A 103,396-nucleotide genomic window follows, 5' to 3' on the forward strand; every position below is an offset into this window, starting at 1 on the left:
ACTTCATCTGCTGGTTACAGTGATAATTCCATATAAATCCTACAAACATTCAACCACTTGAGATATCGCACTAACGAGAATCTCAGCCGGATGGACAGAAACAAAATCTTCCATAAATCTGGTCTACTGTGCAACTGTAGTCTCAAATTTAAAATGGTAAATTTACACATTTAGAATATATATTCACAAACTGAGCTGCACATTGTGTTAGGAGGAGGGACAGTTTAAGAGTACTTAACTTTAGTGCCTGTCACACTTTGCATTAAACTTCACAAGTGACAACAAAGAAACATTAATTCCTGAACAACATTTTAATGGTTGTTTCTGCTCTACACAGTGAATGAGTGCTGTATGAAATGATAAATAACACTAAACAATGACATTGCTGTCAGAGTGCTCGAGACGTGATCAGTCTTCTGATTCGCCAGGGTTTCTGATGTCATCGATCTTCAGGATCATCTTCACCACTTGGGTTGCTAGAGAAATCTGCTGTTTCTTTCCAATGAGGGTCTCAATCACATGTTGCTGCTTCATGTCTATAAAAAATAAAAAGAAGTTTGATTATTGATTAATGAGCATCGGTAATTGGTTGTCCATGTTGGAGCCTACAAAAGGTTGGTAAGGCCAATTATGTAAGCACAGATAATATACACATGCAGTCCAAGAACCTCCACAGCTGGATCTAAGGAGATATAATGTGGAATCAAAGGTATTGAAAGTTTCAGACCACTTATACAGTATATGGCCAAAGGTTTGTGGACACCTGACCATAACACTCATTCTCTCTTTCTGAGCACCTTATTCCAGATTTAGACCCCCTTTGATGTTATGACAACCACCACTCTGGGAAGGCTTTCCACTAGATTTTGGAGTGTGGCTGTAGGGATTTGTCCATTCAGCCACACGAGCATTAGTGAGGTTAGGCACTGATTTCGGGTGAGGAGGCCTGGGGTGCAGTCAGTGTTCCAATTTATCTCAAAGGTGTTCATTGGGGTTCAAATCAGAGCTCTGTGCAGGACACTCGAGTTCTTCCACTCCAACCTTGGCAAACCTTGTCGTGACGGAGCTCACTTTGTGCACAGGGACACTGTCATGCTGGAACAGGTTTGGGCTCCTTAGTTCCAGTGAATGGAAATTTTATTGCTACAGGCCCACATATGGGTTTGATGGTCTACATATTAGAGAACCATGGCCATAATTAGGACCAAGTTTAAAAAGCCACAAAACTTGTACATAAATGTGGTCATTTTGGCCAATGTTGATTGTTTTAAATGTGTTTTATAGAAATTTACTTACAGTTAACACGGTTAGGAGTGCCTGTCACCATTTGAATGTGATCACAATAAAACAAAGGACAAAATTTAATCTTTAAACAGGAGATACATTTCAGTTCTGAATGGATTTGTTTGTTTTAAATACTGTATTCTCGAATAACTGAATCCTGTTTTTTTTTTTTTTGAGATAATGCTGGAACTTAGGCTCCTATATTTTATTACCTTTGTGCACAGTAATCTGGCAGCGTTGTTTATATTATTAACTAGACATTTTTCTTTAAACATGTTTATCTAATCAGAGAAGAGAGCCTCTGGTAGAGCACATATACATACCATTAGTGGACAGACGCAGACAGTCGATTCCCAGTGCAGGGTTGTTTTCTTTAACTTGCCGAGCTCTGACCTCAGTCATTGTCTGGATGGGGTTCAAGCCGCTGTTCTCTGCTAATGCCATTGGAATGACTTCTAGAGCATCAGCAAATGCCCGCATGGCGTACTGCTCCAGAGAGGGGCACTATTGAGAAAAACAAAACTAGATCAATTAAAAATATTGTAATTATAGGTATGGTGGTATCATGACTTCAGAGGGGAAGAAGGAAGAAGCAGAAGGGGGGAAAAAAAAAAAAAAAAAAAAAAAACACCAGGTGAATTTCTGTAATAACAGGACACAGTTGAGACAGTGTGATTGTACTCTACCTTATCAGCAGCTTCATTAACAGCAAGAGCGCAGGAAATCTCAGACGCACCGCCACCATAAACAATGCGGTTATCTCTAACCAGGTTACGGATGACACACAGGGCATCGTGGAGTGCTCTCTTAGCCTCCTCGATAATCTGAGGACATCATACCACAAACATTGGTGAGATTTTAAAAAGATTTTTTGTGTTTTGATGACTTTACAGCTTGTTATTATTCCTTAGGATTAGACACTGTTGGGAAGAGTCAAAGCATCTTGCTAACAAACTCCTAAAACTTACCATTTTGTTTCCTCCACGGATGAAGATGGTAACAGCTCTAGAGTTCTTGCACTCCTCAATGATAAGCATGCGGTCTTTAGTTGTGCCGAAGCAGATTTCCCGCACCAGGCCAGCGGTGCCCAACTTCTCTGGAGTCAGCTCGCAGAATCTGGGCACAATGCGGCCGCCGGTGGCGATGGCAATCAGCTGAATCAGAGAAATGAGTTATTATAAACACAAGATCAACAAGGACTTCCAATAAATTCCAATAATTATTAAAAAAAAATACACAACTTGTAATCATTATCTGTATAATTACATTATAAATACGACTTACCTCAATCTCGGGCCCTCCGACCCAGCGCACAGCAGGCAGCTCGTTCTGCAGCAGCAGGTGATTCGCCTCATCATCAAAGCCCCACTGGCAAATGGCAAGATTAGCACCGTTCTCCTTCACCTGGAGGCAGTAGCATCGACAAATCATTAAATTAATTTACTGGTTATTGTTCATTCAAAGTACAATATCATAATCTCTCATGTCATTCTTGTTATCCACCCAAGAGGCTTATACATTGCAAGTGAACTGTTTTGCGCACATGTGCTATTTGGTGGAGTAGTAGCCGTACTGCTGCCCCAACAGATTCACTATTGCACTACATTCTACCTAGAAATAGAGGCCTGTGTGCTTGTCCATTAAAACATGTTTCTGTTGTTAGTTAAGTAAACAATGCACGGTGTATTAAAATTCACACTTATGATTTTTTTAATCAGTATACACAAACATGTCAAGTAATCATTGCAGCTGTACATATAACTTCAAGTTTTAATTTGTTACTTTCTTTTAACCTTCAAAGTTTCAGTTTCTGCATTATATTTATGATACAGAAAAATCAACAATGGAGTGATGTGATGCGATCACCCTGGTGTGATTCCTCTTACTCTAGCAATTTGCCAACTATTATTTTTATATTAATGAATGACTTTTTATCAGTTTGTAGTTATATTTAATGTTGTTCAGTGTCTGTGAAACAAGTTAGTTCCTGTTATCAAATATGTTATAGCAGCTTTAGTCATGCCCTCCCTTTTTCTTGACATTAATAAGCAAAATAAATGCAGCTGTAACCTGAGAAACCGCAAAACAGTGTCCTCCATCCTAAAGTTACAGATTTACCTCTAACTGTTAAAGTGCAAACATTGGAGCCTCCTTCCATTAAAGTTAAACAAATATCTCCTTACAGAAATCTTTCAATGCACACACCCACTACTTGACATACAATGTACAATTAACACATTTAGATGGTTAATACATATATGCGTGTGCTTGATTACACAACCAACACTGTTTAGTGATCAATTCTATACAGATTCACCAGCTCCTATACAAGAGATCACACACTGACCTGCTGAATCATTTCCTGGAATTTCTCCTTCTCATATTTTTGTAGCGCTTTATAGTCTTCCACTGAGGTCACGTCCAGCTTGTGCTTGGTTTTAGGCTTGGGTGGCTCGAACGGGCATGTCAGGATGGCAATTTTTGTGTCCTTTAAGACCTGCAAATGAATTGCGTGTTACATAAAAGCCTCTGTCAAATACTGAGTGCAGACCAGGGCAGGAACTGTGTGAGGAATGTGCATTATTCTCTTAGTAGCTCTAACACTACAGCAGCCACACAAAGTTGAGAGAATCTGCTAGAATATGGATTTACTAATAAGATCGCTTTTAGCATCTCAGGATTTTGCTCCTGAGATAAAGTCTGTCAGTGTAAGGACAGCAGTATTCGAAGTTGTATCATTATCAAATTATTCAAGTAGCTCTGTAAACCACATAAAATACACCTGGAGACCTGACCATCACACCCATATGTGCTTGTTGAACATCCCATTCCAGATTTAGTCCCTCCCCCTTTTGCTGTTATAATAAGAGCCTCTCTTCCAGGAAGGCTTCCCACTAGATTTTGGAGCGTGGCTGTGGGGATTTGCTCATTTAGCCACAAGAGCATTAGTGAGGTGAGGCAGTGATGTTGGGTAAGGAGGCCTGAGGTGCAGTCGTCATTCCAATTCATCCCAGAGTGGGGTTGAGGCCAGGGCTCTGTGCAGGCCACTAAAGTTATTACCACTGCCACACCAATTGGAAAACCACGTTGTCATGGAACTCGCTTTGTGCACAGGGGCACTGTCATGCTGGAAGAGGTTTGGACCCCTTTGTTCCAGTGAAGGAAAACTGTAAAGCTACAGTATACAAAGACATTTTATACAATTGTGCACTTCCAACTTTGAGGTAACAGTATGGGGAAAAAACCCACATATGGGTATGATGATCAGGTGTCCACAAACCTTTGGCCATATAATGTATATTAAGTCAGATTATTGCATTTATTTTAGATGTTAGCCCAATAATAAGGTCATAATTTTGTTATTTAGTATCTGTATAACATAACTTCATACGGTGTGGAATCAAAGAGACAGCTCAAAAAAGCATGTTAAGATATTAATTAAAATGTAGAAATATGGCTTAGTCTAATTTAAATGATTTTTCAAAAATCTTGTTTGTTTTATAGTTTCACACACACATGTACCTTGGGCATTTGAGGATGGCTAAACTCTTTGTCCACGATGACACCTTTGACAAGCTGAGTGTCCTCCAGTTTACCTCCAACTTTCCCTTCCATCTTGATGAGCTCAAAGTCCACATCCTTCCTCTCCATGTCTGCCACGGTAAGAATGGCATTCACGGCAATCTCTGCCATCTGTCTGTGGCATCGGTTAATCCTGAGAAACAACAGAGAATGAACATCTCACACAAAGGGCATGATTTGACCCCCCCAAAAAAAATAAATAAATAAAAAACAAAAAAAACCAATGATTTGTTAGTCTGTCTTTAGGTGCTCATCAAATATTTCATATCAGCCTCTTATTTGTGTCATTTAATCGTACTCATTTAATACAGCCTCAGATTTCTGTTCTTGGCTGATAGGAGTGGAACCTGATGGTCCACACCTGGTCTTCTGCTGTTGTAGCACGTCCACCTCAAGGTTTGATGTTTTGTGCATGCTGAGATGCTTTTCTGCTCACCATGGTTGTAAAGAGTGATTATTTTGAGTTACTATATCCTTCATGGCAGCTTGAACCAATGTGGCCATTTTCATCTGACCTCTCTTATCAATAAGGCATTTCCACCCACAGAACTGTCACTCACTCAATGTTTTTTTGTTTTTTGCACCATTCTGTGTCAATTCTAGAGACTGTTGTGTGTGAAATTCCCAGGAGATCAGCAGATTCTGAAATACTCGGACCAGCCCTTTTGGTACCAACAACCATGCCATGATCAGAGTCACAGAGATCACTCTTTTTCTTCATTCTGATGTTTGATGTGAATATTAACTGAAGCTCTTGACCTGTATCTGCATGATTGTTTGCATTGTGCTGCTGCCATATGACTGGCTGATTAGATAACAGCATGAATGTGCAGGTATTCCTAATAAAGTGGACAGTGAGTATATTACAATTACCATCCCTGGTGACTGTGCACGATTTGTGGTTTTACATCTTGCTCTTTTACTCATTTTCCTAATAGGCAGTCATTGATATTTTAAGGTAAAGTTTGACTGGCAGATATAAAATAAAAGTAAACGTGAGCTCACACTTTAGAGCCGAGTGTAGTCATGGCTGTCTGAATGAGCGGCTCTGTGTTGCTGGTGTCCACGGGGAAGCTGTCACTGATCTTATCCAGGTGTTCAATGGCGATGCGTGCCGCTTGGTCGTAGCCATCAGCGATGCGGATGGGGTGGATCCCTCTGTCCAAGAGCTGCTCGGCCTGCTCGAGAAGAGCTCCGGCAAGAACTAAAGGAAACACCAATGATTCAAAAATCCAATTAACAAGAGAACATTTCCGTCACGCTATGATGTATGCCTAAAGGAAAACTGAATCCTGAAAGGCAGGCTAAACCGTACAGCCAAATCTCAAGTGGAAAACAGTCAGTGGATATGCTATGTACACTGCATAGGTCGTTGTTTAATCTCACGTAGTGGCTTGTCAGAAGACTAAATTTCACGTGTATCCCCAAAACAAACAAACAAACAAACAAAAAAAAAAACACTGTTGCCATCATATATATTCATAAAATAATTATATTCAGGGAAGAACAAAGCACAAATTTATTTATGGAGGTACTTTGTTGAAAATGGCTGTAATTCCTAAATGGTAAATGCCATATTTTTGTGGAACCTCTTAAAATAAAGCTGAAAGTCTACACTTCGATCACATCTTGACTATTTTATTTCAAATCCATTGTGGTGGTGTATAAAGGCAAAATCACAAAAACTCTGTCATTGTCCAAATACTTCCGGACCTAACTGTATGTGCTATAACTTACTTCCGGGTTGCAAAATAATGGTGGATGCACCTTTCTTTCATACACATCTTCAATTAATCGTTCAAGGCAATATATTAATCTAGAAACAAAACGATGAGAGCTGGAAAAAAATCTGTCTAATCCAAACCTCCTTGACCCCCCCCATAAAAATTAGTAAAATAAGATGTTTTGTAGGAAATGGCTAATATTGTATTCTTTTAGTGTCTTTAAAGGGTTCAAGAATAAAACACTTTTCTTAAAACATGTCATAAAAGAACAACTTGTGGCTCTTGTGACTTTTAGTGCTGAAGCTCAAATACTAATCCCGCTGACTTTAATAGATGGAGAGGCTTCGAGAGACAGACTAATAAACAAGTTGCAGATGGATATACACACAGTACTGTACAAAAGTCTTAGGCACATGCAAAGAAATGCTGTAGAGCAAAGATGCCTTCAAAAATAATGAAATTAAATGTTCCTACATTTAAAAAAAATACCATAAAGAGCAATAAACAGTAATAAATGAAACAAAGTCAATATTTGGTGTGACAATCCTTCGTGTTAAAAAAAATAAAAATAAATAGTAGTCTCAAGGAAATGAGCTGCAAGTTTTACTGAGCATCTTGCAGAACCAGCCACAGTTCTTCTGGAGACTTTGACTGTCACACTTGCTTCTTATTTTTGCAGCAAAACCCAGCAGCCTTCATTCTGTTTTTTGTCTGAAAAGTGACTCTTATGTAATATGCTGCTTTCTTTACAGACATACAAACATTTTTCTGTAACATTTAATTTTCCTGGAAAACTAATGTTTGGAAATCTAAAATGTTTTTGTACTGAATCAATAATGTAGAATTCATAAAATAAAAATCTATAACAAGGTCTGTACTAAAAAAAAATAGGGTGCGTAAGACTTTTGCACAGTGCTGTATGTCTGTAAGGGACTGAAGGCTCCTATTCCCCCCTCATACACTGCAGAGATTGAGTCTTAGATTAAATTCCACTGTCACGTTGGTCTAGAATTCAGTCTACGGTGATTACGACCTTCTGCTAATGTTTTATGAGGTTGTGCTGCTTCTCACCTACAACCCCAGTGGTGCCATCTCCAATCTCATCATCCTGAGACTTTGAGAGCTCAACCATGAGTTTGGCGATCTGGTGATCCACGTCCATCATGCTGAGAATGGTAGCGCCGTCGTTGGTGACCGTCACTTCTCCGTCCTTATCCACCATCATCTTATCAAGTCCTGCAAAATAGAATTCATTCACGATACACCATTTTTTCAACCATCCAATCCTTCACTCTTAAGTGTGAAATTCTGTTTCAGATTTTAGCTTGCTCTTTTGCAAACTGAGAAAACTCAACTTCCAGTCAAAATTCAATTTCAGATGGTGTGATACAAATTCAAACAAATAATATTCAAATTATGATTTTTTTTTTTTGTATTTAATTTAAAATTTTCCAATGCTATGATTATAGAAACCTATTCTTCTTCACCACCCACAAATTAATATCAGTGACTTGGCAGATTTGAGACAGAACCCACTACAGATCTGGATTATGTATGATGTTTTGTCCTACCATTTGGACCCAGTGAGGTCTTCAGGGTGTTGGCAACTGCTTTTGCAGCCATGATGTGTGACTGAAAAAAACAGAGATGCAGTTAAACACATGATGTAACGTTAAACCACCACATTTCCCTGCACAAGTGCACGGTTTAACCAAACCCTACAAATACGATTGGAATTTTTTTATTATTAAAAACACATAAAAAATATTCAACGTGCATGGCCACATACGGTTTTTTTTTTTTTTTTTTAAGAGATTAATAAATATATTATAATAAATCTAATAATAATCAGATGATCAGTACTGTGATGGTCTGCTAGCTAAGCTTCATTACACGGGAAATAAAAGGCAGCACATGCACATGGGCAGAGCAGCACGCCGCTAGCTAAGCTATGCTAACACCCAATATCAACAGATATTCATAAAAGTATCACACTGCTCTCAGACCGACGAGACATTAACCGTCAAAATCTAACAAGTTTAATCCTAAATGTCTACACAGACTGTGAAACTATTAAAACTCAAAAACAAAGAAGTCCAGCTAAACTAGCTAGCCGGCTAGTTAGCTCAATCGGCAAAGCACTGGCCGAATCCCAAATAGATATCCAGTTAGACAAATAGTGCACTACATATGGCGCAGCCGCCATTATCTCACACTAAAGGAAGGGCACCAGGTTTAGGCCCCTATATAGGCATTTGGTATGAGGCCGCTGGTTTCACTGCAGATACCTTCAGCGCATCAAGGCCACTCAGGCGAGATTTCTTCTCCTGGTCTTTAATAATAATGAAAGGCCGTCCATATTCATCGAAGGCGAGCGTTCCCAAAGTGGACATTGTGAACGGCGAAACGCACACAGCTAACAGGAAACTCTTTTTATTCTTATTTTTAGAGGAATATCTCCACCCGAGGCTGTGTGCACCTCGCCGGCGCTTCTGGAAGAATCTCGGGGCGGCGCGGACGAAACCAAATCCTTTCAGACAAAGAGGCCACAAATATTATTATTTTTTTCTTTATTTCTGACCCTCAAAGTGACAATATACTTTTGAAATATTATAACAAGCGCGCAAACCATTAACTAAAGGCATTCAACAACGCATTATACACACTTTACACAAAACTGTAATGATACAGTTAATGCAGATGGTTTGTTCTACTATCGCGAGATCTTACTTATTCTCGCGCCAACAACCGCACTTTACCATAGCATCTGGATCGACAGTATGTTAAGTAATCTATGGTGCGAAGGGCGTTCCTTATGATTTAAAGAGGGCTGATTTGCACATACTTTGCCATATTGCATTTACATTGTATTTCCGTTGTGTAACAGAACCTCGTGTAATGCTGTCATATGTGAAGGGTGAACTCTTTCTGAGGCTGAGATGTGGCTGTTGTTAGTCATCTAAAGGTAAGACTGTGTATCACCTGTCTCTGATGATAATAATAGCGCGTTTTCTACATAAATATCTGCAGTTCTGCTTTTCAGCCCGTATGTATTACAAGTGCTTTATTTAATCCAGGCTTTGATTACATCAGATGAGCCTGAAGTGAAATGAGCTAAACTCTGCGGAAAGAAACAGCGTGTTGCCAAACTTTAAAATCTTTCAGTTATTGTTGGATTATCATTATATGATACGGGGTTGTTTTGTTTAATGTTCACATGAACACAGAGTGTGAGGTTTCATCCTCTCTGTTATTGTTTAAACCCACTCTTTTAGATAAACACTGAGAGCCGACTCTTTTAGATAAACACTGGGAGCCGACTCTTTTGTTAGGTGAATGTTGGGAGCCGACTCTTTTAGGTGAACACTCAGAGCCGACTCTTTTTTAGGTGAACTTTGGGAGCCGACTCTTTTAGGTGAACTTTGGGAGCCAACTCTTCTTTTAGCCGAACATTGCGAGTCGACTCTTTTTTAGGTGAACATCGAGACGCAACTCTTTCAGGTGAATGTTGCCTATCTATTCCCGGGATAGGCTCCGGATCCATCATGACCCTGACCAAATGGAAAATTACTGAAAGTGAGCGTGACTCTTTTCTGCGAATATTAGAAGCAGACTCTCATTTCTGGACTTTTGGTTCTGAAGATGGTCCTCACTGCAGAACCAAAAGTCCAGGGATGGAGCTGGAATTCTCCTATAAGCCTATCCCCAAACCAACCCTAATGCACCTAATGCACTATGAGGTCAGTCATTGCAAATATGTAGAACCTTGGTGTTGTCACATTAATTTAAATAGTTCATAACAAAATCAAAGTATAAATTTGTTTTAACGGTCAAAGTGTTTTTTCTTGTGCTGCTTTATTTAGCCTTTCATTAGTAATCATAATAGAGAACAATAGAAAAAATAGATCAGATGATTGAAATTTAAAAAAAAAGTATCATACATTAGTGATACAGAGCTTTGGGAATTTAAGGTCAGTGGGCTCATTTATTAATCCTGTAGTGAAGTTGTGTGTAAAGTTTGTGTAAGCCAAGTGGAACTAAGATTTTTGCCGGATTTACAAAAGTTTCAGCAATGCTGATTTTCTTCATACGCGTGTGTGTATATTGATCATCTTTAAAGTGCAAAGCGTGTTCTCAACACAGCTCCTTTAAAAGTTTAGTGACGTCCACAAAACTCCATTAAAGGTCAGGTGTACAGAGGACTGGATACCATTAAAAGGACTTCTATGCCAATAAAAATTCAGCATTGAATATTTAGCAGTGTAACAGCACCTGAAAAGGTCAAAATCTAGAAAAAAAATAAGAAAAGGTCTTCTGTTTACAGTTCCCTCTGAAAGTATTGGAACAGCAAGGCCAATTCTTTTGTTTTTGCTATATACTGAAGACATTTGGGTTTGAGAAATGATGAATATGAGATGATAGATCAGAATTTCAGCTTTCAGTTCCTGATATTAACCTCTAGATATGTTAAACAACTTAGAACATGGCACATTCTGTTTGAACCCACTTATTTGTTTGAGTGATCAAAAATATTGGAACACGTGACCGACAGGTGTTTCTTGTTGCCCAGGTGTATCCTGTTAGATTGCTTGTTTAAACAATTAATAGCTCTGAATGTCTACTCTTGTTTTGAGGCCTGGGTTTCACCTGTGAACACTGCATTTGTTGATAAAAAGGATAAACCAACATGAAGACCAGAGAGCTGTCTGTGGGAGAAAAGCAAGCCATTTTGAAGCTGAGAAAAGAGAGATAATTGAAAAAGAAAGAAAACACTGATGTACTAACAACCAGACATCAAACAGGCTGGCCAAGGAAAACAATAGCAGGTGATGATGGAAACATTGTGAGAGCTGTAAAGAAAACCCCAAAAACAAAAGGTCAGTTAGAAGACTTCAAGAGCAGAAATATAGAGGCCATACCACAAGATGCAAACCACTCATCAGCAGTAAGAATCAGAACGTCTGATATAAATTGACAAAGAAATACAGAGATAATTGAACTTGCTGTTCCAGTACTTTCAGAGGGAACTGTATATGGTGGTATATCTTTTGTCATAACTGAGTGAAAAGTTTTTTGTTGTCTTAATTTGTGAGTTTGTGTTGTGTCAGTTTCTTTATTTTTCATATTCTTTAATTATTGCCAATAATAAAAATACGACTAGTTTTGACAACATTTTTTCGATGGTACTCTTAGTCCGTGCCCTAAGAGTACCATCATGAGGATGGTACTCTTCAAGCATGAGGATGTGTTTATAATGGAGATGATAAAACACTTCTATAAGTCACTCTAGAAAAGGGCCTCTGCTAAATGCTGAAAATGTAAATAAATAAGTAGTTTAAACTCAACAGTATATTCCATATTCCACTGCACATAAAAGTGCAGTAATCCAGGCGGATTGTATGGTTGGAAGTCGATCAAGTCGAGCTTTACATTAGTTAGTCTTCTTATGCGTAAATTTACACCCACTCAGGAGCACGAGTAGGATATGAAATTTTTTTTAAATTATGGGATATTCAAGAATGCCAAATTTCTTGTGTAAATCCTCTTACAAATGATTTACAAATAAATCCTTTCATATCCAGATTGATAAATGAAGCCCGGTGTTGTAGATTGGGTTGTTTTATGTTTAGATATATAAATTTGGACCATTTTTGGTTATGTATCCTTTTTAGCTGTGAATATAATCCATTTCTAACAGTGTTTACCATAAATATCTGTTTAGATCCTTAACCTGCACTCACCAGACACTTTAATAGGAACACCCATACACTTGCTAATTCATGTAATTATCCAACAGTCAATGTGGCAACTCAAGCTCTTGACCTGTATCTGCATAATGATTGGCTGATTATTGGTGAATTATTGCATGAATGAGCAGAGGTACAGGTGTTCCTATTAAAGTGACCAGTGAGCCTGTAAGTAAACTTTTCCATATTACATATGTCACATACAATTTCAAACCATTGGGCTTTCGCTGGACGACTCTGCTGCAACCATTTTTGAGTAATAGCTTTTCTGCTCACCGCCAACTGTATCTGTAATAATATCCAGCCAAGATAAAGAGTAAGACAAGAATTCTATATGTCTTCTCCTGAAAAGTCCTTAGTAATTGTTGGTAGATTGTTTCAAAATGGGTGTATAACAGGAATCACAAGGAGATTTAATCAAACAGTGTAAACAATCAATTGGCAAACACCAAAATCTAGCAATGAGTCGTTTGAGAGCTAAAAGAATCGGCTCTTATTGGTGAGCTGGTCTGACAGCACTGAAAAGAGCTAAAATTTCCTTTACTACTGTACGAATCACAGATGGTCACGTTCAATCTGAAATTGAGCAAAAGTCTAGGATAATCACAAAATTCTATTAGTTGCAACATTGCATTACTCAGTCACAGAAATGAGCAGTAATGGCTCATCTTATCCACAATGATATGATATTCCTGAAGCCAGATGGGACATGATAACCTGCTACACAGCTAAATTACTGTTTAAATTAGTGCTGATGGTCAAAGAGGGATTGCCTTCTTCAAGGAGGAAACATCTGATACATTTATTTTATGAAGAAAATTCAACTATTCCCGTTTATTTATTGTAGAGCTTTTTATTCCTGATCTTTCCCCCCGCAGAAATCCAGACCAAAACCACAGCATTCAGAAAATTTTGTATTACACTCACCATCCACCTTATCAATAACACCTGTACACCTGAACATTCATGCAATTGTCCAATCAGCCCATCATGTAGCAGCAGAGCAATGCATAAAATCATACAAATACAGGTCAAGAGCTTCAGGTAATGTTCACAAAACAAACATCAGAATGGCTTTGACCGTGGCGTGGTTGTTGGTGCCAGACTGGCTGGTTTGAGTATTTCAGAAACTTCATATCTCCTAGGATTTTCACACAACAGTCTCTAGAAAAACAAAAAACATCCATTGAGTGGCAGTTCTGTGGGTGTAAATGCCTTTTTGATGAGAGAGCGAGATCAGAGGAGAATGGCCAGACTAGGATGAGCTAGCAGTAGGGCTACAGTAACTCAAATAACCACTCTTTACAACCGTGATGAGCAGAAAAGCATCTCAGAACAAACAAGAAATCTTGTCTACAAAAGCAGAAGACCACATCGAGTTCCACTCTTCTTAGCCAAGATGAATCTGAGGCCACAGTGGTGCCCAGGCTTCAACTGGACAGTTGAAAGCATTTTATATTCGAATCAGCCTGTCTGGCACAAACCACCATGCCATGATCAAAGTCACTGTGGTCACACTTTTTCCCCATTCTGATGTCTGATGTGAACATTAACCGAAGCTCTTGATCTGTGTCTGCATGGTTTTATGTGTTGCGCTGCTACCACATATTTGGCTAATTGGATAATTGGATGAATGAGCAAGGTCTAAAGGTGTTCCTAATAAAGTGGTCAGTGAGTGTATATTAAGAGCAGTATTGCAGGTCTTCTGTTCAAGTTAACATTATTTATACCTGCTTTTAAGCTTTTTAAGGTTTACATTAAAACCCCTTCAATTCAAGTAACCAGTCAGTTGGGCTTAAATAACTATAATAGCTATAACAACATTGATAAGGATTGATCGAGATTTCTAATGGACCTCTTTCTGTGCGGTTACTGTAAATTAGTTCCGGTACAACCAATTGGAGTTGTGTAATTAGTTAATTAGGGTTGACCTGTGATTTCAGTATCATGTGTCACATGATTTCAATATAATTCCACCTATTCCTGGAGTTTGTTAAAGAACATACCTACGCAAAGAGCATCATGAAGAACAAGAATCTTTCAAAACAATTTCTGTTCTGGAAAATTATCAGTTCATTTATAAAAAAAACTCCCAATCTTTGAAAATTCTGCAGAGCACCATTAAATCCGTTAGTAACAAATGCTAAGAATATGGCACAACTGTGACTAGAGGAGGTCGTCTACCTGGAAGTCAGTGACCAGGTAAGAAGGGCATTAGTCAGAGCAGCAACCAAGAGAGATGATAAAATGGCAATGGTGCTACTTTTTAGGTAGGTGTACCTAAAATAATTGGCCACTTACTGGGGGTAGGGGTTCATCCTAGAGGTATAACCTATGTGTGGAAGTGGCAAGGTTCATGAGGTGTATCCTGCATTTGATTTTCAGTCCACAGAGCCCGTGTTATCATGCCTAGTGGGGTTTCATCATCTCGCTTCCTGATACTGTACGGGTCGCAAAAAGGTCAAGCTCAGTCTATAGCCGAGCAGCTCACCGATCAGGCCGCCGAGCATGGCTTTGAAGCAGAGATCAGTTGCCTGAGCAAGGGGGACAAGGTAGGACATGCTGCAAGATTCAATATAATGTATAGCACCTTTTAAAATCCTTAGGATTAATCCCACTGCAGAAGGTGTGTCCTCTGGGCCTGTCAGTCACAATGTGAAAGCATCACAGGAAAACAATTCCATAATTCTGTTACTGTGTCAAGACTTCCCTGAAAGTTTGAAAACATTAGACGCAACTGTTGCTTTGACACAGGAATATTTATTTTGAGAAGTAGTTTTTTTAAAAACACTATCATGATATTATAAACTATAATAAAATAATATCCAGTTATGATATGAAAATGTAATATCAGCATGAGACTACTGTGTAAGCTAATGCAGCCATAATTACATTGCTGATTTTCTCTAAAGCTCAGAGGTTATTGATTTATCTCGATGATTTCTTTCATGTTTGCAGTACAACTTGGAAAAAGAGCACAGCCCTGTGGTTTTTGTCGTTTCCACAACGGGAGATGGTGAACCTCCAGACACGGCACTGAAATTTGTGAGGAAGATCAAGAAGAAATCTCTGCCCCGTGATCACTTCTCTCATCTGCACTATACACTGTTAGGTAAACTGGTGTTGCGCTGATGATAAAGGAGAGCACCAGGCTGGTTCTCAGAGAGTGAGAGTAATCATCTTGTTTGTGTCATCCAGCTTTGGGGGACACCAATTATACAAATTTCTGCAACTGTGGAAAAACCATTGACAGCCGTCTCCAGGAACTTGGGGCAAATCATTTCTATGCAACTGGCCTTGCTGATGATGGTACAGGGTAAGGACTAGGGTTGTCAAATTACATATTATAAACTATAATTTTTGAAGCTTCAGGCATGAATTTCAGTAGTAGGGCTAAATTATGTGTTGTATTACATAAACCACAGAAGGTGAACATTGTGATGAACAAAAAGTGCAGGAAATTAGTCCTGTCAGACATTTAGTAAAAATTTCAAATCAGTTGTTGGTTCCTCTTCAGGCTGGAAGTAGTGGTGGATCCGTGGATTGATGGACTTTGGGAAGCTCTAAAGAAGATATTTGTCAAAATGTCTGCCTCTGATCTCATTAGTGACACTTCTCTGAGCAATGGTCATCAATCAGTGGCCGTCCAGGAGAAACTCGAGTCGTCTGCACAAAGCCTTCAGCTGCTGGATATTAGCGATGTGGATACAGGAAAATCCAAACCGGAATCTGAAACTGAGAGCCGAGATGCAGAAGCTCCTTTGGACGCGTCTTTGAATCGATCCGTAGCTCCGCTTTCTCAGTCTTCACTCAGCATCCCTGCACTTCCCCCATCTTACCTAGAGGTTTTTTTGGGAGATGTGCCTACTGGAGAGGTGAGATGTTTTGCAGTCAGTTACAGGAAGACAGACAGACAGCAAAAGTCAGATACACTGACTATAGAGTATTATTCAATACAGATATATATTGATATTTATCTAGCTTTGATAGAAGAGTTCTTGGGAGCCACTAGGCCTAATCAATAACTAGATAATAGCCTGATAGGTAATTGTTTAATTGGCAGAATTCTTGCTGTGCACTCAACACTCAAAAATAATTAATGTCATAGTCCCACATATCTCAAAAAACGGTATCAGAAAATACCAGAGAGCAGAAAAGCGCTCACCCTGTTGTTGGGAGATTGCGAGTTTAAATCCTGACAAGGATTTAAAGGAGCCAAGGGAGCAAAATTGACCGTGACCTCTGGGTGGGAGGGATGACATACTCTATCTCCCTTGTCAATCACTAGCCAATCATTGGCACGAGCTTTTGTACGCAGGTTGATATCGAGAGTGTGATACACTGCCCTGTGATGCAGCATGAGCAGCAGATCGAAAAGATGCAGTTAGCCAGATTTACATGTCTCGGAGGAAGCATGTGTTAGCTTTCACCCCACCAGGCAGGTAGTTGTTGTACGATAGGGGATAGCTGGCTGGTGGGTTGGAATTGGTTGGTGACCAAATTGGGGGGGAAATGGGGAAAAATCCCACACCAGAGGGAGAGAGAGAGCAGTTTATGGAGAATTAATTATTTCTAATTGTGTTTGACTGGGAAAAATAGCTGGTGTAGTTACACAGTATTAAGGCTATATGCCATCTTTCCTAACAGACTTAATGTCAAATGGTGCCTTTGAAGCTTGTTTCAAACTGTTTCCTTGCAAGTACCTTTATCGTCATCAGTCATAAATGCTGCCTTATAAGATAAATGGTGTATTAGATAGCACAGACAGTAAGGCATTAAGAATTCAAGGCAGATGCCAGCTGTTTTTTGACACATCCTATGTGTGTTAGCATTGAGGAAATTTCTTAAAATGCTAATGTTCTAGTAAGTAGTTCTAGGATTGATTCTGTTGTATGAGATGGAGCCAGTAATGTACAAATAGTCTGTGTAGAGTAAAACATTGAGAATGAAAGTCTGCTGAAACCTACTCAGACAAAACATTTTTGGTGACATTAGTAGTAAAAGAAACTCAGCTATAATCGGTTGTACAGTATACAGACATACAAATGTACAGTTTACTTGTAGCATTTACAATTCACTGAAGGGGAAAGGACATGCGATGTGAACAACACATCTGCTTCTGGTAGCAGTTACTTTTGCTTTGCGCTGACGTTATCTGGGAAAACCTTGACCTTGGTACTGTGGTCTATTTGTTCAGTAAAAAATGGAGGAGTTGCAGTAGAGGTCTCACTGGACTTTTGCCAAGCAACAGTAAGAAAGCAGCGAGGCAAAAGTCCAGTGTGACCTCTACTGCAACTCCTCCACTATTTGGACATTATTGGCTCCGTCCCATCCAGTAGAATCAATCCTAGAAATCTGTCTCATCAATCCTAGATATCTGTCTCATTCACAGCAGTACACTAGGGTTTTTGTTGTAAAATGTTTCCTTTTCTGCAGTGTTGGCACCCCTGCAATATATCTGAATATTAAACAATTAAAAATGTCATAGGAGGTTTATATACAGCTAGGATAAAGTTATTCACTTTCAGTTTTTCAGAGCTCCACACATTTCATGTTACCATACATTTCTATTGACAAGTCACTTCGGATTATCTACTTTGTTCACATCAGAGGTCATTTTAATGCAATCGTTTAGAGACAGACATATTTCAGCTTTAATTCTGTATATGTGAATTCCAGTAGGCCAAATTTTACCTACACCAAGTTGACTGTTTTAAACAGTCTGGAAGATTCAAGAAATTGATGTGTTGACTTTTAGAAGCTTCTGATTGGCCAGTTGTCATAATTAGGATTAATTGGGAGTGCACCTATGGCAAAAGGGCCTACTTTAGAGTCACTGTCTTGCACTGTCTTTACCATGCGAACATTTCATTGATAACTCAAGCATCTATACAAACAATTGTATGCAAATATAACAGTTTTGGGACCGCACAGACACTGCATCATTCAGGAAAGAGGCACAAATGAACTCTCAGGGATGTATGAACTTTGTTGCGAAAGGTTCACCTGAACCCCAAGACAACAACAAAGGAACCTACATTGCCATGGCCTGAAAGGCTGCTACGTAAGGAAGAAGCCCCTATTTTAAGACCACCACTGAAGTGTGCTGGTGATCACCAACCTTTTGAAGGAGTGTTGTCTGGTCAGTTGAAACAAAAATTGACCTCTTTGTCCGTAATGATCAGCGCTATGTATGGAGGAAAAAGTGTGAGGCTTTTAATCCGAAGAACACCTTCATAGCTATGTTGTGGGGGGTGTTTCGCTGAAAAAAGGACTGATGCACTTCAGAAAATAGATGGCGTCATGAGGAAGGATTATCTAAAAGTACTGAACCAACACCTCAGCCCACCAGCCAGAACGTTCAATTTTGCATTGGAGTGGCCATCACAAATCCCGACCTGAATCCCTTTGAACATATGTGGAGTGAACAGAAAAAGCATGTCGGAACAAGGAGGCCTACAAACCTGGCTGAGTTACACCAGTTCTGTCAGGAGGAATGGACTAAAATTTCCGCAGAGGGTTGTGAGAACCTTGTGGAAGGCTATCCCAAGAGTTTGATTCAAGTTCAAACAAGTAAAAGGCAATGCCACCAAATACTGCCAAAGTGCACGTAAACCTTTGACGCAATGAAAATCTAAAACAGTAAATAAAAGCAGAAATAAATTAGTCTCTTAACTACTATCTTGAAATGACCTTATTTCTATAAATCTGGAAATAGAATAGATACCCTAACTGACTTAATACAGGAAATGTATGAGATTGAGTTTGATATAAAGAAGAAATAAATTTGATATAAATAAACAGTATCACTAATGCTACAATAACAAAAAGTGTGTAAAAATTAAAATAGAAATACAACATGGCCAAAGAACATACAGCTGAAACACCACAATCAGAGAAAACCTGACCCAAAGACTATTTTGTATTTCTGCTAAAACACATTTCTCCTATAGGAGGAAATTCACGTTGTTGCACAAGGCTTTCACGAAGTGCCAATTTCAAGAGCACTCTGGTTAACTCGAGATGATGCGGTGAAACCTGTCATCTTGCTGGAGCTCGATATGAAGGTATGTTTGCCTTCCTTCAAATTAACATACAAAACGTATAACAACTTTTCCTGTCATTTACATCCTGCTCTCCTAATTGTATTCCTGGCTTTATTCTTTCCTTATATACTAAAACCCCCAAAGTATATCACTGGCAGAAAAACCCAATTATTGTTTAAAATCCTGATTTTTTTCTTTTCATTTTTGGTTGTTTGCCAGAATTTAGCCGCAGCAACATCTGACAGCTGAAAGTGATGACATACAATGAATGAGATGCCAATAATGTTTTGTTAAAGTGATGACAGGTGCAGCTCACCACATAGACATTTTTGTAATTGAAATTATTGCAATGTTATAACTGAGCAAAAAGGTTAAGCAGTTATCATGATATACAGTGCATTCAAAAAGTATTCAGATCCCTTAATTTTTTCCACATTTTATTATGTTGCAGCCTTATGCTAAAATGCTTAAATTTTTTTTTTCACGTCAATCTACACTCCATACCCCATAATGACAAAGCAAAAACCAGATTTGTGATAACTTTGCAATTTTATTAAAAGGAAAAAACTGAAAAAATCACATTGACATAAGTTTTCAGACTCTTTGCTATGACCCTTGAAATTTAGCTCAGGTGCTTCCCATTTCTCTGGATCATCTTTGAGATGTTTCTACACTTTGATTGGAGTCCACCTGTGGCAAATTGATTGGACATGATTTGGAAAGACACACACCTGTCTATATAAGTTCTAACAGCTGAAACTTCATATCAGAGCATAAACCAAGCCATGAGGTCAAAGGAACTGCCTGCAGAGCTCAGAGACAGGATTGTGTCAAGGCACAGATCTGGGGAAGGCTACACTGAAGGTTCCCTAGAGCACAGTAGCCTCCATAATTCTTAAATGGAAGAAGTTTGGAACAACCAGAACTCTTCCTAGTGTTGGCCGCCTGGCCAAACTGAGCAAACCTTGGTAAAAGAGGTGACCAAGAACCCAATGGTCACTCTGGTTGAGCTCCAGAGATCATGTGTGGAGATGGGAGAATCTTGCAGAAGGTCAACCATCACTGCAGCACTCCACTGATCTGTAGATTATGACAGAGTGGCCAGATGGAAATCTCTCCTCAGTGCAAGACAAATGAATACTTTCTGAATGCACTGTACAGTGTTTAACATCGCCCCATGTTTGTAATATCACCAGCTTCTTGAGCATGCAAATAAACACACTCTGATTTCTCATCATCACTGCAGGATGAGAATATTTCTTACGAGCCGGGCGATGCGTTTGACCTCCTCTGTCCAAACAGAGACACCGAGGTGGAGGATTTGCTTCACAGACTGGGGCTCTATGACAAAAAGAATCATTTTGTTCACCTGCAGCTGCTCAAAAACACCAAAAAGAAGGGTACTGAAACTTTAAAGGAATAACTACGGACATCATGATAGTGTGTCCCTATTATATGTATATATACAATCAGGTCCAGAAGTATTTGGACAGTGACAGAGTTTTTGTGATTTTGCCTTTATACACCACCACAGTGGATTTGAAATAAAACAGTCAAGATGTGATCAAAGTGTAGACTTTCTGCTTTATTTTAAGAGGTTCCACAAAAATATGCCATTTACCATTTAGGAATTACAGCCGTTTTAAGCAAAGTACTTCCATTTTCAGAGGCTCAAAGGTATTTGGACAATTGACTGACAAGAAGTTAATTGACCAGGTGCGGTCCATTCCCTTGTTACTTCAAGACAAATGAAGCAGATAAAAGGTCTGGAGTTGACATCAGGTATTGAGTTGGCATTTGGCAGCTGTTCCACTGGAGCTACCAATATGAAGTCCAAGGAGATCTCAGTGCAAGTGATGGAGGCCATCATTAGGCTGAAAAAACAACATAAATCTATAAGAGAGATAGCAAAAACCTTAGGTGTGGCTAAATCAACAGTTGGGTGCGTTCTCCAGAGTATTCTTGACTTCTGGCGATGTTGTGAAGGGGTATTTCTTCACCAAGGAAAGGATTCTGCGATCATCCACTTTAGTTGTCTTCTGTGGTCTTCCAGGCCTTTCGATGTTGTTAAGCTCACCAGTGCTTTCTTTCTTTTTAAGAATGTACCCAACTGTTGATAGATCTCCTTAGACTTCATATTGGTAGCTCCAGTGGAACAGCTGCCAAATGCCAACTCAATACCTGATGTCAACTCCAGATTTTTTATCTGCTTCATTTGTCTTGAAGTAATGAGGGAATGGACCGCACCTGGTCAATTAACTTCTTGTCAGTCAATTGTCCAAATACCCTTGAGCCTCTGAAAATGGAAGTACTTTGCTTAAAATGGCTGTAATTCCTAAATGGTAAATGCCATATTTTTGTGGAACCTCTTAAAATAAAGCTGAAAGTCTACACTTTGATCACATCTTGATTGTTTTATTTCAAATCCATTGTGGTGGTTTATAAAGGCAAAATCACAAAAACTATGTCATTGTCCAAATACTTCTGGACCTGACTGTGTGTGTGTGTGTGTGTGTGTGTGTGTATGTATGTGTATATATATATATATATATATATATATATATATATATATATAATATATTTGTTATTGTATGTATGTACGTATTGTGCCAGAAGTTATCATTTTATCTAAGAGAATAAAGTTTTGTATGAAGCATTTCAATTATGTGCATCCACAGGAGCACGAGTTCCTCCCTACATCCCAGAAAAGTGTACTCTACAGTATCTTCTGACCTGGTGCTTAGAGATAAGGAGTATACCCAAAAAGGTAATTTTACACAAGGATATTTTGTGAAATGTTATTAGAACTGACATTTTTATCTATACTTGGGTGGTGTCCGAAACAACAACATACTGTATGTTGATGCAGCGATTCAATAAATAAATAAATATGACTAATGATTTGGTAATGCAGAGTCCTTCAATATGATACACTATGATTCACTGTAGTTCAGTAATAGCAGTTTGAGTTTAATAAAAAATGTTTCACACGAGGTGTGGGAGGCCATACCCCCTTGACTGGGTCTGGCAGCCGCCGAGGCCATACCTCCTTCACTTGGATAAAGTATAGAAAATAACATTTAAAATCAACAGTTAATAATTCAAGAAAATTCAGATGATTCAGAGCCATTTCAATACAACACAATATGATTCACTGTCATGCAAACAGTTTGATATTAAATTAAAAAAAAAAAAGCATTTAGGTAACACACCCTTAACTGGGACTGACAGACACAGTGGCCACACCTCCTTCACTGGGATGAAGAATAAAAAACAAATTCAAAACCTCAAATTTTATTGCCAATGAGGCAATAAAATTCAGATGATTCAGAGTCATTTCAGAGTCATTTCAGAGTCATTGAATATTGTTCAAACCTTTTAAAATCTAACTAAAAAATATTTTACATTTAAATTTTGAAAAATGTTAGTGTTGAAGAATGGGAGGCCACACCCACTTTATTAGGAAAGTCAGGTGTAGATGTCAAGCCTCCTTCAACGTGATTGACTGTTTTGCCTATTTTTTAAAAATCTTTTTTGTTATATTTTATGCTCTAGTATTATAGTTATACAGTGTAAACTGTCACAAATGGATACTTAGCTAGCTTACTTGCCTTAAAGATTTAGACTGAAAGCCTTTGCAGATCAGGGCTAAGCATGTGTGTGTTTGCTCCAGGCTTTTTTGCGATCTCTGGCAGACTGCACGCAGGAAACTCGGGAGAAGAGACGACTGCAGGAGTTATGTAGCCGTGAGGGAGCCGCAGATTATGACAGATTTGTGAGAAACGCCAGCGTGTGTATACTGGACCTTCTGTGTGCTTTTCCATCCTGCACGCCTCCTCTCAGCCTCCTTATTGGTCAGTTAAACCATCATCCCTGATTTAGTCATAAATGTCATGCTTTGGCATTGCTTTTGGACAGGTACACCATGATGTACCTATATCTATGTAGTTATGAACCTTCAGAGGATCTAGACCTCCAGAAAGATCATATAATTCCATAAAAAAAAATGTGCATGTTAAAAGTTTTATTAAAAATTATATAGACTAAAGCAACATTTATATGTGATGAACGTTTACATTTTTTATTCAGTGTGTAATCACAGTATATTGTGTATAATCTATTCAGATCTGTGCAGTATGACCTTATAAAGTGAAACCACTTTAAAGTGATGCTTCAGTGAGCAAGGATGTCTCCTTTAGCAAATACATCTGTCCTCAATTCCTCCTGTCCTTATTTCCTTTCCTTGCATCCTTTCCTCTTGTTTTCAGAGGGGGAGCTAGGAAGTGAGGAAAGGAAACAAGGAAATGAGAGGCATAAATTAGAATATTGGGATGCACCCTGGAGCATTAATGTCCAAATTGTCCCAAGTTGTTGAGTTCTTAAAAAACTTCATGTATTTGTGAAGTGGTTCCTTAGGTGGAAATATGGTTATACAGTTCCCTCTGAAAGTGTTGGAACAGCAAGACCAAATCTTTTGTTTGTAATGTAATGTAAACTGATAGACAGAGTCAGACACATACAGACAAGCCAAAGTATCAACAAAGAGCAAGTACAGTGGTTTTATAAGAAAGGTAGCACTCTTGCATGTTTTTGGAAATGGTTTCGATGACTCACTAGGTGGCAGTAAAATCACATGAAGTCCAGCTTTCTCCCTTGCGTCAGTTAAATATCTATGTCTCTGGAGAATAAAAATATAACACAAAGAAAAAAGTTTGATTAAAACCTTTAGAAGATTATTTTATATTTCCACAAAATATGGATAGATAGATGGATAGATAGATGGAAAGATGGCCTTTATTGCAACATACACAAGTACACGCACTAACTGGCCAGGGTTGCAGTAGATCCAGAATCTATCCCAGGAACACTGGGTGTGAGATGGGAGTACACCCTGGATGGGACACCAGTCCATCACAGGGGACCATAGACACACACACACACACACACACACACACACAATGACACCTACAAGCAAATCACCCTGCTGACATGCTCAGTATGGAACCATGGAAGCTGAAGCTGTGAGGCAGCAATGCAACCCACTGTATCATTGTGACACAAGTACAGTACAGTGAAATTCTATTCTTCCCATTCACTAGCTTGTTAGGAGGCTGGGGTCAGAGCGCAGGTTCAGTCATGATATAGTGTCCCTACAGCAGAGAAAGTTAAGTAGCAGCTTGGCAGCACTGGGAATTAAACTCACGACCTTCTGATCAGTAGCCCAGAGCCTTAACAACTCATTAAACGCAAGCAACTGCCTGATGTGTCTCTGTAGATCTTGCTGCCATAAGGACTAACCATGTTATTTTTATTAGGCTCAACTCACAGTCCAGAGCTGAGCAGACCAGATATGTACCAGCTGCTTGAAATATTTAATCCTTAAATCCAAAATTGATTTGCCTTTGCCAGACAGACGTTTTTTTTTTTTTTTTTTTTTTTTTTTTTTTTAAATTTCTGAATTTGTACTGGAGCTACAAGGCTGGTGTAGCTAACAAGTACACAAAGTTTACAGCCACAGCTGTCCAAATTGCACATCTAAATCATCACATACTTTGTTGATTTTTTTTTTAATACCTAAAACAAACTTGATAATGTGGTTTCTGAAACTGAATGACATAGTTATCTATAAAAATATTTGAAAAGATTTTAAAAAGCTAAAACAGTAGCAAAGGCTAGCTTGGAGCACAGTTTCATTTCACTTCAATTTCATTTGTATAGTGCTTTTTAACGATAGATATACAGAAGGTATTTACTGAAATACAGAAATCTGGATGTAGATTCAGTTCCCTAATGAGCAAGCCAGAGGCTTGTGATGACATGAGGAAGAAAACCTGAGAAGAACCAGACTCATAGGGAAACCATCTTCTTCTGGGTGACTCCAGATAGTTGGATTACACATCATGTTCTACAACTGTATCTTATAAATTCAAACAATACTAAGTATGGAGAAAGGATGTTCAGTATGCGCATATTGTGAGTGAGTCCTGGGATGAGCACAGGACAGTGTTTATGATTACAGCAGTAGGTCTTAGGTACAAGTCTACAGTATCCAGGTGAAAGTATCCACTGAAGCAAGGGTGAAACTCGGGCATATAATTGTTTTTGGGGTATACAAAACTTTTTTTAGGGTATCCATGAGAGACTATACAGAATGTGAGTCACAAGTGCAAAAGCTCCAAGAAGAAGCATTTTTGATCACTTTATAGTCAGCAGTGTGGTATCACTGCAAGGTACAAGGCTTGGCTCAGAGCTTTAAAGCAGAATTGTGTGTTAGAAGCAATTTTAAAGGCGCTGTCCTGAATACGATGACTACAATAATGTGAAATGCCATTAATGCCATCTTTATATGTCAGCGTCTGTAACCTCATGTCCTTTGGTTTATTACAGAACATTTACCGAAGCTGCAGCCAAGAGCATACTCAGCCGCGAGGTAAGAAGCCGCGGTATTCACAGCTTTGTGCTCCATTTGGGGCAAAGCTGCCTAAGCAGGCGGAATATTTGGGCAGCATGTAAACATCTGAGATGAAGTCTGTCCTATTTAAAGTGTGGAATAATAAAGGGTTCTTTATTAGGGCAAATTTGTAAGATCATGTGGCCTTCTCAGAGAAAGTAAAGTCCTTATTCCTGTGTTCGACTGCTTTTGGCTGCACATTCAAATTCAGATTTTTGCATTTAGATTAAAATTTCTAATGGCATTATTCTAACTCCATATTTATTCATCTTCAGTAAAAGATGGACAAATATCAAAATGTATGAATTTAAAGGATCTGTTTGGCCAAAAATGGATTGTACACAGTGTCCTACAACCACTTACTTTAATTGTAGTTGATCAGCCAATATTGTTTGTTGTCTTAAGGTACAAAAAAAAATTTAAATATACAAATCATTGTGGAAATGTGTGTGTGCTGACCAGGGAAAATACTTCACCTAGTGAAATCTAGACATTTTCTAATATATACTGTACAGTTTTAAAAAACTACAGATTTTCCTGAAATACATTTCTCTTTTTCATGTATCTCAATCACATGTAAAGTTATAACGTTTTTAAAGTTGGATTACTCCCAAAAGTGAAAAAAGAGAAAATTGCTGGTGCAAGAGTATCGTGTACATTTTGTGTAGCTGATTATAAGCTGAACTCTTATTGTGTGAGGAAATGACACATAGCTACCAAGGTTTTAGACATCTTTAGGCAGTTTTATAACTGGTTCCTTACTCAAAGTGATGTATGCAGAAAGATACTCTAGGCAAGATTAAAAAGGTAAATGAAAACACTTCCATGTCATTTTCATGAAATATATTAATGGTTTCTGAATTTTCAGGTGTCAAAGTATGTTGTAGGTAATAAAACACAATTTTGGTCTCATACCCAAATCTTGCACGGAGTACCGCCAGACTATGCGCTGGGAAGGTTTCCATTTTCCAATTTTAAGATGTTCGGTGCTACAGTTTGTATATCTGTGTTGTATTATTGTCTATTTTTATAGATAAGAGTGGCATGATATAGTGTCGGAAATGACATAAGCAAAAGTTTGACATACCAAACAACTCGACAAAGCAGTTTAAGGCAAGTGTGTGATTTTAGGCCTGCAGATTGCACAGTGCTAAACTGGTAGCTATAAGCTTCTCTTACTTGATAGCTACATGCCTGTAGACACCAAACATTTCTTGGCTGATTGACTACATTTGGAGGAAGAAGAATGTTGTATACATTTTATTTGTGGCCAAAATGTTCTATTAATATAGGCTCATATTATATATGTTTGACGTTATTATTTAAGGCTGTGTGAATCATTCTCAAAGGTACAGTAATTCTTTGGGCTGTACTCCGGCACTGAACCCATTCATTCTTATCAATGGAGGGTGAGGATGCTGCATTTTGAAGTGCCTGATGTGCTCATTTGTTTTCCGTGAGGCTCCACGTCTACACTAATGCTTATGATGGAGTGTAATGATGCTGCTATGGGTTTTTTTCCTGTCCAGCAGCAACATTAGGCCACTGAAATATTAATGTCTGGTCAGCAGGATTCCACACAAGTAGACTGAAAGATAATGATGTACAGTGTACAAGAGGTCTAACGGTTCTGTCCTTATAACCTTGTGTGTTATTGTGCAGCTCGAGTCTACGCCACCCTGGAAAGTTCCATATTGTGTTCAGCGTTGTGGGGTTTCCGGCATGTGCTGAGCATCCAGAGAGGACTGGATTGTGTACAGGATGGCTAGCGGATCGCGTGTCTACCATCATTGAGCCATATGGGACAAAACAGGCTTCACGAGAGAGTGTAAATGATAAAGCCTTGCCCAAGGTTAGTTCACTGGCACACCTCCTTAGTGCATGAGGCTGTGATTAATCCTTGAATGGGAGAGCAAAATTCCAGTGGGATGATGTGCTAAATTCAAAATAGGATAATTGTATAATCTAATATCAAGGATTTTAGGACATCACAGTATCTACATAACACTGTGCATGTAGTGATTCTGCTGAGCGACAGACGTCCCTGGGTTGAGTCTTAAATCTGAGTTAAATCTGATCAACCAATAGTAAACGTGATTGATTGACATCACTTCAACCATCTACCTAACTTTGCTAGCTGGCCACTTTTTAGTCACCTAATATACCTAACATATTATGCGCATGTTCAAGTATGTCATTGTTTCTATAGTAACAAATAATTCCTAGGGACTTGTGTGGCGGAAGGCTGATATAAACTGATTTAAAAATCATGGTGTGTATGGTGAAGTTTTCTATGAGGAGACATTGGGGGGTTATTTAACATTTTTAGAAGGAATCTCCAGTGTCAGCGTTTTAGAACAGTCGGAGACTTATCAGGACAGGGTTTTGCACTTTCTGGGTTCTTGGAACATGGCGAGCTGCAATTTCTGTCTTATTAACCTCAACTGAAAAAAAAAAAAGAGTGAAGGAATGACAACATTACATGTAACAATCAATGGATAAAAGTAAGTGTTGGCATTCTTTATTGACTAAAAAACTTTTAGTCAAATTCCTATGGTGTAAGTGGAATAAAACACTTTGGGACATGCTTTTATAGGAAAATAATCAGCATCTATTATCAAACTATTATCAAGTTTTTAGTGCAGAGTACCTTAGGAACAAGCACCTGATCCATGTAGATAGTGGAGAAATATCAAAGTTAATTATAATTCAATTATGTCTTGTGTTGCAGTGTGCAGTCATTTGAAATAAAGGAAAACTCACAATCATTAATATATTTTCTTCTCTCAGGTCCACATTTGTCCTCGTCTCAATAACAGCTTCCACTTGCCCTCTGACCCCACAGTTCCCATGGTGATGGTAGGACCAGGGTCAGGTGTTGCACCCTTCATAGGCTTCCTTCAGCAAAGGTACAACTCTCTCAAAGCTCCATTTCCATTATAGGAACTCGGACAATGAACATTTGCAAAGACAATTCCATTGAATGGTTTTATATGGAGTTAGAGTCTTTGGCTTGTATTAGCTTGTGTATTCTAAAAAACCCTAACCAGTGAGCTAACTATTATGACGACGGCTACTATAAAACCCTAACAAATGAGCAAATTACTGGCAGATAAGCCACTCGAATAAGTGACAGTTGTGTAGGCGTTTTGAATTCTCTGATTATATCTGACACCGTGGAAGCACTATCCTTTCCCCATCTTACATTAGTAATCTTTTGGCCGGTGCTCTCAGGCTGGTTTTCCTGCTTGCGAGATACTATGTGTGCGTGTGTGTGCTTGTGGTGCCCTCTGAATACGCCTATCCAGGGTGTATTCTCACCTTATGCCCAGGGGTCCCTGGGATAGGCTCGGGATCCACGGTGACCGTGAACAGGATAGAGCAGTTACTGAAGAGAAATGAATAAATTAATATTCATGAGTCTCTGTGTCACTCCTGAGAGAGCATGAGGGAAAACATCATTTCCAAATGTTCACTAGTGGAAGTAGATTGGCAAATATTAATCAGAACATCAGCAAAGCGAGTTTGCACTTTGGTAAATGCCTTCTTGGAACATTTAATCATTTTAGTCAGACATGTCTGCCTCTACAATGACAGAAAGAGTAAAATGGGAGAAAAGAGGGCCAGGGTAGATGTGTGCTGGTATTAAATGCATAAAATTTTCATCACAATAATTGTGTCTTATCACAGTTTATGGTATTACACCAAAACATCATTACTCATTTGGAGTGACAGTTCTGTCTGCCATGATTATCAAAGTTTTCTGGTACATTCAACTGGTGAACAGGAATATACAGATGTCTTCACTGAGAAACAAATCAAAGCTGAAACTTTAGAAGAGAGAAAAAAAGAAACTTTTTATGATGGCTGTTCTGCTAAATGGGACTAATCTGGGCAGTGTCCTCTGAATGAAATATAAGGCTATCAATGATATTCAATCTTGTTATCATACTTATTATTGAAAATCCTTAAAAATAAGAATCTTTAAGGATTATTATTGAAGATCCTTAAAAATATCACAGTTTATCATACAACTAATTATTAGCTATGGCATAACCCTTAGAGTAAAACAGTGGTTTTAACTACCTAATAAAATAATTAGACTAACATTGGCTTGCTAGTGGACTTGGTTATTGTTTTTTATTGCCCAGTAACATAGTGGATTTTAAAGGTGGGATTAAACCGTCTGTCAGACTTTTAATGGATTGTTTGTCTCACTTAATAGTAGCTAATGTGAAAAAAGAAAAGTCTGGTGCATGTTGCAGCAAGCAAGCTAGGTAAAAGCGACCTTAGAGACTGGAGTCTGAAAGGAAAATGTGTTCATGACAGCTGCATATCCTCTGCAAGGACGATTTATGTGTCATGACTCTATGATTTTATATAAACTGAGCTGCCCATGTCATCTGGATGAAGCAAATGTAACGCACTGCTGATCAACAGAGCAAATCTCTAACCACACACACTGTGTTACCTGTCAGAAATCTGTCACCGCCTTTGTGGGTTTAAAAATAAGCACTTTGTGTGTGTTTGTGTGTGTCTGTGTGTCTGTGTGTCTGTGTGTCTGTGTGTGTGTGTGTGTGTGAGAGAGAGAGATAATAGGAAAAGGTGTGTGTGATTGTTGTTGATATCACCTCTGTGGAAAACAACATAAAAGCTGATGAGTGGGGATTGGTGATGTATGTGGAACACACACGACATAAAGCATCAAGGCTATGGTGGCTTCTGATATGTAGCAGATAGCGTGTATTTGTTCACAAATCTTGTGATGCATAATAATAATAATAATAATAATAATAATAATGTATATCCATAAATACACTGGAATCTAGTTTCTTGAAACACCAGATGGTGCATCTCATCAGTGATGAACCCAGGGTCATAGGGTGTTTCAGATCTTAGATCATCAGACCTTCACCCAGGTGACGCAGCTGGGGGTGATTAGTGTAGTGGCGCTACACCATGGGCCACCCTTCTTGATCCACAGCCACCTCAATGCTTTTTCTACAGCTTTGATGATGTCTTTGGTGGCTCTTCTTTCCTGCAGCCCTCTAATGCCAAGGCGACTGAGTGTTCGATGTAGAGACTGCCATGCAAAGCCCCTGCAGCGCCCCTCACAGTGGGTCTTCCACCCATGCCTTTTACATTCCTCTACCAGTTCAAGATATTTGGCCTCCCCTGGCTTAAGCTTGTGGGCCTCCCCTGTCTGGTCTTCCTAGGGGTCAGTGAGTTTCAACAGAACCACTTGCTTAGAACAGTCAGATGTTAAGACCAAATCTGGCCCAAGTGTCATCCTTGCAGTGTGTTCTGGAAACTTCAGCTGCTTCCCTAGGTCAACCTTCAGCTGCCAGTAACGAGTGGAGGCTAGCAGCCCAGTTGAGGTCCTGAGCTCTGCCTGAGTTTTTTTTTCTCCCGCCCTGACATAGGTGATGTTGTGCCTTGTTGAGAGCTGATGTTTGCTCTGTTGGATTCCGGTGCAGATGGTGTCAGCTACTGCCTTCGGCACCTGGTCATGGTGCCACCTGTACCTCCCCTCTCCCAAGGCTTTTGAGAGAGGGGCTCAGGATGTGCTCCAAGGACCCTCTTCTCAGGCACAGTGGGCATGCCACGGTGTTGGCTAGACCCAGACAGTGCAGGTTGGATGGGCTTGGGAGGACATCATACACTGACTGGGTCAGAAACTTGTGTCTAGCTGGTTCTGACTTCCAAAGCTCTGCCCAGGTGATCTTACAGGCAGTTGCATGGTCCCAATTAGTTCAGGCTCCCTGCTTGCACATAGCCACTGTCCTACTGCAGTGTTCCTCTCCCATGGATCTCTCCCTGGACCAGCTGAGGTATCTCTCTTCCCTGGGCTTTGTCGAGGTCTTGTGTACCTATCAAGCCCAACTCATCTGGCTGCCACAGGGCCTACCAGGATGCTGCGTCTCAGCCTCACTCCTGCCTGTTCGACTGCCTCCTGTGCCAGCCACATGTTCCCAGTTCTAACTGTGATGCCTGCAGAGGAGACTCTGGTGTCGGTTGAGTCTCTATAAAATAGCACCTCTCTGGCTCTGGTGACATTAAATTCCTCTGTCAGGCCGTTGAAAGGAAGCTGCAGCTTGTTGGTGTGCCCATGAAGGGCAATTCTGTGTAGGCTCTTTGGTAGGCCCAGCCACCTGCAAAGGAACTGGCTGAAAAGTCTGGGCAGGATACCATGCTGATAAATCTCTTGAACTTCCCTGGAAGGCTGACTTATCCACTGCTGATAGGAAACAGTACATGCTAGAAAACTTTCACCTTAAAATTTCAGTTCAGAAAAGCAGTACAAACACTGTTAATATTTATCATTACATGATTAACATAAAAACATAAAAACCTACACAGAGATGTTTTTAATTCTGGTTTTGCAGTAAATAATATTTTTCAACTGGCGTAGACCTCAGAACTTAAACTTTCAAAATAATCTATCTATGTATTTTTTTTTTTAAATTAAAATATTTCATCGAACAAGAACACAGCTACTAGAGGTTTTATAGACTTGTTGACTAATACATTCATTAGTCACTGCTCTGGAGATGTCGCCTAGTTGGGATAGATGGTAAGGAAAGCAAATGTACTTTGTTAGTCTGAAATATTTCAGACTATATGAAACCAGTTGTACAGTCAGCTGCACAGTAAGTAAAGCTACACTTTTTAAAACCTTTGCTTTAATAGAATGTTAGATATCACTTTGTATGAAGTGTAGATGTGTGCAAAATATATATATATTTTTTTAAATCCCACTTGCATCTGCTGCCGTAAGTTATTTCTGTTATTTCCCATATTCCCATATCTCATATTTCCCATAGGTTATTTCTGTCATTTAAAGCTAAATAAAACTGAAATAAAATCCTTGCACTGAGGCATAGTGAATTCTGTCATGACCAGTGCTGTGTGAAAGAGCGCATTCCATGCCGCTGGTTGTACTTCACTATCCACTCCCACACAGTTAGTTTCGAATCAGATCAGCAGCGCATGCCAGCTCATAGAGGCCTATTATCCAGACTCATTTTCAGATACTACTGTAGCTGGATTTGTACAGGGCAGTTTAACTTGCCGGGTTATTAAACCTCTCTTGCTGCTGTAGATATAGCATCCCCAATCCAAGGAAGGCTGGTCATTGTGCTATAAGGAGGACTTTGTTGACGGATATGAGCTTCCATGCAGCGCGCTCTCAGTTTCAGAGTCAGTGATTTAAGCTGAGCTGCTACATCATCCACATAAGCGCCTTTTTAACGAGTGCTGCGGTGTTATGTGTAAATAGTAGTGTAATGTGATACACAGACATTGCATATTTATTTCACAGATTTCTCAGTCAGTGTATAACATAGCCTGTGAGTGACTGTAAACTGAAGTAGAGTTTGATGAATACTTTGCTGTTATTAATTGGCATTTAACTGCAGTAATGTCCTAAATCACGTTTTGCTTTAACTATGGAATAGTCTGATGCTTTTTTGTATTACTGGTCAGCTAGTAAAACTTAGTAGTTGTGCAACCCCTAGCAGCTACTAAAACATAGAAAACTTCAAACAAATAATCCATATGCATGACTGGAGGAAAAGTACTACCTCATTTTTAAATACTCTAAAGTTCCCTACCCAGGGAATAGTTCTAAGTCAATTCAGAAATTATTAATGAATTGAAACGTGTTCATTTTATTTTACAATCTAGACAGAACGGTCCAAAATCATTATCACTCTAATTAATACATCTAGCACACAATATCTTTGTTTTACAGTTAATACTAGCACAGTCTAAAAGTCACTTATCTGTTGGGTTAATGGCTTTACTCTCCAAGTGCACCTGCCTTTAATAAAGAACACATTGAGGGTCCCATTAGGATGAGCGCAGTCAGTTAATAAGTTCCACAAAGATTTAGCTTTCCTTAATTAATTGCTGTTCAGTATCATTTTATTTGGTTTAAGTTAATAATAGTGATTAAACTTTAATAAGACATAAACTCCAGGTGCTATAGAACTTTTGCCTGACATCATACACAGTTTGTATCCATACGATATTAATAAAAAATTTCGAAGTATCACAATAATTACTATATTAATATATTCACACTGTAAAACAAAGTTTTAATCAAATCAGTAGCTCTTTTTCCTCTTTCTGTTACTAGCTACTAGCCAGATAGTTGCACTGTAAGAACAGATATGGAGGTGAAGAGCCGATGAAGTAGCCTGCTGGAGTTTACTGCAGAAGAAAGGTAGATCAGGATTTATAATATAAGGTGTAATTTTCCCTTATTATTAACGTTATGTAATAATTTTCAGTGGAACTGAAGGTGTTTTATGTTATTAAAATGGAAGGACTGTTAGAATGTGCCTTAAAAAAATTAAATAATAAATTAGTGTCATCAACGCTCCTACTGCTGTCTGACATCCACCTGAAATGCATCACACTTAGCAGTTTAATTGTACAGATGAGAAAACCCTATCATAAATTTATTTTGTATATTTCCTCATCCCACTGAAATTAATTTCTGGTTATGCCACTACAAGCATAACATCCGTGCGTCTGAATCGATTTTAGATGTGAATGTGACTTACGTCAAGAGCAGCACACATGCATTGATTTTAATCCATTTTTCAGACTGTGGTCAAGTCAGCTGTGGTAGAAACCGAGTGCACGTATATACAGCGGATTACGGTTAATATACTTCAGATAGGGGAAAAAGGCTGTTACTTGTCAGTTTTAGTTAATGTAATGTGAGCTTGCGTGCAGTGTACAGTGCCAGTTGCTATGCATGTGCTATGAATTCTGCACAGTGTGAAAATGTTGAGCAGTAGTGTACTGCGGGCCAGCATTATTTCAGTGTTATTTTTTTCAAGTTCATGCAGGCCAAATGAAACAAGGCAGTTGGCCAGATTTGGCTCACGGGCCTTATGTTTGACACACGTGCCTTAGAGGGTATAGGGAACAGTCACCGCAAATAGGTTCTGATTGATCACCTTTATCCTGTCATGATATCTTGATGGGAATGGTTTCTTCCAGGCTCAAAGAATAATTTGATGAGGATGAAAATGATGTAAATCATATGCTCTGGGCTTCCCAGTCACCAGATCTCAACCAAGCTGAATATTTATGGGAGATTTTGGAGCAGTGTGTTAGACACCAATCTCCACCACCATCATCAAAACACCAATTGAGGCAGTATCTTTTGGATGAACAGTGTTCATCTCTAAACAGCTGAGCTGTTTAGAGGTTATATATGATTTTTCAAATTGCTTTCACAGTTATGACACTGCAATACAAAGCTGAGTTGTTGTCACAGTTGTAACCAACTAAGCACCATTTCACCTCACCGTTCCACCTCACTGTGCTAGAGCTCTCATTTATAAACATCCTCCATAACCAGGAACCAGGAAAGATGATTTAGCCAGGCGCCTGCTGTCCATCCATCCCCATGCACCACTGAATTATCTCTCCAAACTGTGAATTCTGCCTTGTTTAAAGGTTATTAGCTTCAGGTTTGTCCCAATCACAGGCACCTTTGATGCTTGTTGTGTATAAAAGATACTATTAAGTCAGCAGGACAAAAGGAAGCCCAAAGCTCTCTCTTTAGCAGTAAAACAGCATGGAACACTTCGATCATCCTGGCCATGAATCGATGAATGGTAGCATGGCATTGGAGTCACATTGTGCAGCTCAGGATGAGAGAGCGCGAAGAAAGAAAGACAATGAAAAGGTCAGCACACAACAAAATCTATGTGGCTTATCAGTGAGAAGCCGTGTTAAACGACACATGATTCAGAGCTAGAACCAAGAAACAAAAGCAAAGGGCTGACCTAAATATCCAATTACTCATGAAACCCCGTAATGCAACACAGCATGTAGTATCCAGACTATCTATGCAAAATACCCACAATTCAGTGTGCCACTGTGACATCTGAAGATGTCACATTGCCTAAACGGTTAATGTGTCTGGATTGGGACACTCCTGCAGTGGAGTGGTGATGATTAGGCATTTAAAATGTGACCAAAATAGTGAATAGTTTGTCTTGTTTGGGACACATCCACAGAGGACTGATTATGGAAAGATGATTGTTGTGGTGCTTATGTGAAATTTATAGTAAATAGAATATGTAGTTTAGGATGTATCCATACCTGACTCATAATGGGAAGATGCTTGTAATGGTGTTTATGTTGCCTTTATAATAAATAGAGTATGTAGTTCGGGACACATGCACTGTAGACTGAAAATGGGAAGACACTTGCAGTAGTGCTTTTGTGACCTTTATTGTAAATAGGGTTTGTGATTTAGGACATGTCCACAGCAGACTGATGAGAAGAGCTGTTTGTGGTGGTGTGTATGTGACTTGTATAGAAAATAGGGTGTATAGTTTGGGACACATGAATCGTAGACTGATGATGGGAAGACCATCGCAATGTTGTTTTTATGGCCTGCATATTAAATAGAGTGTGTAGTTTGGGACATGTCCACAGTGTACTGATGATGGGAAGATGATTGTTGTGGTGTTTTTGTGACCTACATAGTAAATAGGGTGTGCAGTTTGAGACGTGTCCATGGTGCACTGATGATGGAAAGACACTTGAAGCAGAACTCATCAGTACTATTAGTTTATTAATTATTTATTCATTTTTATCTTGTAGTGTGTGGGGAGAACACCAGAGCTGAAATGTTTGCCAACAGTTTGGTGACTTTTCGTTGAGCTTGCAAACACAATGTGCTAAATCAAAAACTTTACCAGGAGAAGATGAGGATTATGATGACACAGTCGTTCCCTTACCAGGAATTTATATACTTATTAATTTCCCTTAATTTGTACTAATGCACTTAACTGGCTGTCTAGGTGGCCATACATTATGATATTATATTAGCTACTGCTTTTTAGTCTTGTTAATTAGATTTCTGGATAACCAAAACATGGGACTGGGCAGTACACTGGAGCTTTTTCTTGCCTGGTGGGCTAGTTTATGAATTTGTCCACCCCTGATAGTGAATAGGGAGCGATTTGGAATTCATTCATAGTGTTTATGTGATTAGATTATTAACAAATCATGCAGTGAGCCAAATCCATTCCTGAAATGTCCATTCTGTTCTCTGGATGATAGTCAGTCTCTTGTGATGGTGTTTATTTGGCATTTATAAGAAATAGTTTGTGTAGTTTGGGACATAGCTGTGATGGTGTTTACATGCTCTATATAGTGAACAGGGATTGGTATAGGACACGTCCATAGAGTTTGTGACAGAATGTTGAATCAAGCATGTATTAAATAAAATCCATTACTCAAAACGACTCATTCTGTGCTACATAATGCTGATGTTTCAGTGTAGGAAACAACATGGACTGATTAGGGTGAAACTACATTTGCTTTCAAGTCAGACGAATCATGTGACAGCCGTTATAGCTGTGTTCATCAGCCTATACCTGTAAAAATAAGGTTGAAATGTCAAAGTGTTCCAATCTCCTAGGCGCTAGAAGAGTGTTAGCATGCAGGGCACATAACCCCTCTACAGAGGTAAAGAGGGAGGATGATAACACATCATGATGCTCAGGAAAAAGTAATGCGTAGTTGTGATGGCTCTCATCCCAGTCGTGACCTCCAGTGGTGTCGTTTGTCTGATTATCTTTCTAAGAGGTGCACGGTATCCATCTCCTCTGTTGATTTGTATTCAGGATGAAACTGGTTTGGTGTGCATTGTTTTTTGTCAAAACAGTATTCAGGTTTTTCATATTGGTATGCATCCCAGTGGGCAGCATAAATCCACATTAAAGCTGGGTTATTGAAGGCCACATGTAATGAATTAGGAGCCCCAGATTAGTGAGTGTTAAGAACAAAATAATTGCTGTTGCTTCAATGTTTGATTTTCAGTTTGATGGCAGTTTTCTTTGCTGATTCTCCAACTGTTGTCAGACAACCCAAATATGTTTGGTCTCTTCTTTATTTTGCACTGGAACATTGAGGCTAATATTAGCTAAGATTAGCTAACATGAGTAACTGTTATTATGGAGTTTCACATGTTCTCTGAATGTCCATATTGGTTTCCTTTAGGTTGTCTGGTTTCCTCCTACCTCCCAAAAGCATGCCAGTAGGTGGATTGACTATGCTATTGAATAAGTTGCCTCTAAGCGTGAGTGAGCATGTGGATGTATGTGTGCATGGTGCCCTGCAGTGGTCCCATACGAGGTGTATTCCTGCCTCAACCCAGTGTTCCCAGGCTAGACTCCGGATCCACTGAGATCCTGACCAGATAAAACGATTACTGATGAATGAATCAGTACTGTTGTCTATGTGCAATATTGTAATGTGCAATACCTTAGTTTTATTTTAATTTCTATTGTTATATTTAAAATGTATAAATCTTACCGGATCACACTGTTCAAATGTGCAATATGTTAAGTGCAATATCTTAAGTGCAATATCTTAGCTGCTTTTCTATCTTAACTGAACAGATCTGATCATTTATGTTAATATTTATATCCCTTTATATCAATTTCGGTGTGCCCTCTGCAATGGCAATAAAGAATCTATCTATCTATCTATCTATCTATCTATCTATCTATCTATCTATCTATCTATCTGTTATGCATTATCATCTCTGCTGTTATCAACTAAGGACACACTATTTTATACTTATAATAGTGAACAATAATGGAATCTTATTTGTGTTCAATGGTGAAATAATAGTGACGGTAGTTGACTTAGACTTTTGGCCCCTACTGTAAGTATGCTAGTATGCTAGCTCAGCTCAGCAATCCTCTGGTACTTAGACCTGGATATAATGGGTCACTAAAGGCTGCATATGAAATGAAGCAGCACAGATTGCTTTTACTTGAGGAGCAATCCTGTTTTTTCCCCCCCATCAGTCAGTCCTGTTCTGATTTGGTTCATTACTTTTCTAATTGTAATTAGACTGAGCCGTCTGTGCAGGCAGCTGACGCTTGGATCATAACAATGTGTTTAATTCAACCTGCATTAGTATTGCTGTGAGGCATGCAACAGACATTGACTGGTAATCAATTAGACAATCTATCTGTAATTTCTTTGGACACATTCATATTTTGTCACTGTTTGCAAGGCAACTGGAGGTCATCGTTATTTTGGTTTGAAGGAGACAGTCTCATAATTCTGTCCTCGAGACAAGAGTTTTATGAAGGACTGAAAAACATTGTGGACAGAAGCTTAATGTAATTAAAATGGTGGTTCAGTATGACTAATGTGTGAACTCTAATTACCTTATCACATTCATCTGTTGTACCTAAAATATTTGCTCATGTTGTCAAAATAAGAAATTTGCTAACCCTACATGATGCTGAGAATCTACTTTATGCTTTCATATCATCTAACTTAGACTTTAAGAGAAAATTGTGGCGCAAGTATTGTTTGGGGAGATGCAAGTAGCAAAAAAAAAAAAAATGTCTGTTCTGCAAAGAGAACAGGAGGTATAGTGCAAAGAAACTGCTTTTTTTTCTATGTGTCACCAGAAATTATATTGTCTTTGTTTTTGTTTTTCTGTTCCTAACAACCATTTGCATATGACATGCCAAATCATTTCTTACAGAAGAAATATTATAGTTCTTACATTAGTTTTAGCTTTTGGCTGGGGATAGACGGGGTGGTCACAGGTCCCCGAAATTATTCAGTGATAGGGAATTCAAGCTACACTGTCTTCCACTGCCTTTTAAGATGACTAATACAAGGTTGCATTATATTATCTTGCTAAACTCCTGAAGCAGTATATCTCATCTAAGGGATCAGTCTCAGCTCAGCCAGTGAAAAATGCTTTCTTGTGTATTTCCCCTTAACTAGGAAATAGTGTTCTGGGCAATATTAAGAATTAAGGTTGTCTTATATTATAGACTTTTATATATGAGCAGAGTATGTGAAATCACTGAGATTATTAATACCAGGAATGTGTGCTTAAACCATCAAGAAATTAAGTGTGAAATGGCAGGCACGTTTTTATACTTGGCAATCACAACTAGCTCTGTAAAAGAAAAAGGCTGGCACGTTGAGCAAAAATGCAGCTATGTCGCAGACACAAATTGGAGTAAAACATTTAAGGTTTAAATTGCGTGGCTTAGTAACACGGTCTACCACATGGTGATCTGTTATTTCTGTCTAGTACCTTGATTTGACAAACATCCAGGAACTAGACAGTCAAATACACAGTATACAGGGTGTCCCAAAAGTCTCCATACATGGGGGAAAATAACACTTTTTAGCAAAATGTTTTCCAAAATTTTTCATACTTAGTTCATATTATGTGCATATTTTTTTCAGAAAACCTTTGACAAAAGAAGAACGTATTGAAATCTTTCTCATGGCTCAGTCAGGAAGCCGTCACACGGTTGCGATGGGATTTAATAGGAAACATGACAAGCGCATCACGCACAACACTGTTGCCAAACTTATTAACAAATTCAAAAAGACTGGAAGTGTTGCGGACCAACCGAGAAGTGGATGTATACGAACATCCACTGATGAAGGCACAACTGACATGGTGCTGGCGTACATAGTCCCCTATGTATGGAGACTTTTGGGACACCCTGTACTGTCAATAGTGCACAATTTGACACACATGCTTAACAGAAAATCATTAACATCAGTCTGTCTTTAGTACCACAAAATCAGTCCATGGTGTGTTGTGTGTTGTGTTTGGATGGCCTGACCCAATGCTGGCACTCTTATCTACTCAAAGCCATCAGGCACAAGCAGGTGTGTGAGCACAGAGTGCCTGCTGCTTTTGTGCCACCTCAGTGAAAGGCATTCTGGGAAGGGAGCCAGACCTTCTGGAGGAATCATTCTTTAAGATGCCTTCTGGTCTTACTTCAATTCCAGTTCTGTTCAGCAGTTAAATACCCTTAAATTGTAGAGCGATAGGAGTGAAATAAAACACCGTATGCCAGGTGGAGTACGCATGGAAGACAGTAAGTGAAAGGCAGTATGGGATGCTTATTATATTACAATTTAATTCAGTATCACAGTATTTAACACGCTCAATAACACTTCAGAATGTTTCATCAGAGGAGTATGAGCAGGAAGGTAACGTTTTTGGACAGCTTTCATACTCCTGGCATGAAGTCAGTCCTATTTAGGAGGCAGTACAATTTTTTCTAAGGGTCCCAATTTTGGATAAATGGGTTTTGTCTCTGTCCGAGAAAGCAGTCCCATAGTTCAGTTCAAAAGGCGAGACTTCCAGGAAAGCCTGAAAATATGTGGTATAAAAATATATCTGCATATGCTTAACTATAAAATTGCAATCTAAATCTTACATTGTGCTTTAATCACATTAACTTATGTTAATGACCGTGTGCACTGCAGATGGTGGTGTAAAAGTTAGTGAAAACCCCATAAGGTTTTTTATTTTTTATTTTATTTATTTATTTTTTTAGCAAACATTTATTATTAGTGCTGATGTGATGTTGCTTTAACAGGCAAAAGGAGCGAGCGAGAAATCAGGACAGTGCTTTTGGTGAGACTTGGCTCTTCTTCGGCTGCAGACATCAAGACAGAGACTTCATCTTCAGGTGTGTGCTTTTTTTATACACACACGCACTCACACACATATACACACAAACAGACACTATAAGGACAGAGAGACAGAGAGTTTATATGCGTTATACACAACTACACACATATCCTCACAAACATATGTTCACACACATCCACACACAAACATCCACACACATATCCACACACACACACTAAAGACAGAGACGACTTCTTTTGTGTGTTAGTGTGTGTGCATAACGTCTCTGTGTGGGTGTTTGCATGTGGGTGTAGTTGAGGTCAGAAGTTTGCATCTCTCATGATTTTTAAACTTAAAAATATAAATTTATCTCAATTTTACAATTTATCTACAAAAACCAGAATTCCACAGTGGGTTTATCTTCCAAAAAACACAACAATATAGACCATACAGCAAAGTCAACAGATAAATAGTTTGAGATGGAATTTTGCCAGATTTGTTTTGAATAAGGCAACATGACATCTGGCACAGAACTAACAGATGTGTCAGGAAATATGGAGGGGCGCCAGTTATTACAACCAAATAGATGATTTCTTTCTCCTTGAGTTTCCTCACTTCATTGCTGCTATAACAACTAGCAATGCTAATGGATATTGTACTGCTGCTAGAGTGTCTTGTTACTGGAACTGTGCGATCATTCATTTTATAGTATGAAGCTCGACAACCTTCAGCCATTCATCTCGTTTACCTGATGTATTACCAATCACATGTCTTCTTGTATAAACAGTGATGACGGACAAGCGCTGATCCTTTAGGGACCATTAAGCTTTTATTTATTAAGTCAGCCACTGAATCTGGTAGGATTAGGGTTTTAGGGCTCTTAGGTAAAGCTATTAGGACTCTGTTAGTAAAGCTGTATTTAACATGTCTATAACTACTGTAGTGTAGTTATTATTAGACAAATTGTTTATTTCACTTCTGCAAGCATATCTTTGATGCTTTTGTCTCATCTATTGGAGATTATTGGGAACACTTTTAGTTGCACTACCATCTCAAAGGGTTTTGTAGGGTTTTTTTAGTAATTTGGATGGTAAGTGAGCACTAAAGGGATTCTCTCTGTCTTTGATTGGGATGGTTTATACATCAGTTCATCAGTAGGATAAGGACAGGCCCTGGCTTCTGTCACAAAATGACCTTTAAGTCTCAGCTATCCAGTGTGTTTGGATTGGATGTTGACACATTTGAATCATTGTGGATAAAAGTGTGCCAAATGAGTAAAATAACTCATTGTAGAGTACCAAATCTTAGTATCTGACCGTTGTGACCTCAGTGAAATGATGTGCAATGTTCCACTCATCCTAGAGACTGATAAAGTGAGTAAATGTGCCAAGCGTTTTACATTTAAAATGATTGCATTTAATGCAATATTGGTTTTTTTTTTTTTTTTTTATTTTTTTTTTTTTAAATGGCTAAAATGGTACTACTAATTGTGTCTGACTTGCATTTGACACTAAAATTAAGGGAAATTTTAATTGAAATTAAAGGTTTGTTTTCTCCAAGAAGGGGCATGGGATTGTATTATTAATGACACAAACATCCAAGAAAGAGAAAGTTACAGTTTTCACTAGCTCTTGCCACACAGCAAGGTAGCGCAGCAGGTAGCGTTGCCTCCTCACAGCTCCGGTTCAATCCTGAGCTTCTTAATGTTTCTAGTCTCGTCCCTCCTCCCAAAAAAACATGCCAGTAGGTGACTCTAAATTGCCCATATGTGTGCATGAGTGTGTGAATGCGGTGCAATGGACCGGCGTCCCATCCTGGGTGTATTCCTGTCTCACACCCACTGTTCCCGGGATTGTACTGTGCGCTGGATTTAGCATGAGCGTGACCAGGATAAAGCAGTTACTGAAGATGATTGAATAAACTAGCACTAGCTGAGCTCACTTTCTGTCAGAAACCTAAACTACAATACCATGAATTACAATTAGATACTTCTAACCTGAATATCTACGAGAGCACAGAAACACCTGTTGTTTGACTATATAATTTATTTAATAAATACACAAAAATTTCTTTAGGTGCACTTATTACCCCTGAAGTTATTTCAAGAACTTTACAAATACATGAAAAATAATCAATAAAATACCAACCACATCATGTTCCACTAGGAGATGCCCTATCACTATGAAATACTGCTTCAGTTTGTCCGGAATAAGTAGTTATGCTGCCTATTGAAGAGGCATTCACCTGCTTCCCAAAAATGCTGCCTACTTTGAAGTAATAGTGACGCTAACAATATAGTAGCCATCAAATGCATCAAAAGGTTCAAGAACCAGTTATAGGCACATGCCTAGTGCCTGTGTGTCGTGGTTGAGTGCCATAGCTTTCCCTCCTTCTGCTCAGCGTGATGAAGAAGCAGAGTTCTTTTAGAGTTACTCTGAGTTAATGTGCATTAATAAAGCCCAATCCCCATTAGTGATTCACCACACACACACACACACACACACACACACACACACACTATACACTACTCTGAATACATTTACTCTGTATCTGTTCATGTTTACTCACATGGTATCGTGTACTGAATTAATGAACTTCATGAGGATTACGTTAATTGTCTCTATTTCTTTCTTTCTTTCTTTTTTTTTTTTAAATTGACAAACAGCCAAACTGTTTCTGTCTGTGTGGAGTTTCACATGTTCCCTCATTGTCTGCGTGAGGTTCTCCGTTTTCCTCCTACCTCCCAAAAAGATGTCTGGAGGTGGATTGGTGAAAATTGCTTCTAGGTGTGAATGTGTGTGCATGGTGCCTTGAGATGGACTAGTGTCTCAATCATGCGTGTATTCCTGTGTTATGCCCAGTGTTCCTGAGGCTCTTGAGCCATCATAACCCTGACCAGGATTCAAACTGACAGTGTTGTTATAACCAAAAATAGGAACTCGTTTAGTTTAAGTAAGAAATCTCCCTCCCATCTAGAGTCATTTGACAAATATTCAACAAACAAAATATCATATTTACACATGCATTTTGTTCATGAGTAGGCTCCCAAGGTAGACAGAAGTATCATGGGAGGACAGCGCTGCTCATACATGGTACATATATGGCACAGTGCTCTGTATCTAAACTTCTAACTGGTGTGATGTGAATGTGTTTTACTCAGTGTGCTGGTTATTAAAAAAGAAAAGCTGATAGCCTCTGATGGCCACTTGTAGTAGATGCTTTATAAATTACTGTGATTTGAAAATGTAATATCTACACATGCTTTTAATCTAAGATTAGAGTAGGCAGTTCTTTCCCTACAGCTCACAGAAAGAAAAAAGCAACCTGCAGTAATTCCCAATGGCTATGGTGTAAAAGGGGTCAGCTTGACCTTGTATACATTCCCTTGGGTTTTATATGCTCACAATACATAAAGAGAGGAGAGTTTCAGGGTTGCTGTTTGCTCAAGTGGGTCTTCTCAACACTTAGCATTTAACATCAGCTGAGGATCTGGACCTGATAAAATCTAATCATTCTAATGCACACACTACAAGTTAAGCCCAAAACAAAACCATACTCAAAAACTCAAGACAGTCCTGTGTTCTGATACTGCGTTGTTTTTTAAAAAAATGAAAAAAATGACGTTAATCCCAGTTTTGTCCTAATTTGGTCCTACCTGCTAGCTAGTTCTCCCCTATCACATGACATGCTTCCATTGAGACATGTGCAGCTTTGCCACCATGACCATGCCATAGTTGGTAGCAGACATGATTAAGAATTATTTTCTATAGATTAGACATGTGCTGATTATTCACTCATATATAGACAGTCACAAAATCCAACATGTACAACATTGTTATAGTGGCCATTCAGAATATTACTGTCCATTCGACAGAGGTTGCTTAAATAGGCAGCATTTTTGGCACATGTTTTTGCTTCCAAATTTCAAAATGTTTTTGGTTAGTTTTGGTGGTTAGTTAGGATATTGTTAGGTCATTGGTTGGGTAGTTATTTGGATAAATCGTTGGTTGGTGGGGTAGTTAATTTATTATTTTTTTTATTAGCTGGTAAGTTGGTTGGTTGGTTTCTTGGCTGGTTGGTTAGTGGGTCAAGTAGATGGTTGGTTGGTTCATTTTAATCAGTGCAATATGGAAAGTATTGGACAAGAAGAAACACATCACAGACATAGACATGAACTGTATCTGTGTGGCAGCCTGGGAAAACCACTGACAAGGTGAAATTTTGACATTTTTTACTTGATATAGAAGTCAATTATGTTTCTTTTTTGAATATCCAGTACTTTGTAAAAGTCTTAGGCACATGCTAAGAAATGCTGTAGAGTAAAGATGCCTTCAAAAATAATCATACTAATTAAAAGTTTCTACATTTAAAAAGTACTATAATGAGCAGTAAACAGTAATAAAAGAAACAGTGTCAATATTTGCTGTGATGACCCTTTGCTTTAAAAGAAAATTAGTCATCTCTGGTACGATTTTTATGAGGAAATGAGGAAATGAGCTGTACGTGTTACTGAGCATCTTGCAGAACCAGCCACTGTTGTTCTGGAGACTTTGACTTTCACACTTGCTTCTTAGTTTTGTAGCAAAACCCAGCAGCCTTCATTCTGTTTTTGTCTGAAAAGTGTCTCTTGCATAATATGCTGCTTTCTGTACTGACATATGAACATTTTTCTGTAACATTTAACTCTGCAGGAAACGAATGTTTGGATTTAACATTTAAAATGTTTTTTGTACTGACTCGATAATGTAGAAGTCGCAAAATAAAAATCTATAACAAAATTTGTACTAAACAAATAGGGTGCCTAAGACTTTTGTACAGTGCTATAATTCAATTAGAAGTAAAATTATAGCACTTTAAAATCTGGTTACTGCCAAAAGTGAAAAGGGAGAAAATTACAACACAGGAGCATCTTTTTAAAAAGCCGGGATCTGATTACAAACTGAATTGATTAGGCTTATGTCTGTTTTGCTATGACGCATAGTTATACAACAAGTTGATCAAAGTGTGAGGAAATTACACACAACTAGCAAGGTTTTCGACATCTTTTAGTATACTGACTGTAATTACTGCTGCATTCGTTAAATCCTTTCCCAATGTGACCTTTGCAGGAGGACAACCTCAGCAAGATTACAAAGTAAATTAAAAAGCATTTCGACTTGTTTTCATGAAATATACTTCTGGTTTCTTAAAGATAAAGCGTTAAAGTATGCTACAGGCAGAAAGACCCAATTTTGGCAAAAACAAAATTTTTCTTCTTTTTTGAGGGGTTTCCAGAATTGCCACAGTGTTATCCAGTGGGATTTCCCACACATTTTATAAAGGCAGGTAGTAGGGTTGTGGCTTGCAGTGATACTGGTTATAGTTATCAACCGTGTTACTGCACATTATATGTAACTTGGAATTATGCAGGCACTAAAATTGCAGAGTAGAATGTGTGCTTTTTGAACACAGTGCTCTTTGGAAAACTTTTTTTCTGTGGCTCATGTGCATTAGTATTTTCAGCAAAAGACAGATCACTGAGTTCTGGTGAGCACCAGCCAGCTGACAGAAAAACAGAGCAACTGACTGTAAAAAGATAAAACCTGGAGCCTGACCTTCTTTTTTCAATCCACTGAGTGTGTGTGTGTGTGTGTGTGTGTGTGCTTGGAGGTGGGTCTGATGTAATGCATCATCTGAAGGATACTCAACCCAAACACTTGTAGTGAATTGAATTGAAAATTGAAGTTTGAGAGAGAATCACACCAGACCCTGACCTTTCATACAACCTTTCAAAGTATATAAGAAGTTTTAGTTTACTTCCTCACAACGTGATAATGTATAGTCTGTTTTAAAAGTCTGTTAAAAGTTCCAAACCAAGAACTGCTAATATTTCATCAAATACTTCTACAAGATTTTACTCAGTGGATCATGTTTTATTTATACAACAGTTAGTTCTGGTCCGCTAATTTGATTGGACAGCGGCGTTCCAAGTGTGCTGATATTTAGTATAATTGACCTGGTATATTCCACTGTTTGTATCGCTCTGCTTATCTGTGTTCACTACCTAAAATTCCAATTCTAGCCACAGTTCATTACACTGAAACCAATACTACTACATTTACTACTTCTCATGTCATGGCAACATGCAATGCTTTATCCAGCTGCGGCTTCTTTGGGAACTCTTTCCGTTGCCGGAGCAAAAATGAACTTTTTTTTTTCTTTATTGTGTCAATAAATGTCAGTTACTTGATATTAATTTCTTATTAATAGAACTGTATAAAAGAACTTAGAATATAATAGAACTTGTATAAAAGTAATATTGCACTCGTAATCATGCTGTTATACTGAATATTGGCATGATATTCAGTACAACAGCACTCTTGCTCATGCAATATTTCCTAATTCGATAAACATACTGCTGCATACTGATCACATTCTCTTGTCATACAAAGCCATCTTTCTACACTTTGTCTGTAGAGAGGAGTTGGAGAGGTTCGTGGAGAACGGGACACTGAGCCATTTGAAAGTGTGTTTCTCTCGAGCTGAGATGGACAGAAATGGTTCCGAACCCAAACCCAAATATGTCCAGCATGCCCTACTCCTTCATGCCGAGCACGTCGCGCGCATTCTGCTTAAAGAAAACGGTCGTCTCTACGTTTGTGGGTGAGTCGGTCAAACTCTTATTGATTTGTGAGTCCATGATTAATACTAGGCATGTTTAGTTTTCATGTTGTTCTAGTATAGGCATGTGTTATTTAAGGAATAAAACACTTGTGGGCTTGCTGTTATAGGAAAATAATCAACACGGGATGGTGTGAAGTCTCCCCATAAGGCTAAGTTACTGTTGATTATTTTCCTATGAACAGCACGTCCCAGAGTCTGTTATTCCTCTTATTGCCAGTGATAGCAGTTTTTAATTTATTAACAAATGACACTTCATACTTTTTATTCATTTATTGTAGTGGAAAGTCCATGAAACAAGTTCACTTACGTTATAACAGCTATAATCATTCATTTCCTCACCAGCCTCACCAGCCCAGATGTTAATAAGACAAAAAAACAAAACAAAAAAAACACCACTTGTTTGTCATGTTACTGAGAAACCAGAAAGTCCTCTCTCCTGAAGACTTTCCATTGGCAGAAAATTTACTGACTGTTACAAAGCACTGACACTAGAGACTCTTTACATAATTAAGTGTAAAAAACATAAAAACATTAATCAGCGTCAAATGATTAAATATTTTTCTTTGTTAAATAACAACAGGTGGTTTATTATTAGTCTTATATTATGTAGATTGCAAGCCATGCATGTCCCATACATGTCATAGAAATGATAACATATAGAATGAGCACATTAATATAAAGCTGTGATTTGCTCTGCAGGTGGCACTACTGTCAGAGCTGCTGTTGTAGAAAATTAATCAGCACCTTCTGACCAATCAGAATTGAGCATACATTGGGGTGAAAATAATATAAATACAATATTCAACATGCACAATATTGTTAATGTGATAATGGATAAAAAACAATAACAATATGTGACAATAGATAAAGGTAGAGAGTGCCTAAGTAGTCAGGATGTTTGGGGAGTGTTTGTGCTCCAGTGATGAAGTCTGTCACAAAAGGCCAGATGTCTTACTTGTTTTGGATAGATTTGAAAGAACATTGCATGTATTGTTTTTGGAAAAAGTTCATAAAAGTTCGAAAAACATGTTGGACAGAACTATCACTCGCACTGATGCTTACTTAGGAACATATTATGGTGACATTGCAAGCCATGATTTAAAAGTTAAAACCAGATTGAAGTTTGTTTATTGTTTATTAATCAGGAAAGCCATAATGGGACCCTGTATAGCAGACATTTAAATAGATGGAATAATATAGTACAGTAAAATATACAGTATGAAACTTATAAAATCTCAAATAAAAGAGAAATAAAACAGATCAGAAAGTTATTGTTTTGCCATTGATATGTTGACTGTATGTATGTTGATGGTATGCCTGGTATTGGTATGATGGTATTTTTTATTTATTTATTTTTTTTAGAGATGCTAAGAACATGGCAAAAGATGTGAATGATACTCTGATGGAGATCATAGGGAAGGAGCTTCAGGTGGATAAGCTGGATTCTATGAAGACCATAGCGAAACTGCGAGAGGAGAAACGATACCTGCAGGATATCTGGAGCTAAAGAAAGAAATTCACAAGCTATGGGGGTTATATTAATTATATATACTTAAATAATTATATAAGGATTTTAACTGCACTATCCCATCAACCACAACAGACCAGACATGTGCCAATACTGAATTTTGTTACCACGGCAACTATCTAACACACTGGGGTAGTTTAAGATGTTGTCATTTTGATATTGTGTTTTAAAAATAGTATTAAAAAAGACACATCCGATGCTGACTTCATCTCAGGTGCACAGAATGCTGTTTAAAAAATGCTGCCTATTTAGGCAGCCTCTATCCAAGTGGACACTGATGCTTTGAAACGTCCACAGTAATATTGTATGATTTTAAATATCTAATTATACTGTATACCAGACAGATCAGTCTTTGCCTTTTATGCATTTTAATGACTGACAGGGGCGTGTTCAGATATGGAATTTATAGGTCATACAATATAGCATATATGGATGTAATGAATCAGATATTCACAGATTTGTTTCAGATGTGTAGAACAAACTTTAACAGCACAGACTGCGTGAACACCATCGGTTCCCACCTGTTTTTTTTTTTAATCTAAAATTTGTTTTAGACAAATGCATAGTTCAGATTCAGCTGTGGTTTCTTTTGCCACATAGTCTATTTTAAAATGCCTCGCAATGCTGCAGTGACCTTTTTATCCATTACAAGTTTCACTTTCTCACTTCTGATTAAATAAATACTTTATACGACTGAAGTATCAGTTTGTTTGTTTTTTGCAGGGAATAAAGTCATGAAATAAGCCAGACTGTTGTGCATGTTAAACATCAGACCTGCCAATGTTCACACATTTTGTGTAGGAGCTCCATATTTATGTTGTTTATCACACAAAAAAGTACTCTTCTTTTTTTCCCCCTAGTGAAAACGGTATGTTTTACAGTTGCGTAGGTGTCTTGAACTCTGTCAGCGTACCAGCTTGGAAGCCCCGCCCCCTTTCCGCATTTCACATTAGTAATGTTTTAGCAGATATTCTCCTCTCAACTCAATTGCTCTGGTGCAGTGCCCTCGCATTCTTTTAAGGTAAATGGACCATTTTTGTGTTCATTAATGTGAAAAAAATCTATCAGTGAATGTTTGAATTAGACAAGTGTATATACTTAAAATCAGTTAACTATATTTATTATGGATGCACCAAAATTTTAGCCACTGAAAATTTGGACCAAAAGCATATAAGTCAAATTTTTCACTTTGCAACTACTGTACTTTTAATAGTAATGATAATTATAAAGTAATGAAAACACTGTTTGTTTCCTTTGCTCAACAGTTTGGAGGGCAGCAGCAGGTCAACAGTGAAAATATTGGCCATGTGGAAACATTTCGAAGTTTCTATGTAGAACATTAGACCAGTCATTTGTAAAGGGACTATATCGAATACGTGTGCACATTTTACTTCTCTAGTTGAAATGTTCATTTTTGTTCTGGCCTTCCCTCAGACATAATTCGGGGTCCTCTTGACAGAACTGTTATTGCATGTGGAAGAGTTGAGGTGAGTGTGCTATAAACCCCTGATCCAGCATGGACACTTCAAAATAATGACTCGGTTCCACAGCTCAGCATGTCACAAGGCTAATGAGAGTTATTAATCATGGCTGAACCAGCAGCTCAACCCAAGGTTACAGAGTTGATGAACCCATGTCCGTCATGTCCAGTGAAGTATAATATCGTTATGAAGATGAATAAAGTTCTGCTGAATCCAGAGTTTGTGCTGCTGCAAAAGACTGATTTGATTATTTTTTTAAACATGATAAAGCTACAGTGTTACTTAGTTTTTCTACAGCTTGTTAGTCTACAGTTTCAGAAACAAAGCAGCACCTACAGAAAATTATTCAGTAAACTAGTATAGGTTGCAAAATTATTTACAAATTTAAAAAAAGAAACATTGTGGTTGCATAAGTATTCACCCCCATTGCTGTGAAACCCCTAAATTAGTTCTGGTGCATCCAGTTGCCACGTAGTCACATAATTATTTGAATGAAGTAGAACTCTGTGCAATTAAAGTGTCATATGATGTCATTAAAAATATGTTAGAGATCATACCTACACAAATAGTATTAGGAAGACCAAGGAGATATAAAAAAACAAGTCCAGGATAAACTTCTGGAAAAGTATCAGTCAGGGTTTGGTTATAAAGAAAAAAATCCCAAACTTAAGACATGGTGTGGTGCTCCATTACATCAATTATTAAAAACCGGAAAGAATATGGCACACCTGTGACTCTGCCTTCTGGAGGACATCCACCAAAAGTCAGTGACTGGAAAATGAGGTCATTAGTCGGAGAAGCAAGCCAGAGGCCAAGGGTAATGCACAGCTTAGATGGAAGAAGGTTTTCACCAGACAGCCATAGCTTGGACACACCACAAAGCCGGACTTTATGGAAGAGTGGTGAAAAGAGAAAGATAGCCATTAAAGGTTGCAGCCATACCAAGCCACAGTGAAGCATGGTGGAGTTAGCATCATGTTTTAAGGATGATTTTCACCAGCAGGGACTGGGAAATTGGTCAGGGATGGAATGAGACTGTGTTGATGTTGTGTTGATGATATTGTGTAGCCATCTTTGTTGGCCAAGATAGCTACCCCCGTGAAATTACAATATTCAGCAATTTTTAAAATTTTGTTTACATTTACATTTACTTTTATGGCATTTGGCAGATGTCCTTATCCAGAGCGAGTTACAGAAGTCTCTGTCAATAAATATAACCTGACACTGGTTCACTAGGTCACGGACTAAGAGTACTACCAGTCTAGAAAACTCATTTTTGTTTATATATGTTTATAAGTAAGTTTGGATGACAGTAATGAAAAACTGGATACCGTTTGAGGCAGATATTTACAGAATAGATTTTCTTCAATTTTATGAAGGTGAGTAGTAAGACTAAAATTACATGCCTGTGTATCATATTCTGTTTCATAGAGAAATCTAACACATTTAAAATTGGTTATTATATTTCCAGATATGCCCAGAAATGTAGCCCTCCAAGGGATTTCTATGAAATTTCATTCACGTATCCACTCTGATCTTCTCTCTATTTGAGCTGATGACAACAAATCATTGCCTATATTTTCAAGGCCAATTTTGTTGGTGTTGTGCCTCTAAGAGCCATGTTTATGTGCGCTATTTGCATCGCTGCCAAAAACAGAGCGTTCATTTCAGTTCAGGCCAACGCCGCTCACAGCTGCAAAGGCACCAGAATGAGTCTGCTAATGGATGCCCTGCATTAAGGATAAATTAAGTTCCAAATTACACTGTCTTAATTAAAAAGGTTCAAGGTGCTTTCAGAGCCATGGTGCAAGGACTCAAAAGGGTAATCTGAATAAATCAGAGGCTACAAGCTTGCAGTAGGGCGCTTGCTAGAATGATAGATTCTCCTGCACAAGATGGCTTAAATGAAGCAGAAAGATGTATGCAGAAAGTAATGAGTGTCATTAGATAAGACTCCTGGCTAGCCTGCTCCTTTGACTCTACCTCACTTTTAAAAACTAGACTCTTGACCAGTAACAGTAGCTTCTCTTTGTGAAAAATGATATGCCTTCCAATGATGATCATTGTGGGGTGGTACGGTGATGAAGTCATCAAGTTTGCCAAATGCTGAATACAGTCATTTTAAAAGGTCTCTTCATAACTTCAGTTGAACAGATTCACTCCTTTACAGGATTGATTACAGGCCTGATTTTCATTAATATCCTGCAGCGGAATAGTTGATCTCAAAATATAGGCTATAAAAGCTTCACCAACAGTGTGTGAACGCTGAATGCCAAAGGCAACTGTGTGAAATAAAAGTTATTTTAGAATTCAGATGAACAACTAATAGCCACTTAGAAAATAATGAGCATGAAAAATTTTACATGCTGTAGATACACTGGGTAAATAGAAAGTTGATGTTATATCTTGTATTCAGTAACTACAGTGCATTAACAAAGTATTCAGACCCCTTCATTTTTTTCACATTGTTATATTGCAGCCTTACGCTACAATGCATAAAAATGTTTTCTACACATCAATCTACACTCCATATCCCATAATGACAAAGCAAAAACCAGATTTGTGATAACTTTGTAAATTTATTAAAAAGAAAAAACTGACAAATCAGTTGACATAACACTTGAAATTTAGCTAGACACATGAAAACATGAAATTTGAAAATTTTTTGCAAATTCTAAAGGGGCTTTCATTTGTCTTGCACTGAGGAGAGGCTTCCGTCTGTCTACTCTGCCATAATCTACAGATCAGTGGAGTGCTGCAGTGATGTTTGACCTTCTGCAAGTTTTTCCCATCTCCACACGTGATATCTGGAGCTCAACCAGAGTGACCATCAAGTTCTTGGTCGCTTCTCTTACCAAGGTCCTTCTCCCCCGATTGCTCAGTTTGGTCAGGCGGCCAGCACTAGGAAGAGTTCTGGTTGTTCCAAACTTCTTTCATTTAAGAATTACGGGGACCACTGTGCTCTAGGGAACCTTCAATGAGGCAGTATTTTTTCTGTAGCCTTCCCCACATCTGTGCCTCGATACAATCCTGTCAATGAGCTCTGCAGGCAGTTCCTTTGACCTCATGGCTTGGTTTTTGCTCTTATATGCATTTTCAGCTGTTAGACTATATATAGACAGGAGTGTGCCTTTCCAAATCATGTCCAGTCAATTAAATTTGCAACAGGTGGGCTCCAATCAAAGTGTAGAAACACCTCAAAGATGATCCAGAGAAATGGGAAGCACCTGAGCTAAATTTCAAGTGTCATAGCAAAGGGTCTGAATACTTACATCAGTGTGATTTTTAAGTTTTTTCTACTTTCTGAATGCACTGAAGCTACCCAGCAAATTAGCAGTTGGCCCTTTAGAAAGCACCCTGTCCAAAAAACTCTTGACACAACCAATGGAAATTCATTCCACCACCTAGGTGCCAGGACAGGGAAGAGCCTTGATGCATAAACTGAGAGATGGTGGGTCCAATTGAGCAGTTCTAAAGATTCAGAAGGAGCATAATGCAGATTGAGGTGTGCTAAGTGCTTTAAGGTAGGTTGGCACTGGCCCGTTTTTGGCTTTGTAGGCAAGCATCAATGTTTTAAATCTGATGGGCAGCTACAGGAAGCCAGTGGAGGAAGCATAGTGGAGGGGTGGTGTGGGAGAGTGGGTGTGTGCAGGCTGGAAACAAATTGTGTAGCTGCATTTTGAATCAGTTGCAGAAGTCGGATGGGGTGCTGAGCAGACCTGCCAGGAGCGAGTTCCAGTAATCCAGTCTCGAAATGACAACGGACTGAACAAGCACCAGAGTGACCTCTGTGGATAGAAATGGCCAGATCCTCCTAATATTATAGAGGAGAAAACCCGCAAGAGTGAGTCAATTTAGTGATGTGAGGCGAGACATACAGTTTGTTGTTCATAGTTACCACAAGGTTTCTACTTGCAGAACATCTGCTCACTGGATGTTTTTTTGTGTTTCACATTCACATTTCGCATTTTGTTTAAAATCTTTTGTTGCTGTATGTGAAAATTCCAGGAAATCAGCAAATGTCTGGCACCAGCATCCATGCCATGGTCATAGTCACTGAAATCACATTTTCTAATGTTTGATGAGAACATTAACTCAAGCTCTGGACCTGTATCTGCATGATTTTATGCATTGTGCTGCAGCCACATGATATAGTGGATAAAGGCATGAATGAGCAGTGTGCATGTATTCCTAATAAAATGGCTGGGTAAGTGAATATTGAAAATAATTTCAATTCAAATCAATTAAAAAATAATTAAAATAAATCATAACACATTTTGTATATTTGCTAATTCTATGCTTAGAAAACTCTCAAACTTCTTACCTAAATGCCACTAAAATTCAGCCATTGTCAAAGATATTAATATAAAGGGTGAGACTTAATACAGCTGCCATACAGCTGCTTAGTTAGTTATGAGGTAACTAGCATTAAAGGTAAAGTAAAAGTTTGTTAGTGAAAGTTTGTTAGGAGTTGACATTATTGATCTGTGGGGCTGCAGTTACAGTAAAAATTACTGAAAAGTATGTTTGTTGTAAGACTTTCATTATTTGAGACCAAAGAATAAAATGTGAAAAATACTCTATTTCCATAAAGTCCTATATGCGGCAACACTGCTTAGAAAACATTAATGTAAAACACGTAGGTAGTCCAAAATACAGATACCCAGCTGTTAGATGAGCAGTGAATCAGCACAAACTTCACGAGGGTCCTAATGCATAATGTGTAGGAGGCACTTGTCAAACATATTGCCTAATGAGGAATGGTTCTTTATTTTTCAAATGAGCTAAAGTACACTCTAAGCATTCTAGCAAAGCCCAGCTCAATTATTCTGACTTTGAGGACATAAACAGTCTCGGGTGTGCCCAAGTGCTCCTAATTACTAAAAAGCCTTCGGTATGGAACTAATTGATTTTCCTTTTAATGAGAACTGAGGTAATGGTGCTGCAGAAAGTTTGCTTGCTTTAAATATCTACTAAATATCTAGCACAGATGAGTTTTTGTAGGTACTGTAGTGCTTTAGGTTTTGAACAGCGTGAAGATGGCCACTGCAAACCTGACATCAGCAAACTGTCAGACTGTCTGATCAATCTCCATCATCTCTGCACCATTTTAGGAGACACAAAGTGCAGATACAGCCAGTAAAGTAAGCTTCATATGACATGAATTTTAGAAGGTCACAATATGGGATAGCAATGCATGCACAACTTTCACACTCTCAAACCAACACCACACTATGCTTGAATTAATCCTATTTTCTAATGAATTTATTAATTATTATATGGTAAAAATAATATTCAGTTTCAGCACATACACTGATCACCTATAACATTAAAACCACCTGCCTACTATTGTGTAGGTCCCCCTTGTGCCACCAAAACAGCTCTGACTCAAAAGACCTCGGAAGGTGTGCTGTGGTATCTGGCACCAAGATGTTAGCAGTAGATCCTTTAACTCCTGTAAGTTGCGAGGTGGGGCCTCCATGGATCAGACTTGTTTGTCCAGCAGACCAATCTGATGGAGCATCTGTGGGAAATAACATTAATGAGCCTTGGGTGGTCATGACCCTGTTGCCGGTTCACTGGTTGTCCTTCCTTGGACCACTTTTAGTAGGTACTAACCCCTGCATACTGGGAACACCCCATAAGACCTGCCATTTTGGAGATGCTCGGACCCAGTTGTTTAGCCATCACAATTTGGCCCTTGTCAAAGTCGTTCAGATCCTTACGCTTGCCCATTTTTCTTGCTTCCAGCACATCAACTTCAAGAACTGACTGTTCACTTGCTGCCAAATATATCCCACACCTCGACAGTTGACTTTGTAACGAGATAATCAGTGTTATTCAGTTCACTTTTTAGTGATTTTAATGTTATGTCTGATCAATGTAAGGGCCAGCAATGGCAAGCTGCCCCCAAAGTGGCCCTATTTAGGTTATTTAAAGGCTAAATACATCCCATGCTTGTGCACCATGTGAATTCTGGGTCAGAAATAGTCAGAGCTGTAAGCTCTGCTTCTTATTTGTCACTCGGTATGTGTTAGGAGCATAAAATGAATAAAAACTTGAACAAAACCCATTTCTCACATCACATTTAATTGTTATACATCAAAGAGGGAAAGATAGCACATGGGTTCATTATATTTACACATTACGCACTCTGCACCTCTAATGAGAGGACTGATCTTGTGTGTCAGAAGTGTAGTGGAAAGTGTACACCTCATCTTGTCTGTTATATCCAACCTAGATTTCTACTTTGATTTGAAGCACACAAGGATACTGATCCCATAAATAATTAGCAAACGGTACTAACAGTAGCGTTTTTGGGTTCACATATTGCATTTCACAAAATTAACATTTGTATATATTATTATCACTGTATACGAATGCTGTATATGATTACAATGTTTGTTAATCTATTGAGATTTTCACTTTTACGCTCGCAGTTAAACCTATTGAGATTTTCATTTTTACACTCATTTTACACTCATTTACACCATTTATGAAGTTTGGATTTTAACCAATGCCAGAGCTGTTACTGTAGGCTACAGACTGAAATATCACCCATGTGCTATTTATTTTACTGGCATATGCTGCAAAAACTGAATGGGGTTTCTAGCTGGAAAACTATGAATGAGCTGTGCAGAAATGCTTATTTTTATTTTTTAAACAACAGTTAGTTCCGTTCCACTAATTGGATTGGTCGAGCAGCGTTCCAAGAGTGCCTATATTTCCTCCAACCACACACAGACATTTCACTGTGTATCAATCTGCTCTTCTGTGTTCTCTACATAAAATTATTCTTCCTAGCTCAAAATGGTTACTACAGTAGTGTTAGCGATAATATTCAGCAGACATGGCAAAAGATACTTTTCAGGAATATAACTTGTGGCTTAAAATATGAAAGCTCATCAGTTGAAGATGAAAAGGAAGAAGGGATGCCAATTTTACCAGAAGCACCTTTAACAGGAATATACAAATCAATGTGAGCTAGCTAGCCAGCTAGCCAGTGTGCTATAAAATGAGTATGGCTTCTTCAGGATCTATTTTTGCTAGTGGATCAAAAATAAACAGAACATTTTGTGTCCGAAATGTTGTTTATTTAATATTAATTTCGTGTGGTTATACTGAAGATCGTCATGGCTGTGATTCTCCGCAGGCACAAGCTCGCAGGGTAATTGGTAGACATTCAGTATAACTGCACTCTTGCTCGTGCAATATTGCTTAAAACTAGTTGCTCTGCCAGTGTCTGGTGTAAAGGCCACTTTGATTAACGTCTGCTGTGGTCTGATGTGAAATGGGTTACAGGTTTTGAGCTAATGACCAGAAGGTTGCAAGTCTGGCAGAGATTGTTCAGCAATTCAACAATGCACTTAACCCTCAACTATTCACCTGTATGCTTGAACTGTTTTCTATAACCTATATGTAATTTAGGCTAAACACATCTGAAAAATAGCAAATAAACTTAAAATGAAGTGTAAATATATAAATATGCCTCTGGGGGATAGCAGTAATTGAGTATGTAAATTGACACATACTATAATTATGTAGCAACACCACAACCACACCTGCTAGGAAATTTAGGCTAAACTTAGGCTTTTACATAGTATCATTAGCTAGCTCGCCAACACTTAGCTAACGATAGCTAGCTAGCCAATATTAACTGCTTGCTAAGTTAGCTAAAATTCTCCAAAACATCAATGTGTAGGTAACAGTTCATTGTATAATGTAAGTAATTATGTGATTACAGCATTCTTTCTCCAAAAAAGATAGGTAATTTATCTCTAGCAAATGTTCTGTTTTCATACTTCGTCTTTCACACATTTGCTCACACTTCATCATGAGTTTTCAGTCTAGTCTGAGAACGTTACAGTAATACAAGGTGAGATCTATCCACATTCTATAAGTCTATCAAGTCTACAAGGATCTCGTAGTATTAAAATTGTAATTCAGCTCTACACAGCTGTTATTCAGCCCTACACAGCTCTCAGAATACAGTTTTTTTTCCTTATAACAAGCATTATTTACTACCAAGTTCACATTTTCAAAACTCTTCACACATCTCTCTGCAGTTCGAAACATCAGTTTATTTCATATCCAAAATTCACTGTAACTATCAAAATGCAATACACATGCTTCAGAAGAGACACATTTATCAAAACACCAGTGCTAGTTTTTTCAAAAATGGGCCTAATTTATAAACCTTTCAGTAAAGTTGTGTGTAAATGCTTTTGTAGGCCAATCAAACAAAATTCATGCCAGATTTACAAAAGTTTCTGTAATGCTGATTTTCTTGGTGCTCATGAGCATTCGTTGATAAACACCAATCACCCGTAAATTATCAAGAATGTACATGGCAGAGATGATTTGCATTTAGTGACGGCCTTTGATGTAGTGGCATTTATTATGTCCTAATTGCATGGATAATCTTATTTGTCTTAATTTCTGGATTTGTTTGTTTCTGGATTGCTTTCTTTCAAATCATTAATATGTATATATAATAAATATACACTATAATATAAAATTAACACAATATAAAAATCATTGTCCTTGTAATTGTAACAAATAAGCTATTTAAACCTTACATTGTAATCTGTATATAAAATTGCAGTAACTCATGCCAATTATATAATTTGAATATCACCTGAGACATACATTTACACAGTCACAGACTGGATTTTCAGAAGTACCAAAAACTTTTGTAAATGCTCCTGTGAAAAATTTCAGAATATATTCATTTTTAGCCAGCTTGGTGAGGCCTGTTGACCCTAGCACAATGACCATATATAGCATAATCATGCAACTGTCGCATTCAAAGGCATTTTTGTGCCTATTTTCTTACCATTCAAAAGTATGAAATTCGACATACTGATTTAATTCCATATACATTTGTTGCTTAGTTAATTGCTATTAATTATATTGTATTATAATTAATATCAATTAACTAAGCAACAAAATGTATATGGAATTAAATCAGTATGTCAAATTTCATACTTTAATTCATATCCATTTAGGTTTAACCTTGAATGTAATCAGTTTTGAAACAAAGTATGTAAGCATTTGACACCTGAGATGTAGAATTGGTAAAATTCAAGTTGGAAACATCTGCATGTCTGCTGAATGCATTTTGTGACAAAGCAATGTAAAAGGTATTTACAGTTCAGTTCACATGCATGCTGAAAAAAGCATGTTAGCAATTGTAAAAAAACAAAAACAAACCGTAATCAACCTCATATATCTTCTCTCTTGTTTTTTTCTCTTGACTTACAGAAGAGCTTTGTAATCTCCATCAAAAACATAGTCTCATGCTAGTACAAGTAGGTCAGGGTCTAAGAAAGCTAAAACCATGTTAGAGATGAGTTAGTACAGAGAAAAACCCACACACAAATAATGGGAATTTTAAATTAAATTGGTTCTCATATGAGTGCTTGGTGAAGCAGCAAAGAAAAGAGCAGCTGTGGTCTTCTGCTGATGTAGCCCATCTGCCTCAAGGTTCATTGTGTTGTGCATTCCCGAATGCTTTTCTGCTCACCATGGGCGTAAAGAGTGGTTACCTGTCTGGCCAATCTCCTCTGACCTCTCCCGAAGTGTTTCTGCCTGCGGAACTGCTACTCACTAGATGTTTTTCATTTTTTAATGCCATTCTGTGTAAACTCTTGTGCGTGGAAATCCCAGGAGATTGGCAGTTTCAACAAGTTTTCTTATCAAAATAAGAGCATATTGTATGGCCTGATTTTTTTCTATGTAATAGATACCCACTGGATGATTTACTGCTGCCCTTTTTTGTCTTTAAAGCTAGAATAATTGTTATGTTTTAAGTGTAGTTCAATGTAGTTTCAATGTATTTAAAATTTTTTTTTACTTAGCTAATTATTATACAATTGATATCTATTTGGTTTTGGACTTGACAGCAATCAGATTTGAATCAAAGTCTGAAACATTTGCAAAGTGAACTGTAAAAACACATGGTTTTGCTGGTGGTAGGAATCGAATATAAAATATATGCAAAGATTTTACTGCATTTTGTGTCAAAGCAATGAAACTCATATACACAGTGTTAGCACAGACAGCACTATTGTACCAACTGTATGAAAGTTTTAAAAGCAATAAAAAAAAGTATATTATTATTTTCAGAATACTAAAAAAAGTGTGCTTTTTCTTTTTGCAATTGTAAAAAGACTATAAATATTAACAGTGTTTAAGATGAAATAAAAATTAGCATAAGGACAGATTGTGTTTTGGAATTAGCACTTTCCATGTCGAAAGCATATTCATACAAGCATAAATATTGAGACAGTTGCTTAAAAAAAGCTACTTTTGTTTTGCATTAGGCCATTATTATTCGCTATTTTTATAACATAGGCCAAAGAATTTAAACATAGCATTTTTTTTCTGCTGCTCTTTAAAGCCCAAACTATAATGAACTGAACTGAAATGCAGCCTCAGCGAATGCTGCTGTCATTGTCTTAGTCCTCATTAGCCAGAGGCAAAACAGCACGCAAATTGTTTAGCGTTTAAATATCCTCAATGATGCATGTGAATTGGCCCGGATTTATGATCTCCTGCTCTCTGACAACCATAATGGCTTATGCAAATGAATGATTAATTGGATTTAGGGAAGAGCCTGGGTAAATGAGCTGAGTAAAGAATAATGTGTGAATAAATGAAGGATGATAAATATAGAACTGTGATGTTCATGTTTTTTGGACACCTGCTCATCAAAGAACAACATTATTCTACACACTGACATCAGTCCTGAAGCATGGTGATAAATAGCATCGATCAATATACTGAACCATTTTTTTAATGTATAGACATTGACAATTACATTGACAATTACAGAACCCTTTATATAGAATGGTCTTTTAAAATACAGAGATTACGAATGCGATAAGTGTATCTGTCAGTCAGCCTAGCGTCAGCCTAAGAAAACAGTGGAGTGTGGGGTAATTTTCTGCTTTCACTTACATTTACAGTATAGTAATATCTTGGAGAATGTCTAAACATTCGCAAACATTTCAGTTGTTGGGATGCTCGTAACTAACTAATAGGACACTAAGGTCTGGACCTCTTGGAAGGTTGGAAGGTTTTGGTCATGTTTTTCCTCCCACGTAGCATCTCCAGTTATCAAATTTAATATGGTGACATCTTGAGCAGCTGAAGAGGACATTTTGGGTTTATGCACTTATGGTTAAGGCTTAGCTTTCAAATGATGCTCCACTACAAGACTTTAACTACTTGTTGAGAGTTATGCATCAAATCTCACATAGCTATGATATAACTGTTTATGTAAGAACATATGCTATAAATGTGAGTGTTTAAGAGAGCAACTGGCAGTTTGTAAAATGCAAAGTACTTGTACTCTGTGTTAGCAGCGAGGTACATGGGATTTTTAATGTACTCTTTCAGTGAGGAAAAGCAGAATTAGCACATGCACCAAAAAAAGAGATAATTATAGACCAAAAATATTTTAACTCAATAATATTAAGCCATCTAACTTGTCTCAGTGCAGTTAATGGAAGAAGGAAAGCATAACACGATGGAGATTAGAAATTAGCAGTTAATATAGTATACAGTATATTCGGCTTGGTGGTGTATTAAATATGAAGTGGGACGACATTCTTGAAACATTTAAGGGTTGTTGTGCTTTACATTGTTTACTTGACCTTATACATAATGTCCTTTTTACCTTCAAGGAGGTTCAAAAGATGTCCTGAGGACATCATTGTGCTAGCAGGGTTAATAAAATAACGTGGAAAGGTGTTTCTTTCCTACTGTCCATGGCAATGGCAATCTGTCCTGTAGTTTATTGAGTCCCATTTAGCAGACAGTCTTTGATATTGACAGATATTGACCATGTAAACTGCTTTGTACAAAAGGTCAGATTTTCCTCATGCCTAATCTCTTCTATTGAAGCATGTGTTTAGATGACACACTAATGGATTTGATCTAAAATGGATCATAAGTTTTTACACAAACTTGTGGAGTCAATGCCAGCTCGAGTGCACACTGTCATTAAAGCAAAAAAGGGACGTACTAAATACTAAGAAACACTGAAATTCATTTAAATATCTCAAAGATTCAACTTTTCACTCAAGTTGTTGTCAATAGTATAATTTGTAATGAAAATTGTTGTATTAAAATAGAAAAGAACGCAAAATAAAAGCTTTTTCACTAGTAGTCTTACGCTTTTAGATATACAGTATATAAAGAAGAAGCTTATCTGAAATGGTAGCCTGCCTATATACTGTACATGCCTAGTTAAACGTTACAATATTTACAAATGTACACCAGCATTTGTATTATCACTCCAGACAAGCACATTTCTAAAAGTGCTCCATTTTTGGATGGAGTCTCCAGTGTCAGCACTTTATAACAGTCAGAGGTTAAGCATGGGAAAGTCTTCATGTTAGAGGACTGCATCACATTGTTGACTGATATTTTCATATATGATGTGTTTTATACTTTACTTATAGTAATATAAGTAATATTGTAATATAGTAGTTGCAGATACGGGTGTGACACTATTATGGTTTGGTACACTTATAAGAATGTGAAGGCATAACTAAGACTGAACTACAACTGTATTTTTATGTAATGAGACAGTGTGTGGATAGTGTTAAGGATGCTAGGGACAATTCGGAATGGAAACGAGACAAGGCAAGAATTTGCCTCTTTCTATTGAGGATCTACTGTATTTGCTTGTGGTCGAACATTTTCCACCAATTTATGCAAGTTTAGGACCCAAAAACTCATCATATATCTTCTAGGCCAGAAAACAAGGTCTATAGAGACACATTTTTGAATAACACACACTCTATATGCAGTTAGTGCCCTTGATTATTTGGAAAAGGGGTAATAAGGAAGCGAAAAAAACAGCGGTGTCCATAGAGACACTTTATGGTCTGGTGTGGAGATAGAACAGACTAATGAGAGTAAGTTAATTAGTTGTTGCCACTGGTGAAGAAATAGGTCACATGTTTACGTGTTAGTGAATGCTAGCATGAAAGGAGATTTAAAAAAAATCCCTTTTGTATGAAGCCTCTTTCAGAAATATGCATATTATATATAGGAGACATCAACAGCAAAGTATACATTTTGACTGTATAAGGTGAACCTGATCTTATGCTAAATTCTAACCATTACTATTTGCAAACCACGATGGCTTGAGTGAAATTGATTTTTTCCTTGCTTGCTATTTACCATTTTTAAAAAATGCAAAAACAATTTAATCACACAGAACCAATAGCCTTAAATAAGATAGGAAAATGATCATTTCCACCATTTCAGGTTTTTCAGGAGGGTGTGGAATTATATAATAACATTATCAGCTGTGCAGTCTGGAACTGCTTTCTGGCAGCAGCAACTTTGAAAACTCAGCTGGATGGTGGATTGAGAGGTAATTTTGCTATAATATGCAAGAAACATAAAAAACATCATTGAATTTTATATATATATATTTTAGTTCCTGTGGGATATAAATGACTCTAGAATACAGTATGTTTGTTCCATATTGCTTAGTATAAGGTTTTCTGTCATTAGCCCAAGGTTAAATGCCCTGCCGGTGTATATGCGCATGAAGTCTGTGGTGAAAAAGTGTGGAAATGCTTAAATAGCTCAAGGTTCAAAAACCACTTCTAGAAGTTATAAGCAATGACTGCCCTGGGCAGCCAATGATACAGCTTGGACCAGTAATTTCTTCCAGTATCTAATGTACAGCCTCTGATTGGTGACTGTTCACTCTGAATAAGATGGATAGTCTAATCTAGAAGTATTCATAACTTTGTGCAAGGACACTCTTATCATGAGGCATGAGGTCAAATTAAATAATCAGAGGCCATTCAAATGGATCCCTACTACAGTGAAAAAGGGGATATCTCTTTTTATAACACCACAGAACTATCAAGAATTCATAAACTCTTTCATATTGAAGCCTGGGAAAAGGACAAATGTCACAATAAACGCACTGAGCGCTTCTTTTTTTTTTTTTTTTTTTTTTTTTAGAGATGATGTGCATTTTCATTCAGTACACTTTTCCCTCGTGGAGACAATGACCTAAATTCACAGGAGTGAACTTTGCATTCAAACGCCTCCCTCTGCCTGCAGGTTAATACATTCAACGTGGAAAAAAGGCTTTTACAGAGTCTCTGTCTAAGTTTCAAAAGACATTATATTTAAAATATTCCTCATATAAATGACTGTACACAACTTTCCTCAACGCTGAACTCACAGTTGCTCTTATTATCATTCATGAAATGCAAGCCATCATAGAAAAACTGGGGGTTGTCAGTATATCATTACTAGTACAGAGAGAGAGAGAGAGAGAGATAAAGGGATGGAGAAAAATACACAAAATTCCTAACATCTTTCTAATAAACCTAATATGCAACCTAGAAAATGATGAGGGAAAAAAAGCATTATTGGCATTATATGAAGTTTGGTATCTATGCTAAGAGAAGATGTATTAATTAATGAATTAACTGATTAATTAATCTTCATAATGTTGTGTTAAATTTTTTGATATTTAGGACATTGTGTGTAAAATTATATTCCAGTCACATTGTGACTTTTATTGGTAAGCCATTAACTTGCCTTCACATATTAATTTAGAATAATTCTTGATGTTTTGCATGAGCCAGATGAGTTAGATGTGTGTTTGCTCTTTGAGATCCAGTAACTTTGATCCAGTAACATTAACCTTTTGTGTACATGGAGACTATATGAAAACAGAATCCCACAAGTTGATGTTAACCTGAGCTAGCTAAAACCCTACACAATTTTTGCCATAAAAATGAGCAAAGATTGTATATAATTAACACACAATATTTCAAATTTTCACTCAATCAATAGGAAACTTTATCATTGTTGATATCTTTATCATCTTTTGTCTTTATCTTTGTTCAAACTAGAAATATTTTAAATACGATTTTAAATAAATGCAAACAAATTGTCATTCCTGAAAAACTTATTTTACATATGCTCTTGAATTGTTTCCCTGGGGTATAAATATGAAGTTGCATATATGTACAACAACCTAAAACTAAATTAAAAATTAAAATGAAATGGATGCTACCTAAAAATAGGTACATAAACAGTTAAAAATATTATTGAGCACAATATTATTGGGCTCAATAAATAAAAGTCATTACAATGGCAAAACGTGGAGGTGAATCAGTGATGCTGTGGGGCTGTTTTGTGATTGGTAGTTCAGGGTTTGTTGTGATGATTAGCCTATAACCTGTTGCCTCTGCCAGGAAGTTCAGACGTGGTCATGGTAAACATACGTCAAAATCAACACAGAAAATATTAAAGACAATCTCAATGACAATCTCAGTCTCTGGATTCAAACCCTGGGTTAAAGCGGGAAGTCCACATGCACAAACTTTATATATATAAAAATATAAAGGAGCTTAAAATATTCTGCATGGACCGAGTTCCTCTTCTGATTTCATCCTTAGAACTTACAGAAAGAGACTGTTTTTCTCTCTAGGGCAGATGTGACAAAATATTAATTGTAAGGGTTATTTTTAATTTTTTAAATTGGAAATATAGCACAACTTTTTTTTTATAACACAGCAATTTTTTTGCATTAAAAAAGACAATCTCTGTATGTCTGAACTAAAAAAAATCATGTATTGCATGTATTATAGTTTTTATATGCATGTATTATGTTTCTATGTGATCATTTTCCTGAAGTGTGCGAGTAATTCAGGCGTGAACCGTAGCTATGAAAGCTAACAAATGACAATTTCATAGCTAAGGTTCTACGATAAGTTCATAGCTAGTTAGGAATACCATTAAAAAAAAAAAAAAAAACAAGCAATCAAGTCAAGATGTGATTGAAGTGTAGACTTTCAGCTTTAATTCAAATATTGCATTAACTGTTTAGGAATTACAGCCATTTTTTGCAGAGTCCCCATTTTCACAGTCTCAAACGTAATTGGACAATAGACTGATAAACAGTTTCATGGTCAATTTTGGCCTGTTTCCTTGTTATTTCATGACAAATTAAAGAAAGAAAAGGTCTGGAGTTGATTCCAAGCATTGAATTTGCATCTGATAGCTGTTCATGGGAACTCTCAATATACAGTCCAAAGAAGACCAGACCAGATCAGAGAGATAGCGGAAACTATAGGAGTGACCAAATCAACAATTTGGTACATTCTTAAACAGAAGGAATGCACTGGAAAGAATGCTCTGTCCCCAACTTCCCATGTGACAAATAAAGTCTTCTACTCAATGCATTTTGTTAATATGATCTTTCATACAATATCTTTTTGCCCTTATTTAAGGCTGCTCATTACAATTACATATCTTTAGTGGAATCAGGATGAGGAATGAAGCTTTAGTCTAAATGGTCATTACTCTTTAATATCACGTTTCCACTTACGTCAGAAGAGGTCAAGGACATGGTCATGATATTCACTTCCAATTCTGGCTCATGGAGAAGGCAACCAAAATTAGATGCTGTGTATGGTAATCTACTTAAGTTATTTTGATAATGTAATTAAGACATCTTGTTCTCTCACAGCAGGGCGAGATTGATTAGATTATGAAAGTAAATTACAAAGACATTGAGGCCTAGAGGTGCTTTGAGTACTGACAAATTGAAGACTGCAATGTTTTCAAAGCTTATGGTATAAAACTGATTATTATACAAAAGAGCTTTAGAATGCTCTTCTGAATAAGAATTTTATAACAATTTTAATACATAATTTAGCAGGAACATCTGACTGCTCATCATGAACTGCTCAGAGAAGGCGAAATCATTTTAAACAAATTGTTAATACCTTGCAAAATCTACATGTAAATTGAGGTCACTGATGCAAACAGAAGTGATAATCCATCAGTGACAAATTGCTTGTCTTTTTTTTTTAAACAGCGAGTGTTTGTGTAATTCAGATTTTATTTAACAGATGACACCCAATGAAGTGTCCAGATGTAAGAAAATAACAGACAAGGCAAGGAAGAACACGAGAATGTGAAGTGGAGTCTGTTATTTTAGGATATTTGAATGCTTTTTTCCTGAGCTCCACTCTTAGCTTCAGATATGGATGATTTCATTAATTTATGAGTGTGGATCAATATGCTTCGGGACAGAACATATTAACTTACACTGCATTTCTACAACTTCATACTGGTAGAAATGCTCATTATCTATGAATTATTCCCTGAGTTCAGATGTCTACACTTATTTCTGTCTCTCTTTCCCTTACGGTGTCTCTGCAAGTCATTGTAGTTGCAAAACTGGGACACGACAAACTCTTCCTAAAACACCTTGTTACTGCAGATACATGTTTGAAAGGACCCCCTCTAAGATGTCTGCTAAGGCCAGGATTTATTAAAGCAAGACATTCACCACAACAGACACCCAGGAGAATGACAAAACACAGTCACCTTCACTCAATAAGCAATTTTAAAACTGTGTACAGAAAAAAAATGGAATTATTACTTACTTCAGTGCTTAGCCTGTCTTTCCATACATCCCTTAACCATTTTCTGCAATCTCATTACTGATGGAAAAACATCATGTTATTGTGTATAGGAAATCCAATACTGTGAATACATAGGTTGTAGAGGTTGCTTAACAGTGAGGAAAAATCCTAATTATTCAGAAACAGCAGCTAGGACCATATGGTGCTTTTCCATGACTTTAATCCTGTGCTGTTGAAATCAATTGTACAAATCAGTGTGATTATCTCACACCTCCTTTGCCTCTGGTCTTAATTTGCAAGGGATATTTAGTTCAAGCAAAACATTATCACACATCGATATTCATACTTTGTGTGAGATTTCAACTTACTGCACTTCAGCGAGTCTGCAATTACGCATTAACAACTTCAGCCTGTGGGACGTTTCCTCCTACACTGTGTTCTACATAATGATGCAATTCAACGAAAACATTTTGATTAAAAATGGATCTTTCTAATCCTGATATTATGTTTATTTGTGCTCATAAATTTTGGAACACACCATTTTTCATGCCAGGCTTTGTCTTTTACGAGCTTTAAAATACAGCTAAATAGTGTTTAACTGTTATTTTAATAAGCTGTCCTAACACTTTAATTTAAAAAGCTGTTCTAAAATGTAACTTTTGTTCTATAGCTTTAATAAATGTAAAAATATTTTTGGTTTTATATCTAATTGGCCTTACTATTTATTTATTTATTTATTTATTTATTTATTTATTAATTAAGCATACACTCATGCTCTTTAAGCTTCAATTAAAAAAAAAAGTTTTTATTGGAGAAATCAGAGTTTATTGAAGTCAACATTTCAATGGTTTGGAATTCCTGTAATCCACTCTATAACATCAGTGGATTGTTTTGTTACAGATACTTAAACAGACATTAATTGGTGAGAAGTGGGTCTCTGCACCGCGACTGCATTGACCTTGCTTAGCCAGACCACACACCACACTGTGAAAGATTTGAGATTCAGTGTTATTTGCTGCTAATGTGCTGAAATGAGGCCTTTCTTTGTCTGATATCCAGGTCAGGCAGTAATGTAAATCTGTAAATCCAATCACTCAATCATGTGACAGCAGCACAATGCATAGAATTATGTAGATGCTTGTCAAGAGCTTCAGTTAATGTTTACATCAAACATCAGAATGGGGAAAAGTATGATCTCAGTGATTAGATTGTGGCATGGTTGTTGGTGATAGACGGGTTGGTTTGAGTAATTCAAAAACTGCTCTCTTGGGTTTGTCACAAACAACAGTTTACACAGAATGCTGCAACAACAAAAAACCTCCGGTGAGCATCAGTTCTGTGGCTGGAAATGCCTTGCTGATGAGAAAGGTCAGAGGGGAATGGCTAGACTGGTTCAAGCTGAAAGGAAAGCTACGGTAACTCAAATAACCACCCATTACAACTGCAGTGTGTAGGAAAGCATCACAGACTGCACAACACATCAATCCGTGAGGTGGATGAGCTACAACAGCAGAAGACCACATAGGGTCCCACTCCTGTCAGCCAAGAACAGGAATCTTGAGGCTACAATGGGCACAGGTTCATTGAACCTGGGCAGTTGGAAAAATGCCACCTGGTCTAATGAGTCTTGATTTTTGCTGTGAGATGCCTATGGTAGGATCAGAATTTTGGCATCAACAGCAATAATCCATGAACCCAACCTGCCTTGTGTCAACAGGGATTGAGGAGGACTACTGGTGATGGAGTAATGGTGTGGGGAGATTTTTTTTTTTGGCAAACACTGGACCAAAGTCCATTCCACAAAAATCTGAGACTGTTCTGAGAGCAAAGGAGGGTCCTGCCCAGTATTCATGTGGTGCCTAATAGTGGCCAGTGAGTGTATTTTGAAATATAAAATAATGTATTGTGTACATTTATAAACAGCTCTCAGTTTTCAAAAGGTAATTGTATGGTACTGCATTAACTTATGGGCAAATATTCAGTGATTTTGTGTCAATGTCTTATCTTATGAACAGCTAAAGTATCTTAATGCCCCTTAAGATTGGTGATGGAGTTGAAACGATGAGGCGAGGTCAATAAGGACCAGTTAAAAGAATTGGAATGCAGACTTTACAGGATTTTAGAGCCACACTGATCATCAAATGAGTTCCAGATTGCCGGATAGTAATAGTCATAACACTATATGACGCATAAAACAATCTGACAAACATATGAATCATGAAGAAGCAAAAACTGAGAATTGCAGTAAGGATAGCCATTGAAATTTACAGTGCACTTCAATCATGCACAGAGTATGGGCTGCACATTACAATAGCGGTAAGTGAACATTACACAAGAGAAAAGGCCATTCATATGTAATCAAATCCACATAAAGGCATTTTGAGTCCATAAAACATTGGAAAATCAACATAATGGCCCTTATTCATCAAAGCTGCATAGAAACAATCACAGATTTAAGCACATAGAATGGTGTGTGAATGAATCTGTGTCTTAATGCATGTGTTCAAGTGTTATATGACAACAAAACAAACACTGATTTTAGAGCAATTGATGAATATGCATAAAAAAACCCCCAATATTTCAGTGCTTCAGTGCAGAAGTGCTTGTGTGCTGCAAATAAAGATAGACATTTTTGGTATCCTAATAAATGCCATAAAAGCTACACAAACAATGAAAACTTGAAATAAAATAAAATCTACACTTAACAGAGTATCAGTAAAGAAAGAATGGTCCAATGTTTTTGACTTCGTAATCCTTTGCAGGCCTATAGCTATGCCATTATAGTAGTTTTCTTTTCTTTTTTAAATAAAACTGTTTAAGGCCAAAACCAAGCAGAAAATGCAAATCCTGTTTAAATTAATTTGCAGTCATATGAACTGTTTACAGATACATTTTTTTAAATTTTAGCATTTAAATAATGCTTTATTAATTCTGCATGCTGTTGACTGAATAGGTACTGAAATATCCTATGGCATTTTTGTGTTGATATGAAATTAAATTTGAAATTGCACCTTGAAAGTGTGCAATATGCAAGCCTCTTTTAATAACACAGACTTGTAATTAGTCTGCTTACATTTTAGGGTCCTGCATGTGAAATTATGATTATTAATGTTAATTTCTATTTTTATTATTATCCTAAAATCAGTGGTGTTGATTTTCTTTAGTTAACAGTTATTCAAGTATTTTCCAGGTTGTTAAAATGTTATGCTCAAATTGACATGCACTTTGATCAGATAGTACAGGAATGCCAAAAATTAAACTCCTGAATATGAAAACTGTCGGTAGAATTTGCATACCCTTATTTTACAATCAGATTTGACCGTATGCAACTTTAATGAATAAGGCCCAGTGTGTATATTTAGGAATAACATCAGCTCACACTGAAGTGAAAGGGAAGTTGGAAAATTGACCTTGGCCTTATTGTACACAACACTAAAATAAATGATCTCCCAAAGGCATTATTACGGAAGAAAAACACCCCTTCTGACATGATGTCAACTTTATTTTATGCAAGATGGGTCTTCAAACAGACCATACACAGTATTAATTTGGAGCACATTGTGGGCTGTCAGGGACCTTGAGCAACCTTCCTTCAAATTATTGTTCTTTCTAAAGAAGCAAGAAGTAGAAGATTATAAATTTGCATGCCCCAACTGTAGTAAAGTTCTGAATGGTTAAGGTTAAGGTGAGGGATGGGAATTTAATGATAATCTTTATTTATACAGCACCTTTTCATTTTGAATCAAAAGTGAAAGGAATATTAAAGGAATAAACCAAGTATTTATAATAAAGCACATTAATGCAGTGGTTCTCAAAGTGGAGTCCCAGTGAAGCATAGCCATAAGCACTGTGAAAATATGTGATTTAGTTACAGTGGTGGAAATCACAACCAACCATTATTATTATATTTATTATTGAGTTCTTATAGTTATTAGTCTGTTTCACTGGGTTTGAAAGGGTTTAATCCAAACCTCAATAACTCCATAAGAAGGAGACTATAAATATTGTCAACTATAACCTAATGTGTTCTGTCAGTGGAAAGTTCATAGGAAGCTCTTTGGCTCTAATAAATAGAAACCCGTATAACCATGGGAATGGCTCTGCTGCCTACATGTCTATTCCTTCTTGCTACTAATTCGTATGCCCAAGATACTCTTAAAATCTATTTCAAACAGGAAGGAAGCTTTTGAAGAAAAACTATTTCAGACATCTGACCTTGTCATGAGCTTGACCCTGTTTGGATCACATTCAAAATCTAATAAGTTCATCTGCTGGTTACAATGATAATTCCATATAAATCCTACAAAAATTCAATCACTTGTTCTTGAGATATCACACTAATGAGAATCTTGGAGGGATGCATGGACAACCTGAAAACATAATCTTAGTGGTAGAGGCATCCAAAATATTATTGTACACATTTAAATAATGTTCATGACATAAATCTATGCTGATGAGGTTTGTGTAATTTATTTTACAGTTGAAGGGGTCCCTGGCTACAAAACGTTTGAGAACTCTCTATGGCAATTTTCAGCTTGTTCTGCTGCAGTGCATAAATGTTGTTTATCAAACCAAGTTTGCTTTCTGTAATTTTACAGAATTGCATTAAGTGCATTAGAACTGACTGACTAATTAAAAATAGATCATAATCACAGTGTTTTCAGTTAAACGGATAAAAAAGGGGTGTACAATCTTATCCACAATGGGCCATACCTGATTCCACCTGATTAATCAGTTGATTTTGGCCTTTAAATGAATCTTGGGTGTGGCTCCTGCTTGTGTTGAACAAAAATCTGCAGCTACACCATAAAAAGTTTCTTTTTCATAGTTTTCAGCACCAGTCCAAATTGTTGAACTGAAATACTGGTTTTTAATGAGCCCATAGAATTCACCACACTTTGATTCAAAATTGGTGGGATCAGTAACGTTACTTTCTTTTCCTCTTTTCAAGAATAAAACAAAAAAAAGCCTTTTGAACTACTGATTACAATTTTCAGCAATCTGTGATGTAAAAACAATGCCAGTGAGCTATTTTAAAAATACAGTTTGGCACAGTTAACTCTTTTCACTACAAAAGTAGCTACATGCATGATTTATGTCAACTTGTCTGTTAATCTGTTAATATAACAGCTTATCAAAAGCAGCTCCCTGTCTAACTATTTGCTCATTACACAATTTATCTCTTTAACAGGCTATAGCCTCTTTGAGTCATTTGACTTTGATAGATTAAAATTGACTTAGTGTACATTAAGGATATAACTTTTATTGCTGTGACCTTATTATTAAGTCTATAGAAATAGGGCAGCAACATTATCACCTCATCAGTGGACAATGTATTAAGTTAAAGTAGCTAGCTAGCTTTGCTAGTGACACTACTCCCCCACTACAGTAGCTAAGCATAACACTGAAGTATTGTATAATGGTAACTTTGGCCATATCATCTTTTAACATTTTTACATTTGAGAATTTGTCTCCTTTATAAAGTGTCAACAACTTTACTAGCTTACGGCTAGCTTTACTAGCTTAGGCAGCAAAGTGGCCAGCTAGCAACATGATGATTAGCATATTTCTTATTTTGAATATGTTTGAATAAGTGCTAAGATGCAGTTTTAGAGATGTTACCAGCAACAAGAAGTTAAACAAGCTTAGCTGTACTGTAACTTTTTGTTTTATAAAAGAGTCTTCAATTTAAAGGATTAGCACTCATAGCTTGAATTACCACATCGTTCATATGAAATCCATCAAAATCATTCTTACAAATCTGGCATGAATTCAGGTTGGATAAAGAAACGACTCTGTCCTCATACAACTTCTGTCTGCTGCTTAGGGCCTGTGCTTACTTAAGGAGCAGAAATCAAACCTGCTAATTGGTATTTAATGGACAAGAGATGAGTTTTATTGACCTGTGCAGCACACATGGAGGCTAAAGGAAATCCCTCTGGATTCTTCTAAAGCACACTTTAGCTCAAGCTGACTTGGCTGAGCAGGGGATTGATCTGTGGGCTGAGGAAGAGATTGATCTATGACTGAGGAGGATGTGCCAAGTGCTTAAAAGAAGCAGTGGCTGTCATGCATTTATAATCTGAACTAAATTGTAGATTCTTCAGCACATCCTACACCCTGTATTAAACTAATTTCTACTTTGAAAGAGGCAAAATGGAGCTCAAGACACTGAGCATCAGAGTCAGACTGCGGTGAGGTTCACAAGGGCCAATTCCTCCACCTCTGCCCTAGTTTCTCCCCCATGTTTATGGTTTATTCTCTATCGATCTGCACAATGGGGAAGCCACTTGGCCTTCAAGCTCTGGCTCTGTCATTATTCTTTTTAACTCTGGTTTTGGGCGTCAGGAGAGGGCATCTCACTGGGGCATCAGGAGAGATTATTAAACGTGGAGATGTAGCTCTGTGGGCAGCTAATATCATGGGGTTTTCAAGAAGAAAATTGGAAGAAACGTAACACAACAGGGTTCTTATATAAATCTGGTATACTATTCAGAATAGACAAGTTTTATATGTAACCAGGATTTATGATACTATATGTGCTGGTAACCGAATTTAAGTACACTATTTGGAATGAACAGATAATATGTTTTAAGCAGATACAAACACAGACACAAATAGAAGGTACAATTAATTTTTTTTAGAAAGTTTGCCTGAAAGGTTTACAGGGCATCTGGTTGAGATTAGAAGTGTGCATCGGGACAGGGATTCTGCAGGATGGACCAAAAAAATTGAGTAAGTGGGAGGTTTTTCAGGTTTTTTTGTACAATGTTGTCAGAAATCGAACCAACTAATTTTGTCAGCAAATACTGCAGGCATGTACAAACAAAAATAATAAGTGCACAAGCGCAATTAATAAAAGCAGTCCTGCTCACATCACTAGATGTGATTAAGGAACTGTCAGAGCCAGAATTCAAAAACTTTGCCGAAGTGCTGGCATTTTTATTTTATTTTTTTTACCTCTGAGTATTTTTTTCATCGTTTTTGGGGGCAAAAAACTGCCTGCTTTGGGTTTGGATGCAAATATAGATTTGAGTAAGTTGTTGCTTAAGGCCCCAAAACATTGTGATTTTTGTCTTATTAACTGGGAATGAGGGAATGACAGTTTGTATCTGCTATAACATAAATGATAACAAGAACTAACTTGTCTTGCGGACATTCCTCAACATCAAATACAACTATAAATTGTTAAAAAGCAGAAAGTAATAGTTGGCAAATGCCTGTGGTATAAGACAGATAACACACTTTGGTCAGATGGGATAATAATCCACTTCGAGGCGGTAATCCCCACTGTGGATTATTTTTGTGTAATAGCATGTTGTGTTTTATTCCTTACATAACACGCTGTACTGTAACTAACTATTGCAAAGTATAACATTACATTAATGGTAAACTTTGTAAATACTTCATGCTGTATACAACCATGCCAAAATCTCAGTTTGATCTATGACATTTTGCATTACCAGACGAAAGAGCCTGGTCTTATAATATCTTTATAATGTGCCATTACAGTGAATCTGGTAATCATGGACCATAACTTTTCATATGACGAAATCCTTAGGAGTGTATATATCCTCACAGCAAGATACAAATAAACAAAAATGGAATTTTAGGTGAAAATACTCATGGCTGCATTGTTCGCTGAGTAGTTTTTGGTTGCAGCTAATTTTGCATTGGTTAGGCATTAATTGTATGTTATAATCTAACGCTATGGATGGAGATTAATTTCAACTAGTGCATCCGGCTGCAGTTCTTTATTTCTGGACAGAGCCAAGTAGCAAACCTCTTAGAGGAAATTCAGTGGGTGTGTGAGAGCTCAGGTCAGTTTGACTGGACTGACGAAAACAGTTGAGCTGGCGCTAATTAGAAAGAAAGGCAGGCTGATTAGGCTCCAGAATTACATCAGTGACCTTTGGGATGTGCTTTGCTGATACATTAGCCATGGATGCTCATCAGCCAAACAGGAGCCTGACAGAATCTAATGAACAACATGCTCATTATTTGTTTCAGTCAAAAACAGGCAGTGTGTGTATATGGTAGAGGGCACTGCAGATACTGTATTAACTAATGCAGCACTTAGGTAGGAATCAGACCTGCACTGAAAACTCCCAATACACCATTGTGTATAATCTTCTGTGATGAAACAGTGCTTTCATTAATGTTTCATGGTCACACTAGCCCTGTCTTCCTCTGTTCTTATATATCTAACACAAACTGCAGGAATTCAAACAGCTTTTCCAGAGTCTTTTGCTAAACACCAAATTTTGTATTTTCCACATCTAAAATAAATCCATGAATCCATTTAATTATTTTGAATTATTTGATTATTGTTATTAATTATTTTGTTCCATCCATGAATCCATTTAATTATTATTGATTATTTGTTGTTAGAGAATTAATTCATTAGCAATTCTCACCACTAATTCTGGAGAAGACTTTATAAGCAGCTTCAATGATATTATGGTAGTATTGTTTTGAACAGATTTTTTTCCCTGAAGTCTGCAGTGATGTTGATTTGATCCCTCAAATAACACTCTATATAGTAAAGTAACTTGATGGGTCAGCTCTTAATCTGGTGGCAGAGATTCGACCAAAAGGAACCGACAAGTGTGTGTTGAAAGCTGTACTAGAGCAAGGCAAAACCAAAGTCAGACACAAGACAAAAACAAGGTCAACCTACCACTTATGGGTGCATAATTATGGTGCACATAAAGTTTCTAAATTAAATCATGTTTGTTTTTATCTAATTTTAATAAACCTTTAATTGAAGTGTCTCCACGGCACAAACACAGCAGGCCCACTGGTCCACTGGGGTTTACATTTACATTAGTTTATTAGGAGGTGTCTGAGTGACTATTAATATCACACACACGCACAAACACACACCATATTAATTCAGTTATGCTCTGTATCATCATGCTCTTCCTTGTTGTCCTTGTTATTACGGCAAACATTATCATATTTAGGTTAAGATATACATATTCAAGCAAGTTCTTCATTTCATTGAACTTTTTTCCACAGCATGATTTACTGACACTTTACTGACACAATAAGAGCATTGCAAGAATGAAGAATGTACTGTGTAGATTTACTTGCTAATACAAGAACCATTCTCAACTGCTCTTACCTAACCAAGCGTCGAAGATCCTCAGTGCTGTAAATAAATCAGGCACATCTATTTCAGTCTGCTGGCTCATTCTTTTATTGATGGCAGTCATCGATTGGCACTGCTGAAGTGCACATGCTTAAACTACCATCCATAAAATTAAGATTTTATTGCTGTTAAGGGATGAAGGAATAACATTATGAGTAAACTTCTGGGTTATGAGCATAGAAAATTCTCTGTTGAGCAGAGCGTGCCCCTGATGAGTGTTATAACATGGTCAAAAGGCTAAGCATTTGCAAATTAATTGGGCTATTGTGTAATATTTTGAATAATTTTATTATATAGAATAATTTAGTGTGATGTATGTCTTGCAGTTGTTTGGAAAAGAAAGGTTAATAGATAGAAAAGTTCTGTGTGAGTATTAGAATTACAAGTGACTTTGACATGATAACTGTGACACTCGCATAAATTCTGGTACAGTTGCTACAGTGTAAAGCAAGGAAATGATTAGAAGAAATGAATGAACCATGAATCAGCCATGTGGTGTTCATAGCTTTCTGATGAAAAAAGCTTTTCCAGTTCAATTTCAATTTGTTTATGTCATTGGGCTACATCCAGAGTTGGTGACTTAACTTGGCAACAAAAGTTCAAAAGTTCTGTCAATATTTACTCATGAGTGGCGCAAAAAAAAAAAAAAAAAAAAAAAAAATTGCCCTATCAATCAGCGATTGAAAGTTTGAATCTTGACAGGATCTTGATCCTGAGAATCCAAGAAAGCAAAATTGGCTGTGCTCTCTGGGTGGGAGGTGTGGCATACTCTCTTTCCCCTATAAATCACTGTGAAACTAGCCAATCATGGGTGTTTCTGAGAGCCCATACAAATGGAAAAGGGATGGATAGTGCTTTCTTCCAAGTGCGTTATGCCGCCCCCTGACGCAGCATAAAGAGTGAAAGAGGAAGAAGCACATGTTAGCCTTTTCGCTCCCGGCTTGGTGTGATAGGGAAGAGCTGGCTGGTGGGTGGGAACTGGCCAAGAATTAATTGGGAGAAATAATTACGTTGGAAAAATTCTCTGTATTCAGAGTCATACTTTTTAGGTGCTCACCTTGAAATTCTTGAAATTTGAAATTATATTAAGAATTAATGTGCAATGTAATATTTGGCCCTTGAATATTGATGCCAATGCTTTGAATCTCCTCTGTGTGCATCAAATAAAAAATATCATGGCCTGAACAGGGATGATTGATATGGTTATTTAATTCATATTTTACCACAGCACTGAATCGGATTGGTCAGAAGGTGTTGATTAATTGTCTATAACTGCAGCTCTAACTGCCAGCTACAAGGCAGATCACAAGTTTATATTAATGATATCATTCTAATGCATTATCATTTCTATAGTAACAGCTAATTCACAGGGATTTATATGGTGGATGCTCCACATAATTTAAGCCTACTAATAAACATATTTTTAAAAAGATGTTGTTATTTAATAATGAAAAGCATATACACTTTGAGTAGACACTTTCTGTATAATAGTTTTTTTTGTAAGGAGATATTTATTTGACAGTTATAAAACAAGACAAATACTTGTTCCTACAGGTTTTCTGTCACGGAGAAACTTTGTGGTTTCTTAGTTATTAACTGTAACATTAACACTAACATTAACTGTAAATGAATAAAATAGTATGTTGTGCTTCTTTAACAAATAAAAATTATAACCATTGGCATATTACTGTAGTATGAGAGCACTTTGGGGTGTGCTGTTGACACACCACATCATATCACTCATATCTATATATTTAATATTGCCCTCAAATGTATTTCAGGGGTACAACAAAATGTCAGAGAGTGACACTGGAGTTAATACTGCTTGTTGGAATCACATCCTGCTGAGACACACAAACTCCAGTGCGTCTGAGACAAAAAAAAATCCGCCCCAATAGCTTAAAGGTAAGTCTGAGATCTGAATACCGACATGCACAATATTTAGGTATTACTTCCTCACTGTTTGCACTTATGTCAACACTGAATACGGCCCATTTTCTTCATAACTGTCATTTGAAACTTGGGTACACATCCCATCTCTATATCACAAATGATCCATTCAAGAGAGGAAGAAAAAAAAATCAATGTGTAAGCCTTTGAGATGGATATTCACCGTCTAAAAGCATCTGCGGCGTGACAATTGGGAGAATAATACATTTCTTAAAGCTATCAAAATCCAATCTGACAGCATTCTGTTTCCGAAGTGCATCTGCAATGAATCACGCATGAAAACTTGAAAAGAGTAACAACAAATAGAGCATTGTGATAGTGCATTCACATTATTTTAAATTAGAGCTCTGTGTCTTCTGAAGTGAGCCGCTGTGGTCGAAGTGACAAAACATATTTCCTTGATGAGAAATTAATATTCAGATTAATTTTCCTCCATAACACATGAGAATGATGCTGATACTCCTCTAACAAGTACTACATGCTAATTTCTGATTTAGCCAAGCAGAATGTTTACACTTCTGTCTTTTCTGACCTGGAAATAATATATTAAAGCAAAAAAACCAAAGTCACTTAAAGACATACATTACTGGTAGTAAGCACTTAAGGTGGTGATTAATACTCAACATAGGTGCCTTAAGAATTTCAGTCTACAAATGCATGACATCATACAATTTCATCAACGATATCCCACCCCAATATATTTAAAAACACCAATTTCACCATGAATCAGACATATTCCCAAAAATAACAAAACTTCTGGCCAGAAGGGCATCATTGTATACTGGTGTCAGAATACGCGTCAAAACAATATTTGCTATTTTAGGAAGGTGTGTTATTTTGGTTAAGCCCAGGGGAAGCATTGCCGCTTCACAGCTCCAGGGTTCCTGGTTCAAACCTGAGCTTGGGTTACTGTATGTGCATGTGTCTGCATGGGTTTCTTCCAGGTTCTCCAGTTTCCCCCCACCTCCCAAAAACATGAGGCTAGGTGGATTGGTTACACTAAAATGCTCCTAGGTGTGTGTATGTTGCCATGGGATAGACTGGTGTTCCATCCAGCATGTATTCCTGCATCACACCCTCTGTTCATAAAATGGTTACTGAAGATTAACTAAGGAATGAAATTCCCTAGCAGCACAGCAAATTTCACAGGCTGGTTTGTATCTGGAAAAAAAACCCCACAAATAATATTTTCCAAGGTTTCCAATGTTTTCCACTTCACTTCTGATGTGCAGAAACCTTTTCATAGTGCTTCCCTTGTGCACTTCACACTGCTAGCAGTCGGTCCCGCTGCTGTAGATTGCTGACTCCCATTGAAAATAAGTGATTTCTGGCCACTTTGTCATGTTGCTGCCAGTAGTAACTTGTAGTACAAAAGACTTGGAGAGGGAATATTACACTTCAACAAGTGATAACATTGATATTATTCTCCAAAAGGTGTCCTTAACAAAGTGTGACATTTACCATTATGTCCTTACCAAAGTGTGACATTTAGCATTATCTGTAAAAGTCTTTCTCTTGAGAGCGTATGTGAAGTGAAATAAATATTTTTATTCTAACAACATCAAAAGAAAACTTTTGAAAAAGGTTTCAATCAAAAAAACCTTTGTAATTATATCAGTTATGAAGATATAGTGATAGCTTTCATTAAAAAAAATTACCCAGGATCCTTAGTGGCACAACTGTAAAATGTGGCCAGGAGCCAAGGGAGCAAACTTGATGTGCTCTCCAAACTAGTAGCCTGTGAGGGATGGCATAGTCTGTCTCCCTTGTCAAACCTAGTGACACTAGCCGACTGTAGGCATCTGTGAGTTCATGTATGCAGAAGAGGGCAGATAATACTTTCCTCTGTGTGCTACACTGCTCTGTGATGCAGCATGATCAGCATTTTTAAAAAGCTGCAATTACCTGGCTTCATGTGCCTCTGCGGAAGCACAAGTTAGCCTTCACCCTCCCTGGTTGGGGCTGTTGTATGATAGGTGAGAGCTGGCTGGTAGATGGAAATTGGCAAGTGACCAATTTGGGGAGAAAATGGGAAAAAAGCTAAGCAGACACTCTTTAATTTTTAACAGCATATGGGAGTTGGCCAAAAATAGCCTACATGCAACAAATGCTTGTGTGGAATTTCAATTTTGGGTTGAAAGTGGTCCAGCTGTTAACATATGGTCTCTCAGGCTGAACTGTGCCTGTTTCTGGCAGATTTTGATGAGTTCATTGCTGTGATTCTACGGTGATATGTGAGCCAGACAAAGTGTAGGCCATCACCGAGCCATTCCACATTTGGTCTCAGAATTAAATCATTTGGTTTTTGGTCACAATTGAGAAACAGATGGTCTTTTACAATGTGCACATCATAATCATGCACTACAACATCCATTACCATTACATTGCTATTTTAATTGATCTACTGCAGTAGATAATCCAGTAAAAATGTATAGATGGGGTAAAACATGCAAAAAAAAAAAACAATAGTACACAGAGTTTCCGGAGAAACATCAGGTTTCAGATGGACATGATTCATTAGCTGTGCAAGCAAAGCACTTCTGAGGAAAAAAGGCACAGCTGATGAAGGTCATCCATCTGAAACCGCCTGTTTCTCAGGAAACTTTGTGTTCTGTTCTGCAAGTTTTACCTCATCCATCTTATCTATTAGAGTAAAAATCTTTTCCAGTGTCCGAGTCATTTGAGTCTGTACATCTAGTCTATTCATTTGTTCGATACTTCCATTTTGCCCAAACTGATGTCCATCTTGATCACTTCTACAGCTAATGTTTTAATAAGCATCCTGATTCTTTCAGGCATCTCACACCTTGAGCGATGTATACACTGCTAATAGTCATTGCTAATTTGTGTTATTTTATAATATGCCAATGTTGTAAGTCTTAAAAAAGAATTTCTTTTCAAATCCCACCACACACTTTTCATAATAGCTTACCCTAGTCTGCTGCTCTTGGATCACTTTGTCTGGGATTTCATGCTTCTTGTTTAATGATTCTTTCATTCATTCTGTGAGTTGCAAAGGTTATGATCAAGACTTGTTCAGACATTCAGTCAGTTTTCCCACCTGAAGACAGGCTCCTGTAAATCTATTTGCTCATGCTTTTACCCTGACAGCAAATGAGTAATGACCCAATATTGGTCCATTTACCATTTCATCCAAGCCGCATACTGCAAAATCAGGATGCTAGAGCACACATACAACTCAACCTTGATTAGCTGTACCTCAGGCACGGTATGGAAAAAAAGCTTACATCTAGGTCACTTTTGCACCAAAATTAAAAAGCTGCACATGTTGCATTTGGGCTATTTTTGTTACAGATTCCAAATTAAAAAAAAAGATTTGTGGCTGCTTACATTTGGGCTATTCCCATTAGTGCTGTATGTTCCTAAATGCAACTATATTTGGCCTGGATTCCTCTGCTACTTGCAAGTCAGTCAGTCAGTCCTAGGTCGTCCAGTCCAAATTTAGAAAAAAAAAAAAAAAAAAAAAAAAATGCTTTAAGGGAATGAACGGAACAAGTCAGTATACATCTTGAGTCAGAGATGATCTCATCCAATTCAGTAATGTAGAACAAATGAACTAACCCACCCACTAGTTAAGGGAGCAGTTAAGATTCTTACTATCTGTTGGGTTGTGAATTGTGAATTATTTTGTGACTTTATTTTTGATAACATTTTCTACCAAATTAATACTCACTATCCATAATGATTAAACTCTTTTTTTAAATTTCTGTTACATGTTCCATGTAAACAGTCTTATTTTGGTGCTGTTATTCACACTGTGTTTTTGCTGCATGCTCCAGTTATGCTGGTTTGCTGTTCAGCATTGAAAATGAATGATCTCATCTATCTTCCGCTTTCAGCTGGCCGTCGTGGTAATGGAGGCCCAAGGTGGTGCGTGTTTGGCCTCCCGATCTGTTTTCATTTGGGTGGCATTTTATTCTGTAAAAGATGTATTTCCCTTCAGTGCCATGCAAGTATCAAATGACAAGTGTGAAGAAAATGAGGACAAATATTTAGCAACAAAAAGAGAGACTGAAAAAAACCCTGTTTACATGAAAAAAAACCCACTCTCTACCACCAATTTGGTAACACATGGCTACACTCAGCCTGATTCATTCCTTCTGGTAATTTTCTTGCCTTCCTCTGAAACAGCTATGAAAATGCACTTATTTGAAAGGTGTTTTATCATAGTGTGCTGCTCTTTCACCATTACAATAAAAATATCAGCTGAAGAATGAGCAGGATGGATGACTATACATCTAATTCTGAGGAATCAGGAATGTACAATGAAGTCACTGCTTAAATTAATCATTTAATTTCATAATTGACATGCTTTCCAGATGTAGTCACAAAAGCATTATTAATATGAATGCTTCTTGTCTACTGCATGCTTTCTCCATCTCCTGCTGTAGCTTCACCTTGTCCATGCCTGGCCTTTTTATTTATTTATTTTTTACACCAGTTTGTTTCTAATTAATCTCACATTTTGCCATTTTATCTGTGTATATCCTCATGAGAACCCCAGCCCTCAAATGAAAATGCCACATTTTACTTTGTGTATATGTACATATATCCTCATGAGACCACCAAACTAGATATTTGGTAAGATACTGCAATGCATGCAACACCATATTCATCTTTCAAGACAATATATAACCAGATGTTTCTGGTGGTTTTAGTACTTACGGTGCCTTGCATTTGTTTAGCTCAATTTCTCGACAAGTGTTGCCTTGTTACTAGTTCTTACCTAGTAGTAGTTCCTAGGGATATAGTCAGGACCACCATTGTCAAGTCCAAGACCAGGACTAGCCAAGATAGAATCAAGACTCATAGGAGGGTCAAGGCCAAGTCAAGGTCAAGTCCAAATGAAAGAGAGACCAAGTAAAGATTGAGAGAGAAAACCATCCTTTTCAAGTCCAAGCGTTTACTTCGACTAGTTGGCTTCATTTTTGCATTGTGCCAATGATTAGGCTATGTTTTCTAGAAGAAGGAGTTACTTCTTCTCAAACTTTTATGCATGCAGAAAGACAGCACAACCATTACTTTTACAAACTCTAGATCAAGACCAAGACCATATTTAGTGAGACCACTGCTCAAGACAGAGACAAGTCCAAGTACTAATGCTAATATGTCTGAGACAAATCCAAGTAGATGCAGAAAATGTCTCGAAACTAGACTTAAGCCCTGAAGCCCTAGTAGAATGGATCTGCCACATGGTAAACTTGTCTGCTATCATGCTTGTATCATCTGACCCCCACTATAATCTATCACCCTGTCCCAAACAGTGCACTGTTGCATGCATATGGTGTCGCATTTCTCATTTTGGAGTTCAATAAGCTCTTAATTCACCCTTTTAGCTTAGTTTGCATCAATGTAAACTGTACAGCAGTCTCCTAGAAATAATTCCCTTTGAGATTGTCTAGAATTTGTCATAGAGGATGGGTTTGTTAGAGCAACAGGCAACATCAATGAGGAGAGAGATATGTTAATGACATCTTTAATGATTTAAAAGATATTTTACTAAAAACAAAAACAAAACCTGAAACCAAACATGTATTAATGTATTAAACAGATAATGTATTCTAAACAGAGAGGAGAATAGGAGGCACGATATGAATTTTTTTTTTTAGAAAGCTTGCAGAATACAGTTACAGAATATTTGTAGTACTAAACAGATACAGATAATGCCATTGTGTTACACCCTACAAAAAACAAACAAACAAAAAAACACACAACCCCTAATTAAAGCAATTGAGAGAAATTAATAATGAACCTAATTCATCTATAGTATTCATCAACTGATCTAGAGCAGCTGCTTAGGCTCTGAGGTGATTTCACCATGGTACATATTCAAGGGACTAAAAGAATATCTCTGAAGTTCAGTCATCTTCAAATGGACACAAATAGAAGATTGTAAAAATAAAGAGACAATCAGATAATGACAGCACTGTATTCCAAATGCTCAGTTTTTTACACATGAACCCTTGATGTCTTGGTCTGCATTTATGTTGAAGGCAGACTGCAGGGCTAAAGGTGCTATTTAATATGAAGAGACAGGGTTACATCATCCTGTGTGTGGCTCCCCTGGGTTACAGCCTTTACAGCCAGTGTTAACTTGTGAGAGAAAAGTTTTCCCAGACAGAATCTAGATGCTGAACATTACATATCTGAGGCTATAGACATATCTCTAAGGTAACTCCAGAGACACTAACTTTTTATCAGTAATATTGATTCTTGTGATGCCTAAGGGCCAAAGCCAGCCTTTATTTCTCTTTATTTATTGATTTTATTTGTTATATTTTGAGATTTATTTCTCAAACTTCAACCTCTGTGGTTTGTTTAGCTTCTCTTCAGTATGACCTTACACATTCATAAGAAATCACCAAAGCTCAGGTGTGTTGGTAGGACAGGTTTTGTGTTAGCGCCCATAACCTTAAATCTGCAGTACGTAACCTTTTGTGTTAAAAATGAAAGAGGTAGCATCACTGAGTAAACACACAACTCTAATGGCTCTAGTGTTTTTCTGATGTTCATTATTCAGTCTTTCATTTTAACATCTCTCCAAAAATGTCACTTTAATGGTTATGTTGTAGGTGTGGTGATGAATTAGGTCTACAATATTTAGCGCTTCTGATGCAGCCCTCTCTGGTTATGTTTCAGCATATAAACAGGTGAAAATAATAATACAAAAACAGATTAACAGTATAAGTAACTTCAATTTTACTTGTATAGACTGTCACAAAGCAGCTGGATCTAAATTTAGATCCCTATTGAGCAAGCTGGAGGCGACAGTGGCAGAGACAAACTCCTTGAGACAACATGAGGAAGAAACCTCGAAAGGAACCAGACTCAAAAAGGAACTCATCTTCTTCAGGGTGATAGTGGATAATACAATTGTAACTAATCAACAATGCCATCTGAGGTCAACATTAAATGTGTAATTATGAATTGCCTGTTTAAAACTCACAAAAATTTTTATTTTATACAGAGGACATCTGAGGAGACAGCATCTTAAGCAAAACATTGCTTACTATATCCTGAGGAGTGAATTTTTTATGGATAAAAAAATAAACACTTAAAGTGAGCTGTAAGTGAAGCAGATAAGTGCTTGGTTAGCTTATCTTTCAAAACATCGGCATGTTTTCTTCACAGGAGATGGCATTGAAACCAAAAAAAAAAAAAAAACTAAACTAAACTAAAAATTATTAATAAATTATTAATTTGACAAATTAAAATAGTGAATTACCAGCATGGTAAAATAGATATCCTGCATACACATATACACAAGTAACTGTCAGAGGGTGATATAAAAATATAAAATACAACATATAGGATATGCTGGATCAAGTACTAGTTTATAAGCTGCTGAATAATGAGGGTGGAAGCCATATTGTTATTATCATATAATTTATATGTTAATTACAATTAGCACTATTAATGGCAGCATGCTAGATACCTATTAGAAGATTATTTCAAAAATTGCCATCTTCTCATTCATATATCATTGTATACATTTTTTATCTTTCATTTTTAAATTGTTGCTTGCTTTTATGGTACACAGTATTTCAACTGACAAATAAAATTCTTCTTCCTTCTTCAGTCTGCATTTTCTATTACTTTTTCTATTTTCGGGGGGATTAAAGGCAAATTCTTATATTTAAAAGCAGAAAACTACATGCAGGTAATTTGCATAACCAGCAAAAAATTATATTTTAGCAAGTGAGCAAATGGGCAATTTAATCAAATATTTCTCTTGATGATATTATTATAAATTGTTTTTAGATACTTTATTTTTAGATGCTTTTACACATTTCAAGATTTAAATTTTCTTATTCTATTGGCAGATCATTTTACTTCTTTCTAGAAATAAATGCTTAAAATGAGAAAAATTATCTGTGAATAGAACTATAGAGGATTTTTCAAACTTAAAATGAGTAAAAATATCTAGAAATAGGTTTAATAACCATGTTATGTGGTCTATTGTAGTCTTATAATAGGAAATACTAGATAAATTTGATTATATTCAAAATATTTTAACTTCCTAAGATATCATTTTTTTGCAGTGCTGAATGGGACGTTCCCAAAAAAATTTACAAAATATGTCCTGTGTAAGGCAAATCTGAAAATGCACGAATTTCCCCTTGTTAATATTAATGTAAACTTTGGATGTAAGCCACTAACTCTGAATATGGCACCTTGTGAATAGGAATCCTGGGAAGAGCACAGGACAGTCTTTATGATTACAGCAGCAGTTCTTACCTTAATGGTCCAAAATCTACGTGTAAGAGCTGAAATCAGATATCATGATTGTGCATGTTCAGCCATGTTCTTGTTAAGCAACAAAAATTACATTGTTGTTTACACAAATTTACATATGTAAGAGTAAAATGTATCCTCATTAAAACTACTCTACAATGTAACAAAGCCACATGTAACATAGCCACAAACCATGGTCATGTTTAAAACGATCATATGCCAAACTACAGATTTACCTCTTATTTTCAGTACCAATTTCTCCTCACTCGTATTCTTGCTCCTCATTGTTTTTCCTTCACTTGACCTATCAGTGCTCATCTCCTTTCATGTTTTTCTCTTCTGTTGCACTGATGAGCGTGCCAAACTTCTCCAATACTCCGCTTTTTTGTTCCTCTTTCTTCTTCATTTTATTGTTCCGTTTCAGAGCAGTGTGTCCTGCTGAGTGTTAACGAGTTTGTTATTGCGTTTGCCATAGACTAAACAGTTGTGTCACTTTATGCTTTTTTTCTGCTTTGAGTTGTGGAACAACATTGCCTGTAGGAATGTTAAATGATCTGTTCTTTGTGATATTTTTTCTTGGTCTTATGTATCAAAATATTGCTTGATACAGGTTTTGCTTTAAATATTGCTTTAGGTTTAAAATATTATATTGAACATATACTTAGAATATGAGCTTATTCAAGCCACACATTTACATCTGGTTCTCTGTAGTCTAGTTCTGTAGCATGAGAGTTTACTTTGTTGCTATGTCTAAGTAAAAAAAAAATTGAGCAGAACATTTTTTTAACTATATGCCATTTTAGTTTCACAATAATGCTTTTATCACAGAATCACATATATTGTGAAAAAATTAATGTAATAGAAACATGATCTCTAATCCATATCCCAAGTCCAACTAACCGTTAGAGATTCTCACACCTATGGCCTTATTTATAAAACATACTTGAATTTCATTCCAAACTTGATCTTGTGGAAAACTTGTCAGCATTTGAGTTGAATATACACACAATATAGTTGTGCAATGAAGTAATTTATAAATCAAATATTTTCATGTTACTGACGTGACGCACGTGAATCAGTTTCTCCTCTCTGACTGTCCTTTGCATATCAGTATTCCTTTAACAGATACACACACACACATAAAAATGGCTCAGAAGGCAATAAAGGAGAGAAATTTCAGTGGGTCTGAAATTGATGTTCTTTTAACAGAAATGCAGTCAATAGCAGAAATGTAGCTGTAGCCAGAAACTCCAGGTAGAGAGCACTTGCTCAGGTACAGGTATAGCACAGTGACTATGTGTTCTCATATCCAGACATATTTAGCTATTTACACAGGCTTAGCAAAAGGGGTCTAAGATGGAAGACGAGCCATTCATCATCATGAGCTAGAAAATCAGTGTGGTCCTGAAAGGTGCATTCTCTCCTTAGTGCTCGATTTGCCAGGGCCTCAATAAGGCCTAACACAGCTATTATTATAAAATCCTGGGTCTTAGCTACAACCCAACTTAATAAACTCCTTAATAAACAACAAATTAAGTGCACCGGGTCAATTAACAGGAGGTTTACATAGATGTTCACCATTTACACATTTTCAAAAAAAAAAAAAAATGTAATAAAAAAAATAAAGCAACCTTTATTTATTTGTACTTTTTACACAACATATAATTTGATGTTATGGCAATGAAAATATTACCACAATAAAAGTACATCAATAAAAATTCAGTTCACAGTTGTCTCGAATCATGTACACTGCCATGCCCACTAGTATGAGTTTGTACATCAAGTTGAAAACTTGCATTATTTTTGTTACTTAAACATTACTTTTTATGTACCATTTTAAGATCAGATTTTTGAGGCCCCTGTTTTCTCCGTTGATATGGAATATTTCCTTCTGTCTTGGACCATGTGGGAACACACACTTTGGAACCATAAATTTACTCCAAAATAAACTCTATTATTGTTTATAAAGATTATGGTTTACATTCATACAGCAATGTCAGATATTTATGAGCTTTCCCTGCAGCTGATGCCAAATCTTGACTAAAATCTTAAAAACTTTGTCCATGGCTATGACGCATGACTAAAAGCCACCAATGGGAGGATGGCATAGAACGAGGCAAAAATCATGGGACAGCTACAAATACAGTAATGTTGATTTGTGAAATATATATGTTTGATTAATTAATATAAAACGTTCATAGCGATTAACATAACTTTACCAGCCTACCTGCCTGGCCTCTCATACGGTGAGTAACAATACAGTGAGAAAAAACATCCTTATTATACCAAGCTCAAGAATGGACGTTCCATGTTGTCCTCAGTTACCCAGCTATGAATGGCTCCAATCGCTTCTCTTTTGCCTTTTAAAATGTGTCTTCTCTAGGCATAATATTGCTACTATTAAACCATGGGCTTGGTTCTGTTTATCATGATGTAAGCAGAAGGTAGTAATTATGTTTAATGGCAGGTCTATTATTAGAGGATTTTCATCCTTTAGATGACATGAAGAGCACAGGTTATCACACAGGCCAAGATTTTATTGGGATAATCTCTTACAGTGTGACACATAACAGTCTTAAAGACTGCTGAAACCACACAGTGTAAAACTGGCTTTAGTCACCAGAAGGTTGTTAGTTCAGAACGTGCCAGCATCAATTAACATGCCCGTGAATATCGATGTCAAAGGGAATGGTTAGATGAAAATAAAATACACACAGTGTTCCCATTAGTGCATTTGTGAAAACATGTTTGATGTTGAAGGTTTTTCTTCAGTTGTTCTCTTGACTTATGGGGCTAAGATAAACAACTAGTAATTAAAAACATACCCAGAATTTTAAATACTCATCCAAATCTTCATATGATTGCTTAAAAAGACTATAATAATTAGGTTATATAATCACATTTTTAATTGATTAATTTATTAAAAGCCTTGTGATGGACTGGTATCCCATCCAGGGTGTAGTACTGCCTCTTACTGAAGATAAATGAATGAATAAATGAATGAATTTGTAAAAAAGCAGAGATTTGATTACCATTCAGGTTCTGCTCCAGCAATACTGCATGTATGAAATACTTCAGTAAATCAGGACCTAATAGGGTGAGAAAACCAAGGCTTTGAAAAAAGGAAGACCATCTTTGATTATTATATTATATGATTATGCTATGAACATGTTTTGCTTAATTGTACTACACTTACTATGTATATTCAGTTTAACTTTGCATGAAAAGTCAGTTTTGATATATAAAAATCTGATGCCTGTGCATACTACCATGCCAAGCCTAGAGCTACAGCCTTCAATTTCATCCTAATTATCATCCTCACTGATAGATGTGTGTGCTTAAATGTCCTGTAAAGTTTTCTAAGGTTAGGCTGTGTTTACCAGCACCAACCGCCATGTTGACAAAGCCTCACTTAATGATGATGATGATTAATGAACGCAGAGAAGCTCAGTGGCCTTTCAAGTGCCCTTAATGATATCGAGGCCGTAGCCTATAGTTTTCTATCTTATAGCGCTTTAATGAATGCAGATTGAAGTCATTTGTCAAAGTGGACATTTGATGGGAGAATATTAACAATATGGCTGGGGATTCTTCTGACCTTCATTTACAAACCGCTGGAGGATTAATGGGTAAAACTAGGCAAAACAGCCCAATTCAAACACACCAGGATGCTTTCTTTTCAGGCTTTACAGAATTATAGTATAGCATTTGATTGCAGGAAATCAATAGCTCATCTGGTATCTCATTAAAAGCATAATGGAAGGTTAAAAAGGAAACGTTTATCCATATCAGTTCCTGTCTTGCATATAGGTTTAGATTAATCTTATAATCTACCCGGAGAGAAAGTGGTGGAAAATGAGAATTGATTTTAGGAGGCAAAACTTCCAGCAAGAGCTAAAAATTTTGTAATTATTCGCATTCACAGCAGGACTTAAATGGTTCAGTGAAGTTACTGATATTACTATTACTATTACTATACTATACATATATATAATATATCACTGTATAATCTGCATTTCTAAGGTACAATGTTGACTCTAACTGATTTTTCCTTCTGCACAGATATAATGCACCAGTTCACACAGTCAGAATTTTTTTAGTCTTCACTTATCACTGTTGTCTATACCAGGGATGTAAATCATATGGCCCAGCCTGATAATTTAGAATCTGTGCTAAAAATTGTCATGTGGCCTGAAAGTAAAAATTGTCATGTGGCGTGAAAATTTATTCTACTAGGTGCAAAATGGGAAGTAGAAGTTCTTACATTCATTCATTTTCAGTAACCACTTTATCCTGTTCAAGGCTGCTGTGGACAAGGTGGCTATATACCCTAGATAGAATGCCATTTCACCACAGGGTACCATGCACACACACACATTCACACCTAGGGGCAATTTAGAGCAGCCAAACAACCTCCCGGCATGTTTTTAAGATGTGGGAGGAAACTAGAGAACCCAGAGGAAACCTATACTGACACACAGATAGTAACCTGAGCTCATGATTGAATCAGGGACCCAGGATTTGTGAGATGGCAATGCTACCCACTGCATCACCGTGCCACACAAAAGTGGAAGTGTGTGATTTTATTTATTTCTATGGAGTTTATGCTTCATGTAACTGAGTTGGGTGAGACAAATATGATTCAAGCTGGCCTTGAAGAAATATGATTACAAAAATGCTTGAATTGGCCTTTTCTTTTTCACATAGAAATATAAATTCAAATCACACACCCCACATTTTATATGCTGTGAAATGTATTCAGTGCTCGATGCTTGTGTAAGGCCCTTAACTCTCAAGCACTCAGCTCTGTGCTTACATTTGATTCTGTCTGTTTTATTAGTCATCATCTTATCTGCCAAATGAATACATCTATAATGTGGCAGCTTTGTTCCCCCAAATGCTACCAGTCTGCATGTTTGCTGAAGAAAAGCCGGGAAAAGAAAAACAAGTAAAGGAAAAAAAAGACTCACGACTCCTCTGCAACAATTAACAGGTGCATTAATATTGCAGTGTTAAGATGTACCTTACACAATAATGAGTTTTTGGAATGTGTTTCTATCGTGAGTTGAGCCAGATGCTGGATCATTAAGCTCCATCTTTCTTCTGTTATAGGTAAGCTCCTCTGTGAGCACCAGCTCCTGCTGTAATACGTCCAGATTCAGAGTGCAACCATTAATCAAGGCAAAGCATAGGGGAGGCTCACTGACTGCAAATGCTTTTAAAACAACAACAACAACAACAATGACAACAACAACAATAGACGTATCTCACATTTCAGCATAACAGGATTTCTGCAAGATCAGAGTGATGGAGCTGCCAAAGCCCATCAGCTGATTGCCCATCATTTTTTTTTTAACCTGCTGAAGGTCTTTAAAGGTATAAAATGAGTATGTGAGTTGATTCTGCACATATGTTTTTATAGCATATTTCTTTTTAAGGTTGATCACCAGTGAAGGGCTTCAGGAAAACATCTGACCTGCATAAGCAACGAATCTTAGTGCTTCATATCTTACTGCTGCAGTATGTGTGGCAACCAGGGAAAACCCTTCACGTTTTCTACTATATGAAGTTCTGAAAACTACAGACTTTCCCAAACTGAAATATGCTTCTCTTGCCTCTATCTGACTGCATTGCATCACAGACCTTTAGACAGCCGGTGTCTGATAACAAACTCAATTGATCATGCTTATGTCCGTTTCACCATGGCATGTACTTGATCAAAGCATGATATTCACTATGTGAGGAAATCAGCTAGCAAGGTTTAAGGCATCATTAGGTATATTCGTACCAGTACCACAGGCTCCTTACCCAATGTGATCTTTGCACGAAGATAGCCTAGATCAGAATAAAAAAGTAAAGAAAACATTTCCATATTAATTTGATAAAATACTGTATATTAATAGTTATCCAAAACCCATTTTTCCCATCTTTTCTGGCTGTTTGCTGATAATAAACCATAGCAACATAAGACATGTTTTCCCATTATATAATAAATCAGTTACTGTAACAGCATACACGTATAGTCAAGTGTCCATTGTCTTCATGCTTAAAAAGATAAAAAATAAAATAAAAGATAAAATGAAAATACCTTACATTCAATGCTTGCAAATCAGTATAAATTTCTTAAATTATTATTTTTCTTATATATACACTCACTGTCCTCTTTAATAGGAACACCTGTACACCTGCTCATTTATGCGGCTATCCAATTAGCCAATAATGTGGCAGCAGCACCATGCATAAAACAGGCAGAGCTACAACAGCAGAAGACCACATTGGGTTCCACTCCTGTCAGCCAAGACCAAAAATTTGAGGCTATCATGGGCACGGGGTCACAGAAACTGATCAGATAAAAAAAAACTGGAAAAAGACTAGTTTTATTTTTTTCTAATATTCAGCTGGCCAGTTTCTGTGAGCCTGTGCCCATGATTACCTCAGATTCCTCTTCTTGGCTGACAGGAGTGGAATTCAATGTGGTCTTCTGCTGTTGTAGCACATCTACCTCAAGGTTTGATGTTTTGTGCATGCTGAGATGCTTTTCTACTCACCACGGTTGTAAAGAGTGATTATATGAGTTACTATATCCTTCATGGCAGCTTGAACCAATCAGGCCATTTAAAAAATTTTTTTTGTTGTTGTTCACATCATTTTGTGTAAACTCTAGAGACTGTTGTGTGTGAAAATCCCAGGAGATCAGCAGATTCTGAAATACTCAAACCATCTCATCTGGCACCAACAATGCCATGGTTAAAGTCACAGAGATCACACTTTTTGCCCATTCTGATGTTTGACGTGAACATTACCTGAAGCTCTTGATCTGTATCTGCATGATTTTATGCACTGTGCTGCTGCCACATGATTGGCTGATTGGATATCTGCATAAATGAACAGGTGTACAGGTGTTCCTAATAAAGTAGACATTGAGTGTATATATATAACAATATAAAGGTTTTTTTTTTAAACAATAAAAACTGAAATATCACATTTACACAGATATTCTGATCCTTTACTCAGTTCTTGGCAGAGATTACTTCAGTGTATCTTCACAGTGTATCTCTCCAAATCTGTCACTAGTTGATGAACCTCGTCGTACTGCTATTTTCAGGTTCATGTTCAATTGGGTTCAAATCTGTGCATTTCACTAGACATTCACAAACTTGTCACAAACCTGGATTTGAACCCACCTAAACATGAACCTGAAAATTTGCTTTGATTTGGCTGTATTTTGGGTAATTGTTATGCTGGAAGGTGAATAGTCACTACTATCTGAGGTCCTGAGTGCTTCTGAGCAGGTTTTTCCTAAAGGATGTCTTTGTTCTTTGACCCATTCATCTTTTGCTCAATCATGACAAGCCTTCCAGTTACTGCTGCTGAAAAACATAGCCACATTATGATGAAATTGGTTTCTTCCCAATGTAATGCTTGGCATTTAGCCCAAAGAGTTCAATATTTTTTCATTAGACCAGAGCATCTAGCATCTAGATGGCCTGAGACCACTTTTAGAGCACTTCTAGCGCACATTAAGACTCTTTTGGGTACATGTTGGCCTTTTACTGAGGAATGCCTTTTGTCATTGATGATTGTCTTTCTGGCAGGTTCTTCTATATTCAAACATGACCTCAAAGGTTCTGTCAGAGTGACTTTCTGGTTGTTGGTTAATTTTTCATACATTTTTTCCCTGTTTGTTTAGTTTGGATGGACAGCCAGTTTTAGGAAGATCATGAGTGATTCAGAACTTCCATTTAAGAATGATCGAAGCCACTGTGTACTTCAAGACTTTCAAAACTGCACAAATTTCTTGGTGTCATAAAATAAATCTTGGTCATAACACCATCCTGTCTTAGAGGTCTTACAGAAAATTCCTTTGAAATCTAACTAACTGAATTTAACAAGTCAACTATGATCAAGTTCAAGAAACATTTCAAAATGATTAATGGAATCAATCTTAATTGCCATAGCAAAAGGTTGTTAACAACTACCATCTGTTATTGAGTCAGTACACTCCTATTATATTTCCTACAGATTTCAGTAAAAAAGTAAACATTATTTTGGCCTTATTCTGGTGAAGACTGATCAAATCTTGTTTGAAAAATACTCTTAAAAATCTAATATACAACAATTTTGTCTTATTTGTTCTCACACTTTCAACAAAATGTCACCTCATGTTTCACACTGAGCTGGTGTGTCTTATACGCCACAGCCCGAGGTGATGAAAACAGCACTGAATTAAGTCATGTCTGGAAAAGACAAAGGATCTTTGACACCCTGAGTGAACTGATATTGTGACATGATCATGCCAGCGGCTGCATAACACTGTGTTTCGCTCGACTCTAACATTTTCGTGACAGGTAAATCTAGCAGTTTCCAGAAAGGCAATTATCTCTATGAATGAAGCAGTGAATGATTGGCATCAGTGCACAATGAAGACGAGCTCAGCGAAACTCTGGCTGGAAATGGGATACTTTTTCTATTTCCTTCATTGTGTTTTGTGCACCAATGGCTTTCTGATTCACTTTTCTATCTACAGGAATGTGATTCACACTCTTCCCCAAGGCCTTATGAATGAACTCTATATATGTATAATTCAGTTCGGAACAATACAGTAAATACATCACACAGTCAGATTATGTGGCCTTTCTCAAAAGTGGTTTCAGCTGCAACAAGAAATTATTTATGATGGTCATATTTTGATGCTTTCAGCAGAATGGACTACATAAGCAGATTTAGATACAAAGGTTTTTAATCATCCAGGCCATTTTCACATGTCAAGTAGCTTTTATCCAAAGATAAAACTAAAGCTGAGACAGTTAAGGCCTTGCTCCGTGCACTGGTAGTCATGAGATTTTACAGATTAACACCATTCTGCACTACACAGGATGTTAAATGCTAAGCTACCATTGCTAGCTAAAACCTTCTAGTCACCTGACATGAGGATCAACAAACTTCAGATTATGAGATTGACGTGCTACATACTATGCTAACAAGACCACATTCCTGAAGACCAGATCTTGCTCAACAACCAGTGGGATTTGTATTAACCTTCCAGGCACTAGCACAAAACCTTAAATACTGGGCTAAAGCTGTGTCTAATTAAACATCCTGGATGGACTCAAATGCACACTCCTTGGCTTAAGCTAAGAACGCCTAGAGGCTAGATGTCTTAGGTAGTCTAATCGTCTGAGGAATGGTGAACTATTCCTCAGCATTACATGCAAAGATCTAAATGAATTTACTCCATTTGCAAGTTCAGAACAACATACTTATACACTGACCCTGAACTCTGTTGAAAAATCACTGTTTATACCTGTAATCCAATCCAAATCTACATGCAGGAAAGGAGTGGCTTTTAGTGTCAGTTTTACCATAACAACAAGAAGCATGTGAGTCCTATCAGAGTGTAACAAGTAGCTAACATTTGCTTAGTGTGTTAGCCTTGCTTGTGTTTTTTTTTTAAACAAGTCTTGCATGATGTCCGTCTTAAAAAAAAAAACATACTAGATAATTGATTGAACTATTAGTCAGATTAATAACAGATTAGGCTGCATGTAAGAATAGCTATTGTTTAATGTAGTGCCCAAAATTTGGTAGAAATGATGAGGCTTCTAAAATCATTGAATATGTTCAAGATTGTTGAAAAATCACCTTGGCTCACTACTAGTTGACGTAAGTGTAATATTTGCTAGAGGCAATATGAAGATAAACTTAGTTTAGTACATAGAAAAAAAAAACTGATGCGGATGGTGTCAAAAATTACTAGTAAATCAATCTTCTTTAGTTTCGTATTTTTTAGTTTAGTTCTTAGAGTTCAGACATATAACCTGACCTTTAAAAAATTTTAAACAGTTTGAGTTTCTTTGTAGTTACTCTACTGCAATCTTTAACAAGAGCAGCTAATGATTTAGCTAGCTAGCATGTACCTGGAAATTCTGTAAAAACATGAGACAGATCTGTCAGGAATATCAACATTTACCTCAGAGGTGTTAGTAAATGACAGAGAAAAGATTCTGCGAGTTAAATTCTGACAATTATACTCTCCATCAACTGAACATTGGCAGCATATTGGCGCAGGTGGTAACATTGTTTCCTCATAGCTCCAGGGTCCCTGTTTCGATCCTGAGCTCAGGTTAATGTCTGTGTGGAGTTTTTAAGCTTATTCTCCCGGTGTCACTTTGGGATTCTTCCAGGTTCTCTGGCTTATTCCCACCTCCCTAATACATGCTAGTAAGTGCATTGGAAAATGGTTCCTGTGATGTAGTTTCTGTTTTTGAATCATTATGCCGGGAGTTTCTTCCTTGTGTTTACATTGAAACTATACATTTTTTTCATCATCAATCATTTCTTTGCTTTCATTTCCTTTTGGTCTATTTTTCACTTTCCCCTTTTACAGCCTCTTTCTTTTCTTTTTTTGATATTTTATGTAAAGATATACATGGCCATCCATGTCAGATCGGTCTAAAATCATCACCAGAAAACTATGACTAAGGTATGTTTAACATCCAACATGATAAACATTGAGCTTGTTCAGTGTGTTGAGTGAAGGATGATTAGTCATCCTTCTTCTGCCATTAGTAATAGCTTTATTACTGTTCCGAGCTATCAGAGAGGTGTCAGTGGGGAAGACCACCCCAACTCCCACCAACAAAGTAGTTGTCTGTCTGCTGTAGATGTCAGGAAAACTCTGTCCAGAGTTAACCCATGGAAAGCTGCTGATCCTGACAACATACCTGGCCAGGTGCTCAGGGAATGTGCTGATCAGCTTACAGATGTCCTTACAGACACCTTCACCATTTCCCTGAGCTAAGCAGTTGTCCATGTGTGCTTGCGGATGTCCTTACAGATTTTCAATGTTTCCCTGAGCCAAGCAGTTGTCTTTTTGTGCTTTAAGATGACCACCATCATCCTTGTGCTGAAGAAATCTTCTGTGCACTGCCTGAATGACTACCAGCCCATTGCACTAACACTTATCATATGTCGAGTAGCTAGTCATGAAACACATAAAGAGCAGTCTTCCCACAACACTGGACCCATTTCAGTATGCCTACCCGCCTAACAGCTTAACGGAGGATGTCATATCCACCTCTCTCACTCACCTGGACAAAAAGGACAATTATTTAAGGATGCTGTTCATAGACTTCAGTTCAAAATTCAACACAATCATCCCACAACAACTTATAGTAAAGCTGAGCCTGCTGGGTTTGAACACCTCCTTCTGCAACTGGATCCTCTTAAGGTTTCCTTGTCATGTTGTCTCAGGGTGTTTTTCCTTGCCATTATTGTCTCTGGCTTGCTCATAAACAAATCTAAAAGTACATCTGGATTTCTGTAAAGCTGCTTTGTGACAATGTCTATTGTAAACAATGCTATGTAAATTAAATTGAATTGAATTAAAATTGCCCCCAGGTGTGAATGTGTGTGTGTGTGTGTGTGTATGCATAGTGCCCTGCAGTGGACTGGATTCTTATCTAGGGTATATTCCCAGCTAATTCCCAGTGTTCCTGGGATAGACTCTGGCTCTGTGACCCTGACCAAGATAAAGTTCTTACTTAAGAAAAATGACCTTTCATGGGTTTCATCATATAGAGAAATCTCAACCCTGAGTTTTGAAAATCCGGAAAAACAGGAAGTGTTAGTACTAATAATTATTGTACATAAGTACATGATTTGAGACACAGCTCCGCGTATACCTTGTCACATGGTGCTATACTGTTCTTACTAATTATGTTGGTATTGCACCAAGCAATGCTCCAAATGTCCACAGGATACATGAGGTAGCCATCTTGTGTATGCATAGTTAAAAGCAAGTAAAATCCAGGCTTTAATCCTCAACTGCTCAGCTTTATGCTTAGATTGGATAAACGCATTTGCCTAATGTAAATGTACTCCATGTCAACCCTCTCAAGAAGTTATTTTACAAAATCTCCACTCTTCTGATCTTTCTAAATGGAAATGTCTTGACTGGCTGGTTGGATTGTTCTAGAGATCTTGTCCTGGCTAATGATAAGATGAAGCACTGATGAAGGCTGTGATCCAGACTTTATATGTCAGCTATCATATGGAGAGGTCATCTTCAGGGTGATGCTATCCCATGTTCAGAGCCCAGAGTTAAGCCAGCTTGCTTGTTAGTTTAATTTCGAATTTGGCCACCATTATGAAATAACATTGAGACTGATGAGAAAACCTAGCTGGCATTTGCCATTGACTGATGACTGCAATGAAAAGCTGCATCCTTTCTGAACTCAGTGATGGCTCACAGGCTTTTGAGTGCCATGATTGGAAATTAAGGTGGTTTTTTTTGTCCTTCCAAGTAAAGCAGTCCATGTGTCATTCATGTCATCACACCATCTTCGGGAATGCAATCAATTATGCAAGTAAATGAAGTGTCATTGAATTATACCCCAACAGAACAATATCATGCCAGACATTTGCTAGAGAGTTCACAAAATCTTGGATCAGCTTGTTCTCCAAAGACTTTTTAAAATGTTTCACCACTCTGTTTGTGTACAAAGGTTTTCAGAGGTGAAGTTTGCTCAGTAATGTCCTCCAAAAAAGAAAGAGCATTTATCAATGATATCACATGATATCACATGATATCAAAACAGTTTTTAATGTACAATGCTTGGCTCTTGGGTGGCTTGGTTGGCTAACAAGTTTGTGCTTTAGCACTGTAAACGGAATTTGATTTCTAGTAATTAAAGAAGTGCAATTTGTTTTTTTTCGACAGCTCAAGTACACCACAGAGGGAATGAGTGAGTACTTAGCTTCCTGTGGAGGGTAGCTAATCTCACAACAACTCCAATAAAATAATTAAACAAATACAAATCTTTTGTACTCAATTTACTGTCTTTAAATGTGTGGTAACTGTGTGTTATAAGCCAGAACCAGCCTGTGGTATTTAAAGCGCAGCAAATCCGAGCATGTTTAATTAAATATCCTGCCATTTTAACATCATATGGATCTAAAGGTTCAACTGTGGCTATTTATCCTCTAAAAAAACTAATATGATATCTGTAAACTTGTCAAGCAGCAGATACGGACACAGTTGCAGATACATATCGGCTTTATTCAGAAAGCATCCAACAAGATCCAATATGCGAAGCAGAGACAAAGTTGTAGAACTGGCAATGGTCAGGCGATGTGCAAACAACACAGACAGTGCAAGGCAAAAATCTGAATTGAGAAAACATGAACTGTGATCAAAACCAGAGCGCCTGAGACAAGATAGCAAGGCTTGATAACAACTGACATAGTAACACAGCACATATACCTCACAGTTTCATGAGTGCACTGAGAGTCCTTATATACTGTGTGTGATGAGTTCAGGTGTGCTTCAGCAGTAATTAAGTGAGAGGGACTGTGTGTGATGGGAATTGGAGTCCTTGGCAGCCATGTCTGTAGGACATGTGATGTTATAGGTAGTGAAGTTGGAGGATGATTCTGGTATGAACATGACAAAATTTACTAAAGTAATACGTCACAGCTTTGCACTTACTTTTGTGCATTGCCTTTCACTTTTTCTTCACCTGCAACTTTTATAGATTTAGAGACAGTGAAAACAGTAATTGTTTATAATGACTTGTTTTCATAAAGCTGTAAATATAACTCGATTTCCAAGGTTGTTTAAAATATGATTTTAAAATGAAATTGCTACAGCGCAATCCAGTAATGAAATGTGTAAACTGCTGACCTTGGAAGGATACAAATAGATGTTCATTGCAAACACATATGCTTTGCTGCTTTTTATTTTGGCCTATTTTTACAGGATAGTTTAATGGTTTTTAATCTGCATTGTGGGGGGCAAATATGGCAGTATGGATTAACTAGGGTTTCATGAACCTATATGTTTTTAGGCTGCAGAATGAAAATGTAGCATTTAATGCATGGCCCATGCTTAATGATTGTTTAAAAAAAAAGACTTTTGTACAAATATTAGCGTACCTATTTGAATTGTGTTTCTGTGTTGATTTATTCTGATGTCATGTGCATTTCACCAGTGTAAGAAATTGAATAATGCCAATACAATTTAAAATTACGCTCACCAACCACTTTATTAGCATCACCAGTACTCCTGCACATTGATGGAATTATCTAATCAGCCAATCAAGTGGCAGCAGTGCAATGCATAAAGTCATGCAGATACAGGTCAAGAGCTTCAGTTATTTTTCACATTAAACATCAGAATGGGGATCTCAGTGACTTTGGCTGTGGCATGGTTGTTGGTGCCAGACGGACTGGTTTGAGTATTTCAGAAACTGCTGATCTCCTGGAATTTTCATGCACAACTGTCTCTAGAGTTTACACAGAGGGCACAGGATCACCAAAACTGGACAGTTGAAGATTGGATAAACATCACCTGGTCTTTTTCCAATCTTCAGCTGGCCAGTTTCAGTGAGCCCATCCATAGAAAAAAACTCTTTTTGTTCTGCTTCTTACAAAAATTTTACAGACACCTTGTCTTTGCTGAAAGCAGTAAATGATGAAGGATTAATAGAAAGGTATTATAAATTCCACAAAAGGAGAAAGACTGACATTTAAATTAGGTAAAAAGCAAATTTTCTGAATAACACACACACACACACACACACATGCTCTGAAGGCTCTTTTGCTTCACTTGTGCTGAGAAGACCAAAGAAGCTCCATGGAACAATTTGTCAGTTTTTTAGCAGTTGATCAGCTGGTAATGTCACACTACAGGGTAAGATGTCAGTCACATGTGACAGCTAATTCAGAGCACCACATATGCACAAAAATACAACCCTGCTCAATGAAATGTCAGAATATGATGGGCCAGAAGTGGAGGTATGCTGTGATAAATGATACACAAGTATGAATTTTTCAAGACTTAAAAAATTTTCATATTTTCATAGTATTCTACTACGAGTCAAGGAAAACTAAAAAGCAGTTGACGTATTTACCTTAAAATGTTACTGGTAATAAAACTGCTGCACATAAGACTGTGTTGCAGAGAAAAAGCGTTTATTAAATATTGCCTGAATGAAGACAGAAGATGGGCAAGGTCTCTGTGATGAAAATGTTAATACACACAATGCAATGACTGACAGTAACACGGTGCCAAAGCACTGCCACAGCAACCATGATTACACCATCTGGTGCCAGGGTGGATTTGTTCAGCATAAATCAGCCATCGTGTTCAGCTACCAAGTAGTAAATTAGGGGCTGTGGGTCTCACAAATCCACACCATCAGCAAAAGCAAGACTTTTACACTACTGCCAGGCTGGTTTGTGTTGCAGCACCTCTTAACAGTTCCCTATTTCTTTATTTTTGGTACATTTGTTCTTTGGTTTTTGTTATTGCAGTATACAGTACATGACTTATTATAGAACACATAAAATGCAAAATTATTGTGATTTAAAGCTTTATATATATTCTGAAAAAATAAAAAATTATATAAATGAATTAATTTAGCACCTTTCATACGTTTAAATGTAGCCCAAAGTGCAGTATATTGTAAAGTAAAAAAATAGAATAATATAATAAAAAATGTTAATATAAACAAATAATGATAATGCAATAAAATAATAGCATTGAGAGAAAGATGAAAATAACAATATAAAATATAAAAAAATAGCGATGTGACAGTAAAAGTAAAAAAAATTGTTAAAAAACAACAAAAATAGATAAA

General features: G+C 37.3%; 2 protein-coding genes across 3 annotated transcripts; one reads left to right on the forward strand and one right to left on the reverse strand.

The window, feature by feature from the left end:
• Nucleotides 1-296: 296 nt before the first annotated feature.
• Nucleotides 297-9,102, reverse strand: cct5 (chaperonin containing TCP1, subunit 5 (epsilon)). Its single transcript, XM_026937940.3, has 11 exons — nucleotides 8,879-9,102; nucleotides 8,162-8,222; nucleotides 7,662-7,826; nucleotides 5,872-6,070; nucleotides 4,807-4,999; nucleotides 3,632-3,781; nucleotides 2,569-2,688; nucleotides 2,253-2,438; nucleotides 1,971-2,108; nucleotides 1,608-1,788; nucleotides 297-536 (listed from the first exon to the last, which is right to left on the reverse strand). The coding sequence occupies exons 1-11, from the start codon at nucleotides 8,981-8,983 to the stop codon at nucleotides 409-411; spliced, it is 1,626 nt and encodes a 541-aa protein (XP_026793741.2). The 5' UTR covers nucleotides 8,984-9,102; the 3' UTR covers nucleotides 297-408.
• A 150-nt stretch (nucleotides 9,103-9,252) lies between these two features.
• Nucleotides 9,253-50,178, forward strand: mtrr (5-methyltetrahydrofolate-homocysteine methyltransferase reductase). Of its 2 annotated transcripts, XM_026937939.3 has the most exons (16): nucleotides 9,253-9,387; nucleotides 9,478-9,555; nucleotides 14,723-14,889; nucleotides 15,296-15,449; nucleotides 15,536-15,653; nucleotides 15,855-16,212; nucleotides 19,291-19,404; nucleotides 20,630-20,783; nucleotides 22,062-22,150; nucleotides 23,057-23,237; nucleotides 25,771-25,813; nucleotides 27,497-27,686; nucleotides 28,625-28,743; nucleotides 41,260-41,352; nucleotides 47,751-47,936; nucleotides 49,320-50,178. In XM_026937939.3, exons 3-16 carry the CDS (start codon nucleotides 14,743-14,745, stop codon nucleotides 49,462-49,464), a joined length of 2,091 nt encoding a protein of 696 aa, XP_026793740.3. In that variant the 5' UTR covers nucleotides 9,253-9,387; nucleotides 9,478-9,555; nucleotides 14,723-14,742; the 3' UTR covers nucleotides 49,465-50,178. The 2 variants fall into 2 exon arrangements, with proteins under 2 accessions (XP_026793740.3, XP_053083873.1); XM_053227898.1 differs by lacking the exon at nucleotides 9,253-9,387 and having other exon boundaries at nucleotides 9,403-9,555.
• The last annotated feature ends 53,218 nt before the right edge of the window (nucleotides 50,179-103,396 follow it).

The sequence above is a fragment of the Pangasianodon hypophthalmus genome, chromosome 22 (genome assembly GCF_027358585.1).
Source record: "Pangasianodon hypophthalmus isolate fPanHyp1 chromosome 22, fPanHyp1.pri, whole genome shotgun sequence".
Classification (NCBI taxonomy): domain Eukaryota; kingdom Metazoa; phylum Chordata; class Actinopteri; order Siluriformes; family Pangasiidae; genus Pangasianodon; species Pangasianodon hypophthalmus.

Bases quoted from the DNA above. Each gene is read 5' to 3' on its own strand.
- cct5 (XM_026937940.3), bottom strand. From the start codon at position 8,983: ATGTCCACTTTGGGAACGCTCGCCTTCGATGAATATGGACGGCCTTTC. The intron at 6,071-7,661 runs GTGAGAAGCAGC...TGTTTCCTTTAG, and splicing joins TGGCACCACTGGGGTTGTAG to TTCTTGCCGGAGCTCTTCTC. The intron at 1,789-1,970 runs GTAGAGTACAAT...TTTTCTCAATAG, and splicing joins TTAATGAAGCTGCTGATAAG to TGCCCCTCTCTGGAGCAGTA.
- mtrr (XM_026937939.3), top strand. From the start codon at position 14,743: ATGCCTAGTGGGGTTTCATCATCTCGCTTCCTGATACTGTACGGGTCG. The intron at 19,405-20,629 runs GTATGTTTGCCT...TCATCACTGCAG, and splicing joins TGCTGGAGCTCGATATGAAG to GATGAGAATATTTCTTACGA. The intron at 23,238-25,770 runs GTCAGTTAAACC...GGTTTATTACAG, and splicing joins TCCTCTCAGCCTCCTTATTG to AACATTTACCGAAGCTGCAG.